Source organism: Aedes albopictus, chromosome 3, assembly GCF_035046485.1.
Source record: "Aedes albopictus strain Foshan chromosome 3, AalbF5, whole genome shotgun sequence".
Classification (NCBI taxonomy): Eukaryota; Metazoa; Arthropoda; class Insecta; order Diptera; family Culicidae; genus Aedes; species Aedes albopictus.
In genome coordinates, this window is record NC_085138.1 from 138,339,706 (window position 1) to 138,483,884 (window position 144,179).

Consider the following 144,179-nt stretch of genomic DNA (forward strand, 5'->3'; position numbering starts at 1 on the left):
CTCAAAATTTGTCATTTTTGAAATTTTGAACGCAAATGATGGAAAACTATGTAAACTTCGATCGCACACAGGCTGGCTTGAAAAATCGTTGGGAAACACATGAGCTACGCATTTTTATCAATTTTGTGTAATGAAGGCACAACTCAAAATCAATCAAAAATTCAAAATTCACGAAACAGATTGTTCTTCGGGCCTTTTTCATGTTACAACAATCAATATTCGTTTACTTTTGTCAAATGATGAGTTAAATTTGTGAACTTGCAAGATGTACAGTAGGCCGTGTCGATTTTTGCAAAATTTCGAATACACGAAACCCAACCGGCTGCGATTCCGCCATGTTTTTGAAGTCATCATCTGTTTCAGGTCAAACATTTGATTTTGGCGTAGTTTACGAGTGATATATTTTCTTTAATAAAAAATTTGTTTGCATCCCCAATTGCGGCCTGATTTGAACACGTTTTTATTTATTGTAACATATTTCAGCTATGAGAATTACATTGTTTCATAATTCTCCTAGTATTTTCGAAAATTTTCTTTTTTGTTGTGGAAAATATAACGCGCTTTTCAAGTGTTGGTCCAGAAAAGTTTACTGTTTACAAACTTTTGCTGTCAAAATGGGGTTCAACGCACAATGGGGGTCAGAGATGTTGGCTGTCTTTTTTACTGTGGGGTAGTATTCGGATGACAAGTGGCTGACGAAACCGCATATACAGTCGACTCTCCACATGTCGATGTTCTACATCTCGATATCTCTCCCTATCTCGATGGTTTGGTCGGTCCTTTCCGTCCTTTCAATTTGCGTACATTTTACCTTTCTACATGTCGATATCTCCTTATCTCGATATCTCTCTATCTCGATGCGATCTCATTCGTTTTTATTCTAGATCTTCTCTCCATATGTCGATATGCTCGTTTTTACAGGTTGCTAGATCTCGTTTCTTAGGTGCAATACATTTTGGGAAAGCGAAGTGACATCTGTTTGTTGACGTTTTTCCTTGTTACGGACGATTTTTTAATCTAGTGTGCATTACAAATTGGTTCTTGAGTTCGATCTCTCCCTATCTCGATGGTCCCTTCAATATCGAGATGTAGAGAGTCAACAGTAGTCACAAATGCTTTCAAATGGGCCCAAATAAAACCCTGTAAAATAAAAAAAAATCTAAAAATCGGGAAGTTAGTCCGCTCTTGACTTGAAGTTTTATATGGGAATTTTAATTTTCCCTTATGGGGAAATCAAACTTTTTAAGCTCTTGAAGAAAAAATACTTTTAAGTAGCATTAAAAATTCTTTCCCAATCTGAACATTTAGGGCATATTTCAGTGAACATTTCGTTGAAATACAACTTTCTAGTTGCACTTCAAATGAAGGCGTTATTAAATTTCGAAACAATGAACATTTTATACGCATGATTTCTAACTTTTTTTGACTGGCATCACTGCACGTTTTGAATGTGGAAGAGAGTGGCGTCTACGGCGTCACCACCACCGCTGCGTTGCATGGAGGCGCAAGTACCTTATAAAAATGAGTTGATTTGTATCGTAAATATTCTTTCAGTATCATTTTGTACAAGCTTGGTGTCTTCGGAAAAGTTGTTGGCTTGGTCACGGGTTGTCCAACGACGGTTCAATTAATTAGGAATCCATCCGCTTGGTGGCGGTAGTTGTCATGTAAAGCTTAAATCTTCAACATCTCGGGATCGATAGCAGATAGAAAAGTACCGTCTTCGGCGAAGTTATTCAGAAGGACAATAAGAATCTGGTGTTCGTCTGTTTGATCTGCCATATAGTCAGTCATAGAAACAGCCATTGAATCGACAAAATACTAGGAAAGAACATTAGTGTTTAGGGAAACTTGTTGAAGTATACCCTTGCAAAAGTGAGCATGAGCATGAGCATGAGCATTGGTGACCGTACACTTCGTAGTTGCTACTCCGTGATTGACCTGAGCTAGCGAAATTGCACAGAGAACCAATTGGTCTGGGCTTGGGATTTGCCACCATCCTCAATGTACACGTTTCGAGAGCTCAAACTTTATTGGGTCAATAACGGCGCTGGCCACGTCCTTACGGTCTACCGGGGAAGGGAAGGAATGTTAGTTCGACAACTGTTGCTACTAGAGGTTGTATGTACTACTGGACCCTCCACAGTTGTCACGGGAAGGAGTTTTGTTAGTAGGGAGAGATTGATAGTTAGGCTCAGTGTACCAGTTATGGCTATAGTACCTCAAATTCGCCATAGTTGATTTTCAACCTTTAAAGATACAAATCAACAAGAAAAAAATCGTGAACAACAGATCACGATCACAAAAGATGATTGCAATCATCCAAACTTCACAATTTGCCCAAATTATGGTAGAAATAAATCATTTTCCTTAACTTTTCGGCCTCCTTGCACCCTATTTCGCCATAGTGTACCAGTTATGGCAACTCCCATAAGGAATGTATGTAAATAGTGCGAAGTGGAACCCAAATTAACAAATGTGTCCATAACTGGTACAGGGTTCCTATCATTGGCACACGCCGTAATAAATACTTAAAGTAGTTTTGGCTCCGTTTTTATATTTTTCCTGTAAAGTATTGAAACAAATCAATCATTTGACTTATTGTTTACATTCGTCGGTCGTCTTCTTATTTTTGTAGAAATAGTTTTTCTTAGGTAGTGCGATAACTGGTACAGGCACCCTACATAGATCAGGGATGCACTTTGGTAAGCGATGCGATCCATGCAACCGTACAGTATACACACAAATGTGTCACCTCACAATTTGGAAGAATGGTGAGACCATGAAAATTTAAAATGAAAATTTATGGAATGAAAAATATTTTGCGTCACCTCGCAATTGAGAGGACTGGTGAACCAATATGCTACTTGCCATGAAATCGATATATTGAAACAAAATATTGTGCCGACACTAACAGTGACGGACCGCACAAACTTAGGCAAACTACTGACGCCTAATTACGGATCAAATCAGTGTGGCCAGCACCGTAAGGTACCGAACTGTACAAAAATGCAGGAGATTTTTTTTAAACACAAATTTAATTGAAAAATTTGGCCGACACTTGAAGTGACGAACTTTGCAGTTGTTGTTGAGTAAATATCTGAAGGATGATTTTAAACTAACAGATAACTATACTTTCAAAGAAAAACAAGAACTTGTTCACCGATCATCAACCATTCATTCGAGCACCCGTCGACCTATCGCTAAAACGATACAATCGTGCGACACTATTTCTAGACAAACATTTGAAAAGGGCCTATCTGCTTTTTGTAAACAAACATGATTCTGTCTCTGTAGGGCCCATCTGCATCCACCCACGCACATCGACACCCTTAACAGATGGCTTGAAGAACACTCTTTCTGATAAGGGTGTTGATGTGCGTGGGTGGATGCAGATAGGCCTTGCAGAGACAAAAACATGTTTGTTTACGCAATGCAGATAGGCCCTTTTCAAATGTTCGTCTAGATTTCTCGACACTCGCATGTACAACAAAGAACATCACAACACTGAACACTAAACACCCGCGCATCTATTGTTTTGATTTTCACTCGAGACAATAGCGAACGCGATCGATTATGCTGCCATACTCACCCCTTACAGGAGCGATGCATGCACAGCAAAGAACAACACAATACTCTGTTGAAGTATACCCTTGCAAAAGTGCCGAAAAAGGTACAGGGGATACTCAAAATAACTGGAACAGATAAAATTTTCACTTTTCAAAAAATGTTCAACTAGCTGTAACTTTTCGAAAAAGGCATCATATATTTTGAAATTTTTGCTGTAAGTTCATCAACTAGTTGTGTATCAGTGGTACAAATTTGGGCTATTGTACACGAAGTTAGAAAGATTCTAGAAAAGGGTATAATAATCCGATAGCCAACTTTGAGCTGTTATATCTCCGGATTCAATGAATCGAATGCAATGAAATTTTGATAATTTATGTCTCATATAATGAACTTTGAAGAACATGTGACTTAATTTGAAATTAATAATAAGAAAAAAAAGTTATGGCGATTAAATTTATCCTATGTTTTCTTAGCAAATTTATCTATTTTTCATATGCATCCCATTACTTTTTCATTTTAATGCCGGCCATTTGGCAGCTTTCATTCGAAACATAAATATATTCAAGTCAATTAGAGGGCATTTAAATGAACTATAATTACTATCTCGAATTTTGAAACGATGATGAAGTTTTGCATAAATTGGTGTTATATTAGAAAAATAATCGAATCGTTATTGTTTTCTTTCGTGTAAAGAATTTCAAGTTTAGTCGAGAGTTTTTCATAGCTCATTATATTAGTCATAAATGATCAATATTTCATTGCATTCGGTTTGTTGAATCCGCGGAGATATAACAGCTCAAAGTTGGCTATCGAATAATTATAACGTTTTCTAGAACCTTTCCCGATCTTTTCCAAATTTGGACCACTGATACACAACTAGTTGATGAACTTACAATAAAAATTTGAGAATATGTGATGCCCTTTTCGAAAAGTTACAGTAGGTTGAGCATTTTTTGAAAAGTGAAAATTTTACCTGTCCCAGTTATTTTGAGTATCCCCTGTACTTTTCGGAACTATAAAGCTAGTGTAGAAAAGTAGGCCGATACAGTTTCGGTGATTGAAAAATGTTATCTTATGGCATGTAATTGGTAAAAAGGTTTATATAACAACTAAGCAACCGCGGATTTCGAATAGAGCTCTTTTGATTAATAATATTTTATGTTAGCGGGATCTCCAGGAATTTGTTCAATTAGTTCAACCACAGTAACAATGCTTTCCACTATGATTTTTATAAGAAAACTCTTCACTGCCATCTTACACGACATTTACGGAGAAAATGCTTCTAGAGTCTGTAGCCTTTGCTCCATGCTGCTTAACAGAATTATAGTAATTAACCAGAAATACCACTCAAACTGATCTAATCTTACCATCAATAGTGCGCCGGAGGTTAGATAATAAGCTTGACGTTTAAAAGCTTCAAGTGACGTCAATCGGCCGCGAAGGAGATTACCGAAGGTCAAGTACATTTGGAATTTCCGGAGAAAGTCGGGGAAGAATGAGTCGCGATCGAACCCAAAACTGAGCGAGCCTTCAACGTAGGCCGTTACACTACCGAACTATTTCGAAGAAGTTCGTAGGAAATACCGAACTTTCGTGAGTTCGTTCGATGGCACCTTCCCTAATCTGAGGATCACGGTTCCATTTTACTTTCGTTCGATCCGCAGATTAGTGTTGAAGTGTCGTTTGGTAGTTCGTTGAAAAGGTCGTTAATTGTAGGTAACAGTAACGTGGTTATATTTCTGTAATTTAATAGTTCTTTTGTTAGTTCCTAGTTTCACGTTCGAATTAGGAGAGAAGTGCTTAGGGTTTGTGCGTTTACCTCAATAGGATCATCAGGTAATGTGTTCATTGTCATTGTGCTCGTTGAAGAAACCTCGTGCATGTGCTAATGGTGCTTGAATAGCCCGTGGCTATTTTCTTTCCCAGCGACACTTCCTGCTGTTCGGTACGGAACTTGCCGGCGAATAAACCCCGCCGAAAGAAGCGGCTCGTCAACACGCCGTTTAGAGCGAATTTCCGTGGTCGTCAACTGCCACTTGCCAGGCCCGTTTAGAAGGTCAGCCGAGGATTCGCACCCCCCCCCTTCCACGTGGCAGTCGGGGGTACACGTGTCTCCAAGCGTCGAACGATCGCCTTCATCGACGCGACACAACGGGAGCGCAGAAACGCCCAGCAGGTCAGCAAAATCCCCGTAGCTGCTCGGTGAGTCATCTCCTTTTTGCATCGTCTTTTTTATGGAGTGGGGCGTCCGGTGAGGACGCCTCGGAGGACAGTTTTTGCCGACCATAAGGTCGAGATTAATTTGGACGTCTAGTCACTACAGCGTCCGTTGATGTAAGGTTGGGTGGCAACAATCATACAAAATCGTGCGCACGTAATTTAAGATCGACCCACCCAACCCTATTGTGTGAGACACCCGGGTGTAGCAAGATTGCCGCTGCTGCTTGTCGCATCATCGAGGAGGAGAGAAAGTGAATGGAGTAATAGCACGAATAGAGCACATGACAGAGATAGGTAGATAGGAATGGAATACAAACGCACAGGCACAGGAGAGCAGGATTGAAGAAGGAATACCTGAGAATAGGGAAAATGAATAGGATTATAGAATAAATAGTTCGTTGTGGGTTATTACCGAATAAATGTGTTTAGTTTCTACCATAATAGTGTGTTTGTAGATTACCATTCCGTTGTGTGAAAGTTCTTTAGATTATTGAAATGTTGTCCCGTTGCTTCGCGTATTTGTAGTAGATGTTGTTTGCGTGGCGCAATTTGACTGTTGGGTCTTGCGTATTCCCTTCCACACTGGTAGCGCCTCTAGCGAGAAGTAGTGGAACCGCCAGTGATGATAAATAGCTCGCGATAACTGATGTCGCGTGGCTTTTAGGTATGGGTGTCGTCTTACTGCGTTCTTTGGAGGAATGGTTTTGTAGTGTAGCGGGTTATGTTGCTGGTAGGGTAAACACCCCAGTTCAGGTGTAGGTAGTAGATGCGCTGGTTCGATCCGACTTTCTTTGGGAATTTTAAATGGACTCGCCCTGAAGAGTCTCAACCGGGCAAACTAAACTCGTCTTGCGGTCTCCTCACGGAGTGGCGCTTAAGCCGCATAGATTATTCCCGGATCGGCCAGTGCCGGCTACAAGTCTGTGTACGTTAGCATCAGTAACAGTAACCTCCTGAAGATCTTTACTGAAGAGAGACGACACTTTTCTATGAATTTCAAAACTTTACCTGAGTACTAGAACCACCTGGCGGTAAGAATCCAACAAGTTGGTTCATCACCGCTTTTGGCTTATTAAAGAACGAAGCTGACACCTTTCTATCTGCTTTGAATCCCGAAATAGAGCAATTCAAATATTCGCTTGATCAGTATCACCACCTTGCGCAAAATTATAAACTTATTGGTGAATTTCCAGATTACTTTCGACCTCTTGAAGAGCTTTGCCGAAGTCAACACGTTTCTATCTTCTTTGAATTCTTAGATAAAGAAGTTCAAATCTTTACATGACAACTAGCGCCATCTAGAACCAAATTCGCCCACTAATTGGTCAATCACCAGATTTTTGTTTCCGTTCTAAAATACTTTGCCCAAGATGACACTTTTCTATCTGATCTGGATCCTGATATATTGAAATTTAAATCTGTACTTGACAACCAGCGCCACCTAGCAGCGAAATCACCAACTAATTGGTGAATCACTAGGTTCTTTTCCTTCTGAACAACTTTCCCGAAGACGACACTTTTCTGTTTGCTTTGGATCCCGAGATATTGAAATTTAAAACTTTAAATGACAACTAGCGCCACCTAGCGGCGAAATTATCAACTAATTAGTAAATAACCAGATTGTTCTTATCCTACTTAACAACTTTTCCCAAGACGACACTTTTATATCTGTTTTGGATCCCGAGACATTGGAGTTGAAAAATTTACAAACTCACCAAATATTTGGTCAACCATCAGATTACTATTGTCCTTCTGAATAACTTTGCCGAAGACGATATTTTTCTATCTGCTTTGAATCCCGAGATAATAAAGATTCAAACTACACATGACAACTACCGCCACCAAACGGCAAAATCACCAACTAATTGGTCAATCACCACACTGAAATAAATTTTGTTGTAGTTTCTACCGAAACCATGGTAAAATTAAGAACTGCACCAACCATTTTCAACCGAATGCAAAATTCTTTTAATTGTACTGAAACATTGTCAATATTGCCATGCGTGCGGTAACATTGACTGAAAACATTCTTGATGCTACTATGAGTATTTGTAGCTTCTATAGAGGCACTTATCGGCCAAATTGCCAACTAGCCTTGCGAAAGCCTTCTCAGGCGTGCGTTGGTTTTCGTACTCATGGTGGCTGTGTTTAAAGTAGAAAAAGTTACAGAAATCAGCTGAAAAAGGAGGAAAATTGTAAAAATACTGGAATTTGCTCAGGCGCTTAGGCTAGGAAGAAACTCATCACGATTGCAATAAAACCAATCTAGAGTGCTGTGCTGCAATAAACTCAAAAGTTGTCAAATCAACACAACAATGCAATGGCAATGGATTACTGCACGAATTTGTACTGGCCTGCTTAATCTCGCACGAAATTTGACGTTTGAGAGGTGTCGGCACCGCTCAACCGTCAAATTTTCCATGAGAGTATTGAGCTTCCCAGGAATTTTTAGCATTTCGACAAGTTTCTCTTCGATCTCTAGGTTGCGCGCCAGGGTATAATGTGTGTTGGGCACTTTGCGACGATTAACTCAAATCCGCACACCAGCGCACAATTTGCGCGCCGATTGCCTATGCGACAAGTTTTTCACTAGCCAAATCACTATTAATCAGTGGTTTAATGAAGTAAAAGCGTTGTTATCGTTAATAATATCTTTGTTGTACATTATTTCTAGACATAAAGAAGTGCAATGTTTTAGACAAAAAATGGATCCGAACCCTAAGAGAGATAGAGCTCTTGGCGCGATTCGTTTTGACACTTGTTTATTTACATTTTGTATGGCGCACAACCCGGCGCACGGGCTGTCGGTGCACAAGTTGTTGGCCGGTATGCGGATTTCAGAAAAGATTCGCAATAAGCAGGCCAGCATAAATTCGTGCAGTGGACCATACAAAGTTTTCCGGGACAGTTAGTACATTATAAATATTAGAAAAATAACCACAGAATGTCAATGTCGCGGTTGTTCGTGTGACTAAAATCTAGTATGCCACGTCCAGTATGCGTTAGTACCGGTACTAGCAGTGTCAAATCAATTTTTACAATCAAAATAAAACATTCACTGCAACATATGTATTTCAAAACAATGGATAAATATATCTAAGGTATGAAATACATTTGACTAATTTATTTTCTACAGCGCCATTAGCGATCTAATTTCTTATACATCTATTTTATAAATATTGTACAAGATATTGCACCAAAAAATGTGAAAATTCACATATTAGAGTTGTGCCCCTATTACAGGAAACTGACGATATTCTATCGCTAAAAGAAGTGTGCGATGACGTCCGCTGATGGGACACTTATAGACAAAAATCGCAGAGATCGCTCCTTGTCTGCTTAATCTTAATTGATCAACGCACCTCGTAGGAAATTCATACATGAATAATGCCTTCAAAGACCGCAGAACGATTGAAGGCATGAGAGTAAATTTATTTGATTAAATATTACTGACTAGTGATCCGACTAGTCACCAGTGCACTAAGCGCAGTGGTCAACAAAGTGTGGCCCATCGGGCCGCACATGATGCAGAGTTCTCTACGTTGTCATAGAATTTCTTGTAATGTTTCTTATGGAGTTTGCTTTACTCCCAAACGTGTTGAATGATTTACAAATGAATCGAGGAGATGCAATACACATAGTTAAAAAATAAACCTGAGGATCACTGGTGACTAAGGGGATTCAGGTACCAAAAAAAATCGAAAATCGACTTTATTCAATTTGAGATTTAGTAAACTTTAGATCAGGGCACATACAAACAGACGTAACACTTGCGAAATTTCCATCGACCACGCTTTTAACGATCATTTTAAATTTTCATAGTTGTGGCTTTCACAACCAGAGGCGCGCGCATCATTTTTCTATGCGTTTGACGTTTCACACTAGCGCCTTCTGTTGACGATATTGCACAACACAGTGATTCGTGCAACTTTTCCACCAGGTGATGGTAGTGTGAACTGGGCGATGGATTTCCATGAAAATCGTTCAAGGTGTTACGTCTGTTTGTCTGTGGTTTTGGTGTCCGTTAAGCAATTTGTCAAAGAATCCCTCCATCTTGGTCCTTATTGCCACCCCTTTCGGGCTACCAACACGATCTTTATTTCCCTCTGATGATGAGTTGTGGAAACTGTAAGTATGGTGGCGCAGTATGGTAGACTATCCTATTCTTGCCTGACAACTAACATACGAACACTACCTACACTTTTTCACAAAACACAATAAAAATTCGCTCTAAATTTCTGTAAAGAAATTCTCTACTTAAAAGAAATACCAAAGCAAAACAAAGATAACCATACACATCGTAGTTGCTACTCCGTGATTGACCAGAACAATCGAAGTTGCACAGAGAATCAATGAATGGTGCTTGGGTCTCTACTTAAAAGAAATACCAGGAGAAAACGAAATTTTGAAAGAATTGCTGATGCAATTTTGGGGATAATTTTTAACGCAGTCCTAAAATACCGGGAGTAACTCCTGAAGTAATCTCGGAAGGAATCTTGAGAACAATACTTGTAGGGATCCCAAGAACAATTATCAGTAGGGTACGAGCACCGGTTTTGGCCAGTCTAAGGAAAATAATTGCCAAATGAAAAATTTCAATCTATATTTTGTTGGAAAAAATGCAGAAATCATGCTAATGCTTGATTTCACAGCGCAACATTTTTTTTTGTCTCAAGAGCAAACTTATGTGTCTCCGAAGGATTTTGGGCCGCTGAATCCGAATCCGGGCTCAGATTTGCTCTAACACGTCACAATTTTGAGCTATACCTTAATTTATAGGGCAAAATATGCGATTTTGGGCTTTTTTGACTGCAAGCCATTAAGCAAGGAAATATGTTTTTTAAGCAATCAAAAGGTTAATTGGTCAATTAACATCTAAATTAATGACTCATGCAAAATATTTCGTTTCACCTAATCAAATTTGATAGATTTAAGCATTTTTTGCTCTCTCAAACCCGGACCCGACCCGAACCCGAAAAATTTTCGTCGATAAAACCCGAACCCGACCCGAACCCGAGAAAATATTTCTCAATAAACCCGACCAAAACCCGAGTCAAAAAATAACTGTTGAATGTATCGAATATGACAAAAAAAAAAAACATTTTTTCAAATACTGATTTTTTTTACACCGGTACTAAGCCCGACTTGAACCCGACGTTTTTCAAACCCGACCCGACCCGTACCCGAAAATTTTGAAATTGTTTAAACCCGGACCCGACCCGAACCCGAGTATTTTATTAATTTCCAAACCCGAACCCGACCCGTACCCGTCGGGTTCGGGTTCGGGTCGGGTTTCGGGTTTGAAAACCCTCTACCCATTATCGCCGCCTACAAATGCTTCCCCGCCACCATCAGCAGAACCCGATGTAGAAAACGAAGTGCAGATATCTGATCTGATATCTGATAGCGAAGCAAATCTGATTGCTGAAACCACAATCACTGATCGGATAGTAGCAAAAGCATCGAAGCACTCTACCAGGCCCTCTTCTCTTCCCCGTCTTCCGTTGGAACAAATTATTCAGCCCGCTGGACCTAGTAGAAGTGGTTCATCACTCAGCATCAAATACATTATTGGTGAAAAATCAGATAACGATTCCGAGTTCGTCATTTCTGATGATAGCGAAGGCACTATGACCGCTCCGAAAAGACACTGTTCTCAACAATCTTCGGATATTCCCGACACCCCGTTTCAGGAAGTGGAACGTAAGAGCCGAAGCAAAACCAACAATTCTTCATCCCGATAAACTTTGCAATGGATTCACACACCAAAATTACTGCAAAACACGTCACCGATATTCCATACAGCTCATTCACTGCGGACAATACAATCAACGTGGGCTTTCCCTTCTGTCAGGTAAGCCCAAGTATATGTCCTTCCGAAGCATTCTCAGTTACTACCACCATTCTCAAAAAAATCCCAAATGCATCTCTTCCACTTTCTCACCAAAAAAAAACGACATCGGAGCACACATTCTTCAAGAAATTATCAATGAGAAAACAACAAACTAGTAGGAGTCGTGAGTTCGAGTCTCACCGAGAGGACGAGTAACTTTTTCGCAAATTTCACCTCAATTTGTCCATTTCTCACTCACGCCAGTATATGTAAAGTCTAGCTTTTGGAATAAAGTAAAACTTCCATTCGGCTGGATAAGCCGCAAAAATCGATAATTAATTAATTTAATTATGTCATCGAGCAACGGACTCATGTTCCGTAACCGGTCGTTTGAGAACGTCGCGACCCATTGGAAGCTTTCCGCTCACCGCACGATCTCTTCGACACAGTCGTCGATGAGAGGTGTGTGGACTTCCAACACACAAAAACAATGCGCTCTCGCCTAGGCTTTACATATACAATGGTCCAGTGCACGAATTCGTGCTGGCCTGCTTTCTCCCACAGGAAATTTGACGTTTGAGCGGTGCCGACACCGCTCAAACGTCAAATTTCGTGTGGGAGTAAGCAGGCCAGCACAAATTCGTGCAGTGGACCATATATGCGTAGTGTGGATGTACATCTCATTCCATCCGAAAGGGGTGCAATCTGTGGAAAAGATAACCTCGGAATTTTGTGTTGAACTTGAATTCAGGTTAGCAGCTATGTCTTCGAGTCTTCTCGTGGCGTAGCGGCAACGCGCCTGTCTAGTTAGTAGGAGTCGTGAGTTCGAGTCTCACCGAGAGGACGAGTAACTTTTTCGCAAATTTCACCTCAATTTGTCCATTTCTCACTCACGCCAGTATATGTAAAGTCTAGCTTTTGGAATAAAGTAAAACTTCCATTCGGCTGGTTAAGCCGCAAAAATCGAAAATTAATTAATTTAATTAACAAACTACTGCACGGATCGGCGAAAAAATTTCTTCTGGTGCCTTCCTTCTCTCAGGTAAGCCCAAGTATATGTCCTACCGAAGCTTCCACAGATACTGCCGCATTTCTCAAGAAAACTCTAATTCCATATCCTACATCAACACCACAACGGAACGATTCGATGGCACCTGCCACCACGGTATTATTTTCCCGAACAGCTCGCCTAATCACATCAATGAGAACAATCCTCAATGAACACGCAACGATCACGAAACATCGATACGTTTTCGCTACGAACGACTACTATCCCGATACCGCCGACGAGGGCTTTTCTCCCGGTGAGGTAAGCCTAAGTATATGTCCTGCCGAAGCCTACCTTACTGCCGCACTAGGAAAAAAATCACTTCTTGTAGAACAAATCGACCTCGCACTACACTACCGACGATTAACTCAGCGAAATGAATTCAACCTGATACTGCTGCTACCGACGATTCAGATGCACACACCGATACGCCAATCCTCGCCGCCAAACTACGTTGTCAACACTGATAGTCCCGAACGACCCATTCATCATAAGGTTCAGGTCAGAGAAGTTGTTATAGAGATGCGCGAAGACTGAAACCAAAGGTTCCAATTGAACCGTCAAACGCGGTCCCAATCGAGCAAATTCAAGGAAATAGATAAACATGGGAAACAAAGCGCAACATGAAACCACATGAAAGTGTGTTAGTGCAAAGCATGACGTCACTTGTATGCTTGACATCTTATGGGCAGATCAAACTAACACGCACGCGAAAATATAATTTTGTTCACCGCAAAAATTGATTGTTATTGGGCGTGATGTAAATAAACATAACCTAAATCATCTTCGCGCTTCTCTATAACAACTTCTCTGGTTCAGGTGAGCGAAAACCACGATCAAAACAACAACACGGTGCGTTCGATGGGCTCGTTGACGACATCCATCGTGCTATCATCTTGCTTCGCTGACATTCGCATCCCAATACTGTCACCACAAATATCAGAGACAGGGAACGAATTCAAGATTGATAAAAGGTGGGACTCCATTCGATATTAAGGTGATGCATAGTTTTAGCTATAAAATTGGAACGATTAACATCTGCAATATCTCTAACCAAACGAAAATTGATGCGCTTTTGCCATTCATCCGTGCGTCGGAGTTAGATGTAATTTTCCTACAAGAAGTGCAGAATGAGCATTTAAGGTTACCAGGTTTCTCGATAATTTTCAATGTAGATGCCGATCAACGCGGTACGGCCATAGCGGTTAGGGATCAGTACAATGTTCATAATGTTGAAAAAAGTCTAGACAACCGAATAATATCGTTGAGGATTGGGACAGTCTCGTTTATAAACATTTATGCTCCCTCTGGTGCTCTTCATAGAACAGCAAGAGAAGATTTTTTCAATTCCTCTGTTGCACACTACCTCCATCATACTACGGAGCATGTGGTGCTTGGCGGCGACTTCAATGCAGTTGTCAACGCAAAAGATGCTACTGGCAGTAGCAGTATAAGTCCGATGTGCAAACGGCTAATGAATGCAGCAAAATTGGTAGATACATGGGAAGCGCTCCATGGAAACGATGTTGAGTTCTCGTACATAAGATCTAATACAGCGTCACGTATAGATCGTATACTAGTCGTAAACACGATGAAGCCCCAACTTCGTGTGGCACATTTTGCTGTCACTTCATTTTCGGACCACAAAGCATACGTTGTGAGAATGGTACAACCGCATCTTGGAACTCCTTGCGGACGAGGAATTTGGCGTCTACAAGCACATACCAGATAACTCGGAAGTCATTGACGAGCTTTCTCGAAAGTGGGCATACTGGGTGTGTGCGTGAAATAACTATAGGTCATGGATAGAATGGTGGATTTTGTATGCAAAGCCCAAGGTGATTTCGTTTTTGAAATGGAAAACCTCCATATTGCACAGAGAATTCAGAGATGCTATAGAACTCTACCGACGCTTGCTGAAGGATGCATACGATAAGCTGCACGGTAATCCAAGTGAACTAGTAGCAATCAACCGTATTAAAGCACAAATGCTGCGATTACAAAGAAATTTTTCGTCGAATTTTCGAAAAAATAATGAAACCTATGTGTCTGGAGAATCTACTACTTTGTTCCACGTTGCTCAAAATCATTGGAAGCGGTTCAAAACATCAATTTCGACGTTGCAGACAGAAGGGGGCAATGAGATACGTGACCAAATTCAAATAAATGGGGCAGTCAGGTCCTATTTTGAGAACCTCTATTCTTCCGGAAATGCTGTGCATTCTACGGATTTCATGCCAAGCAGGACAATCCCTATAAACAACCATGCGAATGACAATTTGATGCGAGCAGTAACACACACACTAAGTTTTTTTTGCTGAATCTCGGCAAACCGATTGCCGAGATTGGCACCGCTGAGTGCTCGGCAACCAGCTCGGCAAAAATTGGAAATGCCGGGACCTCGGCAATCACAGAAATGACAGCTATTGATATTTTGCCGAGATTCTCAGCAAAAATATTTGCCGTAGCTCGGCAAAATCATTTCCCAGCATAATTGGATTTGCTGAATCTCGGCATTTGATTTTGTTTTTTTTTTTGAGAATTGCACAAATAAATAAAATTAGTTCTTAACCCACATGAAAACACAATAAACAAGTTGTACTTTCGAACATTTATTTTTCATTGGTCCATAAAATTGAAATGAAAAATATACAATTTGTTGCCGAAAGCATTTACTCCTCTCGGGGTTCCTCCATTCATCAAGATTGGCTTAGGCAGAGCTGTACCGCTCCTCGAAAAACAGCTACTAATGGATGTGACTGACTGCTATACTAGAATAAATTGAATGACGCTAATTAGCAATAATTTACTTACAGAAGGTCTTTAATTCTTACATATTTGAACTTCTTAATCGCTTGGAAATGCACTTCATGTGGATTCAGCACCACTACCACTGATCTGTTGTTTTTTTTCGCCGAAACATGGCGGCGGCAAAAGTGACAGTTGCATTGCCGAAATTCAGTAAAGGATTACATGATTGCTGATATCTCGGTTATCTCGTTTACTGATTTCGGTAAAATTCGTGTTCACCGACACGTTCAGCTAAAAATGCTGTCAGTTTTCCAATTTTTATAACAGTGTGCTGATATTTCGGTAAAATGTTTTGAACCATCTCGGCAAAAACATTATGTTTGCTGAAATATCAGCAAAATTAGGAATTGCCGTTCGGAATCAGCAAATATTTCTGCCGAGCTCGAGAATCAGTTTTAAGTGTGCAGGACGAAATTTTCGCTGCTATTAGAGGAAGTAATTCTCGTAAATGTCCGGGTGCGGATGGATTACCGAAGGAATTTTTCCTGAAAGCTTGGCGAGTCATTTGCTTTGAATTTACACACGTAATCAACGACGCTCTTCAAGGCAAAGCAATTCGCCTTGACGGAGGCTCTCTGAGAGAATTGCGCTTGCGTGAAAACAATTTTTTTTAACATGGGAAAGGATGGGAGCTGCATTTTCAAATGCTTCTAATTCTTTATAGAATTTTTTTCAAGCAAAACGTTCTTAATGTTATCAAATGAGATTTTGATACGCTATATTATAGACATAACATTGTGATTTAAAAACTTTTGTCTAAAACCAGTTATAATGTAGCTAATTGAAAGTATATTGCAAAACATTAACACTTTTTTCAATCTGAAGTCCCTAAAATATTTTAGAAGCATTTGAAAATGCAGCTCCTATCCTTTCCCATGTTAAAAAAAATTGATTTCACGCACAGCACAATTCTCTCAGAGAGCCTCCGTTAAGGCGAATTAAGCAGTTCTTCGATGGAATCGTAGTTCTAGTGAAAAAGAAAAGAAGCGATAAAAGCGTGAAAGGATATCGCCCAATTTCTCTACTGAACTATGATTACAAAGTTTTAGCAAGGGTTCTCAAACAAAGACTACAATTGCTACTTCCTCTAGTGTTGTCTAAACATCAAAAGTGTTCAAATGGCAAAAGGTCCATTTTTGAAGCTACAAACCGCATCTATGATAGGATCTGTCAACTGAAGCATCTTCGAAAAAGTGCCCTACTGGTGTCCTTTGACTTCGATCATGCGTTTGATCGCGTAAGTCATTCCTTCCTGAGCCAAACCATGGAGAGGATGAATTTCAACCCGAATTTTGTGAGGTTGCTCGCCACGATGTGGGGGCAATCGTATTCCAAGATCTTGATTAACGGTCACCTCACTCAGGAGTTCAATATCAATCGGTCAGTACGGCAGGGGGATCCATTATCTATGTACTTGTTCGTCTTATACCTCCAGCCATTGCTAGATAAAATTTCGACTAGACTTCCCGATGCTGTAATGAATGCCTATGCAGACGACATCGCCATGTTTCTGGACAACGAGCGATCGTTGGAAGAAATAGTTTCTGTTTTCAATCAATTTGGGCTGGTGTCGGGTTCAGTATTGAACAAACGGAAAACCGTAGCAATTGCGATTGGAAACGTAAATCTCACGGCTGCAACCGAATGGCTAAACATCGAGAACTTCGTCAATATTCTTGGAGTACGATACGGAGACAACATTAAGCAGGCTCAAAAACAGAATTGGCAGTCGATTCTTAATGGATTGCGAACGCTGCTTTGTCTTCATCACCCAAGGAAATTGAACCTTTGCCAAAAAGTCATTCTAATTAATACGTACATTAATTCAAAAATTTGGTACATGGCATCCAATATACCGCTCACAAAGGGATTTGCCACAAAAATTAAGGCAGAACTGGGGAAGTTTATTTGGAATGGTCAATCGCTGCAAAGGATTGCTTTTGCTAATTTAATAATTCTTCCAAAAGAACGAGGTGGCCTCAATTTACATTGTCCGGAGACAAAGTCAAGAGCGTTACTTGTGAACCGATTGATCAACCTGGCTCCTGAACTTCCTTTTCTGAGCAGTCTAATCGAAAATGTCGAATTCCAACCATGTTCAATCATGCTACTTTACTGAAATCAGAACTGTCTCTCCTGCCGGATAACCTGTTGAGCGCACCTTCTTCACGAGAAATTTATAGACATTTTCTGAAACTCAAACCGGACCCTGGATTTGTATCGGCTGGTCAACGTGATTGGAAAAGCGTCTTCAAGAATCTTCACAGCAAAAACCTTAATTCTGCCCAACGTTCTAACTGGTACGTGGTGATGCACAAAAAAATCAAGCATCGTGAGCTGCTATTTCTTCGTGGAGTGGTAGAAGATCCCTACTGCGAAGTATGTCCAGGGGAATTCGATACAACCATACATAAATTGTTTCGCTGTCAACGAGTCAGGGATATCTGGAGATTTTAACGAAGGCAGCTGATGATCTACGGGTTTGGTCTTTCCAGACTTGAGCCGGAGGACTTTGTCTATCCTACATTTAAAAATATTAATAAGGACACTAAAAGTTGTATTATAAAATCATTAAGCATCTATTTCAGCTATCTAATTGAAACTAACGAGAACTCAATAGAATTAGAAGATTTTGTATTTTATGTAGACAATAACAAATAAGTTACAAATATAAGGTTTTACAAAAAAAACCTATATCAATCGTACTGAATCGGCCGTTTCGGTGCTTACGGCCAGTGGTCTTGCACCGAGTTGATGCCTTCTCCAACGGTAGGCAACGAACACCAGAGTACCTAAACCAACCACCGAGAGTCGGTGGTTCGTTCTCCGGTGGCCTTTGCCGTTGCCGGTCGTTCCGTTGTCGTGGTAGCGGCTTTAGTGGTCGTTGTAGGGGCTGGTGTAGTCGTTGTCGTCGTTGTGGTGGTGAAAGTGGATGTCGTGGTCAATTCTTTGGGGTAGGATGCTCTGATTTCGTCTTCAACATCGATCGGTTGCTCCACGTAGTCTTTGTAGTTGTAGTCGTCGATCAGCTTCTCGGAGCACATCCTGATGTAGTCATCTCGGAACAGGAAGTGGGACGAAAAGCCGTGCACATCTGGGCTAAGCTGGAAGCGACGCATTCTCAGGATGTTCGTCTCGAAGTACGTGTTGTTCCAGCCGTTCTTGCATATCTCAAGAACGCGGAGTCGAGGCAGATATTCTCGTGCTTCGATGTACTTGAAGCTGGCGATCTGATTGCCTACGTAACTCAGAACTTGCAGTGAACTTACGGATCCGAGAATTCTGAAGTTTGCCTCGGTTAAGTTGTTGTAAGAGAGATCCAGAATTTTCAGTTGCTTCATATCGGCAAACGTGTTCTCGGTGAGGTTCAGAAAAGTGGACTGCAGCATCAGCTCTTCAAGTGAGGTAAGCGAACTGAATGACGTATTTGGATCCAGAGGATTGCTGCCCAAAGATAAACTGGTCAAATTTTTCGCTTTGGTAATATTGTTAATGTTGCGAATTTTGTTATTGATCACTGAAAGTTTACTAAGGTTGTTCCCCAACACTGTGATTGTTTGAATTTCGTTATTGCTTGCGTACATTGTATTGCAATGCTCGTTGATAGTCAAATCGGTCAAACTGTTGTTATTCATCACAATAACCGATGCCTTCAGCGATTTGAAATCGAACACTTTCAGATTGTTTTCCGGCAACTCGAGCTTCGTGAGGTCATCCAGACCAACAAACACCTCAGAGTCAATAGATTCCAGTTTGTTGCCATTCAGGGAAATAATCTTCAGCATTCGATTGTGTTGGAACACTTTCTTCGGTAGCGACGTGAGTTCACCGTGAGCCAAAATCAGCATTTCCAGCTGCCGTAAGTTGGCAAAAGCATTCTCCTCAATACTGCTCAAAGGGTTGGATGAGATCATCAAATCTCTCAACTTGTCGGCACCCTTAAATGTATGATCATTCAATTTCGTCAGACTGTTTCCTCTGATCAGCAGTTTTTGCAAATTTCCTGCTGCACTGAACGTCTCGGAGTCAATTTTCTCGAGCTGACCTTGAAAAATCTCAAGCGTCGTCATGTTCGGAAATTTATTGAACGCCTCCGGAGACAGTTTAGTATCCATCAGCTTAATGATGGAAATATCGTGGGCTGCCGTACGGAAACTGGAGCAGAAATTCTCAGCATTGTTGAAAAAGTCCGTATTAGGGTGGATCAGTACGCAGCTCATCGGGTAGCACATGCATAGGTAAGCTTCCGTTGAATGCGCACCGAGCAGCGCCACCAGCATAATTCCCAGTAGCCTGTAGAAAGAATGTAGAGTAATCAAGTTATGCCTACTGAGCAAAATCTCAACGTCGTTATCATCACTCAAGCTTACCATGTAGAGCGAATTCGAAACATCTTCCAAGTTGCAACCTTCCTCGCCTGCCTCACGACTCAAACTGATTAGGATCAGCGTTTCTTGAGCTGGACGATAGAACAACTCGTAATCTCCTGGCCTGGTGATTCACTATTAAAGCTGGGAAGATATAAACATAGATCGTCGTTCATCATTCGTTATCAGTTGCTAACTGTATGGATTTCGTATTGGAACAGTGCAATTGATTCATGCTGCTTTGCATACACATGAGAGATGATTGAGCAAAACTAAAGGGATGAAAATATAAGACTATTTTTTGCGACATTGCTAAATACTCTGTGAAACTCTATGGTACTATATTTGTACATAACCAAAGATGTTCGATTAACCCAAGTTTTTGATTTTGATCTAAATACCATTTTTCGTCATCTAAAATCGATTTAAACATGTTTTGGAAGAAGATTCTTTTTAATTCTCGATTTCGTGATTTTTCTAATTTTTATTTTTGAACATCCTCACTGTTTTATATTTTTCCTGGAAGCCTGTTTAGGATACAGATTTTTTGAGACAAAAACATTTTTAGATTTTATGATTATTGTTGAAATATTTTTATTTTATTTTTTTTTCATAAAAAAATTATTTTCCGTGTACTTTTAAGGAAAATAATTTAAGAGTGTATTCGATTCCCTTAAACTATAAAACTAGGATAAAATGATTTGAAAAGCATTTGAAATACAAAATACACAATGACTTCTAGAAGGTGAATAAACATAATTTTTTCAATGATTTAAAAAAAAATGTCAATACGCTTTAAAATACACCAAAACCCATTTTGAGATATACAAAACAGTCCTAAATATCGGCCAAAAATATAAAAAAAATATTTCCCACGAAACAAAAAATTACAAAAATTCTCAAGTTATACCCCGTCTATAGGCGGGGTTGGGTATTAGAGGGTTAACACTGTATTGCTAATCCCGAGCAAAAAATGTTTGCTGATTCCACGGTCCAACAAAAACAACTGTAAATTTAAGTTTTTCTGCTTGTTTCCGACTTATAAATCAGAAATAAATCAGATGTTTCGACCCTCCTTTTCTATATGAGGAGGAGAGGGGATAGATTTGAAATTTTGAATAATTGTAAAATTCGTAGTTTTTCACTACGACAACGCGTTATTCAAGCTTTTGGGAAAGATGATCAAACCCCCTAAAAGTGAGACAGAACATTTAGTTTTTGAGTCCAGCAGCTTTATTTTCAAGATTTCCCTTGGATTTGAGATGAGGCCAACGGGAGTTTCAGGGGAGATTTAAAGGAGGAGGTTCCTGGGGGATTCAGGGGTGCTTTTGAGGGAGGTGCTCCATGGGAAATTCAAGAGGGGTTAAGGCGGTTTTGAGCTGTTTTATGTGCGAGGAACTCCAGGTGGATATCAGGAGGCTATACTTGAGGCTACATGTTTTTTATTTAATTTTTTTTTGTTTGAAAGGGGTTAAAATCTTTTCAGAGGCGTTTCAAGTTGTTTAAGAGGCGTTCATGGGGTATTCACGGAGCGTCAAGACCGAACCTTAAACCTACTGAAATGCATCTGAAATACGCGCCATAAAGGACCCCTTCGATCCCTCAATAACTCCCTTAACTTCCCCTTACCCTCTGAAAGCCTGAAGTCCACTGAAACTTCTAGATCGCTTCTGAAAATCTCTGAGACCCCCTGAAGCCTGCTCAGATCTCCTGGTAATCACTTAAACCTCCTGAGATCCCTTCAATCGCCTTTGAGACATCCTGAAATTCCCTGAGACCGACCCTCTGAAACGCTCCTGAGACACTTTGAAATGTCCCTCCCAAGTAACAATTTCATTGCTGATTGGTTTTCTTTGATTTTATCAGGGTTTTATTACAGCAATAATTAAAACTCACAGTTTTATGACTGCTTTTATAAAAACCATTGATAAAATGTTTTATAGTATACTTGAAGATATCCATGAAGACAGATTTTAAGAGTAAACAAAACTTTCCGATATGTAAACCTTCTGGCAATCATTATTACCACAATAAAACTGTTGAAACTCTCAACAGATGGCGATCCGGTCGATTAGTAACGACATCTGTTGACGGAAAACCAGAACTGCGACACTGCTAGGTTTATTGTGGTCATCATAAAAGTAAACTTCCTTTCGTTTCATTTTCACTGATTATAGTTGTCGCCATATTGAAGAATTAGCTAACGTGAATGGAAAATAGTTCATTTTGCTCAAATTAGCAATGAATTGATACTTTGCCACCATTTCCATAACATGCTCACATAAATAAACTCTCTCTGCTGAGTTTTTCTGTGATTCGACATAGTTTTACTAAATTCACAAATTGATTTATTTCATTCCAAGATGATAATATTCACTATTTTCGAAGCGCATTAAAATTATGATTCTGCAACCCCAATATTCACGGTAAATTCGAATGCGCATAAGGCTACCAGCACAATAACTACTGAAATATTGCTTTGAAATAATCGCTTTCTACTTACGAATGATGTATCCTCCTGAACTTTACGTGCCATCGAAGAAGCTTCTCTGCATCTTGAGCTGTCATAGTTTTTGTTGAAAAAAAAAACAACAACAATCGAGAATTTTTCAACTAGGTTTTAAAACGGGTTTATTGCTACTTTTAATGCGGTTTGCAAAACCTCTCCGAGAGTGGTCCACTTAGCCGGAAGATGCTCTTAAAGAGGTTATCAAGAGGTTTTGATGTATGATTCAGTTTTATTGTAAGTTTTATAAAATTGGTCATGAAGATCTCTTGTAGAGCCGAACAAAACTTAAAATGTTACTTGGGCTGAGACCTTTTGGAACATCCTTTAATATCCCTTTAGACACACTAAACTGCCGTTGAGACGTCCTGAAATCCCCTGGACTGGAACTCCTTAAATGCCCCTGAGATCTCGTAGCCCTCTTGAACCGCTCTTGAAACATCCTGGTGTCCCCTGGAACCCCCTGAATCGCCCATGAGGCCTCCTGGGAATCACTTTAAACCCTGGGGACCCCTGAAACCCACTGAGACCCCCTGCAACGCCCCTTAGACCCCCTGGATCCCTCTGAAATCCTCTGAGGTATCTTGTAATGCCCCTGAGACCTCCAAAAACCCCTCTGAGACCCACTGCAACACCCCTGAGACCATGAACAGCTCCTGAGTCCCTTAAAACGCCTCTGAGACCAACTGAAACGCTCCTGAAACCCTGTAGAGCCCCTGTCTACGGAAAGCATTGTTGACTGTTCTATTTTAGTATCATGTGATTTAACAATAGGGTGACCGACCATTCCGAAACAGGTTTCCGGGAGAGCGAATATGGCCATATACAGAACTCAGAAGAACCCCATCAATATCGGTGGTAAATTTCGAGAAATGACCACCGGAAAGCATTTTTGAATATTTTGGGACCACCCGACGATTTCACCCTAGAGTGGTCATTTTAGGACTAGTTTCCGGGGGGAGCGGATGCGGCCAAGTAGTGATCTGAAAAAATCCTAGCAATATGGGTATGAAAGGCTGCAGCAATGAAGATCATATCGCGATGGTCGTTGTTACCCATAATGGAATACGATCGGTGGAGTACTAGGATTGTAATAATGAGCTGGATGTTTGTATGGCGAGCTGTTAAATTCTCAGATTCTGCAATTAGATGGGGCAAAGGGGCTGTTTATAATCCACGTAGACCAAAATTTGGCCATTTCAGATCCCCCTTCCCCTCGTAGACTTTTGTTCTTACAAAAAATTTAAAATTTGTATGGAGTGTAGACTTTGGCTAGACACCATCCCCCCTCAAAAAGTCTGCTTGGTTTATGAACAGCCCTAAAGAGCATGGGTGTTATGATTTCTTGTTTAATATGATGCTGTTTGAGCAAAACTGTAGGTCACTGTGTTGTTGTATTTTCCATTGTTTGCCTCTTCAATGCGCAACTTCTCAAGAACCGAACGTTGAGAGGGTGAGATTGAGGATTATATGTATATAGTATATGTAAGCTATGGATGTTCACTAACATTCATAATAAAAAAACCATTTATTAAATTTAAATCGTGACTCTACACTGTTACAATACAATACGAACTAAACTAATTTTTCCCTAACTGTCCCTTTTATCGATTCAATTTAATAAATCAGCATAAATCCATCGCATCGGCATCGGCGTCCACGTTGTTGGACGTCTGGGGTCGACTCGCTGGTTCGCCTGGCTGTTGCTGTGCTGTGTCATCTCCTCCGTGGTTCAACGATCGCGGCGGTTGATCGCTGTGGCGTGTTGGCCTGCCGCCGGCGTCTTTCTCGGTGAGCGTCGTCGTCCACGTTGTTGGGCGTCGATGTTGAAGTACGTGTTACCAGGAAGTCTCGCGTGTAACGTGTATATGTACCCAAGTAACACAGAAAACATCTTTGAAAGGTCAATTTGAAAAAGATGTTGTAGTATAGTACTATAATCGAATCTGAACACATCATATGTTAAAATCATGTTTTAACTATGTTTGGCAATAACAAGCCACTGAAAAATCTTATCAACCCAACCACAAGTTAGAGTAACGTAAGTTGAACGTTTATTGCACTAGGGTTTTGTATCATTGTCTTCCTTCAGTTCAAGATGATATGAAAAACATCAGCAGTACATAGTTATAACCTTTGGGCTGAAGTATGTTAAGAATACGTTAAGATTACGTATCAGCTTAATCTCACTTAAAAACGCTGATTTTGACTCCGCGATACATTAAAAATCAACATATTTAGATTGGAGTAAGAAACTGCACCAAAACTTTGTTATTGTTATACCTATGTTTAACCCTCGAGCGATCGCGCTGTTGTATTTTGTACAACACGTTGAAAAAATCTCGCTTTTTGTACTCAGCATTAGCGTGGTGCTGACGCAGGTAGTCAACCGCGCGAGTTACGGAAGGTTAAAACAGGTATTCAAAAACAACAATTACATCGTTGTATGCTATTTGGAAAAAGATGTTACAAAAACGTTATTATGATGTTATTTCAATGTATTTCATTCGATTCAAGTAGTATTCGACAAACATGTTGTTGTGATGTACACCCGATGTTGTTGAAACGTAATTCTAATATTCGGGATTCTTTCCTATAAGGACTGATTGATTACAGTGCCTGCTAAAATGTTTCACACTAATATTTGTATATACAGGGGATAGACAAAATGATCGGGACATCCAAAATTTTCACTTCTCAAAAAATGTTCAATTAGCTGTAACTTTTCGAAAAGTGCATCAAATATTCTCAAATTTTTACTGTAAGTTCTTCAACTAGTTGTGTATCAGTGGACAAAATTTGGAAAAGATCGGACAATTCTTCACGAAGCAATAAAGATTTTTGAAAAAGATAAAATTATCTCACAGCCAACTTTGGGCTGTTATATCTCCGGATTCAATGAACTGAATGCAATGAAATTTTGACCATTTAAGACTTATATAATGAGCTATGAAAAACCATTGACTTAACTTAATATTCTTAACACGGAAGAAAATTATAACGATTGGATTATTTTTCTAATAAAACAACAAATTATCCAAAACATCAACATCGTTACAAAATTCAAGATGCAAATTATAGTTCATTTAGTTTCCCTCCAATTGACCTATATATAAATGCGTTTTGAAGGAAAGTAACAACATAGCCACCAATAAATTGAAAAAGTAATGGGATGCATATTAAAAATAGACCAATTTACTAAAAAATCGTGAAAAAAAAAACAAAATCGCTATAACTTTTTCGCTTGTTAAAAATTTCAAGTTAAGTCAAATGTTTTCCAGGGTTCATTATATAAGTCATGAATGGTCAAAATTTCATTGCAATCGGCTCATTGAATCCGGAGATATAACAGCTCAAAGTTGGCTATCGGATAATTTTATCTTTTCCAAAAATCTTCATAACTTCGTGAAGAATTGTCCGATCATTTCCAAACTTTGTCCACTGATACACTACTAGTTGAAGAATTTACAGTAAAAAAATGAGAATATTTGATGCACTTTTCGAAAAGTTACAGCTAGTTGAACATTTTTTGGAAAGTGAAAATTTTGCCTGTCCCGATCATTTTGTCTATCCCTTGTATAGCCGTTTGATCATGTACAGATTCCTTTCCAAAAAAATATTTATCTAGGGCAGTTCAAACATTCAATGAAGTGATTTAATTTCCTTATTTATATACTAGCTGACCCGGCAAACTTTGTATTGCCCCATTTCAATTTTGGATCTTTAACTACGACACTTAAGATTGGTTTAGTTATGATTTTGAATATCTTCTGTTCTCATAGAACTTATGATAATTTCTCAGTTTTATAATGTTCTTGTTATTTTTCTTAATGTTAATGTTCTCACCCTGAGAACAAATTGAACAATTCAAAAATTTCGTTTTCAAGTCAATTGGTTTTGTATTGACTGAGTTATAGCGAAGAGTGCCCCAACTACCGGCCGCTGCCCAAGTGGTTCGCTACCCTATGTTGTAAATTTTAGCAGTTGATCCATAAGGAAAATTTAATAGTATTCTTCATTCAGCTCTATAAACTTCGGCCTATTAACAGTCGGCCGTACTCTTTTTTCTAGTTATGCAAAAATTTATATTTTATTTGCATGAAAACCCTCTCCACTCTCTGGAAGGGCTTACACTATCATAGACATCCTACGCTTTAAAAAATGTCCACTTTCTAAATTGAGACGAGTTGAATTAGCTTGAAATGTGTCATTTTTCATATGAAAATCTGTTTTTACTCAATATAATTTTATGTGTTGATTTTTTCGCAATACTTTGTTCTGGGCACTTTTATAGCAGCCAAAAACTCACAATTTTGTCGAAGACGCCAAGTTTGTATCTCATCGATTTTCAAAGTTACAACTGCTTTTCCATGAATAAAATCGTATTTTCAAAATTCAATTAAAAGCTTTAAACAATAAAGGTACCTACAGTTTTTTCACCATAAATAGAACAGAGTACGAGCTTTCCAATGCAACCGGTAGATTGAAAATCCATTCGCTCCTTTTTGAGATATGACATTTAAAAAAAAGTGATTTTTATTTGGAAAAAATATGCGTCGTTGATAGTTCTAAAAGTGCTTGGAACAAAGTATTTACGAGAAACGAACGAATTAACAGTTATTTCAGGAAAACTGAAATTCATGGATCACCCTAACATGAATCTGTTAAAAAAATATAAGTTAGGAACCATAAGAGATAGACTAATGGTTTCTTCGGCAAACTTGCTCCAAATAAGTTTTCTCACAACTTTGTAGAACATGTTGTGAACGTACATAAAACTATTAAAAAGCAGATGTTTGGATCCGCGAAACTAGAGGGACCACCCTAATTTCACAATGATGAGAAAAAAGGTCGAAAAATAAGAAGAAAGTTTTCCAAGGACACCATGTATCTAAAACTTATGGTTTAGGCACAAACATTTTTGTCTTCGTAAACACGGCTCTGGACCCATTGTGCACTGTTGTTCTTTAGAGCGTCCAATTGGACTTCTTTTACAGTATGACCATAAAAAATGCGACATTCCATTTTTTTGCAGTATTTGATGATTTTTAATAAAATAATCCTAATGAATTAAACTTTTTTGGATTAGGATACAATAAGGAGGTCATTGTCATACAGGATCTCTAAAATTTTTGTCAAAATATTCATTGGTTACGTATATGGGATACCTTATAATTGTTAACAATTTCTAAATAAAATCAAGTTTTCCTATAATTTTCATAGCAAAATGAACTAAGATATATGTACTCTTTAATACGCCCATGTTTGAAAAATATTTTAAAAATAATTTCAAATGTTTAGGAAACAAAAACTAAAAAAGGTGCTACATATTAAAAACCGTATTTAAGATAAATTAATAAAAAAAACTTAACACTGTTAGAACATTTTTCAAAACATATTTTTGTCGATGAAGGCATATATACCTACCTTTATGATAGGTACAAATACTATGTACTTAAAAACAATTTCATGCTTAAAACATAATATTGCTGTGTGCGTTCAAGATGCAAACGGTGCCCAAATGCGCTTCAAACGCGGTAACACATGTTACCAAAGGCAACGTAGCAACCATAGCCAATATCACCGCCAACCTAGGATTCGAAAGCTCCCACTGACATCGGGTTACTTGTTAGAAAATCTTGCCGCATTTGGTGCTCCCGCATTTGATATTTGCATTTTGAATGCACACAGCAATATTTTCTAAAAATTATCATTTGTCAAATAATTCAATTTTCACAAAATGTCTCTTAATTTATAAGTTAATATTTTTTTCGTGCTTGTCCGACGAACCAATCAACTCCTGAAGACCTTATCCAGCCATAAAAGTACTATTTTGAAAATAAAATTTGATTGAATGTGATTGAAAGCAATTGAAAGAAAATTATATCCTTAAGCTGCGGAGGTGTTGCATTCGATTTGCACTCGCGCGCCTGACTTCCAAGTTTGGGTTTATCGCGAATCAGTGTTTCGGTCGGTTTTTCTAGCGTTCTTCCGTATCAAAAATACAGTCGAGACTTTTATAAGATCACTGGTCGGGGGGCGCAATAGGAATCCTCTTAACCTTCACGTACCCGACCCCCAACATTTCATTTTCAAAATGCTGGCATTTCGTCAATTTTCATCCAACTTTTTTGAAGTCACCCTCAATCGATCATAAATTGGTGCTAGTTTATTACACCCAAGTGGCCATGCAATATCCGGAATCATTCCGGAGATATTCCGGATTGTACTGGGGTCAGGGAGGGTGCCGAAATGGCAAAAAATGATTTTTTCGTGTGTTATTGTGTTTGAACCATCGATTTTCAGTGGAACTTTCATTGCGAACAATAAAATACATCTGCGATAATCAGATTTGAATAAGTTGACCCATCCGGATCACCGTGACGGGTTCCGCGGGGGCCTCATTGGGGACACTTCTGGTTTTCATCAAAAACATGTCGTGCGACATATCAAACTTCATGATTTCGAATGACTGAGTTAGGAATGTTTCCCTGAAGTCTGTATCAACTAATATTGCTACCCCGGAACATCTAGCATAGGTTCCACGGAGGTGACATCGGGGACATTTCTGGTTTGCAACCAAAACATGCCGTGCGACATATCAAACTTCATGATTTCAAGAGAACGGAGCTGAAAAAATTGAACTATGAAGCAACTGATATGGCCGCTCCGGAATACCTGAAACAGGTTCCGCGGAGGCCTCTCAAACACAATAACACACGAAATAATCACTTTTAGTCATTTGGCAAAACAGAACCCCTCCCCCACCCCCTGACCCCAGTACAATCCGGAATATCTCCGGAATGGTTCCGGATGTTACATGACCGCTTGAGTGTAATAAACTAGCACCAATTTATGATCGATTGAGGGCGACTTCAAAAAAATCGGATGAAAATAACGAAATACCAGCATTTTGAAAATGAGTTGTCGGGGTTCGGGTATGTGAAGGTTAATAGGAGACTAAGAGCTTATGGGATTTCGGCATTTTGGGGGTATGGCCTATTATCTAGAGTGTGTTAAGAGTTAACGCAATACTTTCTTCGGCAAAGTTTTAGGGCTTGATAAGATCTACCATTTAGAACTTTGGTTCATATGATTAGTTGGCAATTTGGCCGCTAGAGGAACCATCAACAATTTGATGCTAAATTTCACTACAGGAACCATATTAGGTTGTCAAGCAAACGTTACGATATGCGACAGCTCAAGACCCTGATCATTTGGAAGGATAGTGTCTTCGGGAAAGTTGTTGGGTACGCCAATAACTTACTGACGATGAGTTGCGAAGTTCGAAATTCCTTCACTGGGCGGCGCTAGTGAGCAAGTAAATTTTCAAAACCTCATATCTCAGAATCCCGATAACTTAGGAAGATGGTGTCTTCGGCAAAGTTGATCAGTATGGCATAAACTTACATAAAAATAAACACTTGTTTCGCAATTCTGCCACTAGGCGGCGCTAGTGATCATGCAAATTTTAGAAATCTCATAGCTCAGAATCCTGATAACTTAGAAAGTTGGTGTCTTTGGCAAAGTTGATCAGTATGACATAAAGTTACATAAAAATAAACACTTGTTTCAAAATTCTGCCACTAGGAGGCGCTAGTGAACTCGCAACTATTAGAAATCTCATAGCTCAGAATTCTAATAACTTTGGAAGTTGGTGTTTTCGGCAAAGTTGATCAGTATGACATAAACATAAAATAAACATTTGTTTCGCAATTCTGCCACTAGGCGGCGTTTACCGGTTTTTTTTTCGTCTTTTTCGACTTTTTTGGCGGTTTTTCGGCTTGGCAAAACTAGTGTCGCTCCCCCCGATAACTTAGAAAGTTGGTGTCTTCGGCAAAGTTGATCAGTATGACATGAAATTACATAAAAATAAACACTTCTTTCGCAATTCTACCACTAGGTGGCGCTACTGAGCATGTAAATTTTCAAAACCTCATATCTCAGAATCCCGATAACATAGAAAGTTGGTGTCTTTGGAAAAATTAATCAAAGTGACATAAACTTACATAAAAATAAACACTTGTTTCGCAATTCTGCCACTAGGCGGCGCTAGTGAACATGCAAATTTTAGAAATCTCATAGCTCAGAATCCTGCTAACTTAGAAAGTTGGTGTCTTCGGCAAAGTTAATCAGTATGACATAGACTTGCACAAAATGGGACACTTGTGTCAGAATTCTGCCTCTAGGTGGCACCAGTAATCACGCAAATTTTGAGAATCTCATAGCTCAGAATTCTGCAATCTTGGAGAGACTGTAATCTTTCTTCAATCAGATACTTGGTTTGAAATTCTGCCCCTGGGCAGCATGCATATTTTATTAGTTGTTTACCTTGATGTCAGTCGAACTCGAAAGGAATCCTCAGTGGAATTTTTAAGAGTATGCCAGCTGAAACTACTAGATGAATTAAAAGAATTAAAAACTTAAAGAATTGCGAAACAATTGAAGACACCAACTTCCTAAGTTATCAGGATTCTGAGGTTTGAGAGTTTTAAAATTTGCAAGTTTACTAGCACCTCCTAGTGGCAGAATTTTGAAACAAGTGTTTATTTTTATGTAAGTTCATGTCATTCTGATCAACTTTTCCGAAGACACCAACTTTCTTAGTTATCGGAGGGAGCGACACTAGTTTTGCCAAGCTAAAAACCGCCAAAAAAATCGAAAAAAGACGAAAAAAACGGTAAACGCCGCCTAGTGGCAGAATTGCGTAAGAAGTGTTTATTTTAATGTAAGTATATCGTCGGTTTCCTGCAATAGGGGCACAACTCAAAAAATGTGAATTTTCAGAATGAGCGTCTGAAAATTAGCAATGTTGAAGCACCTTCTGCATGTTCACTTATTTCTCTCATCATTTGACAGAAGTAAACGAATTTTGATTGTTGTATCATGGAAAGGGACTGACGGACTATCTGTTTCATGAATTTCCGATTACTATTTTTCAACGACTATTGAAAAAGTTGACTGATTTTGAGTTGTGCCTTTAATGCGGAAAATTTGTGAAAATGAGAAAATCTCGCGTTTCTCAACGAATTTCGGAACGGGTCTTTGTGAGATGAAAGTTTACATAGTTTTTCATCATTTGCCTTCAAAATCTCAAAAATGACAAATTTTGAGTTGTGCCCCTATTGCAGGAAACCGACGATATATCGTACTGATCAACTTTGCCGAAAACACCAACTTCCAAAGTTATCAGAATTCTGAGCTATGAGATTTTCAAAATTTGCAAGTTCACTAGCGCCTCCTAGTGGCAGAATTTTGAAACAAGTGTTTATTTTTATGTAAGTTTATGTCATACTGATCAACTTTGCCGAAAACACCAACTTTCTAAGTTATCAGGATTCTGAGCTATGAGTTTTCTAAAATTGGCAAGTTTACTAGCGCCGCCTATTGGTAGAATTGCGAAAGAAGTATTTATTTCTATGTATGTTTATGTCATACTGATCAACTTTGCCGAAGACACCAACTTTCTATGTTATCGGGGGGAGCGACACTAGTTTTGCCAAGCCGAAAAACCGCCAAAAAAATCGAAAAAGACGAAAAAACCCAGACAACGCCGCCTAGTGGCAGAATGGCGAAACAAGTGTTTATTTTTATGTAAGTATATATCATACTGATAAACTTTGCCGAAAACACCAACTTCCTAAGTTATTAGAATTCTGAGATATGAGATTTTCAAAATTTGCAAGTACACTAGCGCCTCCTTGTGGCAGAATTTTGAAACAAGTGTTTATTTTTATGTAAGTTTATGTCATACTGATCAACTTTGCCAAAGACACCAACTTTCTAAGTTATCAGGATTCTGAGCTATGAGATTTCTAAAATTTGCATGTTCACTAGCGCCGCCTAGTGGCAGAATTGCGAAACAAGTGATTATTTTTATGTAAGTTTATCATACTGATCAACTTTGCCGAAGACACCATCTTCCTAAGTTATCGGGATTCTGAGATATGAGGTTTTGAAAATTTACTTGCTCACTAGCGCCGCCCAGTGGAGGAATTTCGAACTTCGCAACTTACGTCAGTAAGTTATTGGCGTACTCAACAACTTTCCCGAAGACACTATCCTTCCAAATGATCAGGGTCGCATATCATAACGTTTGCTTGACAACCTAATATGGTTCCTGTAGTGCAATTTAGCATCAAATTGTTGATGGTCCCTCTAGCGGCCAAATTGCTAACTAATCATATGAACCAAGGTTCTAAATGGTAGATCTTATCAAGCCCTAAAACTTTGCCGAAGAAAGTATTGCGTTAACTTTTAATACACCCGAGATAATAGGCCACACCCCCAAAATGCCGAAATCCCATAAGCTCTTAGTCTCCTATAACGCTCACCCCTGTCTAGTAGGAGTTCGTTTAATAGGAGTCCGTTTAATGAACTTATCCACGATGACGTCACACGCCAACTGACAGCATGCTGTGAAACGGTAACTGCGGCCCGTGTTTACTAAAATCACTGCTCACATCTTGCATCCGGCGAGATCCGGTGAACATCCAGTGAACTTTCGGTCGCTGGATGTTCATGAATGTGTCATTTTTTGTAAACAATGCCCGCAGTTACAGATGAAAAGAAGAAGCAATCCAGAGGAAAAAGGAGACCGTGGATAAGTCCATAGGAATTCGTTTAGTAAGAGACTCGACTGTATAGTGTTTGCGCTAATGTATGTGTATGGACTTATCCACGGTCTTCTTTTTCCTCTGGATTGCTTCTTCTTTTCATCTGTAACTGCGGGCATTGTTTACAAAAAATGACACATTCATGAACATCCAGCGACCGAAAGTTCACTGGATGTTCACCGGATCTCGCCGGATGCAAGATGTGAGCAGTGATTTTAGTAAACACGGGCCGCAGTTACCGTTTCACAGCATGCTGTCAGTTGGCGTGTGACGTCATCGTGGATAAGTTCATAAGCGTGATCTCTACATAAAGATGCTGTGTGCTGGGGTTGTTGCGTCCTCACCCTTAAACGAAAGTACACAGCGAATGAGTAACTTGCGAAAAGACAAAGGATTTTTCACTCATATTTGCGTACGACTGGATCAGCACAAAAAATGTGCTGATCCGGTGTTACACAAATTTGCGTGAAATTTCACACAAGTTTGCATGAAATCTTTTGTCTTTTCGATCGCTGCGTGGAAGTTACTCCTTGCTCTGTGTACATCGATCTTTCCGTGCTGCTCTTGCCTGTGGATTGGAGAGCAATTCGGCATCTTGGAGCGGATTCAGGCTCAATTGAGAATTTTGGATTTTTTGGAACTATGGAAAGGCGCTTTTTCTCGGATTGATCAGTGGATCTGGGTACGTAGGAATGCTTTTGAAAATTAAATGTCCGATAGCTTGTTTTGTCAATTATGACAATCGGATATCTCATTTCCTTTATTTATTATTCTAGAGAGAGTGCTTTACCAATTTTAGCCAGTTCTTACAGTTTTCCCCAGCCTTCAGTCCGCTTCATAGAAAAGGATTAGTATCTGAACTGTATGCGTTACACGGGTCCGTTCGGAGAGCTGCTAAACTGGCGTATTCTCATTGACTACAGAGTACATGGTGGGGTGAATGATTACTCAACTCGTGCATGGTAACATTCTTGCATTTACATGTGTGAATAGGGGTTGAAATTTCTTTGGAATGCAGACATAGCCTAGGACCTGATTTTTTTGGTATAACGGTAACAATAACAACAGCCGCTAATTTAAGTAGTTGAGGAGAAAAGTGTTGATTTGAATCGTTGTTTTTCTCTTTCACGGATTTGGTTTAATTTAGGATACGTAAAAGAGGTTAAACTTGATGTGCTGTTTCTTAATGCTGAACTTCCGTTTGATTTTGTTTAATTTTTTTTTGCTCTAAAACAACTGATGCGTGCACTGCGAGTTGCTAATTGACCACCTATCGAATATGTGAATAAACTGTTAAAGGGTAATCGATGAAGAGTAAGTAGATTGGGACGTCTGTTTCTCTGTGATATAACTGTTGCGAGCGGGGAGAAGTTAATGCCATTTTCTATTTCAGATTTGTAATCGAACACACCAACAAGGATCAAGATGGGAAAGGATCCAGGCAGCTGATTCAACACATCCATCCAACAATATGATGTGCACCTAAACGTTTACCAAACGTATCTTTTGAGTTACCATTACCCTTCCCCATCCAAATTCCCGTGACACCTAGGCCAGAAAGAATGTAGAGGTCTCTATGTACTTTCTTAGGTGTCCAACTAATCTTCCTTCCCTATCCCACAGCTGTCGCAAGGACGTGGCCAGGACAGCACTCGATCGTTGGAGGATTGCGTCAATCTTGTCTAAGAGCCAGAGATTAATCCCAAATCTTTGTGTTTTGGTAACGGACGGGAAGGAGGCAACCCTGATAACAGCGGTCCAGGACTGTACCACCTACGAATTTGTGCGACTTGTTTTATGCTAATGCTAATGCTAATTTGAAATTGACCGATCTAGAGGTATTTTTTTTGAATAAGCTTAGGGTGGTTCAAGAAAAACCGGTTTTCTGGCGTTAACTTTTTCAGTTTCGATTTTTCATCAAAGTCGCCCAAGAAACACTTATAGAACATTTGAAGACGCGTTCGTGCGCTGAGATGGTCGTTATCTCTTTTGATTCAAAAGTTGCAGGGATTTTTCTTAATACATTTTACAAAAAAAGTGTTAGTACGGGTTGGGGCAAATATAAAAAATATCTTTTTCCCGCATTCAAAAGAAGAAATGTTGTTATAAAACATATCAAACAAATAGAGGGGTGTTATTTTTGTAACTCAAGTGAAAATTACTTGAAAAGTGCCAATTTTTTCTAGAAAATCACACAGCGCAACATTTTTTTGTCTCAAGAGCAAACTTATGAGTCTCCAAAGGATTTTGGGCCGCTGAATCCGAATCCGGGCTCAGATTTGTTCCAACACGTCACAATTTTGAGCTATACCTCAATTTATATGGCAAAATATGCGATTTTGGGCTTCTTTGACTGCAAGCCATTAAGCTTGGAGCTTTTTTTTATGCAATCAAAAGGTTAATTGGTCCATTAACATCTAAATTAACGACTCATGCAAAATATTTCGTTTTACCTAATCAAATTTGATAGATTTACGCATTTTATATTAGTATGAAAACTTGCATGCAACTTTTGGAGGGTGACTTGTATGGGAAATATCGTACCTAACATAAATCGCTTAAAACTATCAAATTCGATTTGGTAAAACGAAATATTTTGCGTGAGTCTTTAATTGAGATGTTAATTGACCAATTTACCTTTTGATTGCTTAAAAAAAATATTTCCTTGCTTAATGGCTGGCAGTCAAAGAAGCCCAAAATCGCATATTTTGCCCAATAAATTGAGGTATAGCTGGAAATTGTGACGTGTTAGAGAAAATTTGAGCCCGGATTCGGATTCAGCGGCCCAAAATCCTTCAGAGACACATAAGTTTGCTCTTGATACAGACAAAAAGTTAGTTTTTGTTACGCTGTGTCATCAATATCTTTTTAACCGAATGACGTAGCAACATTCTCAGCGCACGAAAATGTGCGTTTTTTAAACTTCTCAAAATGGTTCTTAGACAACTTTGATGAGAAATTTGAAACAAAAAATATAAAGTGTTCAAACTGTTTTGACCAAATTTGGAGCATTTTCCCATAGTTTTCATAGGGTAAAGCTAGAACAAATTCTTTTTATTGCATTATCTTTTTTGTTTCAAATTTCTCGTCAAAGTTGCCTAAGAACCACTTCTAGAGCTTCCAAAAATACGCATTTGCGTGCGCTGAGAATGTTGCTGCTCCATTTCATTCAAAAGATATTGATGATTTTGTAGAAAAAATAGGCATCTTTCAAGTATTTTTCCCTTGAGTTACAAAAATAACACTCCTCTAATTTTTTGATATGTTTTATAAGAACATTTCTTCTTTTGAATGCGGGCAAAAGATATTTTTTATGTTTGCCTCAACCCATCATAAACCCTTTTTAAAAACTATGGTTTTTTAAGAAAAACGCCTGTAACTTTTGAACCAATCGAGATAACGACCATTCAGCGCACGAAACGACGCGTCTTCAAATGCTCTACAAGTGTTTCTTGGGCGACTTTGGTGAAAAATCGAAACTGAAAAAGTTAACGCCAGAAAAGCGGTTTTTCGTGAACCACCCTAAGCTTATTTAGAAAAATACCTCTAGATCGGTCAATTTTAAATCTACATAAAAAGTGTTTTCAGCACTTGCTCAAAATTGATAGATCTACAATTTCCCCGAAGAATGTATAGTTATTCTTGCAAATAAAAAAGTTTGGCTAGCAATTTCTTTGAAAATATGGACCACCCTAATTTTCATGCACATTTTAAAGAGGACCTTATTATTACTTTGTAGAAGACCATATTTACCTAAAAACTCATTCGAAGGCGTTGAATGCATCTTTCCTCGTAAATCTGGTTCGTGGACCACTGTGCATTGATATTTGCAGCACAACTACATTGTGATAAGTGATCCCTAGGGTGCAGAATCCGAAAAACCTTTTCACTTCATCCACACACCTTCGGTTTGTTAGAAATTGGCCCATGACCACAGTTTGGGCACCACTGAACTTTACAAATTTGCAAATTATTTATTGTAACTAAACCACTCAAACCAAAGTAGGGTATTGTACCATTTGGGCAGGTGTACTTATTTTGGGCACTTGCCGCTATAACTAAGTCAATTTCAAACCGATTGATTTGAATTTTTGTACAGAGTTAGATACTGTACGTGCCTAACTCTATACAAAATTTCAAATGAATCGGTTTGAAATTGACTTAGTTATAGCGGCAAGTGCCCAAAATAGGTACACCTGCCCAAATGGTACAAAACCCCATATTAATTTTTTAAAACTTTGTAATTTTGATCTTCACAAACTGCATCCGAAACCTAAAGAAAAAAACCCAGATTTATCCACCTAGTGGTGATAGTGCCTTTCTCGTCGAATATGTACTCATGAACTTTCTGTCGACGTTAGCCAAAATGTTCCTGAATCCTAATAATACTTTATATAGAAAAACAACAATTTTAACAAATCCATGATCGATTTTGGAAACTTATTCATGGTACATATTCCGATGTAATGTTCAAGATCAAAGCAGAGCTGAAAAATATCAGACATCTCAGTTGACTGCTTGACCACCTTAACCCTGGTCGTATATTGGAGTCAGAGATGCCAGATATACAGATTTTTCTGTATCATACAGATTTTTGACCTTCTATACAGACAAGATATAGAGTACAGAAAAATACAGAATTTTGAAATGTTCTACAGATTTCTCCAGAAAGCATGAAATTTGAAGGTTTTTGCAATAAATTTATTGAAAACTTTATAAATTGTTGCTTAAATTTTAAAGGTTTTATGAAAATTTGTACGTTTTCACAAATGTTTTAGAAAAATAAATACCTGCAAAAGTTTTAAACTGTCAGAAAGTAGTACATTTTTGTTAGTTCCTATTGAAATCTAGGACTCTCGGTGTCTGCTATACCCTCAAATACGGCGATACAGAAAAATATGTAATGATACAGATTTTTGATAAAAATAATCTGGCATCTCTGTGCATGAAGAAGGTCAACTCTATTCACAATCGTAGATCACTTTGTGATCTTCGCCATTGTTTATTTCAGTACACTTTAGGCTATATTTTATTACCAAATGTAACACGATTCATGTAAAATGTGATCTTCTTACGAGAAAAATGCAGAAAATGTAAAAATTTCCATTCAAATTTCAATCGCAATGAGAAGAGCGAGGGCTCAACCAGCCGCACCCAAATTGTGAGCAGTTATTTTAGAAGCAAAAGTAGATTGAAGATTGAAAATTGATAAGGTGTTGATGCGATTAGATTTTAATTTTTCCATAAAACGTTGATCCATCCTACTATGCATTTACACCGCTGGAATCTGAAATGGTGTGATTTGAAGATATCACTTTGGTCACGATTTTGTTCTCTTGCATATTGAAGACTTTGACCATTTCTTCACTTATAATCTTACCCAACTTTACTATTACTTTAGAGCTTTTAGTAGAACTTGTTACTTCAGACTCTAGTTTAATTTAAAAACACTTCACTAATACTTTACTTTTGCAAAAGAAAATAAAAAATGAATAACTCTTTTAAAGAAAAACTAGAAAGGACGAGCAAATTCCTTTTAATTCTACTACTGTGCTTATCTTCGGACAGATAGGCCTATTTCGTCTGTGACTTACAGACTTCTTCAGTGTCAAGTGCTCGACTGTCGAGCACTTGACACTGAAGAAGTCTGTAAGTCACAGACGAAATAGGCCTATCTGTCCGAAGATAAGCACAGTAGTAGAATTAAAAGGAATTTGCTCGTCCTTTCTAGTTTTTCTTTAAAAGAGTTATTCATTTTTTATTTTCTTTTGCAAAAGTAAAGTATTAGTGAAGTGTTTTTAAATTAAACTAGAGTCTGAAAAAAAAAATCTTACCCAACGTTTACAGGCTATCAAAAAAGCCACGATTTGATTTATCGCTTTGACATTTCGAAAATGATTTTTCAAAAGGGCCTAACTGACTTGATCGATTTCTCTTCGTCGACTCTCTCTTTCGCTAATAACTTGATCAAAACAAACAAAATCATTATTTTTTTGTTTCTATAGCAACATGTAGTCGTCTTCTTCGCATTTCAACCAAAAAATCTTTGGAAAACTCAATACACATTCTGTGATAACACAAAGAGAGGATCGATGAAGAGAACTCGAAAATGTCAGTTAGGCCCAAATGAAAAATCAGTGTCGATTTATTTTGTTCACTTTTATAATTCCGCTATTTGATGTGCAGCTTGCATGGGTTTTGTTAAATTTTACGTTTGACCACTTCCGATGGGACACCTGGAACCAATTCTGGTTGTCTCAAATGTGGTCTGAGATTATGTTCTTGTTAACTGTTCATCGAGTTAACTAAAAAGCTGAAAATTAATGTGATCTGATGCTATTTTCTTGCAACAGTTCAACAATTTTTTTAAAAACCACGATTTTATGTATCGCATGCATGATTTTGGTTTCTTCTTCTTCTTTATGGCTCGACGTCCCCACTGGGACTTGGCTTGCCTCGCTTCAACTTAGTGTTCTTTGAGCGCTTTTCCACAGTTATTAATTGTAGGGCTTTCTTTGCCTGCCATTGCATGAACTTGTATATTGTGAGGCAAGTACAATGATACACTATGCTCAGGAAGTCAAAGCCTTAACCACTAGGCTAACTGGAGACTTCTATTAAATCACTTCCGAAGGAACACTCGCAACCGATTCCGAAATATTATTACAAGTTCTAGATGTGGCCTGAGACTATTTTCTTGTTGGCCTCACATCAGGTTATAAAAAAACGCCGCTATGGTTCAGTTCCCTTCTATATTTTACGACTTCCGGTGGGCTACTCGTCTCGTCCCTAGTTCTGGAACACTACCGGTTCTCCCAAATATGGTCTGAGATTATTTGTTGGCTATCGTTTATCATGTTACTGAATAAGTCATTGATATGTTACATATATTGGTTCTCTTTTACATTTGACCATTTCTGGCGGGACAACCGGAATCGGTTCCGTAACACACTGATATGGCTTGCGTCTATTTTTTTGCAACTGTTCATCATGTTACCTAAATAGCCGTGATACCTCAATCGCATGCACGGGTTTGCTTTCATTTTCGGCTCGGAACCGGTTGCGGAACACTACTGATAATCTCGTAAATTATCTGAGCCTATTTGCTTGCAAACGTTTGTTAGGTTATCAAAAAAGCCGCGCTTTGCTATGTCGCATGCATGGGTTTGGTACAATTTTATATTTAGTCGCTTTCGGAGGGAAACCCGGAACTAGTTCCGGAACTACTGACAGTCCATAATGTGGTCTTAACATAAAAGGTCATCAAATTGTCGGAAAATCTGTGATTTGATGAGCCGCATGTAAAAACTATGTCAAATTTTATATACGGCCACTTCCGGCGGAACTCCCGGAACCATTTCCGCAACACTACTGGCTCAGATATGGTCTGAGTCTATTTTATGCCAACCTTTCATTATCACAAAAGCCGCGCTTTGATATGTCACATGCGTGGATTTGGTTCACTTTAATATTTGGCCACTTTCGGCAAGACACCCGGAGCCGGTTCCGGAACAAAACCAGTTCAGATATGGTCTGGAACTGTTTTCTTGCTAACTGTTCATCAGGTTATCGAAATTGCCGCAGTTTGATGTGTCGCATGCATGGGTTTGGATCACTTTTTTATTTGACCACTCCCAGCGGGTCATCCGGAACCGGTTCCGAAACTCTACCGGTTCAGATATGGTCTGAGTCTTTTTTAATGCCAACCTGTCATTGGGTTATAAAAAAGTCGCGCTTTGATATGTCGCATGCATGGATTTGGTTCACTTTTATATTTGGCCACTTCCGGCAGGACATCCGGAACCGGTTCCGGAACACAACCGGTTCAGATTTGGTCTGAGACTGTTTTCTTGCTAACTGTTCATCAGGTTATCGAAATTGCCGCAATTTGATGTGTCGCATGCATGGCTTTAGTTCACTTTTATATTTGGCCACTTCCGGCGGGACATCCGGAACCGGTTCCGGAACACTACCGGTTCAGATATGGTCTGAGACTGTTTTCCTGCTAAACGTTCATCAGGTTATCTAAAATGCCACAGTTTTATGTGTCGCATGTATGTGTTTGTTACATTTTAATGTATGGCCCCTTCCAAGGGTACTGGTCCGGAACACCTAAATGGCCATAACTCCGGAACGGCTGGACCGATCCGAACCATTTTCAATAGGAAACAATGGGACCAGATTCCGCGTCGAATGACCCGTTGGTCATTAAAATCGGTTGAAGTTTACTGCCAAAAAGTGATGTGAGTTTTTTTGTACACATACACACACACATACACACACACACATACATACACACAGACATCACCTCAATTCATCGAGCTGAGTTGATTGGTATATGTGAGTCGACACTCCGGGCCTTCTATCAAAAAGTCATTTTTGGAGTGAACATATAGCCTTTCCAGTACACTTAGTGTACGAGAAAGGCAAAAAGGTCCCCGATTTACTTACTAATTCCCAAATAGCGCTCCCCCAATTTACGCTCAAACTCAGTTTACGCTCCTCCCGTTTTGGGCTTAAATTAGGTTTTAAGTGTATAGGTATTACCGAAGATAGTCAATCCTATGATGAACCAGAAACAAAGTTACTGTACAAATCAACACGTATTTCGAATATTTAACTGTTGAAAATGTAAATATTTAAGTAATTTTGTACTGAGTTTAGTCTCGGATTTAGTAAAACAAGTCTCTTATTGCATAGTTACGATGTGGAAATTTACACCATTGGCTTCTTTAACGGTGAGGAGATAACTCGATATTCTGAATCTGCATGTCAAACTGAGCCGAAATCCAAATTTTCATTTCAGTTTCCCGGGCACCAAACCTTTTTAAAAATCAATTTGAAGTTTGTATGGGAGCGATTTGTCGAATCACCCCTCGTCGCTGTTTGTACTGGGCGGAGCTGTCAAACAGTTGCCCAGCTGTCAAAAGGTGATTTAAAATTTATTCTTTAAACTTAAATCTTTTGTATAAAATCAAAAAATCAATACATTTTTCAAAATTTAAAAACTCAATTCATTGTGAACCATCAAATACGAATCACTGTATTATTTCGTTCTCTTTTTCTATCGTTTTCAACTAGTAGTAGGATGACCATATGGAAAACAAGCGAGGGAGGACATTTAGACCAAATTCGGTTGAAAAAGGAGGACATTTGTACAAAAAGGAGGACACTTATTGAAGCAGCAGTAAATACAAAACATATTTTCCTCTAAAAAAGTCACTTTTTTGTATTTGACTTATAATGTATTCAACTGAATAGCATTTGATCAAGAGTATCCAGATTATTCAATAAGCTGAATCGGTCGGGTCAGAAAAATAATTCAAATCTCAAATGACATCATTTCTAGTAAACCTACTGCAACTATTTTTAAAATGCATTTAAATTCTGTATGTCCTTCTTCGAACTGTCATTCTATTCTATTAATACTGTGTATTTATTTATTTGATAAGCAAAACAAAAATATAGGAAGCAATAAAATTATTTTATTTTCATAAAAATAATCTCTTCAAATTGAGAAAATAGGAAAAATAGCTTTATTTCAATCGTTCAACTACCCAATTATTTATTTTCCGCTGTATAACAGTCGAATTGAAGCAGTAAACGTTGAATAACAAGTAAGCAAACTAGAACAAATCATATACAAATTCACAGCTGCTATAAAACCATCTTATAGTCTATTTGTCTTATAGTCCTGAAATGAAGAACTTCTCATTTTTGATACTTTTACTGCACTCTATTCCAACTTCTGGAGATTTGTCAGATAATTGATTAGGCTCAGTGTACCAGTTATGGCTATAGTACCTCAAATTCGCCATAGTTGATTTTCAACCTTTAAAGATATAAATCAACAAGAAAAATTTCGTGAACAATAGATCACGATCACAAAAGATGATTGCAATCATTCAAACTTCACAATTTGGTCAAATTATGGTAGAAATAAATCATTTTCCTTAACTTTTCGGCCTCTTTGCACCCTATTTCGCCATAGTGTACCAGTTATGGCAAATCCCATAAGGAATGCATGTAAATAGTGCGAAGTGGAACCCAAATTTACAAATGTGTCCATAACTGGTACAGGGTTCCTATCATTGGCACACGCCGTAATAAATACCAAAAGTAGTTTTGGCTCCGGTTTTATATTTTTCCTGTAAAGTATGGAAACTAATCTATCATTTGACTTATTGTTTACATTCGTCGGTCTTCTTCTTATTTTTGTAGAAATAGTTTTTCTTAGGTGGTGCAATAACTGGTACAGGCACCCTACTATAATTTTATTAAATGTTAAAAAGGAGGACATTTTCGAGGGAAAGGAGGACATTTGATTTTTAATCCAAAAGGAGGACATGTCCTCCTTTAGGATACCATATGGTCACCCTAACTAGTAGGGTTATTTACCAATTGTTGCACGGTTAAAAACTCGCCTATTGTTGCACACTCCATGTTATTCTTATGAGGTGTGCAACAATTGGGTTGTTTAGTGAATAAAATATTGCTATTTTCTATAGCTTAATTGAAGGAGCTCATTTTTCTAAGTATAACGTGATTTTATTGCGTTCCAATACCTTTGTTTTGGTGGTTAAATAAACAAAACAGATTTAGATTTTGTGGATAGAATGACAGTTCAATCGATAGAATGACAGTTCGCCCCGAACAAAAAAATAGCTATGCAAACTTTAAATGCATTTTAAAAATACTTTTCGGGAACAAAAAATTATGAAATTTTGGATTTCGACTAATTTTCAGGCGGAGATTCCGATTATGACATAATCTGGATACCCCTAAAGAACCCAATTGGCGAATTTTTAGCCGTGCAACAATTGGCAAATTACCCTATTTCTATGATGAAAGTGTGGTGCCGTAAAGTATTTTATTTTTATCCGGGTTGTGCTTCCATGCAAATATCTATAACAACCATAACAATCAGCTGGTGGACGAGATTTGATGATTCGGGTGCGGATAATGAGAATAACGTGTTGACGCGCGACTGACGACATTTGCTTGTCTTGCATGTCGGCTATGCAAACTGGCTCTTCACTGGAAGAGTTTTCAAAAATTGAAAACGATGTGGATTGATCGACAGTAGCATATCTATAGATCTCTCTATCTATATAAAATCAATCCATAGGAAATCGAAATAGTGGGTGTCCGGATGGCGTGATACTCGTTGAGTTTTTAGTTCATCGAAAATATTTAATTAGATCCGTATTTTTGTATTTCGTCATTAGGGTAACCAACTCTAAGATAGGGCAGCCCAACATTCATAGTTTTTTTAAATACAAATTTTCAAAATATCATAACTTTTGTTCCAGTGGCCCGGTATAAACTTTTTTTTTTAAATATATTAAATTGCAGTTTTCAAGAATAATAATACATTGAATGAGCTAAATTTAGTTTTCATGGTCTCGGGACCAAAGGGATACCCTGTTTTTATTCTTTTATGTGAAAATTCAGAAAATTTGGCGTAACAAAAATGAAGCTTTTTTTTTAGTTTTGAGATATAATAGTAAATAAAGTAAGCTCTCAGTCAATAACTGTGGAAATACTCACAGAACACTAAGCCTAAAAGCAGGCTCTTTCCCTGTGGAAACATTATGCCAAGAAAAAGAAGCAACTAATGAATACCGTCAAGGCACCATTCACCGTGGATCTAAGAGGATTTGGGGCAAATAAGGGCTGTCATTTGACACCAGTCTTATAAACATTGTTGGTGCCGCTTTTTATTGCCTTCATTATAGGTTAAAATTAAAGCAATATCCACAGAAGTAGAAAAAAATTTGGCGATATACTACAATTAGTAAAGGGTAGTAGGTTCGCCTAATTCCGTGGTAGGTCACCATTCACCGTGGTGATAAAAAATGATCAAAACAACCCGGCCAAGGGAATTTTCTTCGTTTAAATTCATTTCAAGTAATAACTTGCAAGATTTTACTAGAAAAACGAATGTTCAAATTTTCAATTTTTTCTAGATATATGGGACAATATGGGGCACGGTGAATGGAGACCATTTATTTTTAGGGTACCCATTTACCGTGCCTTTTTGTTTCAATTAAAAAGTACGAGTAATCGTACTTTCTTGTCAAACTTACTTCGGTAATGCAAAATACATACCTGATATGTGAATTTAATTGCTTCTTGGTGGAATAAAAACGTTACTACATTTTGTTTATCGCTTAAATCACCTTAGCACAGTTTTCGTTTTTTCACTATGAATGCAGTGAACGAGCAGAAACCCGCTTCATGTAAACACACTTTAGTGTCAAAATGATACTTTTAAATGTTTCTAATGAGCGTTTTGACATGGTAACAATACATTAGTGTTGTATTGGTGAAATTGAAGGGAAATTGTCATATCATTCAATCATAATATGGAAATAATGAAAAAATATTCGAAGGCACACGGTGAATGGAGCCCCCACGGTGAATGGCGCCTTGACGGTACATGATGAAATATTGCCAACGCTTGCAATGTTACTTGCAGTTGTCTAACATACTTATCAAAGCATAATGAATGCACTCTGATCTAGGTATATGTACTACACTGACGTCACAGCTCTGGCCAATATGATGAGTGCAAAAAAAACAAGTTAAATCTCGAATTAACTTTTATTGAATCCAAACTCACTCTCTTCAGGGAATCCCTAATCTTTGAATTGCCGCATGTTTACACTTATTATCATCTTCGTTTTCTTAATAGTGTTCGAGTCTCGGTAACACTGCTGACCGAAAGACAGTTCCTTTTTCCCGATTATCACTTCACTTACTCTTATTTCCATGCGTTATCACCGCATTGACACAACAACACTCTACCTATATCAATCGTACTGAATCGGCCGTTTCGGTGCTTACGGCCAGTGGTCTGGCACCGAGTTGACGCCTTCTCCAGCGGTAGGCAACGAACACCAGAGTACCTAAGCCAACCACCGAGAGAACGTAGACCAGCACTTGGAAGGTGATGAACCACGGAGATGCCGCCTTGGTCGGCTCAATTGCCGTTACTTTACGCTGTCCGATGTCCGTGTTGTGCTCCAGTACATGATGCATTGTCTTCTCGGTGGTTCGTTCTCCGGTGGCCTTAGCCGTTGCCGGTCGTTCCGTTGTCGTGGTAGCGACTTTAGTGGTCGTTGTAGGGGCTGGTGTAGTCGTTGTCGTCGTTGTGGTGGTGGAAGTGGATGTCGTGGTCAATTCTTTGGGGTAGGATGCTCTGATTTCGTCCTCAACATCGATCGGTTGCTCCACGTAGTCCTCGTAGTTGTAGTCGTCGATCAGCTTCTCGGAGCACATCCTGATGTAGTCGTCTCGGAACAGGAAGTGCGACGAAAAGCCGTGCACATCTGGGCTAAGCTGGAAGCGGCGCATTCTCAGGATGTTCGTCTCGAAGTACGTGTTGTTCCAGCCGTTTTTGCATATCTCAAGAACGCGGAGTCGAGGAAGATATTCTCGTGCTTCGATGTAGTTGAAGCTGGCGATCTGATTGCCTACGTAACTCAGAACTTGCAGTGAACTTACGGATCCGAGAATTCTGAAGTTTGCCTCGGTTAAGTTGTTGTAAGAGAGATCCAGAATTTTCAGTTGCTTCATATCGGCAAACGTGTTTTCGGTGAGGTTCAGAAAAGTGGACTGCAGCATCAGCTCTTCAAGTGAGGTAAGCGAACTGAATGATGTATTTGGATCCAGAGGATTGCTGCCCAAAGATAAACTGGTCAAATTTTTCGCTTTGGTAATATTGTTAATGTTGCGAATTTTGTTATTGATCACTGAAAGTTTACTAAGGTTGTTCCCCAACACTGTGATTGTTTGAATTTCGTTATTGCTTGCGTACATTGTATTGCAATGCTCGTTGATAGTCAAATCGGTCAAACTGTTGTTATTCATCACAATAACCGATGCCTTCAGCGATTTGAAATCGAACACTTTCAGATTGTTTTCCGGCAACTCGAGCTTCGTGAGGTCATCCAGACCAACAAACACCTCAGAGTCAATAGATTCCAGTTTGTTGCCATTCAGAGAAATGATCTTCAACATTCGATTGTGTTGGAACACTTTCTTCGGTAGCGACGTGAGTTCACCGTGAGCCAAAATCAGCATTTCCAGCTGCCGTAAGTTGGCAAAAGCATTCTCCTCAATACTACTCAAAGGGTTGGATGAGATCATCAAATCTCTCAACTTGTCGGCACCCTTAAATGTGTGATCATTCAATTTCGTCAGACTGTTTCCTCTGATCAGCAGTTTTTGCAAATTTCCCGCTGCACTGAACGTCTCGGAGTCAATTTTCTCGAGCTGACCTTGAAAAATCTCAAGCGTCGTCATGTTCGGAAATTTATTGAACGCCTCCGGAGACAGTTTAGTATCCATCAGCTTAATGATGGAAATATCGTGGGCTGCCGTACGGAAACTGGAGCAGAAATTCTCAGCATTGTTGAAAAAGTCCGTATTAGGGTGGATCAGTACGCAGCTCATCGGGGAGCACATGCATAGGTAAGCATCCGTTGAATGCGCACCGAGCAGCGCCACCAGCATAATTCCCAGTAGCCTGTAGAAAGAATGTAGAGTATCAAGTTATGCCTACTGAGCAAAATCTCAACGTCATTATCATCACTCAAGCTTACCATGTAGAGCGAATTCGAAACATCTTCCAAGTTGCAACCTTCCTCGCTTGCCTCACGACTCAAACTGATTAGGCTCAGCGTTTCTTGAGCTGGACGATAGAACAACTCGTAATCTCCTGGCCTGGTGAATCACTATTAAAGCTGGGAAGACATAAACATAGATCGTCGTTCATCATTCGTTATCAGTTGCGCACTGTATGGATTTCGTATTGGAACAGTGCAATTGATTCATGCTGCTTTGCATATACATGAGAGATGATAGAGCAAAAATAAAGGGATGAAAATATAAGACTATTTTTTGCGGCATTGTTAAATACTTTGTGAAACTCTATGGTACTATATTTGCCCATAACCAACCAAAGATGTTCGATTAACACTGTATTGCTAATCCCGAGCAAAAAAAGTTACTGATTCCACGGTTCAACAAAAACAACTATAAATTTATAAAGTTTTTCTGCATGCTCCCGACTAGAAACTCATAAAGCAGAAGTATTGACCTTCCTTTTCAATAAGAGGGGAGGGGCATTGATTTAAAATTTTGAATAATCGTAAAATTCGTAGTTTTTCACAACGACAACGTGTTATTTAAGGTTTTGGGAAAGATGATCAAACCCCCTAAAAGTGAGATAGAACATTTAGTTTTTGAGTCCATCAGCTTTATTTTCAAGATTTCCATTGGATTTGAGATGAGGCCAACGGGGGTTTTCTGGGGTTTCAGGGGAGCTTTAAAGGAGGAGGTTCCTGGGGGTTTCAGGAGTGCTCTTATGGGAAATTTTAAGGTTGCTCCATGGGAAATTTAAGAGGGTTTAAGGCGGTTTTGAGCTGTTTTAGGTGCGAGGAACTCCAGGTGGATTTCAGGAGGCTATACTTGAGGCTACATGTTTTTTATTTTATTTTTTTTGTTTAAAAGGGATTAAAATCTTTTCAGAGGCGTTTCAAGAGGTTTAAGGGGCGTTTATGGAGTATTCACGGAGCGTCAAGACCGAACCTTAAACCTACTGAAACGCATCTGAAATACACGCCATAAACGACCCCTTCGATCCCTCAATAACTCCCTTAACTTCCCCTTACCCTCTGAAAGTCCTAGAAGTCCGCTGAAACTTCTAGATCGCTTCTGAAAATCTCTGAGTCCCCCTGAAGCCCGCTCAGATCTCCTGGTAATCACTTAAACCTCCTGAGATCCCTTCAATCGCCTCTGAGACATCCTGAAATTCCCTGAGACCGACCCTCTGAAACGCTCCTGAGACACTTTGAAATGTCCCTGAGACCTTTTGGAACATCCTTTAATATCCCTTTAGACACACTAAACTGCCGATGAGACGTCCTGAAATCCCCTGGACTATAACTCCTTAAATGCCCCTGAGATCTCCTGAACCGCTCTTGAAACATCCTGGTGTCCCCTGGATCCCCCTGAATCGCCCATTTATTTTTTATTTTTATTTATTTTTATTATTAACATCAACAGACATTGATGGACATTGGGGCATAAGCAATGATGGCCTCTTATAACTAATACATAACTATAAAAACTTAAAACAAAACTGCATTTGAAATACAAGACAAAACAGGAACAAAAATGCGAAAAAGTCAAATACCGTAACAAAAAACATATAAAATCACAGTTCGTTACTGTTCGTAAAATATCTGCGGAATATTTGGCGCATCGTTTGGCGGGACAAGTGGAAGTCGAAAAGGTGGCCAACACTATTGAACGCACGTTCCAATCCAATCAGCGACGTGTGTTGACCGTAATTGGTTCGTCGGAAAGGCAATCTAAGCATCGCGTTGCTCCGAAGGGCCCTAGGACGAACGTTCAAGTCAACCGCTTCCAGAATGGCAGGGCAATCAACTCTTCCCTGCAAAGTGTCGGCAATAAGCATAGCCTTTGCCATATCCCTGCGTGATTGGAGAGTTTCGAGTCGACATCGATTGCTGTAGCTTGGTAACTGGAGCGGATTACGCCATGGAAGCAGACGGAGCGCATAGCGGATGAAACGATGCTGCACTGATTCGATTCTGTTAGAACCATTCTGATAATGCGGATACCAAACAGCAGAGCAGTATTCGAGGGTTGAACGGACCAAGGAGCAATACAGGGATTTTAAACAGTAAACGTCGGTGAAGTCCTTGGCGATGCGAAAAATGAATCCTAAGGTCCTAGACGCTTTGTCAACGATATATGTGAAATGTTGCTTAAATGTAAGCTTAGTATCCAGGATTACCCCAAGATCTTTCACTTGATCGATGCGCTGGATTGTTGCGTCACGGAGCTTGTAGTTGAACTGAATTGGTTGACTTATTCGGGAGAACGAGGTCACCGAACATTTACTTGGGTTCACAACCATCCGATTTAATGCACAACGAAAGAATCGATATCTTCTTGAAGTTTCAAGGCGTCAGAGATGGAACGGATTAAAAGGTAAAGTTTCATATCGTCCGCGTATGACAGCCGAGGACATCGCAGCATGCGGTTTACGTCATTGAAATAGAGTAGGAAGATCAGAGGCCCTAGGTGACTTCCTTGGGGAATTCCGGATGTTGCCAAGAACTCGGTGGATTGGCAATCACCTACGGAGACGCTTAGTTTACGCATAGTAAGATACGATTCAAACCAACGCAGAAGGTTGCCGGTTAAGCCGAGTCTCTCTAATTTAGCAGTTGCGATGGCGTGGTTAATTTTGTCGAAAGTGAGGCCTCCTGGGAATCACTTTAAACCCTTGGGACCCCTGAAACCCACTGAGACCCCCTGCAACGCCCCTTAGACCCCCTGGATCCCTCTGAAATCCTCTGAGGTATCTTGTAATGCCCCTGAGACCTCCAAAAACCTCTCTGAGGTCCACTGCAACACCCCTGAGACCATGAACAGCTCCTGAGCCTCTGAGACCAACTGAAACGCTCCTGAACCCTGTAGAGCTCCTGTCTACGGCAAGTATTTATGACTATTCCATTTTAGTCATGTAATTTAACCTTAGAGTGAACTTTCCGGAATAGGTTCCCGGGGGAGCAAATACTTTAGCAAAACTTTATAAAATGACCTCCGGAGAGCATTTTTGAATATTTTGGGACCACCCGGCGATTTCACCCTAGAGTGATCATTTTAGGGCTAGTTTTCGGGGGGAGCGGTTACGGCCAAGTATTGATATTGGCAAAATCCTAGCAATATATGAAAGGCTGTATGGCTCATGAAGATCATATCGCTCATAGCTACAGGCACATGAAGATCATATCGCGACGGTCGTTGTTAACCATAATGGAATACGATCGGTGGAGTACTAGGATTGTAATGATGAGCTAGATGTTTGTATGGCTAACTGTTGAAGTCTTACATTCTGTAGTTAAATGGGGCATATTTATATTATATTTATATTATATATTTATATTATATTATATTTATATTCTATATTTATAAACCACGTAGACCAAAATTTGGCCATCTCAGACCCCTCTCCCTGTCGTAGACTTTTGTCTTTACACAAATTTTAAAATTAGTACGTGGTTGTTATGATTTCTTGCTTAATATGATGCTGTTTGAGCAAAACTCCTGGTCATTGTGTTGTTGTATTCTCCATTGTTTGCCTCTTCAATGCGCAACTTCTGAAGAATCGAACGTTGAGAGGGTGAGATTGAGGATTACATGTATTAAACTATAGTGCTGATGCACAGATCAGTGGTTCCCAAGCAGAGGCAACGAGCCATTCTAACCTCTCAAAAATCGAAAGTGTGAGAAGAAAGCCAAAAAGCTTTTTAGGGTCACGGGCCATGCTGATTTTGTAAGAACTGAAAGTCCGAGGAGAAGATGTGAATGCTTTAGGAATTTGCATCTTAAGCAGTACTTTTCACAATATAGTGGTGTTGTAAACATCGGGGGTTTTCAATCTGGGTTCACAGTCCATGTACATTTCTCAAGAATCAAGAGTGCGATAAGAAAATGAAAATGGTTTTTATATTCTGGGTCTCAAGATGCATCTATTACAATACAGTTACATTGCGAAGTTCAGTGGTTCCCAAGCTGGGGTCATGAGCCATGCTGATTTCGCAAGAACTGAATGTCCTAGAACAGGGGTCGCCACCTCAAAAAGAATGCCGTGCCAAGAATTGTCAAGGCATCTGGGGCCCAATGAACATTTTTGGAAAAAAATATGAATTAGATGAACGAATCCGAGTTTTTTGGGTACAGTTACGAAGCCAGAAATTAACTGTGGGAAGGATTTTCGATGATCAATCATACGTTTTTTTTATTCGACACTCACATTTCGTAAATAATGATGCCATGTACAATCAATTTGAGTCGTAGGTGAGAAATTACAGCCGAAAATTTTTTTCTTCTGAAGGCGTTTTATACTGAAAATTTGTTCCTCAAATTGTGGTTCTTGGGGGTAGCGGTATTCATAATTAAAAAAAAATATAATTTGCCCAGAATAGAATAAAAGTTTAACATTTTTTTTTGGTAACATCGTGGTCCCCCTGGACTGGGTTGGGAACCCGTGTCATAGAAGAAAGTGTGAGTGTGAATGTTTCTCAGATTCTGCGCCTGAATGATCATTTATTACAATAAATTGGTGTTGCGAAGCTCCAAAAAGTGAGAACAAAATGAACACGTTTGTAAAACTCCGCGTCGTAAGGAGCACACATTCAAGTATAGCGCTGTTGCAAAGCTCAGTGGTTCCCAATACAGGAACACGGGTCGCACTAATTCATCACCAATCGGAAGTATGAGGACAATGTGAAAATGTTTGTCGTATTGCATAGGTATCACAAGAGACACCACCATACATAAGTTGTGATGCATAATTCAGTGTTTGTCGGTTGTGGAAAAATGCTACGGTAAATCTTCCACGAATCGATAGTGTTGGAATCGATAGAAAGTGGAAGCTAAGGGGTTTTTAATCCAGCATGAGAAGTTATTGTTATATTGTAACTTATGACGTAAAATCAAGAAAACATTTATACTTCTTCCCAGCACTTTGGTTCTCCACAGAAATTGCTGCACAAATTGCTGCACAAATTGCTGCAGTAATTGCTATCTAACAAGGATTATTTGCGTTTGTCATTTTCATTCAAGCGTTGTGAATGCAATCGTTTCTCCATCTCTAATCTGATAGCCAGTTATGTTTCCTTATTGAAATGACGGTTGAAAGGGTTTACACACATTTTATATATTAACATAAAAGCCGTTCACACCAAAATCTGGACATACCTACAAAAATATTTTAGAAAAAACAACAGCATGTTTTTATCGAAACTTTGTAATTCATATTCTAGACAAATGTGATACTCAGCACAACAGCATATAGATTTTTATGGATTTGATTCCATAAGCTGTTGCTCGCACTTTCTTATTTGCACCTTTCGTAAAGCTTTTCACGATGAATTCTACTACTACTAACTAACAAGCATGCATGCTGAATTGTTGCTTTATAATAGTAATTATAGCTGAACTAAAACTATGCTGTACACATTACTGTACAAATGCTATTTCAATTGAAAAGATAGCCAATGTTCAACTTTTTGTATTGGTATTAACAATGATAGTTTAAAACACTTTTCAAGCGTTTAATAATAATTTTATTCGACTCGCAGTAATTTCTTTGCAACATAGCTTAACAAGACTTTTTTTTACTTCTTGTTAAGTTCATGTAGAAATTAGCACATGTTTCTGTATAATGAGTTTTTCACAAGTCAAAAAAGTGCTTTTTTGTATCATTCTTCGACTCAGAGTACATGATGAAAAACACGTGTTTTTTTACTGAACAACAGCTGAATTAATCTATTGTTTAGTCGTTAACCATAATGTTTGTGCTAATTCACCACTGCTGAATAGGAGTCGAAGTCTGATCATTATTAAACCACGGGAAGTTTATGTTTTGATTTGAGCGCTGCAATTCATCATTTCTAGGATGGCGCACAGAGGAAGGCATGCGGCTGGCAATCGACAATTGGTCGCATCTGTGGAGGGTTTGGTAGTAGTTTGGGTACGTAAGTAACGTTATTATGATCCTCCAAAGAATTGCATTTTTAACGTAAAGGCAGCTGATCAAATCTGACCAGAACGAGGACTGTGTCGCATGTTAGGTCACATGTTTCTTCACAGAAGAGGTAAGAGACGCTTTCTGAGGCATTTTTCTCGATAAATCGCAGTGTACCTGTTGTGAACGGCCTTTAAACGTCTGTTATATGCGATTCGAAATTCAGGTGGTCCGTGACTCCATATTTAGAATCACTGACAATTTACACACAAGATTATAAGTAATATAAGTGCTCCCTGAGGCTTTAAATCCGAAACACAAATTCATTTCGTTCGTATATCTTTGGCTCTTCAAAAATTCTCGTGGTCTGTGATCACAAATTGAAAACCACTGATAGTTGCATCATATCTGCATTGAATCCTTCTTGAGATGAATAATCCAAAATAATGCGCTATTTCCTTCCACTTTCGCTTCCTGAGAAATTCTTGTGGCCCGTGACCTCAGATTGCGAACCTTGAGAAACTTAGTAGTAATCAATGCTCCGTGAGGTACAGAACCGGAAAAAAATCATTTCATCCTGGAATTGTGTCGGCCATTTTGGGATTCTAACAAGTCTGTCCTTAACGATACTGCTCCTTGGGATCATCAATCCCATCAATCAATAGGAACACCTGCCCAAATGGTACAAGACTCTACTCCCAAAGGCGTGGAATCAGAAAAAAAAACATCTTTGTTTCGTCGTCACACCTGCAATTTTTTAGATATTCGCGTGGCCCGTGACCATGGATTGGAAACCACTGATTTTTCCAACATATCTTTATTGGAGATACTGAATTCTGATTCTTGAGGCGATCAATCCGAAAAAAAAAACATTTGCACTTCTTTCAAACACTTTAGGTTCTTGAGAAATTCCTGTGATCCGTAAACCCAGATTGGAAACCATTGATATTTGCAGCACAACTACATTGTGGTAAGTGCTCCCTAGGGTGCAGAATCCGAAAAACCTTTTCACTTCATCCACACACCTTCGGTTCGTTAGACCCATGACCGTAGTTTGGGCACCATTGAACTTTGCAAATTTGCAAATTATAACTAAACAACTCAAACCAAAGTAACTTATTAATTTTTTGAAACTTTGTAATTTTGATCTTCACAAATTGCCGAAATTTAAAGAAAAAAAACGGTCCCCGATTTACGTACTAATTCCCAAATAGCGCTCCCCCATTTTACGCTCAAACTCAGTGGGCTTAAATTAGGGTTTTAGTGTATAGGTATTACCGAAGGAAGTCAATCCCATGTTGAACCAGAAACAAAGTTACTGTACAAATCAACACATATTTCGAATATGGACAAACGTCTTGAAATCCCGGTTCAACAGTGCATCAAAACTTCAGACGCACAAATTTCAAGAAGCAAGCTTCAAACAACAATAAATTTTATTATTCTGTTCTTGCTCACTTGTAATAAGCTTAAAATAAGAAGCTCAGGTGCGCTGGTTTTGTTTACGAAGAGATTTGTGCCCTCAAAATCGTGAGTAGGTGCCGAAGTTGGCCATTGTGGCGGCCATATTGGGATTCTAACAAGTCTGTCCTTATTATTCAAGTAATTTTGTACTGAGTTTAGTCTCAGATTTAGTAAAACAAGTCTCTTATTGCCTAGTTAACGGTGTTGAGATAACTCGATATTCTGAATCTGCATGTCAAACTGAGCCGAAATCCAAATTTTCATGAATTTTGGTGCCCGGGAACCTATTTAAAAATCAGTTTGAAGTTTGTATGGGAGCGATTTTTCGAATCACCCCTCGTCGCATTTTGTACTGGGCGGAGCTGTCAAGCAGTTGACCAGCTGTCAAAAGGTGATTTCGAAAAATCTCTTCGAAAGCGATTTTAGGTACTAAAATGAAGTTCTAAAAATCTGAAAAAAAATCATGGTATTTCATAAAAAGGTGCTCTTTTTTATAAAATCAAAAAATCAATACATTTTTCTTAATTTTAAAAACCCAATTCATTGTGAACTTTCAAATACCAATCAATGTATTATTTCGTTGATCATTTCTATCGTTCCAATTAGTATTTCTTTGATGAATGTGTGGTGCCGTAAAGTATTTTATTTTTATCCGGGTTGTGCTTCCATGCAAATATCTATAAAATAGAGTTAATAAACTATAGAGAACGAATGTCGCTGGCGTCGCTGCCGAAACATCTCTTGCTGGCGGAGATAGGCCGGGCTATAAGTGTCAAAGCGAAAAAGTATGCAGTTTGACAGATAGATACCCGACATGTTTCCGAACGAGAACAAAGGGAACAGCAGCGACATTCGTCCTCTATAGTTTCTTAACTCTATTATCTATAACAACCATAACAATCAGCTGGTGGACGAGATTTGATGATTCGGGTGCGGATAATGAGAATAACGTGCTGACGCGCGACTGACGACATTTGCTTGTCTTGCATGTCGGCTATGCAAACTGGCTCTTCACTGGAAGAGTTTTCAAAAATTGACAACGATGTGGATTGATCGACAGTAGCATATCTATCTATAGATCTCTCTATCTATATACAACCAATCCATAGGAAATCGAAATAGTTGGTCTCCGAATGTCGTGATACTCGGTAGGGCAGTGCTTCCCAAACTGTGCGCCGCGGCGCCCTGGTGCGCCGCGAACCTTTCCCAGGTGCGCCGCAGGATTTTGGCTTTTGTGACGAAACAAAAAAAAATCTTTGTTTGTATTGCGGAACACCTTTATTTTTTTATTAGTAAAACTAGTGTTTTAATCTTTCCTGACTCTTCGATTGTTCCATAGGATTTCTGGTAACCTTTTGAAACATATCAATAGAAACTACATTTTAAAATTAAGTTTTTGAAATTTTCAAGCTTCAGCTTAGCTTTTGATTTTACTATAACTTGTCCAAAGTTTTTAATATCAAGAACATTATTTACGTTCTTTTCAGAATAATTATATGTTCTTCGGAAAAGCTTAGCGGCATGCAGGTTTGCCGATCTGGTAGTGTGAAGACCTAGATTTGACCTTTTTGAACCGGGCTGTTTCATCAGTACTGTCGCAATTTCGCTGAACTCGAATAAGTTTGTTATGCTCGGTTTCATAAATGGGGTTATATATGGCCAATCCAGTTCCAAAGGGTTAAGTTGAAATTTATGAAAATAAGTTCAATCAAAGCCCACCTGGCAGGTCATTACAATCTATTCATGTGACCCAGTTTGCCGAAATTTTCTAAAATAAATATACCGCATTTAGTTCACTACTGGACTGCGAACTGCGACATTATAAGTGCGAAAACATAAATAAAAGTGCGCGATTGCATCAAATCAGGTTGATGTCTTCGGCGCACTATTTCTTCAATCTATGGAGAACAAGTGCTCTGAAGACACCGAGTTGATTTGATGCAATCGCGCACTTTTATTAGCGTTTTCGCACTCGTGAAAACTAGTGCGATAGTCCAGTGGTGAACTAAATGCGCTATAAAAGTGTTGCTTTGCAATTTCCGCAAAAAGTTGGAGCTTTGGTCAAGTTCTGTGTAGTTATTTCATTCAATAAGAATTCTTCAATTATTGCAAACGCTTTAGAATTTTTGGTTGAATTGTTGAAATTCAGCAGCTTGTTTTACCTTTACATCTGAATTTTCTTCTTATTTTTAAAACTTCTATAATGAAATCAACATGATTTTTGAAATCTTACAAATATTTAAACTATCTTTGAGAAATTAATTTAAAAAATTAGTTAGTTTTCCAAAAATTGAACTCTGAAAACATGATATTAGAGAAGCGTTTCACGATTTTGTCTTGCAAAGTGAAAGATGCCAGAAATTAAAAAAAAAACTTTGTTAAAAACTTTGGTGCGCCGCGTCATTTTTGGAAATGTCAAAGGGCGCCGCGATAGCAAAAAGTTTGGGAACCTCTGCGGTAGGGTATAGGGTAGCCTAAAAATCATAACTTTTGATCCAGTTGCCCGATTTTAGTTTTTTTTAGAACAAGCCTAATTAATTTTTCCTGAGACCAGACCAGAGGGGTGAAAGTACAAATTATCTGAAAATTCAGAAAATTTGGCGTAACATATCAAAAAATCAAAAATGTTTTTAGTTTTTGAGATATAATAGTAAATGAAAGCTCTCAGTTAACAACTGTGGAAATACTCATAGAACACTAAGCTTAAAAGTAGGCTCTTTCCCTATGGAGACGTTACGCCAAGAAAAAAAAAGCAACTAATGAATACAAAAGATTACGGTTGTGCTCGGCGCAGTCCATAATGTTTATGAAATGTCGGGAATCCTGGTTGATTATTATTACGTCTGGAAATCAAGACCATTTTGTTTCCAGGAAACCAGTAAAATGTGTTGTTGTATTACCGACGATTGTATTGACTTCCTTTGTAATTAATAATTATTTGTTTATTAAACTGTGAGTAACAGCTACGCACTTTACACTTGATTGGTAGATAGTACATAGCCAAACACAACCGAAACTACATCTGCTTCTAATTCTAAACCACAATCAATTTCGCGTTGTAGTGTGACATACTTGTGTGAAATAATGAATTGATTTGATCTGCTCGGTTCACTGCTCGTTATTCAGACAACGCCCTTATCAACGATTAGCCACAGTCACACAATCAAAGCCGCTTTGTGATGAAAATGAAACACTTACAGCATATAGTTATCAGAATTTATTTGTGGGAAGCCTTTCGCTTCACACTAGCCATTCAGATCGCAACTGACTAAACTTTCATGGGAGATCGACGAACCTCGGAGACGATCCTTGAACAGCTCTCGATAATATCGGCTATCGACGAACACCTTGAACAGAAGCCCACAGATGACGGCCACCAGCAGAACGATCACAATATACTCGATCGTCTTATCGCCGCTCGACCCGTGAATGAGATCAGCGGACTCTTCGTGATCGTCGCCATTGCCGCTGAAATTGCGCGTTATCTTCAGTGGACATTGCGACTCTTCGAACAAGTAGTCATTTTTGATGTACGGTTTTATGTCGTGTTTTTTGAGGTCCTCGATCGCAACCGAGAGCGATGATTCATTCCACGGCAGGTCGTATATACCAAGTGCTTTGAGATTTGGGAAATTCCGCTTAATTGACCCGATCGACATATTGCCGATCGGATTGCCGCTTATCATGAGCCGCTCGAGTAGCCTTTGTGAGGTGAGGTTTTCGAAGTCGATCTTTTTCAAGTTGTTGTAGGAAATATCCAGGAACCTAAGCTTCCGCAGGTCATGCAAGGTCGTGTATTGCAGGGTGAGATTAGTGCATTCCACGTTGAGCGCCGTCAGCTGTTTCATTCCGAGGAAGTCGAACTGCCGCTGGAGGATGTTGAACGAGACGTCCAGCGTGCGTAGCGTATCCGAGCACTTCCGAAGATCGCCGAAGCTGCCGATGTGGTTGTGAGCGAGATACAGCTTTTCAATTGAACAATTGCTGCCGACGGTAACCGACTCGATCATATTGTAGGAAGCGTGGAGCTCCGAACAATTACCGTTGATGTGGATGTTTGTCAAGTTGTTGTACTTCAAGTTTACCTTCTTCACGGTGATTTCACTCCACGAGAGCTCGATGAGCTCGTTGTACGACGCATCTAGGTATGCCAAGGAATGAATTCCGTCAACCGGGAACCAACTGTCGAAGCTCAACAGTAGAAGATGGTTATGATTCAAATCTAATGTTTTGAGGTTCTTTTGCTTGTGGAACGCTCCGCTGGGTATCCTGGATATGTTGTTGTACGAGAGATTTAGTTCCTCCAGGTCTACGAGAAACTCAAATGCGTCGTATTTTATTTCCCGAATCTTGTTGTGATGAAACAGGAGATGTTTCAATTTCGGTGTCTTTGGAAAAAGGTGCGAATCCAGAAAGGTTACATTCGTTCCGGTAATTTCGACGTGCTCCAACTTGTGACAATCGACAAAACTGTTCGGGTCGATTTCACGGTAGAATAAACTATTCACCACGACGAAACTTTCCAAATTTGGGAGCGATTCAAACATCCTGGTTGGTATTCCGATAATCCGTTTGTTGCTGATAGTCAGCTTCGTTATGAAACTCCAATTGAACTTGATATCGGAACTCTCGAATACGTCGTCGAAATCAATGTACTCGCAATGCGGTGGTTTATCTCCTTCCACTCCAAAGCAGGCATCTACGAAGTCGTCATTCCCGACTCCCGCCACCAGGCTGATACCGGCACAAATTACAATAAGTCGAATAGCCCTGGAAGTGAACCATTAGTCAATGATCGGAAGATCCGAAACAAACTTAATATCCTACCATGTTGAAATCATTTTTCCCCTTCAGCTGTTCTTATCACCAAAGTCGCAATACTACTGAGACGGCCGTAACGAACCGACCTAGGGGACACCGGAGATAAACGGCGTTTATGCTCTGCCGCGAGCGAAACCCCCGGACAAGTGATCTACATATGAAAGAAAAGACGGATAATCTCATTAGGGGTCGGGTCGGATCGGCCATAGAGGCCGTTTAGCTGGGGTGTATCTGTCCTAACGAGACGTAAGTCACGGCTGATCACAGCGTGGTCTGCATCAGTGTGCGGGAGTGTTTTGATACACTCGTTGATCGGCTTGATTAAAGATGATTGATCCGCCGACGGAGATAGCATAGTGTTCTGTTGTGGATAAAGGAAAATACAGTCAATTCCCGCTGGGACGCTGTTAGATGAATCAGGCTGCGCCTTTGACAGACCATACTTTGTGTCTGTTGCTTAGAAGAAGAGTTCACTGTATTACATTTGATCTGTATAGCTGTGCTTACATGCGATGGTGGCGGCTAGCTTATTTTTGCCTTAAACGTTCTGCACAGACAGTGTGGTGGTATGTGAAGGGATCTTCATAGCCCTGTTGTGGTTGACCTTTCTTTGGTGGTCGCAAACATAGCTAAAACAATTAATTAAAACTAGAAACCCTTGTCATAAATGTTTGAAATAGTGAGCATAGTCAATGGAATAATCAATAACCCATTAATATTTTTTTGAAGCAATGACAAAACTTCACTGAAGTAATTCAGTCTATGATGCCGTGAAGCCTTTTTACATGAGTAACTGTACACGCAGAAAAAATATATTGAATTTAAAGATAAAGTGCTTTGAATCAAATAAAATAAATCATTGATGCACTGCTTAAAACCATTTTGCTTTGAATCTAATACATTTGGTGTTAGTTTCGAAGTTTTTCTTTCATTGTTTTTAAAATCAAGCCTCCACGGCATTGATTGTAGTTTCGAATACTTTTTTACTTTGAATCTTTGAACACCCGTAGCAAATTTATACCTTCTAACGTTTATAACTTGATGCAACACGATGAAATTGAATAAAATAGCATTACAGTCTAGACTCCTACTACACAGTCACCTATTACACGGATGCCTATTACACGGCAGTCCGTGTTGTAGGAATCCCAGAGCTTATGGGATTTCCCCTAATTGGGGGTGTGAGCGAATATCTCAGGCGTAATCCAAAATAGCGCCATACTTTCTTTGGCAAAGTTGTAGTACTAGAATAGATCTACCACACAATACCAACTACCATCCAATTAGTTGGCAATTAGGCCGATGGAGGCGCTTTGTAGAAGTGGTTGCTTATGTTCACTCGCCAGTATAAAAGCACTCATGAGTTATCACATGCGATATCTCAAGATCTACTTTATTTGGAACAATGCTGTCTTCGGAAAAGTTTTTCAGGAACTCAAGCGCTATCTGGTGATTCAACAATTTGTTAAAGATTTCGCCGCTACGTGGCGCTAGACGTCAAGTAAAATTTCAAACTTCTCTATACCGGGATCCAGGGCAGATAGAAGAGTGTCGTCTTCGGCAAAGTTCTTCAAGGAGTCAAGAGCTATCTGGTGATTCAACAATTAGTCGCTAGGTGGCGTTAGTCGTTAACTAAAGTTTTAAACATCGCTATCTCTGCATCCAGAGCAGATAGAAAAGTGTCGTATTCGGCAAAGTTCTTCAGAAAATTAAGATCAATCTGGTGATTCAACATTTAGATGGTGATTTCGCCGCTAAGTGACGCTAGTTGTCAAGCAAAATTTCAAACTTCTCTAGCTCACGATCTAGCAGATAGGAGAGAGTCGTCTGCGGCAAAGTTCTTCAGGACGTCAAGAGCAATCTGGTGATTTAACAATCAGTTTGTGATTTCACCGCTAGGTGGCGCTAGTCGTTAACCCGTTTCGGTCCTAGTTGGGAATTTAATTTCAAAAAATCACTGTGACTTCATTTTCCAACCGATTTTTATCAAATTTTGTACGAAGATCGCGCTACATCTCTAGTTGTATGGAAAAATATTAAAATGGTATTTTGGTCCTTGGGGTCTGAGTTATTGAAGGGGTTATATGGGTCAAATCAGGGCAAAAATGGACCAACTTCCTTTTAACCACTGATTACTTGTAAAAAACACATGCAATATGATTTCAAACATGTTCAATTATCTTTTTATTATTACAGACGCATAGTTTGAGTAAATTGGGATTGTCTGGTTTTGGTTCCGGATGTTCCGGGTCGCGTTTGGGGTGCGTTCGGAGGACACTTTTCAAACGTTCCCTACACATGACATTTTTTCTCGCATACCCAACTAACAATTGCAAGTCACAAACAAGCAAGCTTGCTGAATTGTAGCTTAATAATGGTAATGATAGCTGAACTAAAATTATGCTCTACACATTACTGTTTAAATGATTTTTCAATTGAGAAAATAGTCAATGTTCGACTTTCCTCATCGGTATCAACAATGATAAATTAAAACACTTTTCAAAAGTTTAACAAGAAATTTATTCGACTAGCATTGATTCCTTATTAAAAGAGTTTAACAAAACATTTGTCTGCATCTTATTAAGCTGGCGTATCGATAAGCATATGCTCCTGAACAATGTGCTTTTCACTTGTCAAATAAACGCCTTCAGCCCGTCATAGTTTGACTCGGAACTTTGTTCGGATTATGGGATAAATCATGGCTAAAACTGTTTAGACAACCAAGTTATTAAAGAACCAAAATTTTAAACAAATCACATAAAATAAAACAGAATAGAATTATGTAGTTTAACACTGAGTGCCAAGAGACGTAATCACCGTAAAAATGAGGCATTTATTTATTATTATTAGTCTGTAACAAGATATCTTGTACCTTGATTATTACATATTTTATCTTCCGCAGCAGTTCGATTGTACGAGACGCTTAGATCGTTGCATTTGACATTTCAGTGCTGTCGTGTTTACTGAATATTGTTCCCACAGTCACCTAGATAACCAAAAAGCATTCAAAAATCGACTCATTTCAAGTATCGCTAAACATCCTTATGCACTATTTATTGAACATAATATCAAGATTCCATAACACAAGCATAAATAAAAAAATGTTTAACGGATCTTCGACTGAGCATGAGTAGATAACAGAGGCTGTGAATGCACCATGTTAAAAACCATACCACACCACATATTGTCATACATTTTTAAAGATCGATATTTAATAATAAAAATAAAAACATATTCAAATCGCAATAAGTTCGTCTGGAAACAATATCTTCAATAAGGACCAACACTTTTTGGCCGCATTCGATACAAGTTTTCTCACCGTGCGATAAAAATACTGACTGCGAAATCAGAATGGAAAACACGTGCTTTGTGCTGAACAGTTGTTGAAGTACAAGGCGTTGTTCAGTTGATTACCACGTGCTGTGCTAATTCACCACTGCTGAACACAAGTTCAGGAATGATCATTATTGAGTCATGGGAAGATTATGTTTTGCTTTGGGTGCTGCATCTCACCATCTCTAGGATGGCGCAGATAGGAAGGCATGCGGCTGGCAATCGACAGGTCTCGAGTTCTAATCCGGATTTAGGTAATTTTATATGTAATTCTTATTTCATAATAGGTGTTCTCAACATGAGAGCAAATAAATTACTCTCGTGAGAGTTCAACATTTTTGCATTTTATTTATTTTCAGTCATTTTTGCCAAAGCTTAATAACAACTTTCTTGTACATTTGTTAAACACTTTGAACAACAAAAAATTAAGTTGGTGCACAACATGATGCTTTATAACTTCTCCAAATTTGTGTGAACAAAACCCGAACATAGGTTGTACGTGAAAATAATTCAAATGATATTCAACATTATGCTGAATTAATTCGTCATAATGGTGCCTGTTAAATGAGTGATTGTTAGTTGGTTAGTTGTTAGCAGAATTTAGACGTTTTTGGGCATATTGGCCACAACTCCGGATGTTCCGGGAACCTGGAACTACCCGGAAAGTGGCCATTTTCCAAATTGTTATGAAACATGGATTGCGACATATCAATCTTCATAATTTTGCAAAACAGGTGTGATAGAGTAGAATTAAGAGGCTTTTGGACATATTGGCCACCATCCCGGATGTTCCGGGAACCTGGGACCACCCAGGGAAGTGGCCATTTTCCAAACAGTTATGAAACATGGCTTGCGACATATCAATCTTCATGATTTTGCATAACAAGTATGTTAGAGGAGATTTCATAGGTTTTTGGACATATTGGCCACATTTACGAATGTTCCGGGAACTTGGAACCACCTGGGGAAGTGGCCATTTTCCAAACAATTATGAAACATGGCTAGGGACATATCAATCTTCATAATTTTGCAAAACAAGTATGTAAGTGGAGAATTTAGAGATTTTTGGATGTATTGGCTACGATCCCGCATGTTCCGGGAACCTGGAGCCACCCGGGGAAGTAGCTATTTCCCAAACATTTATGAAACAAGGCTTGCGACATATCAATCTTCATGATTTTGCAAATGAAATATGTTAGAGTAGAATTTAGCGGGTTTTATACATATTGGCTACCATCTTGAATATTCTGGTAACCGGGGACCACCCGGGGAAGTGAACATGCCCCAATTAATTATGCAACATGGCTTGCGACATATCAATCTTCATGATTTTGTAAATTAGGTGGGTTAGAGGAGAATCCAGATGGTTGTGGACATATTGGATAATACTCCGGATGATCTGGGAACTTGCAGCCATCCAAGGAAGTGGCCATTTTTCCGGAACATCCAGATATGGTTGCCAATATGTCCAAAAATTACTGAACTCCACTCTTACATACTTGTTTGGCAAAATCATGAAGATTGATATGTCGCAAGCCATGTATCATATTTGTTTGGAAAATGGCCACTTCCCCAGGTGGTTCCAGGTCCCCGGAACATCCGAAATTGTGGCCAACATGTCCAAAAATATTCGAATTCTACTCTAATATACTTGTTTTGCAAAATCATGAAGACTGATATCCCTAGTAACGTTTTAAGTTTTGTTCGGCTCTACAAGAGATCTTCATGACCAATTTTATAAAACTCGCAATAAAACTGATTTAAGTATACATCAAAACCTCTTGATAACCTCTTTCAGAGCATCTTCCGGCTAAGTGGACCACTCTCGGAGAGGTTTTGCAAACCGCATTAAGAGTAGCAATAAAACCGTTTTAAAACCTAGTAGAAAAAAAATGTTGTTTTTTTTTAGCATGAGCATGAGCATGATTGACCGCCCGCGGTTGCTCCTCTTTTATTGCAAGTGTGATAATCCAGATCCAGATTATTGGGAAGATTCGTGATTGGAATAATTACCGATTCGGATGATAATCGAGACACTGATTCAATAACACGTCGTACACTTCCAAACGCAAAATTTATTCTGAATTCAAATTACAGAGGAAAATCACAGCCTACTGCTTGTGATTGATTCTAAGTATAGCACATCTCCCTTTTTATACAATTCAATGAATTACCATCTACATTACAAAATCTTTATATTTCTCAGGAGTTTTCCGTCCTCTACGCAGTTGTCCTTCACCATCAGCAAACCCAGGATTCGGAACTTCGTCATCTTCAAGAGGAAACCCAGCAAAGTTTTCTTCTTCATTCATAGACGTGTTATCAATCGTAATTTCATCCATACGTTGTTCTTCCACAACTCTTGGTTTATCGTTGATCTTCTTTAAGTGAGCAACATTCCTTTCGTACGCCACTCCGGTGTCTGTGTCTTCAACAGTCGCTCTGGGGCCCGAACGATCCACTACAGTATACTTGGTTCTGTTAAAAGCTGTCGACAGTTTGTTCTTTGGTGTAAGGTTCCTCATGAGTACCGTATCTCCCTCGTTGATGTCGGAATCCTTCGCATGACGTCGAATATCCTCCCGTTCTTTCCCTTTTTGTTTGTTCAAAAAATCTTGATCTCGAAATTCGGAAGATGGTGGAATCGATTCGATATCTTGAATTGTTGGTAATTTTGATCTGATTGTCCTTCCATAACACAATTCTGTTGGAGTCCTACCAGTGGTAGAGTGCGGTGTTGTGTAGTACATAATAAGATAATCTTTCAAGTCTCTTTTCCAGTCTCTGCCTAGTCCATGACTGATTTGCAGTCTCTTCAACAACGAACGGTTTTGTCTTTCAACTAGACCGTTTTCCTGTGGCCAATATGGAGCTGTGTGATTGAGAGTAATGCCGTGAATTTTACAGTACTCTTCAAATTCCCTTCCCACGAACTGCTTGGCGTTGTCGAGTGTAATAGTTCTAGGATACCCTAGACGGGTGAAAATCTTACTGAGGCGTTCGACAGTTTCAGATGCAGTAATGCGAATCATAATTTCAACTTCCTTGTACCTACTATAGTAATCTATGACTACTAGTAGATACTCACCAGTGGGAAGAGGACCCATGAAGTCGATGGCAATATCAACCCACGGTTTTGTAGGTAGTTCTCTTCTACTCATCGGTACTGGTCGACACGGAAGACCAACTAATTGACAACCTTCACACGCTGTGCAGTATTCCTTAGTTTCTTTGTCCATGGAAGGCCACCATGCTCTATCCCGCAGTCGACGCTTCATAACAGATTCTCCAGGATGACCTTCATGTGCCAGCTGGACCATTCGTTCGCGTAGCTTTTTGGGAATTACCAACTTATTGCCTCGAACCAAGGTGTCTCCGATGAATCCAAGTTCATTTTGAAAAGGCTCGTAATGTTTTGCCAACGAATTTCTCCAGTGTCCTTCTCGAATACACTCTTTTACGGCGGAAATCTCTGGATCATCTTTGGAAGCTTCCTCGATTTCGCTAACATCTATGGCCACAGATTGTTGTATTGCCAAAACCAAAAACTTGCTATCCTTTTCAAAATCAGTTGACTTTTCCGAACAAACCAGTCGAGATAAAGAGTCTGCAATATTTCCGCTTCCTTTACGGTATTTGACGGTAAATCTAAATGACTGTAGTCTTAAGACCCACCGTTCGATTCTTGCACAGGGTGTTGATGAGGGGCTGAATATTACTTCAAGTGGTTTGTGATCTGTTTCCAATTCAAACTCTCTACCGATCAAATATTCGGAAAATTTTTCAACTGCCCATACCAATGCCAATGCCTCTTTTTCGGTTTGGCAATACCGTTTTTCAGTGACTGTTAGGCTCTTACTGGCGTAACTGATTATACGGGGACAATCGTCAGAATCATCTGCGAATTGTACAAGAACTGCACCTAATGCGACTGGCGAGGCATCAGCTATAACCCGGGTACGGAAACAATTATCGAAGAAAGCCAGAGTGTGTGCCTGCGATATCAAGTGCTTCAATTTTTCAAAACTTTGTTGATGCTCGTTTGTCCACCTAAATGGATTAGCACTGCAAATCAGTTCACGCAACGGTGCGGTAGTGGTAGCCAAGTCAGGAATAAATTTTCCAACGTATGTAACCAAGCCCAGAAAACTTCTTACTTCGTCTGAAGAACGAGGTTCGTGGAACTTTTGCAAGGCTTGAACTTTTTGTTCAGTCGGTCTTATTCCATCAGATGAAATGACATGCCCCAGGAAATCAAGCTGTTGCGTCTTAAAGATGCATTTGTCTTGGTTCAACATAATATTGTTCTCCTTCAAGACACAAAGAACTTTGGCCAAAGCAACATTGTGCTCTTCTTCAGTTGCTCCAAAAACAAATATGTCGTCAATGTAGTTAATGACATTCTCGCATCCCGCTAAAATTTGTTCCATGGTTTTTTGGAACATTTCTGGGGCACAAGAAATGCCGAACATCAGCCTTTTATACCTGAACAGTCCTTTATGGCAAATAAATGTTGTGATGTACCGACTTTGCTCAGCCAATTCAATCTATATTTTGATAATAAAATATCAACAGTATTAATGTAATTCGATTTCAGTATAAAACACTTATTATGTTTTTTTTTTAGGTTGTCTAGCTTACCTGGTGAAATGCATCTTTGATGTCCAAACGACTGAAGTATTTGGCAGATTTCAACCGAGGAAGGAAACTTTCGAACGTAGGCATCATGTGATGTTCTCGCATGATAGCCTGGTTAGCACGTCGCATGTCCACGCAAAGACGAAGATCACCATTGTCCTTGACTATTGTTACCAACGGTGAAACCCAGGGTGCTGCTCCAGATACTGGTTCGATGATATCCGCCACAAGTAGTTGATTCAGCTTCTCTTCAATTCGACTGAGAAGTGCTATCGGTGGGCGCCTGACTCGTTGAGCTATTGGAGTAACGTTTCTGTTGATTGGAATACTCAGCTGGACATTTTTCATCTTTGGGAAAGGTCTATTCCCAGCCGGAACGATGTTGTTGACGGACAGTCCAACCTTCAAAACACCCAGACGCTTCGCAGTATCCTTTCCCAACAACGGCTGAGAGCCTCCGTCGATGACATAGAAGATCGTTGTTTCCTGACGTTGGTCGGCTTCGTTTCCAATGCTGAATGTTGTCTCAAGAACGTGTGACACAACTAAAGGCTTCGCTTCACGGCCGTATCCTCGCAAGATCGTGTTCGGGACATGTTTCGGTTTCCAGAAGTTGACCCCTTGGCTGAGCATGCTTCGCCAAGTGTCGTCGTCGATAAGGTTCTGGTTACTACCAGAGTCAATCAACATTCTGATCAATACACCCCCGACATCGACCCAAAGAAATTCATCGCCATCTCCAATGTTGCAAATAAAATTTGAACTGGACTCGCACTCCATAGACGTTATTGCTCTCACATTGTCAGTCTTCATCTTCTTACCAGTTTGATATGGTGTTGGGCCGGTTGGGCTATCATACTTGCGTTTCGTCATCGAACGGCAAACACGAGCGAAATGACCAAACTTTCGACATTTCTCGCACTGTTTGTTCCGAGCGGGGCACTGTTGGTCATTTCCGTAATGGTTCTTCTGTCCACATCGATAACAAGAACCACTTGTTGATTTGCCATTTCCCGATACACGAAAAACGTCCTGATCTGAACGCGGAGGTACCCGTACCGATGTTTCACCATTATCGTTTCCAGCAATTGCCTGAACCTGCTGCTTAATTGATTCGAACGAATTCACAATTCTGGAAACTTGCGACAGTGTGAGAGTTTCTTCGTGAAGCAATTTTTCCCTCAACTCCGCCGGCGCATGGTAAATAATTTTGTCGATGACACGCAAATCCCGACTTTCCGCTTCTGTCTTACCGAAATCGCATTTCTTCGCTTGTTCGTTGCATCGCATCAAAAATTTGGTCAATGGTTCGCGGGTTCCATCAGACGTTGTTGCCGGTACCATTTTGCAAAATTCGTTCCGTTCATACGAATCATGCTGCTTCGGTGAAAAATGTTCGTCCAGCTTGCTAATCGCCGTTTTAAACGGGTCAATTTCGGCATCCTCTCCAACGTCCGCCCCATCGATCGAGTAAAACAAATCCTGCAGCTCCAATCCACCCTTGGCTAACAATATGTTTTTTAACTTGGTAGCGTTTTTCTCTTCACTGGCCGCCACAATCACTTCAAAATTCCTTTTCCAACGCAACCATTCCTTACGGACTTGCGTATCTGGAAGGTGTTGGAATTTGAATGGACTGATGTTCCAGTTTTCCATCACGGTAGGCGGTGAAACTCGAACTGAAAAATTCAAAATTTTAACGTCATTGTCGTAACCATAGCAACGGCAATGACCACAAGGGTGTTATTTTGATTTATTTATTTTATTTTTTTTTTTACCTTTTCGATGTAGTTTTCTGAAGTTTTTTCTCCGGCTCGAGCCTATTTCTACTCTGCGTAGCGGCTTCTCGCCTGTCCTTGCCTGGCGCAACGGAAGTACTTTCTGCTTCCTAGCAGCGGCTGCACGCCTATTCCTGCCCTTACGCAGCGGCTTCACGCCTAGGTTTCTCGAAGCGGCTCGGTGCCTGTCCCTGCTCTACGGCAGCGGAAATAATCTGTTTCTGCACAACGCAGCGGCTTTTGCCTGTTTCCACGTGCTCTCGCCTTTCGAAGTGCTAACACGTGGAAAATTAAATTGAATTCTTTCACTTCAAATTTAAGCATTTTTTCTTACCTTTACGGTGTGTGGGAACGTTTCACTTACTCGTCGCCAGATGTGATAATCCAGATCCAGATTATTGGGAAGATTCGTGATTGGAATAATTACCGATTCGGATGATAATCGAGACACTGATTCAATAACACGTCGTACACTTCCAAACGCAAAATTTATTCTGAATTCAAATTACAGAGGAAAATCACAGCCTACTGCTTGTGATTGATTCTAAGTATAGCACAGCAAGGACAACTGCATTTACACAAAGAACCAACAGATGATGCTTGGGATTAGCTTTCTCTTCATTGTGTAAATACTGGAATTCCAACACTTTCTTGTTGTTGTGTTTTTTTTTTCAACAAAAACTATGACAGCTCAAGATGCAGAGAAGCTTCTTCGATGGCACGTAAAGTTCAGAACGATACATCATTCGTAAGTAGAAGCGGTCATTTCAAAGTAATATTGTAGTTGATATTGTGTTGGTAGGCTTATGCGCATTCAATTTTACCGTGAATATTGGGGTGGCAGAATCATAAAATTAATGCGCTTCAAAAATAGTGAATATTATCATCAATTTGTTTATTTGGTAAAACTATCTCAAATCACAAGAAAACTCAGCAGAGAGAGTTTATTTATGTGAGCATATTGTGGAAATGGTGGCAAACTATCAATTCATTGCTAATTTGAGCAAAATTAACTATTTTACATTCACGTTAGCTAATTTTTCAATATGGCGACAACAATAATCAGCGAAAATAAAACGAAAGCAAGTTTACTTTTATGATGACCGCAATAAACCTAGAAATGTCGTAGTTCTGCTTTTCCACCATCAGATGTCGTTACTAATCGAACGGATCGCCATCTGTTGAGAGTTTTTTAACAGTTTTATTGTGGTAATAATGGTTACCAGAAGGTTTGCAAAGCGGAAAGTTTTGTTTACTCTTATAATCTGTCTTTATGGATATCTTCAAGTATACTATAACACATTTTATCAATGGTTTTCATAAAAGCAGTCATAAAACTGCGAGTTTTAATTATTGCTGTAATTAAACCCTAATAAAAATCAAACAAAACTAATCAGCAATGAAATTGTTACTTGGGATGTCGCAAGCCGTGTTGCATAACTGTTTGGGGAAATGGCCACTTCCCTGGGTGGTTCCAGATTCCCGGAACATCCGGAATGGTGGCCAATATGTCCAAAAACCTCTGAATTCTCCTCTGCCATACTTGTTTTGCAAAATCATGAAGATTGATATGTCGCAAGCCTTGTTTCATAACTGTTTGAGAAATGGCCACTTCCTTGGGTGGTTCCAGGTTCCCGGAACATACGGAATTGTGACCAATATGTCCAAAAACCTCTAAATTCTCCTCTGCCATACTTGTTTTGCAAAATCATGAAGATTGATATGTCTCAAGCCATGTTTCATAACAATTTGGAAAATGGCCCCTTCCCCGGGTGGTTCCAGGTTCCCGGAACATACGGAATTGTGGCCAATATGCCCAAAAACGTCTAAATTCTCCTCTAACATACTTGTTTTGCAAAATAATGAAGATTGATATGTCGCATGCCCTGTTTCATAATTGTTTGGAAAATGGCCACTTCCCCCGGTGGTTTCAGGTTCCCGGAACATCCGGAATGGTGGCCAATATGTCCAAAAACCTCTAAATTTTCCTCTGCCATACTTGTTTTGCAAAATCATGAAGATTGATATGTCTCAAGCCTTGTTTCATAACTATTTGAGAAATGGCCACTTCCTCGGGTGGTTCCAGGTTCCCGGAACATACGGAATTGTGGCTAATTTGTCCAAAAACCTCTAAATTCTCCTCTAACATACTTGTTATGCAAAATCATGAAGATTGATATGTCGCAAGCCATGTTTCATAACTGTTTGGAAAATGGCCACTTCCCTGGGTGGTCCCAGGTTCCCGGAACATCCGGGATGGTGGCCAATATGTCCAAAAGCCTCTTAATTCTACTCTATCACACCTGTTTTGCAAAATTATGAAGATTGATATGTCGCAATCCATGTTTCATAACAATTTGGAAAATGGCCACTTTCCGGGTAGTTCCAGGTTCCCGGAACATCCGGAGTTGTGGCCAATATGCCCAAAAACGTCTAAATTCTGCTCTAACATACTTGTTTCGCAAAATTATGAAGATTGATATGTCGCAAGCCATGTTTCATAACTGTTTGGAAAATAGCCACTTCCCCGAGTGGTCCCAGGTTCCCGGAACATCCGGAACGGCGGCCAATATGTCAAAAAAAACTTTGAATATTCCTTCAATATACTTAGTATACAAAATTATGAAGAATGAATCATGACAAGCCTGTTTTTAGAATTATGCGAGAAAAAATGTCATGTGTAGGGAACGTTTGAGAAGTGTCCTCCGAACGCACCCCAAACGCGACCCGGAACATCCGGAACCAAAACCAGACAATCCCAATTTACTCAAACTATGCGTCTGTAATAATAAAAAGATAATTGAACATGTTTGCAATCATATTGCATGTGTTTTTTACAAGTAATCAGTGGTTAAAAGGAAGTTGGTCCATTTTTGCCCTGATTTGACCCATATAACCCCTTCAATAACTCAGACCCCAAGGACCAAAATACCATTTTAATATTTTTCCATACAACTAGAGATGTAGCGCGATCTTCGTACAAAATTTGATAAAAATCGGTTGGAAAATGAAGTCACAGTGATTTTTTGAAATTAAATTCCCAACTAGGACCGAAACGGGTTAAGTAAAGTTTAAAATTCCGCTATCTCGGGATCCAGAGCAGATAAAAAAGTGTCGTCTTCGGCAAAGTTCTTCAAGAAGTCAAGATCTATTTGGTGATTCAACAATTAGTTGGAGATTTCGCCGATAGGTGGCGCTATTTGTCAAATAAAGTTTCAAACTTTTGTATCTCGGGATACAGAGCAGGTAGAAAAGTGTCATCTTTTCTCACCTGCTCAGCGATTGATCTCTATTCCTCTAAAAATAAACCTTCAGTTGTATTGTTCTGAATATATCTTTGCCGGGATTTCGTAAAAGACAGTTTTATATACTTTTATACTGCGTACACCCAACTCAGAGCATAATCATGATTATTACACCAATTGACTTAAAACCGGAAGGATCCTTGGAAGAATTCTGGAAGGTATTCTCATAAAAGCCTTGGAACTATCAATGAAGGAAACCCATGTGGTATCCCTGTAAGAATTCCTGAAGGGAATCTCTGGATTAATTATTGAAAACTTTTCTAGAGGTATTTCCGGAGAACTCACAAATAATGAAATTCTTGGAAAAATCCAGAGGGAAACCTGGGGAATCCCGAAAGGGTCTTTCCTATGTGAATGCCTGTAGGATTCCTTGGAGTAATGTGTAAAAGCGCTTTTAGTATGCAAGTAAGTCATAGTGACTTCTGCGCAACCAAAACCTGCACTGCCGTGACTCTTCTGTGACAGGCGTGTTGTTTGGAGGAATTCCTGCAAGACTTATTGTAAGAATTCCAGATAAAATGTCGGACTAAACTTCTGAAGAAACTGCTGCAGGGATTCTTGAAGGAATCTTTCTGAAGTAGTCCCTTGATTAGTTTTTGGAAGAATCCCTGAAGGACGTACTAAAAGAACACCTTCAAAATATCTCTGGAAAAAACCCCAAAAGAACCTCTGGAGAAGTTCCTGAAAAAACAATGGATAACTTTCTGCAGGGATTCTTGGAGAAAAAAAAAGAATCACATAATATATTCCTAAAAAGAATCGCAGGGCGGATTTCTGAAGGAAAGGGGGTTTCTTGAAGGCATTCACGGTTAGATTCCTGAACAAATCCGTGGATGTACTCCTAAAAGATTTCTTTGAGATAAATGTGAAATAATTCCTGGATGACTTCTTGGAGAATTGTCTGGCCCCTTTACGGATCCTTCTAAAATTATCATAAGGAATTTTAATACAAATCACTGGAAGAATTTCTCCAGAAATCCTTGAAGAATCTACGTATTACTCCGTTACAACGCAACGCAACGCAACGCAACGCAAATCCTTGAAGAAATTCATAACAATCTTTAGGCAATCCTGGAGAATTTCATGGGTGCATCCCTGGAAAAGATCCCGAGAGAAATTTCTGAAGGAATCACTAAAGGATTCCTCGAATAATCCCTGAAAAAAATCCCGGTTCAATCCCTGAAGGAATTCCGGGAAGAATTCCTAGAGGAATTTCTTAAAGTAAACCTGGTTGAATCCCCTTAGAAACCCCCATCAAATTTACTCCTGAATTCCCTTGACATATCCTTTCAGATTCTCGTTGGAATAGCCTTGGAATTTTCATTCATGTTGAAATAGCTTTTGAAATTCCTCAGAAGCAATCCCTGAAAATAAATCTGGAGCAATCACTGAAAGAATCCCTGGATGAATTCCTGGAGGAATCTCTAGAGCATTTCTGGGAGGAAACTCCGGAGAAATTTCTGAAGAATTCTCTTGAGGAACTCTTGGAGGAAGTCCAGGAGGAATCTTTGAAGCAGTTTCTGGAGGAGCCTCAGGGGGAAATACTGGATGAATGCCTAAAAGAACTTTTGGACATATTCCTGCCGAAAACCCTGGAGGGGTTTCTGAAGCAGACCCCGGAGGAATCCTTGGAGGAGGAATTCATGGAGGAAGCCCTAGAAGAATTCTTGGAGGAATCCTTGGAAGAATTTCTGAAGGAATCCCTGAAGAAATTTCTAGACGATTGCCTGGAGCAATCCCCGGAGAAATTCCTGGAGAAATCCCTGGATGAATTCCTGGAGGAATCTCTAGAGGAATTCTGGAAGGAATCCTTGGTAGAATTCACAGAGCAATCCCTGGATGAATCCATAGAAAAATCCCAGGAGGAATTCTTGAATGAATTTTTTGGAGGAATTCCTGAAAAATGCCTGGAGGATTTCCAGGAGGAATTTTTGAAAGTATACCTGGAGAAATTCCTGGAGGAACTTCTGGAGAAATCCCTGGAAGAAAACTTGAAGGAATCCCTGGATGAACTCTGGGAGAAATATCTAAAGAGTTGCTGGAGGAATCCTTGAAAGAATTTCCGCAGGAATTATCTCTGTAAGCATTCCTGGAAGAATCCCTGAAGCAATTGCTGGAAGAAATCCTGAAAGAACCTGGAGGAATTCCTAGAAGAATCCTTAGGAGAAATTTCCTAAGACATTCCTTGAGAAATTCCTAAAGGGAATTCTAGAGGAATGTCTGGAGGAATTCCTGAAATAATTTATGAAGGAATGCCTGGAGGAATTCCTAGAGGAATACCTGGTGAAATTCCAGGTGAAATCCATTGCGGAACCTCTAGAGAAATTCCCGGACGAATCCCTTGATGAGAGATTCCTGAAGGAAATCATGGTGGAATTCTTGAAGAAATCCCTGGAAAAGTTCCTGGAGAAATTCCTGGACGAATTTCTGAAGGAATTTCCTTGAGTAAATCCAGGAGAAATTCCTGGAGGAATGCCTAGAAGAATTCTAGGAGGATTCCCCGGAGGAATGCCTCCAGAGAAATCCATAGAGAAATCCCTTGAGGAATTTCTAGAAAAACTCATGGGAACTCCTGGAGGAATGCCTGGAGGAATTCCTGTAGGTATTTATGTAGGAATTCCTGTAGTAACTTCTGGACGAGTTCCTAAAGAAACCCTCAAAGGAATTCCTAGAGGAATCTCTGGAGGAATTATTGCAGGAATCGCAGGAGGAATTTTTGGAAGAGTTTCTGGATAACTTTCGGGCGGAATACCTTGGGAAATTTCTGAAGGCATCGCTGGAGGATTTCCTAGAGAAATTTCCGTAGAAATTTCTGGAGAAATTCCTTGATCTATTTCTGAAGGAATTCCTTCATCAATTCCTGGAGAAATGCCTTGATCAATTCCATGGAGGAATGCCCAGAGGAATCCCTGGAGGAATCCGTATAGAAATCCTTGGATAAATTTCTGGAGGAACTCCTGGAAGAATGCCTGAAGAAATTCTTGAAGGAATGCCTAGAGCAATACCTGGATGAATTCCTGGAGCAATATCTGGAGGAATTCCTGGAGACATGCTTGAAGGAATTCCTGGAGGAATCTACAGCGGAATTACCGGAGGAATGTCTGAAGGAATTCCTGGTGCAATCTCTGCGTAAATTCTCGGGAGAATCCTTGGATGCATTTTTGGAGGAATCCTTGCAGCAATTCCTGAAAGAATCTCTGGAGGAATTTCAAAAAAAAAAAATTGGAGGAATTCTTTGAAGAAGCACTGGAGCACTTCGAGTTGGAATCGCTGAAAAAAATCCTGGACGAATACCTGGAGGAATGCCTGTAGGAATTCTTAGATGAAATCCTAGAGGAATCTCTAGAGGAGTCCCTGCCGAAATTCTCGGAAGAATCCAATCCCTTGGAAGATTTTTTATAGGAATCCCTGTAGGAATTCACAGATAAATCCTTGAAGGAACTCCTGTACCAATTCTAGGAGAAATTGCTTTAGGAATTCCTGAATAAATCTCTAGAGGAATTCATGGAGGAATCTCCGGATGAACTCCTGGATGAATTTCTAGAGAAATTTCTGGAGGAATTCCTGCAGGAATTTCCGGAGGAACTTCTGGAAGATTTTTTTAGGAATCTCCGCAGGAATTCGCAGAGGAATCCTTGAAGAAATTCCTCTATTTTTGGAGGAATCCCTTGAGAAATTCTTTGAAGAATCCCGGTAAGAATTCCTTAAGAAATCCCCTGAGGGCATTCCAGGAGCAGTTTCTGAAGAATTCCCAGGAGTAAGTACTGAAGAAATCCCAAAAGGAATTCTTGGAGAATTCCTGAAGGAAGCAATCCTAGGAAAAGTCTTGGAGGAATCTCTGTAGCAGTTCCTGAAGAAATCGCTGGAGGAATTCCTTAAGAAACCCCAGAAGGAATCCCGGAAGCAATCCCGAGAGGAATTCCTACACGGTAATAGAATTCACTCATTTTCGAGCTAAAGTGAAGCAACACAAAAATTGAGTAAATTGTTTGAATCTAGCTCATTTTAGAGCAACCTTTTTCCCTGAGCAGTTCCTGGAGGCAGTCTTGGATTAATTCCTGGAGAAATTTCTGAAAGAATTCCAGGAGAAATTCTTGAAAGTATCCCAAAAAGAGTTCCTTAAGAAGTTTTTAAAATACTAATTCCTGAAGTTGATGCTGAAAGAATCACAGAAGGAACTCCCGAGTGAACCCCTGGAGGATTTCCTGAAGAGATCCCGCATAAGGTATCCCGGCAGCAATCCCATGAGGATTTTTTTAGGAAATACCAGCGAATTCCTGGAAAAATTTCTTAAGAAATCCCTGGAAAAAAAAATCTGAAGAAATCCTTGTCTGCAGTAACTTCTGGACGAATCATTGAAGGAATCCTTGGATGACCTCCTAAGCTTTGCGCAAAATTTTTAAGGAGTTCCTGGTTTAAGTAATTTTGGAATAATCTCTGCTTGAATTTTCTGAAAAAAGTCCTGGAAGATATTCCTGCAGAAATACTTCTAATAATTCCAAATAAAATTATGAAACAATTTCTAGCAGAATGGTTGAAGGAATATATGGACAAATCGCTAAAGAAATACCTTCAAAAATACCTTAAAGGATATATGGGGAAATTCTTGAAGGCATCCTCGAAGAAAGCCCTAGAACGATCACTAAAGAAACCTCTTAAGATATCCCAGGATAAATTCGGAGGAATGTCTGGTGAACTCCCTAGAGGAATTCTTGAAGGAAGCTCTGGGAAAATTCCTGGAGCAATTCGTCGAAGCAACCTTGCAGATGTACCTGTAAAAAAATCTGAAGGAATCGTGGGAGGCATTCCTGTAGAATTTTTTGTAACAAGCCCTGAAACAATTAATATCTGGAACCCCGTAAGATGTGAGGAGTTCATGGAGGAAAAATTCCTGGAGAAGTCCCTAGAGGAATTCCGGAAGGAATTTTCGGAGATATTATTGAAGAAATACTCGAAGGAATTTCTGAGAGTTGTAACCGTTCAAAGACTCACACGAGGTTTTAACAAACAACATGGATTTAGTGCCACTCTAGCTAGGCGAGAGACCACCTGTCTTTTCTGAAATTTGCCCGATTGTTTCTGAGACTATTCCCTCAGGGGACTCGTGAACGGCTATTCTGTTAACGGAAAATGCCAACGTAACGAACCTGTAGGTACACCAAAACTCCTTCTCTGCTACCCGTCCTCTATTCAAACCCCAACTTAAGCTCAATCAAATCTGAAAACGCACGAAATTGAAGGATAGAAGTCTGAAAGGTCAATCTACCAACGAAAACGAAATAGCATAATAAATGAACGCAAAAGGGTGAATTCTCCAAGGAAATGCCCAAAACGGAATCAACTAACTACTCTCAGAACTTCCAATTCAACAATTACATTTATTTACGCAATACTTATTCGGGTTGAACGATTACGGAATTTATGGTAACGGGGAGCTAGCCACTAGGGGAAACAACTCATGGCCATGAACAAAGTTTCCACGTACCTGCGCAGGTTTTTTGAAGCGGTGCGGTGCCTTGAAGTTCTCCGACGATGTCCTTGCCGCGGAGTTCCCGGCCGATGCCGGCGAAGACGGCTCGCTCTGACGATCTTGTTTCGACGTCCTCGGTAGCGATGGCGACTGTTGGCTTAGCCGCTGTAGCTACTGCAATGGCGCGCAGCGATGCACGGTGAGCTCGGGTAGGATGGCCGAATTAAGGTGCGGAGGAAGTGGTGGCTGGACGGAAGGCTTCCGATTGGTTTCTTTCGAGAGCTTTGCACGGACGAGGGTTCGTGCTTCCCGGGTTGATCCTCCTAAGGTCAATAGAGACGCGACAGAGCCCAGCGACCCGGCTTCATGTACTAAGATTCCTGCTAGGCCGAGCGGGGAATGCCACGTCTTCTACTTTCCAAATTCGGACCTGATCCGTCGAACGCTGATTGGCGACGTACGAGGGACCGAGCTCTCGTACTCTCTTCACCGGGGGTTTTGACGTGTGGTGGAGTCGACGACGGTTTTTGGCGACCGTCGGAGTTGTTTCGTTCGACTTTGACGACGAACCTCACTTCTCTCCGTTTAACTGCCTCGAAAGGCGGGCCTTAGCGGACACCCGAGCTCTATCTCCGTCTTTCGTGGACGAGTTTGGCGCCTGAAGACGCCACGGAACCCCGAGTTCGACTCCGCTTGTCGAGTTCTGACACTTGCACCAGCCCGTACAATAAAAAGCGCCTAAGCGCTGGAGAAAGTCCAACACTGTAGACTCTTCATGAGGATGGTTAGAACAATAATGATTTATTATTACGGTGCATATGTCAATTACATATAACAAGACTACTATGATCAAATCTAAGATCCTACAAACACGAATAAGATTTTTAAGTTAAACAACACGAAAACACTAAAATACACTTAATAATTACCTTTTTATGTACTAAAAATAAGTACGTTGTAGAAAGTCGCAAACAACGGTCCCGCAGACCGGAAAGACGTACTAATAAAACTGTAGAACAACAGAGAAAACGTTTAGAACACTTAAACCAGAGAATACACCATTTCACTGCATTACCTTCGGTACGTCCGCGAAAGGTCAGAAATTCACTATAACTTAGCTTCAAAACATAATCTTCAAAAAAACGCGATCACTTCTACACTCCATCCTTGTAGCGAACGAAATGACCGAGCTTAAGTCATTTTATTTCAAAGAAACTTACTCTAACAATCAATCCCCCTATTCTTTTAGTAAAATTGCGCCAACGAACTATTCGCATGGTGATTGGAATCAGTTGGCGCCTATCTAGGTTCGTCAAGATGGTGTAATTGAGATACATATTTTCAGGAGCCATTACTGTACTCACTACGTCGTTTATGGCATATGAGTTAGCTGAGACACAAACCAAAAGTCGACATACATAATTTATTGCTAAACACAAATCAGTCACGAGCAAATTCAGATTATATTCAGGGTTTATATTTAATTCAAAACATTTAGTCAATTTCTTAAAATATTCTAATAAACTAAAACTAAATTAAACGAATTCAAAAGCATTTTGCTTAAAAAAGAGAAAAAAGTCAAAACCGCTTATCTATCTACTCTATTTATTATAAGCAAATGCAATTCAACTTTTTTATTTCTCATTTTTATTTGTCAAGTTAGTGAATTAAGACCAAAACTATTTTACTTAAAGAAGAGAAAAACGTCAAAACGTTACAGGGTTTCGCTGGAGAAATTCATAAAGAAATCCAATGCAATTTTTGCTCCCAGCATGCTTTTGTTTGAGTTGAATACTAGTGAAAATTTGTGAATTTTGAGCTACTACACTCTATAGTAGCATATGATTCTAGAAAGTCCATTTATTTCCCTACCGGAAACGGATGGAATGTAGTGTTTGTATTCTATGAATAAAAATCACAAAATTTAGTTATTCAATCAAGCGTGTTATTTGGTATCAGAAGGCCGGCTCCAGAGGCACGTTATCCTCCATTTGGGACATTTGTGCCATCGCCAAAATAACAGCCTATTTCATCATCTACCTGAGGGAAAAAGAAGGAAAAAGGATTTGGATGGGGATAGGGCCAGGTAGGGAAATAGGAAAAATACCCTGGAAGAGGGTACTAACGCATAAGCGTACCACAATGGGTTCAAACAGGGCCCTGAAAAGGGCACTGTAATATCGCATAAAGCGAAAGAGAGCCTATAGCTCTTTACCACAGCGGGTTAAGAACAACAGAATATCCTGAAGATTCAGGTTTCTGAAGTCAGTTTCACTTAATAAGTGTTTACCGAATACTCGGAAACGCAGTTGCGCGAAAACTGGACAGTTACATATCAAATGATACGAAGTTCCATAACCGGATTCACAGCTATCACAGGCAAATGAATCAGATTGCTGAATATTCGCCATGTGATAACTGAGTCGGCAGTGGCCAGTCAATGCTTTGACCAGCATGCTGCAATTCTGCTTAGACAGATTAGTTAGATACTTCGCCACCCGTAGAGATGGCTCAGTACTATACATTTTGGTTTGACGACATGACTCCAAACTATTCCAATATTGTCTGTGTTGAGTGACAGCCCAGGTGTGAATCTGAAGCTTAATCCAACACTTCGATATCGGAATAGCTGGCTCAGGGCCAATGAAGTCATGTGATGCTCCAGAGCGAGCTAGCTCATCAGCCAATTCATTTCCAGCGATGGAAGAATGACCAGGTACCCATAGAAGGTGAACAGCGTTTGCTGAATTCAGCTCCTCGATTTGAGTTCGACAAGCGATAACTATCTTCGACCTGGAGTTGGCCGAAGCAAGTGCTTTAATAGCAGCCTGGCTATCTGAACAGAAGTATATTACTTTGCCCATTACGTGCTGCTGAAGTGCTGATTGCACTCCGTACATAAGAGCAAAGATTTCGGCCTGAAAAACGGTACAGTGTTTACCAAGTGAATAAGACTGATACAGCCTTAGCTCACGAGAATAAACACCAGCACCTGCTCGACCTTCGAGAAGGGAGCCATCAGTGTAACATACGATGCCGTCTGAAATACTTCTTTCCAGATAACCGGATGTCCACTCTTCCCGGGAAGGGAATTTCGTGGAAAATGTCCTATATGGGTAATCACAAGCAATTGTAAGATCACTTGGAGCAAGGACCATTTTGTCCCAATTCACCAAAAGTGGAAACAACGAGGTGCGTGTTGATATGCGGTTCACAGGAGTTTCCTCTAGTAGACCGAGTACCCGTAACCGGTAAGTGCAAGAAAGGGCTTCTTGTTTGAGATGAATGTGTAGTGGGGCAACGTCAAAGAGAACTTCTAGCGCTGCCGTAAGAGTTGAAGAGAACGCTCCAGACATCGCCATTAAGCAAAACCTTTGGAGATGGCCTAATTTTGATTGGACCGTTCTCACTTCACTCTTTTGCCACCACACAAGACATCCATAAGCCAATATTGGCCGAACCACAGTTGAATAAATCCATTTGATATACTTGGGTTTAAGACCCCAAGTTGTACCAAAAGTACGCCGGCATTGCCCGAAGGCCATACAAGCTTTCTTGATTCTGAACTCAATGTGAGGTGTCCAGGAAAGCTTGGAATCAAGAATGACTCCAACGTACTTTACCTGTTCAGTCACATCGATTTCAGAATTAAAGAGACGCAAAGGTCGAACGCCATTACGGTTTCGCCTTTCCGTGAAAAGAACAATATATGTTTTACTCGGATTAACCGAAAGGCCATATTGGCGACACCAACCCTCAACTACCTGAAGGGCGTTTTGCATCAGGTCGAAAAGGGTGCTGATGCACATACCAACTAACAATGTTAGGTAGTCGTCGGCAAAACCATAAGTAGGAAAACCGCTATTATTGAGTTGCCTCAATAGCGTATCTGCTACGAGATTTCAGAAAAGCGGTGATAAGACTCCCCCTTGGGGGCATCCACAAACACTCAATTTCCTAATCCCTGCTAGACGCAATGTCGAGAAGAGTTATCGGTTTTTGAGCATTAATAAATTTGGTGAATCCAATTGGAAATCATTGGAGATATACCATGACTCCGTGCGGCTTCCAATATGGCATCGAAAGGCACGTTGTCAAAGGCTCCCTCGATATCTAAGAAAACACCCAAACAAGATTGCTTTTGAGCGAATGCTTTCTCGATATCATAAACAACCTTGTGTAAAAGAGTCACAGTGGACTTACCAGATTGGTAGGCATGTTGGTTCACATGAAGAGGCTCGTTGGCCAGATGAACATCACGGATATGATGATCCACAATGCGTTCTAAGCATTTCAGCAGAAAAGAGGTCAAACTGATAGGTCTGAAACTCTTTGCTTCTTCATACAACGCACGACCCACTTTCGGAATAAACTTTACAGTAATATCCCTCCAGGATTTGGGAATATACCCTGTAGCAAAACTGCAAACAAGTAGTTTTTTTCAAAACATGTTTGAAATAATCGAATCCCTTCTGAAGAGCCCACTCAATCGATTCTATAGTTACAATACTCCGAGCCGAAGCTAAAGAATCATAACTACAAGAAAAGACATCAGGATCATCCGAAGATGTAATATCCACACATCCAGGGAAGTGTGTGCTGAATAAGCATTCCAGAACTTCCTCATCAGAGGAAGTCAGATCGCCATTTGGCAAACGAAGTTCGTTCACCCGGAAATCCTTAGATTTCGCAAAGATTTTGTTTAACCGACTGACTTCACTCAAGCTGGAAACATTTGTACAAAGGTTTTTCCAGCCGGATCGTTCAGCAGACCGGAGAGCTTTCCTGTAGGCCGTGCGAGCCGACCTGAAAGCCTCCGAACCAGCCGAACGTCGTCTGTTCCAACTTTTTCTACATTGTTTCCTGAATTTCGCCAGATCAGAGTTAATTCATAAAGAAATCCAATGCAATTTTTACTCCCAGAATGCCTTTGTTTGAGTTGAATACTAGTGAAAATTTGTGAATTTTGAGCTACTACACTCTACAGTAGCATATGATTCTAGAAAGTCCATTTATTTCCCTACCGGAAACGGATGGAATGTAGTGTTTGTATTCTATGAATGAAAATCACATAATTTAGTTATTCAATCAAGCGTGTTATTTGGTAACATGTAATGATAAGATTGAAGTGGAACTCTTCTTGTGGTTTTTGAGAAAACAAAGTTCGATAGTTATGGATAAATCCTAAATTATTAGCATAGTTTATTTTGTTATTATTATTATTATTATTATTATTACTATATATTTAAGACACTTTTCCATTTAAGTCCTTAACTTGACCCGGGATGAACCTGCCTACGGCAGAAAATCCCAAGAAAAGAAATAAAAAATTCCACTTAAGTGGCATTCGTGTCTGAATTTTGTTCTGATCAGTGCTGAAAAATTCATTTCGTCATATCTAAATTCAATCCCCTACAGTTCATTTTAGAAGCTGAACCTGAGAATATGGTATATGAAAAACTTGTTCGGCTAGACCAGTTCTGCAAGAAAGTCACAGAAAAACCGCAATTTTTCGAATATATAAGGTAAATGTCACGGACTACCTTCGAAAAATGCCAATGATATTCACGGTGAATATCATTTGGCATTTTTCAAATGTAGTCCGTGACATTTACCTTAAATATTCGAAAAATGGCGGTTTTTCCGTGACTTTCTTGCAGAACTGGTCTAGCCGCACAAGTTTTTCATATACCATATTCTCATGTTCAGCTTTCAAAATGAACTGTAGGTGGTTGAATTTAGATATGACGAAATGAATTTTTCAACACTGGTTCTGATATTTGTTTTTGAACTATTATAGGTAATATTGAGTTCGTTCGACTTAAAAGAAAATTTGTGATGGGCAGGGGGGGGTGTGTAGGTCACGCCATGTTTATGGGCCCAGACTGCACTTCCAGTTAAGCACCCAACTCTTAGCTGGCGGAAATTGTGGAACAAAGCTATGTATGTTGGACGCTCCTTGTAGGATCACCATCTTACATCTCGCTCAAAAGCGGCTGTCCAGTAGGTCGTCCCCATTTTTTATGCAAAAAATGGAACAGTTAGTAGTTCAACATTACAAAATGATTGTTTTGGCTAAAAGATAATGCTAAATTGTTCTTCACACTGCCTTATCAACTGCACCACTATTCACGGTACTATCCAGCCAATACGCCTGGTAGGTATGCAAAATCGCATAACCACATCATTCTCGCTTTGACTTACTCCATTCGGAATAATATTGCGTACCGTACCTAAGCATACGGGCGCTTAGCTTACCAGTAGCGTCAGTATGTAGCAAACCTCGATGACATTGTTCAATCTAATAAATTCCATCCTGCTGATAATTTTGCCATAAAGATAGCTGATTTAAAATCCTTCGTCAAAATCCAAGTTTTATGGCCCATCATCTAATCTTTCTAACATACTGATATGGGTGCAGACTGCAGACCCGAAGGTATTGCTGCCGCGATCTGCGGCGGCAGTTGTCACTCATTTTAGTTGCCCGTTTTATTGAGCTTGCGCCGCGCCGCGGAGGTTGACGAATATGCCGTTTATTGCCATCCGGCATGCGATCGATCGCAAAGTCGATAAAAATGATTAAATTTAATAAATCGCCACTTTTAATTGTCGGTAAATGGCTGAAAGCCAACTTTTACACTGCCTGGGCGATAGTGGAGATCTCGAGTTGCATTTTATTTTCGGAACCGGGTATCGTAAAATGCGCTTTGATACTTGCGATAAACTTGCGCCAAAGTGGTACAGATCTTGGTAATTACAGGCGTGGAAACATGGAAAGTGAATTATAATAAATGGTCCACATCATAAATCAGGTGATAATTGTTGGCATTTGATATGGGTTTGAAAAGCATAAAAAGTAATAACTTATTTGTACTCAAATAGTACTCGTTTGCATTCCACTTTATCAAAGTACCTTGACGTTTTATGAATACTTCTGGTCAATATTTGTTAGTATATAGTGAACTAAGCTGCAGCAGATTAGACTATATTTACTGAGCACTAAGCTTTGAGCTGGTGAGCAATGTAATGAACCTGCGAAAGCAAGAGGAAGGACCCTGTGAGCACCACAGCTCTGTCGCAGGTTCCTTCCAGGTTGTCGAATTTCCATTTTGCAGTATAATTGGTAACTTGAATAGTTTTTCAGTAAATACCGCGTAAAAGTAATCCAGAGAATCCTCACGTTGTTTTGCATAATATTAATGCTGTACCAATGTATCACTGATACCGATCCAATCAACTATAATTAAAATCCAATTCAATTTGATCGAACCGCTCCGAACCATACCCACCGAAGTCGATTCGACAGAACCCCCTGTTTTGAATGGAATTCCTGCCGCGAAAAAAGGCGTTCCGGCCAGGCACCTAGCCATCCGAGTTGTCGTTTATACATAGGTATTTTAGCATGAAATCTGATGGGAAAAGTTATGATTTCTGTCTTCTAGGAAATGCTAGGTTGTTGCGCACGTATCGAAACAAAGCATCGATTCATAATCGTTCCTAGTCGAATGTACGACGGCGGGCACAGTGGGTTGTGGCCAAGGTGCATAATTAATTGCTTGGCATGGCGTTGAATAAGCACATAGCCAACGCCGCCGCCCCGCGAATGAATGTGTCCCGAGGGAGTTTGAATTGTAGGCAAATTTATTGCACTTTATGCAGGGCTGATTATACGTGGGGGACCGCTTATCTGTTGAGGAAAGAAATGGCATGAAAAGTGTATGCTTTCAGCAATTATCAGATTTAAATTCAATATAGAAGCAAACTTTTGAGACCATGTTTACAGGTGATCTTCAAACACGCACATTCGATACAACATTACGCAGTGCTGAAAATGTTTTGACATATATAGATTTAAGACTAGATCAGTCCTACAAGAAAATCGCGGAAATACCATGCCTTAGTGTAGACGAGGCAATCTTACCTTTGCTGGCAGATTCTTTTGCAGGCGTAATCCACGTGGCTATCAAAGGTAAGGGGCTGTCCATAAACCACGTGGTCATTTTTTTGGGACTTCTCACCCCGCGTGGTCATTAGTCCATACAAAAAAATTTTTTCGTCCATACAAAATGGTCATTGGCCGTACCCTCCCCCCCCCCTCATGACCACGTGGTTTATGGACAGCCCCTAAGCTTATCGTCGACCATCACCCCCAAGTGTTTGATGGAGCGCTTCGAAATGATGTTGCAATCGCCTACACTGATCTCCGCTTGCTGCTCCGACTTTCGGTTATTCACAACTATCATCTCAGCTTTGAGGTGAGCCAATTCCAATTTCCTGGATCTCATCCACTGCTCAATCCAGCTTAATCTCGTCCGCGAAGCCGACGATCGCCACTCCCACTGGGAACTTTAACTTCAACACCTCGTCATGCATTACATTCCATATCACTGGATTCAGCATGGATCCTTGCGGGACTCCTGATGCTATGTGAAAGCACTTCCGACCCATCTTCATGTCGTAAACTAGTACTCGATTCTGAAAGTAACTTCCTAGAATCTTGTACAGGTACTCGGATATTCCCAGACGCAGGAGTGCATCGATAATAGTCGTCCAACTGGCGCTATTGAACGCGTTCCTTACATCCAGAGTCACTAATACACAGTAGCGAAACCCCCTCATCTTATGCTGAAGCGCTACCTCGGCTGTCCTTGTAACCGAAAGGATAGCGTGTACGGTTGACTTCCCCTTCCGGAAGCCTAACTTGTTGCTCTGGAGACCATTTACACCCTCGGTGTGCCTGAACATTCTGTTGAGGATGATCTTTTTGAGCATCTTCCCTGCCGTGTCGATCAATCATATTGGTCATAATGCCGGCGGGTATCCGGGTGGTTTGCCCGCTATTGGTAATAGAACCAGGCTCTGCCGATTTCAAACCTCTGGGAAAACTCCCTCGCCTTTGGCAATAGTACCAGGCTCTGCCTCTTCCAAGCTTCTGGGAAAACTCCCTCGTTCAGGCATTTCTGCATATCAGACCTGAACATCCCGGAAACCTCAGCAATAGCTACTTTTAAGGCCAGGTTTGGTACTCCGTCCGAAGCTGTGGCCTTACCTACGTTAAGGGACCTTGCTATTCTCGCAAGTTCCACATTGGTGACCCTCTCCTCATCGCCAGCCCTAGTCCCTGGCTGTCCTACGAAAGGAAGCCAAGGGCTAGGGTCATGGCGCGGAAAAAGCCCCTCGATGATCCCCTCCAACATCTCTGGAGATTGATCTGTAGGAGACATTACCTCTCGTCTTGGCCATCATGATCCTGTAGGCATCAACCCAAGGATTCGCATTGGCACTCTGATAGAGTCCCTTGAAGTAGGCATTTTTGCTTGCGTGGCGAACACCACCCGTTGTTCGTTTCGCTCTTCCTCAGTTCGTGCTCGTCGCATCCGCGAATAGCCCGTAAGTAAACGCGGCACAGGTCCGAAACCGCTTGAGTCCATCAGTAAGCCGGTGGTCTCCCATATTTAGGGTGGATTCACCTAGGCATGGTCGCATCACACGCATGTGAGAGCACCGCTACCAGCTCGTCGCCGTCTAAACCAAGAAAGTTTCGCTCACGGCGGAGCGCTTCCCTAAATACCTCTTCGTCGAAGTATGATGTCTTCCACCTACGAGGGCTTGGCCTTGGCCTAGCCGCCTCTTCTTCTACTCGCTGCCTGCTGTTGTTGTAGTCGATACTGTAGCGAACCGCCAGGTGATCGCTGTGAGTGTAGCTATCGTCTACTCTCCAGTTCGAACTACTTGTTAGGCCAAGACCACAAAAAGTTACGGCCAGTGTCTCTAGCTGGATCTGACCCCACTGGTTCGTGAAACGGCTTTCCCATTCCACGGCCCAGGCATTGAAGTCACCCGGTCTTACCGCCGGCCTTCGCCCTGGTATCACGGTCGTCACACAATCCAGCATCTGCGTGAGCTGCTCGATCAACCACCGTGGAGGCGCATAACAGCTACAAAAGAAGACCCCGTTTATTTTGGCGACTACGAAGCCCTCATAGTTAGAAGACACCAACTCCTGGACGGGTTATTACCCCGTCGTCCATATCGACGCCATTATTCTGGACCCATCCGTTACCCAATTGTAGTTGCCGGCGGGTTCTTGATATGGGTCCTCTATTATGGCGATATCCGTCCCCCACTCAGTAACCGGCTGACAAAGCAGTTACTGAGCCGCGGCACAGTGGTTCAGGTTCAGTTACGTTACCTGCACTGTGATTTGTTCACTGTGGATTGCTTGAAGGCCGTTGGATTCCTGTTAACAGATGCCCGGTACAGATCATCCAAATGGGGCACTACCCAAGTAACAATTTTAATTTTATCAAAGTTTTTTAGCGATTCAAAAATCCTAAACATAAAACCATTGATGCCGACTTGAAAATGCTCTCGAGTTCTTGTATGCCTCAATAAGCCCACGTTCTGGCTAGTTGGCCCAGTCTTATTAGGGTCTACAGGACTTCGTATGGAAACCGGCTCAGGATTTCGGGTTGTATCATAGTTTTATCAATCTTCTAAATAAAACCATCTTCTGACTTGTCAAATAATTGTTTTGATTATTTTTCACTCTCAATGTTCGTTCGTCAGCATAATTATGCTTGGTTGTTTATCCAGCCATCAATTGGAAAGATGCAGATATGGAATTCAGATTCGTTTTCCTATTTAATACGTGTCAGGAGACATGCCACGGAAAATTTGTGGTGAATGTGACTGTGATAGTGACAAAAACTAAGTGCGCCACACAAACTATGCATAATTTGGAAGTTAAATGCATTTAATTTACTCGGTGGGATTGGGTGCAAGGAAGGTTTTTTCAACACAGCGGAGTTTAAAAGACATTATGTAATTTTTCTGACAAAATAAAATGACGGAAACGTGTTGTATGGTTAAAATTGATCTCAAGCTGTACGTGAAATCATAAAATTGAGTAATAATTTTTCTGTATTTACATGAATTATCCCGGCTAGACGACATATTTTTCTGATAAAACTCTGTGTTCCTGATGATTCCTCCAATAGGGCTAACCCAGAGGTTCCCAAACTTTTTGCTACCGCGGCGCATTTTGAAATTTTCAAAATTTTCGCGGCGCACCAACAACTTTTTACAAAGAATTTTAATAATTTGAACACTTTCAGTTCAAAATTACAAATATAAATCGCAAAAAAGCCTTCATTGTCATGCTTTTTTATAATAAAAAAAGAAAAATTGCTTAAAGATTCGCAGAACTTAACACAAATTTTAGATTTCTGAAGGGTTACACTGAAAAACTTTTAATTTTTAAATAAAGAACCTAGATTACCAAATTGAAGGGAAAATAGATATAAAAATGAATTGTTCAGAACCTGTCAGAAAGGCTGACAGTAACGATGAAGGGTCATGTTTTTGTATTCGGTACTTAAAAAACTCAACTCAACAACTCAAAAAAAGCGATTTCAGAATCATGCATGAAATCGACACATAAATTATCGCAGATTTTTCACGATAAGGGGCTAAACCAGTCTATAGGAGGAAATCTTTATCATAGAGAAAAACTAACAAGTTATGATAGTGATGTAAGTAAAAATATCGTCCCGAAATGTTTGACACAGCACGAAGACCTGGAGATTGACAGTACATATAGATGATAGTATTATGGAAAGAACTTCAAAACAGTTTCTGGAAATAGCTACTTTGAATTACAAGCTCTTGATAAAATCGAAAACTAAGCCGAATCATAAAAAGTCCAACAATTTATGAGACCTACGAAAATTTTCAAAATTTCGGATATATAAAAAAATTGTAAAAATCTAAATGTTTCATGAGGACATAATAAATTCCGGAAAACATTCGTAGACTGGAATATTTACTATTTAATTGAAAATTTTGAAGAGGAGAAACCCCTTTAAATGACTTTCTTTTGAAGTCTTCCACAAAAAAGCCAAAACATTGGTATCGAATACAAAAAAGGGTTTGATTTGACACTAGTTTTACAAAACAATACAAAAACGCTAAAAATTCTGCCTTCAATAATAAGAGTTTGTCCTTTGTGTTTTGGCCCAAGAGCCTGCGGCGCACCTGAGAGATGTTCACGGCGCACCAGGGCGCCGCGGCGCACAGTTTGGGAAGCACTGGGGCTAACCCTCATGAGGTAGTCATAACTGAGCTCATAATAGAACTAGCGGTTTTATCACAGCATTTTTTTGGTTTATGTTACGGCCACGAAATCTTTTGTTGGTTTTATGCATTGCCTCACAGTTTTGTGTATTTGTTTACAAAAAAAAATCTCTCCGACAATAACCGCAAATGCAAGTTTTATTGAAATGGTATATAATAAGTGATAAAACCAATTCATGTCTACTTGCAAGTTTTTAATTGAAGATGTTTATAGCAGAAGTTATATGATAGTTTTATGGAACGCCAAAGGTTCAAAGTAATAAACTACCACATAAAACTAATTTAGGACTACTAGCTTTTTCACATGCTCGTATAAAACCAGGATAAAACATGAATAAACCTTTAAGGCATGCTGATTGTTACTTGGGTAGTGCAGCCTTGTGCCTTATGACCTTCAGCGCCGCATCTCCTACGCAGTTTGCGCCTGTCAGGGCCTTTGCAGTCCCATGACTTGTGTTTTTCAGACACCTAAAGCAAACCTACGGTGGCTCGTGGAACGTCAGATGACATGACATACGCACCAGCCTACTTTTATTCTCCCTACTTTACCGGACTTTTTAATGTCCGCCACAGGTAGCTGAACTAAAACTATCTAGGTCCCTACTGGCCCCTTCCGTAGCCTAACGGCTGCGGCGGCCACCTGCACCTCAAACTGTAGCCGCAGTGCCGTGACTAGCTCTTCCCCTTCGGTGACCTCGTCTAGGTCCTTCATCTTCAGAGTCGCCTCTTTTGTGAGAGCCTTCACCTCGACCCCTTCGCCAAGGACCTCTTCCGCCAAACTTTTTTAGGCTTCGCTCTTAAGGAACGTAAGCTCCAGCATAATCTTGAGCTTGGTGTCGCTTCGTTTCGCCTTCAAGACGTCTGAGTACTTGGACTGTTCGATTTTGATGACGAGCGCGTCGCCTTTCCCGCGCTTGGCACCTCCTTTTGTACACCTTCTTGGTTCGGCGTCCCTGATCTCCTCAACTTGCGTTTTTTCTTCTCCCTCTTAAGCTCGACTTTCGTCCAACGGAGGTCCTCCTTTTCAGGCCCACCTTTCCCAGCTTTCCGCCTGGCTGGGGACCGACTTGCCAGCATTACTGCCGCCCTTGGGGGTTAGTTTTCTCCTAGCCTTGCGGACATCGCCAGACAGTTCCTCACCTGACGGCTGGCTCACCCGCTTCTGCGTGTGCTGATCAAAAGCAGTCGCATCCGACACACCTTTTGGGCTTCCTGCGAAGGCAAAGGCCGCCGGCCGTCTAGGTGCACTTCGTAACCTTTGCTTTCGTCGGTTCTGCTGCTGCTGCATTTCTCACGAGTCTCACCTTATCTTGCTTGGCATCGTCCATCGACTTACGAAGTCGCAGCAGGTTCCGGGACTGTAATCTCTGTTGCCATGGCCCCAGGTACTCGATTGCAGGCTACGCAGCTAACCTTGGTGGTTCCGGAGAGCCGTAGGGCTTGGCGATCATGGGAATGGGAAAGATTCTGCAGGGATGGGTATGTATGGGAGCCTCTTAACGGACGGTCGAGAGGGGATTGAAGGATGGAAGTAACACTTAGATGAGCACTTGAATAGCGCGATGAACTTACACACTTAATTTTAAATGCCGAATCTCAGTTTAGTAATGCCGAGATTTGCACAGCCGAGTAGACAGCAAGCTATTTTCATAAATGTCGAAAAACAGCATATCACGTTGCGGTACCAAACAACCAACCAATTTGTTAGCTGAGACTCGGTTAAAATTGAGAAACCCAGATTTGCACAGCCGAACTCGGGAAACAAAACTGAGTGTGTAGGTACGAGAGATCAATACACTCGGCTATTCTCACACAGTCGACTACTCAGCAAACGCATAAACTGATATCTCAGTAAAAATGACGTTTATTAGCCATTTATCAGCAAAACAGTTGCCGAATCTCAGCAATGGCAAAGCTGCTGAGATCTCAGTACCTAATAATATTGTTTGCCGATCACTCGGATGTACGGATCTCGGCGAAAGTTTGAGAAAATGCTGAAATCCCGGCAGTCGAAATTGAGTGTAAAGGCAACGGAGAAAATGACTACGTCAGGGCGTAAGCAGAGGACGAAAATGACCAAACTTCCACGCTTCCAAGTTAAGGATACCGTTCATCAGCTCAAAACCAACATAGCAGTTAGTATGGTTCGCAGCTGAACTTATCAAGATGGGGCCAGAAAAGTTGGCTATTTGCTTGCATCGGTTGATAGTTTGTATCTGGGAAGCAGAACAACTACCAGAGGAAATGGAATCTGTCCTAATGACTTCAACAGGTCAGCTGGGTCGGTCAGTAACTGTCCAGACGTGTACTTCACGGGCATCGTTGCATTCATTTTGGTCCCACTACGGCGACGTGAGACATCGTAGAGGAGACGGATGTCGCCGGCTTTCTCGTCTTCGTCGGCTAGGGAGTCCGCCCACGCTCTTTTGTCCTGTCTACATGAGCGTTTCACTTCCTTCTCGAGAGCTGAATAGCGCTGACGGGCTACGGCTTTGGCTCCTCGTGTTTTCGCTCGCTCTATCGCGGCTTTGGCGTTTCTTCGCTCTATCTTCCTCCAGGTATCATCTGTGATCCACTGCTTTCTTCGGATGCGTAGGTCACCCGAATTATTCTCGCCGGTGGCAATGAAGGCGTTCTTGATGGCGGTCCATTGATCTTCTACGCTTCCACCTTCTGCAATATTCGCAGCATGGTTCTCAAGCTCCTCGACGAAGGACCTTTTCACCGCAGCGTCTTCCAGTCGGCGTGTGTTGAGTCGACCCCCGATTTTCTCCTCCTGCAATGCGCAGACGGATCTCACCGATTAGGAGATGATGGTCGGGCGCAATGTCGGCGCTACGTTTGATCCGCACATCAAGAAGGCTCCGTCTGCATTTTCGACCATGACGGGAAACCCATGTCACTTTGTGCACTGGTTGATGGGGAAAGAGCGATCCCCCTGTCACCATGTCAGTGTTGCCACAAAACTATGCAAACAGCTCTCCATTTTCGCTCATTTCTCCGAGACCATGGCGTCCCATGACGTGCTCATAGTCCGAGTTGTCGGAACCAACCTTCGCGTTGAAGTCGCCCATGAGGAGCTTGATATCACCTTTCGGAATCTTGTTCACGACAGCATTCAGTTGACTGTAGAAGTTCTCTTTATCTTGAAATTCGGCAGCAGCGATGTCAATCTGTGTTCTCCAAAGTTTGGCTCCTTTTCGACTCACCGTTTTGCAGCCCGCACTACACAGCGATCCTGGAATATCTTCTGTCACCTTTAACGAATGAGTTCATCGGAAGTTACCAAGCCGGCTTCATCGATAGTCGGTCTACGACGGGCAAGATCTTCACCGGAAATTCATCCAAAAGTGCCGTGAATACCAATCCCCAACGCATCACCTGTTAATGGACTTGAAGGCGTCACGCGACAGCATCAAGCGCACAGAGCTTTGGAAAATCTCTCCTTTGAATCTACCCAGACTGATCGAAACAACGATGGACGGTGTGTTAAACTGCGCAAGGGTTTCGGATAAACTATCCAGTTTATTTCACCGGAGCCTGTGACAGCAAGGTGACGTACCTACTCGTATGCCTACTCTTCAACATCGCTCTGGAAGATGTAATGCAACGAGGCGGACTCAATAGCCAAAACGATTTTCATGAAATCAGGTCAATTAGTGTGTTTTGCGTACGACATGATCATTTAGAACGGTGGCAGAGTTGTACACTCGCCTGAACGTTTGTTGGCGGAACCAAACACACCAGGATTCGTCTAGGAAATAATGTCACGATAGACGGGGATAGTTTCGAGGTGATGGAGAAAGTTCGTCAATCTCGGTTCTTTGCTAACGAAATTGCCGTGAAATACGAGGACGCAACATCAGTAGAAGTCATGCTTACTAGAGCCTCCAGAAAAAGCTGCGGTCTAAAAAGATTCACCCTCGCACCAAATTCACCATGTATAAAACGCTTATATGGCCGATGGTCCTTTACGGACACGAGACATAGACTATGCTCGAGGAGGATCTGCAAGCACTCGGAGTTTTTGAGCGAAGCGTGCTAATGACGATCTTCGGCGGTGTGTAGGGGAACGATGTGTGGCCGAGAAGTATGAACCACGAGCTCACGGGCGGGGCCCATATAGCCGAGGCGGTAAACGCACGGGTATTCAGCATGATCATGCTGAGGGTGACGGGTTCGATTCCCGGTCGGTCCAGGATCTTTTCGTAAATGGAAATTTCCTTGACTTCCTTGGGCATAGAGTATCTTCGTGCCTGCCACACGATATACGCATGCTAAATGGTCATTGGCAGAGGAAGCTCTCAGTTAATAACTGTGGAAGTGCTCATAGAACACTAAGCTGAGAAGCAGGCTTTGTCCCATTGAGGACGTTACGCCAAGAAGAGAGAGAGAGAGAGACGAGCTCACTGCAGTTAACGGCGAACCCAGCATCCAGAAGGTGGCCAATGCCGGAAGCATACGGTGGGCAGGGCATGTTGCAAGAATGCCTTACAACAACCCTTCAAATTTTGCTAATCATCAGGTTGGGACAAGAAGGCGTGAAGCGTAAATTGCACGATGGGTAGGCCGTGATCAGACGGGCATTGGGCTTGACCGAGGATGGAGTGTGGCAGCCCCAAACCGAGTATTGTTGATCATGTCGTATCTTAAAATTGTGATGTTGAACATATAAATGTATGTAGGTATGTATGTATGAATGACAAACAAATTAATATAGTAACCAAAATGCAAACATTACATCGTGCCCAACATCCTCAGTATGACAAGCCATCTTCACAGGTCACGAATGTCAAATTGTCGTTACTCTTCGCTTCCAAGCCGACGATCGCTTAATTCAACAACCTTAACACTAATTAGCCATAAATTGCCGCCGGAGATTTCTCCTTTTCCATACTCCAGCAGGCAGGTACCTACTTCCATCACCCGCGCGCGCGACCATATCATCCTAAATCTCTTTCTGCACATCTATCACCATATATGAACGGACGTGATCTTCCCCAAAGCAAACGCGTTAGCCACGGATTGACTGCGGGCGATCCAAATTCCTCCCGCGGCCTTTTACAAGCGATGGCGACGATGCGATGCCGCGCAAGTTTCCAATTTTTGAGCTCTGCTTGCGCACAAAGTGCGCTGCCGCCACAAGAATTACTCGTGATGATGTCGACCGCCCGCGCCCTACCTCCGCTTCTTTTACCTTCACCCACATCATGGCGCACGAATTGGCGCCATAAGTCTGGTAGTACCAAGCTAATGCGCGGACGTTTCGTAATCGGTACCGTACTATTAATTAGAATAGATAAGAGTCATCGAGAGACCGCGCCGGCCGCCACCGCGATCATCTTCAGTCACTTTCGCCTTCGTTCGCGCAAATAATGACCGATCTGGTGCGTGTTGCCGTGACCATGTGGATTTCCTTCCCGAACGAAGGGAAGTACCTGTCGGGTACCACATTTGGAATAACGGCATTCGGTCGAATGTCCACGACGTCTTGCTAAGGATTTATGCAAGATCGCCATAGCAAAGAATGCCATTCTGTAGATGTAGGTCAGTTATTCCATCCCGTTCGGGTTGTCACGTTCCTTCATTCCACTGCGAGCGCATACCGTCGTCGTATTTGCCCACCTTGCGGGTGAACCTTCCTTATTAGGTCACCCGAAGATGCAGAAGAGTCATGCTTGAGAAATCACTCGTGTCCATATTGGTACTAACCGCGTAAAATAAGGTTTGCACGTTATGCTGGCTAATCACCAGAGACCAGGCCAACCGGCGGCGCGCCGGTGAAGATTCTCTTCAGGCCATTCGAGCGGCTGACTGATTGGACGCTAGGCAAAGAAATCACTTGACGCCAATGATGTCAATGCTGTGGCCTGTGGGTTGAAGAAGGGGACATGAAGTGATGGACCGACGACCATACATAGGGAACCTGTGTCGTGACCAGTGTTTGTAAAATCACACTCAAAGCACACTCATGAACCGCTCCTACGTGAGCAAACTCGTGCGCGATTCTGAATCATTTTCTCACGCGCGAGATTTTCATGCAAAATCTCGCACTCACGAGTCAAGCGCCGAAATCTCGTTCGCTTGTAAAACGAATCCAAATCAATTTGAACAACATCTAATGTTGTTGTATGATAGGTTTGTTTTTGTTCTATCATATAATCCTAAAAAGTTCGATGTAAATAATAAGAACACCAAGAAATAACGCAATGAGTGAAATCGCGAGTCAATTCACGGAAAAAAATCCATTCCCAAGACCATGAATATGACTCATAGTTTCCCGATATTTTTATGATTTTATGTTATAAATATACACCATGATTAAATTTTATGATCTTATGATTGATTTCACCATAACGCTATGCACCCGTTATTGTTTTGGCTTTCGACGACCAAAAATGGAAAATATAATCATGAAGCTATGATTTAATAAGCTGGGATCATGAGTAGCATTCATGAAGCCAAGAATAATTTTCTTAAACCTGGATGCACATCCTGATGCTTTACCACCAGATTCATAAAATTATGGTTTGGTGAGGTAGAACCATGCATAGAATTCATGGAATCAAAAAATACTTTTATGATTCCGTCGTCGTCGGACCTATATGCTTCTCAGTCAAATTCATAAAATCATGGTTGAGGGAGATGGAACCATGCATAGAATTCATGGAATTAAGAATTACTTTTATGATTCCGTCGTCGTCGGACCTCAATGTTTCTCAGTCAAATTCATAAAATCATGGTTGAGGAAGATGGAACCATGCATAGAATTCATGGAATTAAGAATTACTTTTATGATTCCGTCGTCGTCGGACCTCAATGTTTCTCAGTCAAATTCATAAAATCATGGTTGAGGAAGATGAAACCATGCATAGAATTCATGGAATTAAGAATTACTTTTATGATTCCGTCGTCGTCGGTCCCAAATACTTTTAATTAGATTAATAAAACGATGCAAGCTAAAATCATAAGAAAATAAAATACGTGATATCAGAGCCCATTTCTATGATTTTGGGACCTATCCATCATCCTTTTTTTCTATGAGCAAGCAGCACTTTTTAGTTGGCCTCTTGTTAGTGAAGATACGTAATGTTCAAATATAAAAGAGAACAACAATGATCGAAGTCACCGGATAATCATATTCAGCTGGTTTACTATTTTTGTCTTTGGCTACTACATCCAACAGGCTAAGGATGCCCTCCAAACCACATCAATTGTTCACTAGTTCACATCACTTGCTGAGTCTCCGAAGTCGTCGAACGATGGATAAACCGGAAAAATAGCGAGAATTACCGAAAATTAGCGCGCGCGATTCCCACTTTGCTTCACCTTCCGTACATATACTCGAAAATACGATGGATGGCACAACGAAAACGCGAACTGGGCACTGTTTACTTTTTGTGCGTTTACTTTTTAGTCAATCAACTCCCAACAAACTGCCGAATCTTACGGGCGCACTGTTTCGATGTTCCATTTCCTCATATATGCACATTTATTACTCTAACCAACTAAAAACTTTGCAAAAATAGCAGGTTCAACTTTTTCCACATGTCTGTGCTGGACGACCGCGCGATTTATATAATTGCATATGGCAGATAAGTGTAACGCTAGGAAGCGACCATGAATATAATTTATGAAAATGCTTGTTTCTATTCATATTTCTGGTCAACTCATTCATGATATTATGAATTTTAATTATGATATTATGAGTTGGCAGACATCATAAGAACATGATTTTTTATTCATGATTAGGGGAATGGATTTTTTTCCGTGTTCAAGCATGATTTTTTCGGCGGTGAGTTTGGCGAGTCAAGAATCGCGCGTGAAACAACTCAAGCATGAGATTTGAGAATTTGAGTTTTTACCAACACTGGTCGTGACCTCTTCGCTTGTACGGATCACGTTTCGCAAACGTTATGTGCATATCATTTGATGTGGAGTGGGTAGGGAACGAGGAGATGAAGCGACAGATTGGCAAATTTGTTTATTGTGATGTTTCAATTTGTGTCCGAAAATTTCTCCCTTGTTGACGTGCCTTATCGCTGAACCGCGATCATCTGTCGTGGTCTTATTACGTGTTTTTTGTTCGGCTGCGCTCCAAGCGTGCATTATAAAATGCTATGCAGTATGTTTTTGTATAACAGAGAGTATAATCCATGGTATGAATAAAATAAATACGTGAAATAACAATAAGATTAAATACACATTCATACATTTATTTGAACTACATCACATTTCAGATTACACATAATCAATAACAATAGTACGCCATAATACTCGGTATGCGGTTGCTGCTCTTCATCCTCAATCACGTTCGATGTTGGCTTTGCCCATTGCTCTACTTGGCTTCTTGTATCAACTGGATCTGTGGTGAATATCGATTTTGTTAGGTTTTTATTCGGTATACTTGAAACATGCCCTGCCCTACGAATGCTTCCGGTTTTGGCCACCTTATGTATGCTGAGCTCGTCGTAGCTCAGTTGTGGTCTATCATTCGTCGCCCATCATTCTTCTGCGCATTGCCGAAAATCGTCGTTAGCACGTATTGCTCGAAAACACCGAGTTCTTGCAGGTCTTTCTCGAGCAAGATTTATGTGTTGTGTCCCTAAAGAACCATTCAAGGTACATTTTACGCAGTTTCTTCAGGAGCCCGTAGTATGCACTGCCTCCACTGATGATACGCCTTTGTATTTTACGACTCACATTGTCCTTGGCCGTCAGTAGGGATCCAAGGTAGACGCACTCTTTCACTACCTCAACCCTTTGGAGACGGATGGGTCACATTAGCCCAGCCGAAAAAAAATCGACCATTAGGAACGTGTTCTAGACCAGCGAGATTGTATCCGGAAAGGCAAAAATGCTGTCTCCAAAGGGTTAAAGCTATCACCACCTATCGTGTTCCTACACGAATCTTGCCATGTTCGGTTTCATCTACCAGCATGTTATTCGTTTTGATGTTTCAGGTATGGGTTTACCTAGGGACCTAGGGAATCGAGCTACTTGGGCAGTGGCTTCTATTTTGGGCCCTTTCCGCTATAACTCAGTCAATTTTGAATCAATTGACACACTTTTTGAAACACGTTGAGATAGGTATAGTATCTAGCAGTGTAGACAATTGTCAATTGGTTCAAAAGTTCTAGCAATAATGGCGATGTAGTCCGAATAGCGCACCGGTTTTTTTTTTCAGTCTAAACCAGAGGGGGATAATCTGCAAACAGACACTCTAATATCAAGGATGGGGTAGTGTGGGGCTGAGGCCGTCTTCTACAACAATAGTAAAAGCCAGGACTACTCTCTCATCGTACCCACTAAACACATTCCTATGGTCGCCAAACCCTACGTCTCTCCGGAACCACCAAGAAGGCATTGCTTCAGTGAGGGGCTAGTGCACATCGCACCCACAAGGTTAGCTGCGTAGCCTGCAGCAACGAACATCGATGACTCGCTTTGGAGAGTCCATCACGGTAGCATGCTGGCGCTTAGCCAGTTCCCCGAGTGGTCCTCGCCACTCCCCTTGTCCTCGGAAGGCGGGCAGGGTCAACCCCGCCTGCGTCCAACTGCTTTGCAGACATCAAGAACTGATGCCCACGTGCAACCCGATCTGACTTGCTGAAGGCAAGGGTATCAGCTGCCCTTCACGCCCTGCACTAGAAGGTTGCTGACAGCAGGGTCTCCCTTAACCGTCCCCGACCCTTTGCGGGGACCCCTTTCCAACCGCGGTCTCGGATCCAGCCCAGTAGACCGACGCCACGACAGCACCGCTACCGGGACTTCCTCTCCACGGCCACTTAATCGCTGTAAGGGTCGATCTCGACCGCAGGGCACCGGTATGACCTACGAAGCCGACTCCGAACCCCTGGACCACCTCTTGTACTGCATCTGAACTAGCCATTCTCCGAGTCCACGCGCCACCTCCTCTGTAGCTCCCAGACGATATGGGTGATAGTCGTTGAAACGGCGTTCCAGCTAAACTCATCCCTACACATCCTCTGGACCAAATTGTCCGGAGTTGTGTCCTCCCCGCATGTGGCAAGCATGCGGTCACGCATTGTGCGAAAACGCGGGCACACGAACAAAACGTGTTCCGCCGTTTCCTCTAAACCATTGCACACTGGGCATTCGGGAGAATCCGCATGCCCGAAACGGTGTAGATACTGTCGGAAGCAGTCATGACCTGTAAGGACCTGTGTCAGATGGAATGTAACTTCTTGGCGCCTATTAATCCAACTATTTACCCTCGGTATCAACCTATGGATCCACCTTCCTTTGGTGGAACTGTCCCAACGCGTCAGTAGCATTCAGTACTTAGCGCGGTGCCCCACGCCGGGCCGCCATACCTAAGTATGGACGTAGCAACACTAGCCAGAAGCTTGCGCTTACTGGCGTACACCGCAGAGCTATTTGACATCATCCGGGACAGTGCCGCAATAGCTGTGGAGGTACCTACACTGATCTCCGTCTGCTGCTCCGATTTCCGGTAGTTAACAACCGTAACCTCAGTCTTGTGGTGAACCAGCTCCAGTTTCTTGGACCGCATCCACGCCTCCACAACCTTGATCGAGTGGTTGGTAGTCAACTTTACCTCCTCGATCGTTTCACCGTAGACTTCGAGCGTAATGTCGTCGGCAAATCCGACAATCTCCATTCCCACTGGGTACTCTAACCTCAACACCTCATCGTACATGACATTCCATAACACCGGACCCAGGATGGAACCTTGCGGGACTCCTGAGGTTATGTGGAAGCACTTCCGACCCACCTCCGTGTCGTAAACTAGTACACGATTCTGAAAGTAGCTTTCGTGAATCTTGTACAGGTACCCCGGTATCATCGGCAATACCAGACTAGCTGGCGCTATTAAACGCATTCCTTACATCCAGAGTCACTACCGCACAGAAGCGAATTCCTCTCCTCTTAGGCTCGAGTGCTTTCTCGGCGTTTTTTGTAACCGACCAGATACGGTGCACCTCCCATTCCAGAAGCCGTTTTGGTTGCTCGAAAGACCATTTTCGCCCTCGGTGAACCTCAACATTCTATTGAGGATAATCTTTTCGAGCACCTTCCCCGCCGTGTCAATCAAGCATATTGGTCTATATGCCGACAGGTCTCCGGGTGGTTTCCCCGCCTTTGGCAATAGTACCAGGCTCTGCCTCTTCCAAGCTTCTGCGAGAACTCCCTCGTCCAGGCATTTCTGCATAGCAGACCTAAACATCTCGGGAGCCTCTGCAATAGCTACTTTTAAGGCCAAGTTCGGAACTCCGTCCGGACCTGTAAGTGTAGAATTAAGGACGATCAATGTAGACTGGTGCCTATGTCATCTGACGTTCCTCGAGCCATCGGAGGTTTGTTTCAGGTGTCTGGGAACAGGACACAAGTCATGGGACTGCAAAGGCCCTGACAGGAGCAAACTGTGTAGGAGATGCGGCTCTGAATAAGACACAAGGCTGCACGAGACCACCCATTTATCTGATCTGTACATACTGGGAAATCTACGAACAACAGGCATTCAACGGGTGGTCCAAGGTGCACGGCCTTCATGAAAGCCGCAGTGAACAAATCACAGTGTAGGTAACGCAGCTGAACCTGAATCACTGTAACTGCTTTGTCAGGCGGTTTCTGAGTGGGGGACGAATATCGCCATCATAGCTGACCAATACCGAGTACCCGCTGGCAATGGCAATTGGTTTGCGGATGGGTCCAGAAAAATGGAGGCGATATGGACGATGGGTAATTACCCGTCCAGGAGTTGGTGTCTGCTATCTATGGGGGATTCGTGGACGCCAAAGTAAACGGGGTCTTCTTCTGTAGCTGTTATGCATGCGCCTCCGCGGTGGCCGATCGAGCAGTTCACGCAAATGCTGGACCGCTTAACGACCGTGCTAACAGGGCGAAGGCCGGTGGTAATAGCGGGTGACTTTAATGCCAGGGCCGTGGAATGGGGAAGCCGTTTCACGAACCAGCGGGATCAGATCCTGCTAGAGACACATTCAGTCGGAACGGTGCGGAGTCGATTAATGACGTTACGTTGTAGTGTGAAGTAGTTCAAACTGGTGAGTAGACGATAGCTACACTTAGAGCGACCACCTGGCGGTTCGCTACAGTATCGCTACAACAACAGACAGCTGGTAGAGGAAGAGGCGGCTAGGCCAAGGCCAAGCCCTCGCAGGTGGATGACATCATATTTCGACGAAGGGGTATTTAGGGAGGCGCTCCGCCGTGAGCGAAACCTATTTGGTTTAGACGGCAACGAGCTGGTAGTGGTGCTCTAGCGTGCGTGCGATGCGACCATGCCTAGGCGAGTCCACCCTAGAAATGGGAGGCCATTTGTGCTTACTGGTGGACCAACTTTATTGCGGACCTGCGCCGCGCTTGCCTACGGGCTAGGCGGTGGATGTAGCGAGCACGATCTGACGAAAAGCGGAACAAACGGCGGGTGGTGTTTGTCACTGCAAAAGTCGCGCTGAAGATCGAGATAAGGGCAAGCAAAAAGGCCTGCTTTGCGGGTCTCTGTCATAGTGCCAATGCGAATCCGTGAAGTGATGCCTACAGGATCGTGATGAGCAAGCCGAGAGGTGTAATGGCTCCTACAGAGCAATCTCCAGAGATGTTGGAGGGAATCATCTAGGGGCTTTTTATGCGTCATGTTCCTAGTCCTTGGGCTCCTTCCGTAAGACGATCGGGGGCTGGGGCTGGCGATGAGGAGAGGGTCACCGATGTAGAACTTGCGGGTATAGCAAAGTCTCTTAGCATAGGTAAGGCCCCAGGTCCGGACGGAGTTCCGAACCTGGCCTGAAAAGTAGCTATTGCAGAGGCTTCCGAGATGTTCAGGTCTGCCATGCAGAAATGCCTGGATGAGGGAGTTTTCTCAGAAACCTGGAAGAGGCAGAACACGGTTCTATTGCCAAAGGCGGGGAAACCACCCGGGGACTCGTCGGCATAATGTCGGTGCTCGAAAAGATCACCCTCAATAGAAGTTGAGGCTTACCGAGGGTGTAAATGGTCCTTCGTGTAGAGACAGTATGGCTTCCGGAAGGGGTGATCGACCGTAGACGCTTTCCTGTCGGTTTAAAATCCGTCGGGAAAGCACTCGTGCGTAAGAGGAGAGGGATTCGCTACTGTGCAGTAGTGACCCTGGATATAAGGAATGCGTTTAATAGCTCTAGTTGGCCAGCTATTGCCGACGCACTCTTGCGTCTTGCGTCTGGGATATCCGGGTACCTGTACAAGATTGTCGGAAGTTACTTCCAGAATCGAGTACTAGTTGAGGTAAGAGTTCCCGGTGGGAGTGAAGATTGTCGGCTTTGCTGACGGCATTACGCTCGAGGTCTATGAGCTACTGCAAACATTTTACAAGTAGTAGCACTTCACCCATAAACAACTCCATTACGCAGTCTTTCTCCTACTAGCCATACAGAATGCCCCATTGAGCCAACTCTGTTACCAGATTGTTGCGTCTGCTACGTATGCGAAACGCAATAACTCAGCAGCAAAATTGTTTCATTAGGGATCGTTTAGTCCGGCAAAAAGTAACAATTTGTAATCAAGACCACGGGCAGACCCAGCTCGATCGGCCTGAACCTACCTCATCTTCTATCGTGATTTTACGGGATAATGTTGGTTGGCGCTAAAAAGGCAACAATCCATTGGCGGGCGTCCAATCTACAACCACTTGCAAGCAGCATCAGCAGCCACTAGCCAGCATTATTAGCTCTCATCATCACCGCGCCGCCGGAATGATGATGGATGTGGCAAATTATAGGCGGTGCTGTGGCACGCGTACTTCATTCAACCATCATCTGGACAGGACGGAGCAGCATCAAGTCGTCGTCGTCCATCGAAGAGATTCGCTTAAGCGAACGCGCGAGTTAATGTAACTATTTCAAATTCCTAAAACGCATTGCTGAAATGACCTGTCGACACCATGCTGTGGCGGCGTTTATCCATCCACACGCGTGGCCCCCCAAGCGGAGGCCGAACTGCGAGCTGCCCTTCAGCATCCCAAAGGAGGACGACGACAACTGCGGCAGAGTGACCAAGTCGGGCCGGTCCGTCCGTCCGTAATGGCATTTAATTGTTTAAGCACTCAATCAGCAGTGTGTGTGTCGAAAGTTTGAGACCATGGTAATAGCATTTTAAGCGCACTTTTGCCTGTTACTAACTGTGAAAATCTTTGTTACTTGGGAGATACGATTATTTGCGAGACCATCGGTGAAGACGTCAGTACTTTGGCTTGGATTCGTCTTTCCAACTTTTGCCAATGCACAGTGGAAAAAGTTTCACCATTCCAATCCATAAGAGAATCTTCATGTAATGAATTCAACCCTCCTTGTGCATTAGGGTCATTTTTGACCCAAACCTAAATTTTTGAAATAGTGCACTATATCTTGAAGTAGATACAGTGCAAGTCAATTTCCTAATTCTGTACTGTTATGACTATGTAAACTAAAAGTCGTGTTGCATCGATTTTTCCTACTGTGCATTGCACGCTGATTGACGCGGTTGTCGAAGATTAGTCACATTCCGATCTCCACTGACTGAGATGATGACCACCGTCTCAATCCTCTTTCCACGGTATAGTAGTGCTGGCCGACCGACCGACCGACCGTCATTTAGCCAATGTGCCATCTACAATTTACGAACTTTGAGATTTATTTACGACTTCATTGAAGTTCTCGACTCTGGCTAATATCGCGTGGGGCGCACCTCATCAGCACACTGCCACCTAGGTACCTACCTACTTGGTAGAGAAATTATTTGATGACCTGTCCTGACGGATGATGACCGGCATGACAGGGTGACGGACAGAGCAGGAACGGCCAACAAGTCGATCATTTTGCCTGACAACTGTACGGCATGATATAAATCATTTCCAAGGCTGGTCGGTCAGTGCATGGGGAAGGTGCCGTTACCTGAAGCTAATTACCAATCGAACAGCTTCACTGCATCCGATTATCGAAGGGGTTGGAATTACTTTGTTGCGCACATTTATAAAACTGCTTTTGTTGGGAATCTACCGATTTAAAACTTTTTAGGTTCTTCAAAATTTGTAGAATGATCGGTTTTGATGCCGAGTATTTTTATTTACTCGTGCATTATTTTGCTCTGATTTTTATTTGGTTAATGTCTACAAATCATTCATAAGAAATTATAGCTGAAATCTTTTGGAAACTACGAACTTTTTTGAAGACTAACCTTGAATTTCCTGGTTCCTGTATGCATCCCTTTTAAATTATCTTCCAATACTATTCGCTGGAGGAATTCATCCACAAATTCTTGAAATAATAATAAAAAAACATCAGGTAATCCTTGAGAAGTTCTTGGGTACATCCCTGAAAAGATGTTTAAAGGATTGCTGAAATTTCCGTAGGAACTCCTGAATGTATTTTTTGAAGAGAACATGAGTGGAATTTCTGAAGAAATCACTTGAGGAATACTCGGAGCAATTCCATGAAGACTTCCTAGATAAATTCCTGGAGAAAACCTGGATGAACCCCTGGTCCAATTCCTACAGGAATGCCTGGAGGAAGCCCTGTAGAATCTCAGGACGAATTCCCGGCGAATTTCTCGGAGGAAGCTCTTGTAGAATTTTTGAAAGTATTAATTATTGGAGGAATACCTGAAGAAATTTCTGAAGGGATTTCTGGAAGAGATCTCATGAGGAAATCCTGGATAAATTTCTGGAGTATTCCTTGGAGGAATCCTTGGAGAAATCCCTGGAGGAATTCCTGAAGCAATTCCTAGGAAAATCTCTAGCGAGAATCCTAGAGGAATGCCTGGAGAAAATTCTGAACAAATTCCGGGCCAATATTCTTGAATAAGAACCAGCCGTAATTCCTGGAACATTTCTTGGGTGAATTGTTGGAGTAATCCCCGGAAAAACTCCTGAAGAAATCTCGAGAGGAATTCTGGGAGGAATTGCTGGAGAAATTCCAGGAGGGTTTCTTGGAAGAACCCTTGGAGGAATTTCTGGAGGATTCCCTGGAGAAATTTCTGGGAATATCCCTGGAGATATTCGTGGAGGAATCCCTGGAGGAATGCCTGAAGCAATTCCTGGAGGAATCTCTGGAGGAATGTCTGGAGGAATCCCTGAAAAATTCCTGAAAATATTCCTGAAGAATTTGATGGAAGAATTTTTGAAGAAATACCTAGAGGATTTTCTGGAGAAATTCCTGAAAGAATTGCTGTTATAATTTCTGAAGGATGTCCAGGAGCAATTCCTGGAGAAGTTCCTGGAGAAATTCCTGGATAAAATCCTGGAGGACTTCCTAGAGATATTCCTGTGGGAATTACTTGAGGAATCTCTAGAGGAAATCTTGAAAAAAAAAATATTGGATAAATTTCTAGAGGAATCTCCAGAGGAATTCTGGGAGATTTCTATTTCTATTATTTTTCTATTTCTGAAAAAAAAATCCCTTGATAAATTCTCGAAGGAGTTCCTGAAAGAATCCCTGGGAGAATCCTTGATGAAATTTTTGGAGAAAGTCCTGGAGGAATATCTGGAGGAATACCTGGAGAAATCCCTGAAAAAATCCTGAAGTTATTCCTGGAGAATTTCCAGGAAGAGTTTCTGAAGGTATTCCTAGAGGATTTCCTGGGTGAATCCTTGGAGGAACTTCTGGAGGATTTCGTGGAGGAATCTTCGGAGGATTTCCTGGAGTAATCCTTTTAAAAATCTCTGGAGAAATTTCTGGAGGAATCCCTGAAGCTATTCTTGATGGAATCTCAGAAAAAAATCCTGGAAAAATACCTGGAGGAATCACTAGAGAAATTGCTGACATAATTTCTGAAGGATTTCCAGGAGCAATTCCTGGAGAAATATTTAAATGAATTCCTATGGAAATCCCTGGAGTTATTCCTGGAGAAGTTTCTGGAGAAATTCCTTGATAAAATCCTGGAGGAATGCCTGGTGGAATTCCTAGAGGTATTCCTGTGGGAATTGCTGAAGAAATTCTTGATGGGATTTCTGGTGAAATCTCTAGAAGAATTCTTCAAAGAATAACTGGATGAATTTCTAGAGGAATCTCCAAGGGAATTTGATAAATTCCTGAAGGTATTCCTGTAGAATTTCCTAAAAGAATTTCCTGGGGGAATACTTACGGGAACTTCTGGATGATTCCCTGGAGGAATCTTCGAAGGATTTTCTGGAGGAATCCCTGGAAAAAAAAATCGTGAATCCCTGAAGCAATTCTTGAAGGAATTTCAGGAGAAATTTCTGGAAAAATGCCCGGAGGAATCCCTGAAAAATTCCTGAGGACATTCGTGGAGAATTTCCTGAAAAAAAAATATGAAAAATCCTCAGAAAAAAAAAACCCTGGAGAAATTGCTGACATAATTTCTGAAGCATGTCCAGTAGCAATTCCTGGATCAATAATCCTTAAAGGAATTTCTGGATGTAATCTTGGAGGAATGCCTGGAGGAATACCTGGAGGTTTTCCTTTGGGAATTGCTGGAGGAATCCTTGAAGGAATTCCTAGAGGAATTATTGAAGGAATTCCTGGAGGAATCGCTGGAGGAATTCTTACAACAATTACTGGATAAATTTCTGGAGAAATCTCGAAACCCTGGGAGACATTTTTGAAAAAAATCCCCTGAGTAATTTCTGGAAAAAATCCTCGAAGGAAGAATCGAAGGAGAAATCCCTGGAAGAATGCTAGGAAAATTTCTTCGAAGGATGCCTTGGAGAATTCCAGACGGAACTCTGGGTTTTCCTGAAGTAATTCCTGGAGAAATCTTTAGAGGAGTTCCTGTACAAGCCTCTGGAAAAAATCTTTGGAGAAATCCCTAGAAGAATTCCTGGATAAATTTCTGTAGGAATTTCTGGTGGTATTCTTGGAACAATCCTATAAGCAATTACTGGAGGAATCTCTGGAGAGTGCCTGAAGGAATAGGCCATGAAGGAATGCATTGAGGAAACTCTGGAGGATTTCTTGGATGAATATCTGAAAAAAAAAATGTTGGAATTATTAGAGGGGTCCATGGAGGATATCCTAGAGGAATGCCTGTAGGAATTCCTGAAGGAATCTGCCAGAGGAATCCCTGGAAAAAATCCTAAAGGAATTCCTGAAAAAAAAAATCGAGGATAAATTTCTTAAGGAATTCGTAGAGGAATATCAGGAAGAATTCCAAAAGAAATCGCAGATGGAATTTTAGTAGAAATTCTGGAGGAATCCTTAGAAGAGTTACTGAAGAAACTCCAGAAGGAACCCTGGAAGCAATTTCAAGAGGAATTCCTGAGGGAATCCCTCTGCAATACTGAAGTAATTCCTGGAAGAAATCCTTAAAGTATACAAGGAAGAATTCCTGAGAAGAGTTCCTGGGAGAATCCTTTAAGGAATTTTTAAATCAACTTGTTCCAGAAAGAATCACAGAAGCAATTCCAGAGTTAAGCCCCGCAAAAATTCTTAGAGGAATCCCTGGACGATATCCTAGAGGATCATTAGCGGAGCCAGCTTTTTCTTTTTTCTTACTCACTCTCCCAAACATGCAAGCGAAAGAGCGAGATGAAAGAGGGGGCAAGCTGCCTCCTCTTCCATCTTTCTCTTTCTCGTGTACGTTTAGGAGAGTGAGTAAGAAGAAAGAAAATGCTGGTTCCGCCAATGTAGAGGATACTCTCCTGGAGAAGTCTCTAGAAGAATTCCTGGAGAAACTCTTGAGGTATTTCTGAAGGAATCCCTGGATGAATTTTTAGGGGATTCCCTGCAGCAATTCCCAAAGGAATAATTCCTGAAGGAATCTCCGAAGAAATTCTTGGAAGAATCCCTTGAGAAATACCTGAAGGAACTCAGAAAGAATTCCTGAGGAAATTGCCGATGGAATCCTTAGAGAAATCCTGAAGGAATTCTAGACAGAGTTCGTGAAGGAACTCCTTGAGGAATCGCTGTAGCAGTTCCTGAAGGAATCCCTGCAGCAGTACTTGAATTCCGGAATCAGTCCAATGAGGAATTCCTTAGGAAAACCCAGGAAAGCTTAAGCTTTCTTAACAAATTCCAGGAAGAATTTCTGAAGGAAAAAAATATGAATGTCTACAATAATTTTTGGACGAATTATTGTTGGAATCTTTGAATGGACTCCCTAAACAATGTTTTGAACAATATTTTAGGGAACTCCTGCATTAATTTTTAGCTAATCTCTGGTAAAATTTTCTGTAAGGATTTCTGAACGATATTGCTGCTAAAATACCTCGAATTATTCCAGAGCAATCTTTAGTGGAATTCTTGAAGGAATACATGTAGGTGATATCTTTACTGGTTTCCGAGATACATATTTGAAAAAAAAAAAATCATATTTCGGTATCCAACCCAAAAAAAAAACCTGTTAACATTTGAGCGGAGCTAAACTCGTTTGAATATAAGATGTTGAAGAGAAAATAGAGCCTCTTAAGGGAAAAATGCAAAAAAAAAGATGTTTTGAGTTTGAAAATTTGACCAGAACATCATGGCGTCATATAGAACTAAATGTGAAGGGGGGCCATCGAACTTTTTGACATGTGTTTTCCATACAAGCTTGAGCCACCCTATCTCACAGGTATTCCGATAGGAGTTTCTTCAGCGATTGCTCCAGGAGTTCCTTGAGATATTCTTTCAGATGGATTCAAGGATGCCTCCAGAAAATTAATCAGGAATTTCTCCAGAAGATCCTTCACGAAATCTTACAGGAGGTCCTTAAGATGCTAGTCAAGGAGTTCCTCCAGGGCGTGCTTCAGAAGTTCCTTCAGGAATTTCTACAGAAGTTTCAGAGTGATTCATCCAGGCGACGTTCATCAGGTGACTAGCACCGGAAAATCAACAAGAGAAGAATGCGAACCGATACCAATGGCGACGACCACAGCGACGAAAAGGGACTTGCGATTGGAAGCTCGGTACGTGGAACTGCAGATCTCTCAACTTCATCGGGAGCACCCGCATACTCGCCGATATACTGAAGGACCGCGGGTTCGGAATCGTAGCGCTGCAGGAGGTGTGTTGGACAGGATCTATGGTGCGAACGTTTAGAGGTAATCATACCATCTACCAGAGTTGCGGCAACACACGTGAGCTGGGAACAGCTTTTATAGTGATGGGCGACATGCAGAGGCGCGTGATCGGTTGGTGGCCGATCGACGAAAGAATGTGCAGGTTGAGGATCAAGGGCCGATTCTTCAACATTAGCATAATAAACGTGCACAGCCCTCACTCCGGAAGCACTGATGATGACAAAGACGCATTTTACGCGCAGCTCGAACGCGAGTACGACCGCTGCCCAAACCACGACGTCAAGATCATCATAGGGGATCTAAACGCTCAGGTAGGCCAGGAGGAGGAATTCAGACCGACGATTGGAAAGTTCAGCGCCCACCAGCTGACGAACGAAAATGGCCTACGCCTCATCGATTTCGCCGCCTCCAAGAACATGGCCATTCGTAGCACCTTTTTCCAACACAGCCTCCCTTATCGTTACACCTGGAGATCACCCCAGCAGACGGAATCTCAAATCGACCACGTTCTGATTGACGGACGGCACTTCTCCGACATTATCGACGTCAGGACCTATCGTGGCGCTAATATTGACTCCGATCACTACCTGGTGATGGTTAAACTGCGCCCAAAACTCTCCGTTATAAACAACGTACATTACCGGTGGCCGCCCCGGTACGATCTAGAGCGACTGAAGCAACCGGATGTCGCCACCGCATACGCGCAGAATCTCGAGGCAGCGTTGCCGGACGAGGGTGTGCTCGATGTGGCCCCTCTAGAGGACTGCTGGAGTACAGTGAAAGCAGCCATCAACAACGCAGCCGAGAGCACTATCGGGTACGTAGCACGGAGTCGACGAAACGATTGGTTCGACGAGGAGTGCAGAGCGGTTCTGGAGGAGAAGGATGCAGCGCGGGCGGTAATGCTGCAGCATGGAACCCGACAGAATGTGGAGCGATACAGACAGAAGCGGAAGCAGCAGACCCGTCTCTTCCGGGAGAAAAAGCGCCGCCTGGAAGAAGCGGAGTGCGAGGAAATGGAACTGCTGTGCCGTTCACAGGAAACACGCAAGTTCTACCAGAAGCTCAACGCATCCCGCAAAGGCTACGTGCCGCAAGCCGAAATCTGCAGGGATAAAAACGGGAGCCTCCTGACGGACAAACGTGAGGTGATCGAAAGGTGGAAGCAGCACTTCGACGAGCACCTGAATGGCGAAGAGAATGTAGGCACGGAGGACCAAGGCAGCGGAGGAAATGACTATGTTGGTGCAGCAGAGGACGGGAACGAACCAACTCCCACGCTGAGGGAAGTTAAGGATGCCATCCACCAGCTCAAAAACAACAAAGCGGCTGGTAAGGACGGTATCGCAGCGGAACTCATCAAGATGGGCCCGGAAAAGTTGGCCACCTGTCTGCACCAGTTAGTAGTCAAGATCTGGGAAACCGAACAGCTACCGGAGGAGTGGAAGGAAGGGATAATCTGTCCCATCCACAAGAAAGGCGACAAGTTAATGTGTGAGAACTTTCGAGCGATCACCATTTTGAATGCCGCCTACAAAGTGCTATCCCAGATCATCTTCCGTCGTCTTTCACCTAAAGTAAATGAGTTCGTGGGAAGTTACCAAGCCGGTTTCATCGACGGCCGGTCGACAACGGACCAGATCTTCACCGTACGGCAAATCCTCCAGAAATGCCGTGAATACCAGGTCCCAACGCATCACCTGTTCATCGACTTCAAAGCGGCATACGACAGTATCGACCGCACAGAGCTATGGAAAATTATGGACGAGAACAGCTTTCCCGGGAAGCTGACTAGACTGATAAGAGCAACGATGGACGGTGTGCAGAACAGCGTAAGGATTTCGGGTGAACTATCCAGTTCATTCGAATCTCGACGGGGACTACGACAAGGTGATGGACTTTCCTGCCTACTATTCAACATCGCCCTGGAAGGTGTTATGCGACGAGCCGGGCTCAACAGCCGGGGTACGATCTTCACGAAATCCAGCCAATTTATATGTTTTGCGGATGACATGGATATTATTGCTAGGACATTTGGAACGGTGGCAGAACAGTACACCCGCCTGAAACGTGAAGCAGCAAAGGTCGGACTGGTGGTGAATGCGGCTAAGACAAAGTACATGCTGGTAGGTGGGACTGAGCGAGACAGGACAAGCCTTGGCAGCAATGTTACGATAGACGGGGACACTTTCGAGGTGGTAGAAGAATTCGTCTACCTCGGTTCCTTGCTAACGGCTGACAATAACGTAAGCCGTGAAATACGAAGGCGCATCATCAGTGGAAGTCGTGCCTATTATGGGCTCCAGAAGAAACTGCGGTCAAAAAAGATTCACCCCCGCACCAAATGTACCATGTACAAGACGTTAATAAGACCGGTGGTTCTCTACGGGCACGAGACGTGGACGATGCTCGAGGAGGACATACAAGCACTTGGAGTTTTCGAGCGACGCGTGCTAAGGACGATCTTCGGCGGCGTGCAGGAGAACGGTGTGTGGCGGAGAAGGATGAACCACGAGCTCGCTGCACTTTATGGCGAACCCAGCATCCAGAAGGTAGCCAAAGCCGGAAGGATACGGTGGGCAGGGCATGTTGCAAGAATGCCGGACAACAACCCTGCAAAGTTGGTGTTTGCTAACCATCCGGTTGGTACAAGAAGGCGTGGAGCGCAGAGAGCACGATGGGCGGACCAGGTGGAGCGTGATCTGGCGAGTGTTGGGCGTGACCGACGTTGGAGAGCTGCAGCTGCAAATCGAGTATTATGGCGGCAAATTGTTGATTCAGTATTATCATGAATTTGATGTTAACTAAATAAATGAAAATGAACGTTCATCAGGTATTCTCATAAAAGTTCCCTCAGAAATTAGTCTCGGAGTTTCTTCCAGGAGTTCCGTCAGGAATTCCTTAAGAATTCCAATCAGAGATTTCTCCTGCCATTCCTTCAGGGATCTCTCTAGGAGTTCTTTCAGGGATCGCTGCAAGAGTTACTTCTGGGATCTCACCAGAAGTTCCATCTAGGGTTCGTACAAGAGTTGCTCCTCGGAATTTCTCCAAGGAACCCCCTAGGGTTTTCTCCAGAGATATCTTCTGGAATTCCAAGAGTTCCTTCAGTAATTTCTGCAGGAGTTCCTTTAATGATTTTTGCCCGGAATTCTTCCATCCTCGGTCATGCTCCACCTGATCCGCCCATCGTGCTCTCTGCGCTCCACACCTTCTTGTGCCAACCGGATCTGTCGCGAACACCAACTTTGCAGAGTTGTGGTCCGGCATTCTTGCAACATGCCCTGCCCACCGTATCCTTGGGTTCCTTGGGTGTTGGGTTCACCGTAGAGTGCAGCGAGCTCGAGGTTCATTCTTCTCCACCACACACCATTCTCCTGCACGCCACCGAAGTTCGTCCTTAGCGTGCGTCACTCGAAAACTCCGAGTGCTTGCAGGTCCTCCTCGAGCATCGTTCATGTCTCGTGTCCTTAGAGAACCACCGGTCTTATTAGCGTCTTGGACATGGTACATTTGGTGCGTGGGTGAATTTTTTTTGACCGCAGTTTCTTCTGGAGTCCGTAGTAGGAACGACTTCCACTGATGATGCGCCTTTGTATTTTACGGCTCACGTTATTGTCAGCCGTTAGCAAGGAACCGAGGTAGATGAATTCTTCTACCACCTCGAAAATATCCCCGTCTATCGTAACATTGCTGCCAAGGTTTGTCCTGTTTCGCTCAGTCCCACCTACCAGCATGTACTTTGTCTTAGCCGCATTCACCACCAGTCCGACCTTTGCTGCTTCACGTTTCAGGCGGGTGTACAATTCTGCCACCGTTTCAAATGTTCTAGCAATAATATCCATGTCATCCGCAAAACAGACAAATTGGCCGGATTTCGCAAAGATACCCCGGCTGTTGAGCCCGGCTCATCACATAACACCTTCCAGGCTCCAGGGCGATGTTGAATACATAGTAGGCAGGAAATTCCTTCACCTGGTCGTAGTCCCCGTCGAGATTCGAATGAACTGGATAGTTCACCCGAAATCCTTACGCTGTTCTGCACACCGTCCATCGTTGCTCTTATCAGTCTGATAAGCTTCCCGGGAAAGCTGTTCTCGTCCATGATTTTCCATAGCTCTGTGCGGTCGATACTGTCGTATGCCGCCTTGAAGTCGATGAACAGGTGGTGCATTGGGACCTGGTATTCACAGCATTTCTGGAGGATTTGCCGTACGGTGAAGATCTGGTCCGTAGTTGACCGGCCGTCGATGAAACCGTCTTGGTAACTTCCCACGAACTCATTTACTTTTGATGAATGATGACGGAAGATGATCAGGGATAGCACTTTGTAGGCGGCATTCAAAATGGTGGTCGCTCGAAATTTTTCACTCATTAACTTGTCGCCTTTCTTGTGGATGGAACCGATTATCCCTTCCTTCCACTCCACCGGTAGCTGTTCGGTTTTCCAGATCTTGACTACTAACTGGTGCAGACTGGTGATCAACTTATCCGGGCCCATCTTGATAAGTTCTGCTGCGATACCGTCTTTACCAGCCGCTTTGTTGTTTTTGAGCTGGCGGATGGCATCCTTAACTTCCCTCAGCGTGGGAGTTGGTTCGTTCACATCCTCTGCTGCACCAACATAGTCATTTCCTCCGCTGCGATCTCCCGTGCCTACATTTTCTTCACCAATCAGGTGCTCGCCGAAGTGCTGCTTCCACCTTTCGATCACCTCACGTTTGTCCGTCAGGATGCTCCCATCTTTATCATTGCAGATTTCGGCTTGCGGCACGAGCCTTTGCGGGATGCGTTGAGCTTCTGGTAGAACTTCCGTGTTTCTTGTGAACGGCACAGCAGTTCCATTTCCTCGCACTCCGCTTCTTCCAGGCGGCGCTTTTCTCCCGGAAGAGACGGGTCTACTGCTTCCACTCCTTTCTGTCCACATTCTGGCGGGTTCCATGCTGCAGCATTAACGCCCGCACTGCGTCATTCTCCTCCAGAACCGCTCTGCACTCCTCGTCGAACCAATCGTTCCGTCGACTCCGTTCCACGTACCCGATTGATGGCTGCTTTGACTGTACTCCAGCAGTCCTCTAGAGGGGCCACATCGAGCACACCCTCGTCCGGCAACACTGCCTCGAGATTCTGCGCTGCGGTGGCGGCATCCGGTTGCTTCAGTCGCTATAGATCGTTCCGGGGCGGCCGCCGGTACTGTACATTGTTAATAACGGAGAGTTTTGAGCGCTGTTTAACCATCACCAGGTAGTGATCAGAGTCGATGTTGGCGCTACGATTGGTCCTTATGTCGTGGTCGATTTGCGATTCCGTTTGTTGTGGTAATCTCCAGGTGTAACGATACGGGAGCCTGTGCTGGAAGAAGGTGCTACGAATGGCCATGTTCTTGGAGGCGGTGAAGTCGATGAGTCGTAGGTCGTTTTCGTTCGTCTACTAGTGGGCGCTGAACCTGAGCGTTAAGATCTCCAATGATGATCTTGACGACGTGGCTTGGGCAGCGGTCGTATTCGCGTTCGATTTGCGAGTAAAATGTGTTCTAGTCATGCTGAAGTTGAAGAATCGGCCCTTGATCCTCAACCTGCTCATTCTTTTGTCGATCGACCTCTGCGATCGACATGAAAGCTGTTCCAAGCGTGTGTTGCCGGAGCTTTGGTATGTCGCACTATGGTTCCTGCCCAACACACCTCCTGCAGCGCTTCGATGCCTACCCACGGCCCTTCAGTAGACCGGCGAGTATGTGGGTGCTTCCAATGAAGTTAGGAGATCAGCAATTCCACGTACTTGAGTTTCCTCTTCGCTGTTAGTTTACGACTAAAGTTCCCACCGGGGTTGGTTACTCGATCATTCCATAGGCTTCTCGCAGCCCTGCCGGTGACATGCGGAGGTAGGGATAGTAATTGCTGTACAGAGACTTATGGATCTCAATGGGATCTGAATTACGCAAAATACCCAGAGTTTACCGTGTCATCCGTTAAAGTATCTTTCCAATTCAAAAACTTATGCTTACCATACTAATAGCCTGAAGATATAACGATGCGGAATGCAATACCCACAGAAAACAGCACAAGCATACCGACTGGTAAAACCTACCGCTTGATCGAGTTCCTACGAATTTTATCGATCTTTTTATGGATTAGTTATTAGGTGTTAAGAGCGAACCGACAACAAGTCGACGAGTAATAAATCATCAACCGGTTACCATCGGTATCGGCAATGTTCATGCATGCCAACCAAACCGAACGAGGTGTGACATAAACATTCAAGTAGCTCAATGAGTTGGTTAACAAATGCATGATTAGCAAGTAATAATTGCCTGTCTTCGACCTATTACATTGAATGTAGAGTCTCACAAAGTGGAAAACAAGTGATACTAGATCAACAACTATGCTCGATTGACCTTATCGACTCGCGTAACAAATAGTCCCGCACGCGCAACCCGCAAGTTAATTGATAGGGAAAGATGTGAGATAAGTGAAACCGAAGACCAATTTGTCCGACAGGAGGCGTCCGCCGTCCGACGCGCCTTCTCATATTTACACACACTCTTTGGAATTGTTATTCCGGTTTGGCATTCGATCACCTCGAAGGTCCACGGAGTGAGTGACAAATTGGCCTAGGGATTTGGACGCATTCCGGATGACCGTGGACCTCCACCCCATTACCTGTTTCCATCGCCGCCCTATTTCACCTCGTTTCGTTGTTGTTTCAAGAGCGGCTTATGCCGAGGAGATTGATATGTGCGATCAAATCGGTCGGATAACAGCCAAAAATCAGCAACAAATTATATTTCGATCAAGTTAATTTGAATGCTGATTTAAATAGAGAGATTTGCTTTCTCATGGTTGATGTGTGAGAAGGAATTTGGGCGGCCACTTTGAGTGTTTTTGATGACTGACTGGACTGCGGAAAGTAAACCTGATCGTGATTAAACTTGTGTGATTAGAAGGTATACATAATTTTGGGTCTTTTATATTGCACTTGAATGGTAATTATGTTACTTCTCAACTACACAGATCGAAAAAAGAGTGAAAAGTTCTGTGACATATGATACACATGATTGGAGCGTGGGATATCACAAAAATTTACATGACATGACATTTCTTGTGAAAGTCATTGAAATATCATGTAAACTTCCATTATATGTCATGTAATTCAGCATGACTCTGTGTGTTTACATGACATATAACACAAATTTACATGATATATCATGTAAACTATCATAACACTAAGTTTACATAATGAAACTGAAGTTTACATGACGTGCAAATCTCATTATTTTTATCTGTGTAGGACATTGCACAGATAAAAATAAAGAAGATTACACGTCATGTAAACTTCATTTAAGTCATGTAAATTTCCTGCTATGAAGCTTTACATGATATGTCATGTAAATTTACATTATATGTCGTGTAATAACTCTGAGTCATGCTGAATTGCATGACATATAAAGGAAGTTTACAAGATATTTCATGAAAATTCTGTGAAATCACACGTTCTAATTATGTGCATTATATGTCACAGAAATTAACACTATTTTTTCGATCTGTGTGGTTAATTGGGACCTGAATGCAGTCCCTGAATTGATCATGTAGCAGTTGTTTTTCATCCTGTGTGAAGTCCCGACTCGAGTTCATCATGCTAACTGCACCTCAACAAGTTTCCAATCATCGCAAACGGTTGGAAAAACGAACTGGTCCGGCCAGTGAAATGGATACCAATCGATCTTATTACAGCGGAAAGAAATATTGCTCCCACGGGCCGGTAGTCGTTTGTGCGCGGAAGCCTTTAACGACACGGGGTGATTCCCGCTGTGTTTAGAGGGAAGTACTTATACGTATCGTTACTTGATGTTTTTTAAATACACATAAGTAGCTGTACAACATACTGCCATCGCCGTCGCCGCCGCCGCCGCCAGGAGGTGATCATAAATCAGAGGGTGAAATACCTGCTGCAGCGCAGCGGTATAAAACTAATATTTATATTTACACTTTAATTACTTCGTAAGCTTTGAAATGCTAATTAAACAGCCACTCGGATTACGTACGGAACGGACTCGACGAAACAAGTGATGCCAAGTCAAACGGTTTACGAGAGGTTTGCCCATCCGTGCCATGCCGATCGCAATCAGCGCGGCATGTCGAACCGATCGTTGTCCAATTGAACATGAGTGTTTTCGCTCGTCATAAGTGATGATGTTGGTTGGATATCTTATTTTAAATGTTAGGTTTCTGAAGATCATATGTGGCTCCTCTTGTTATTCTTGGCAATTTTCACATAACTTAAAAGGGAAGTCTTCGGTATACCAATCTAGTTCATTTATTTATTTGGGGCTCAATCGCGTATAACGCTTTACGGAGCCGAGGATCTTTCTTTGTACTTAATAGTAGCCAGAGTACTCGTGGCAGCTCGAGGTTAAAAGGTCACATTTTGAGGGATGGACAGGGTAAGGATTGGGCCAAAGGTTTCACTGCTGCTCATCCGGGGGTGAATCGCATCTTGCTAGCGTATTCGGTGCCTTGTGGTGTTGGTACCAACTTGTTGTGGGACTTGGTCTTCCGGATGGCCAGGAGCAGCTTGGTAACGCAAAGAGGACAAAACAGAGAAAAAAAAACTAGAGAAGAAAACACAAGCGAATTAAACTTTTATACCAGCAGAGCGAAGAAAGTCGAAAATACATCCCATGTATGTGACATCGCGGGTCACCAACATATCTCTCACAAGAACACAGGGCTGTCTACCGGGCCTCAAGGGTATCCAATAGTAGCGCTCTGGAGGCGTCATTATCCGGGCATTGCCAAACTACGTGGTCGATGTCATCATAACCGGAACCGCACTTAGTACAAACATTGCTCAACGCGAGGTTAATCCTGGGTAAATGCGCGTCTAGCGAGTAATGGTTGGACATAAGTTTTGACATCACGCGAATGAAATTGTGACTTACATCCAAACCATATCACCACACTCGCAAAGAAATATTAGGAATAATGGAATGTAACCACCGTCCCAGCTGGCCATCTCGCCAATAATTTTACCAACTTTGAAGATAACTCTGACGAACAAAATGGAAAGATTCATTTCTATCATAGATCTCACCTTCCTGTGCGCCCACCTTTGCGAGAGAGTCCGCCTTCTCATTGCCATACATTGAGCAATGTGAGGGGACCCATACAAAGGTAATCTTGTAGGATCTTTCGACCAGTGCACCCATCTGCTCCCTTATTTTTGTAAGAAAGTAAGATGGATGTTTAACAGGTTTCATCGACCGGAGTGCCTCAATCGAACTAAGGCTATCTGAGAAGATGAAGAAATGGTCTAGGGGCATGTTGGAAATCATCCCCAAAGCGAAGTTGATTGCTGTCAGCTCAGCAACATAAACCGAACAAGGTTTTTGGAGTTTGCGGAAGGCGGTGAAATTTTCATTGAAGACACCGAAACCAGTGGATCCATTTATGCAAGACCCATCAGTGAAGAATCTCTTACAGGAATTGACATTTTGGAACTTTTCGTTAAAAATGCGAGGAATAGATATACATCGAAGTTGATCTGGTATTCCATGAATAGCTTGTTTCATGGTCAGATCGTATTTAACAGAGGAACTGTCATTAGTGAAGTGTACACGAGGAGGGTTATAACTTGGTAGGCTTATGTCAGACGACATGTAGAACAGAAAAATTCTCATTAATTTTGACTGAGTGTGCAGGCTGAGCATTTCTTCGAAGTGTTCAATAACAAGTGAAGTGTGTTGCTCACTCCACACTTGATAAGTAACCTTAGCGAGAGCTCCCAGAAGCGGTTCTGGAGAGGTTTCACCCCTGTCAGGACCTCTAGGCTCGTGTTATGCGTTGAGTGCATACAGCCGAGGGCAATACGCAAACAACGATATTGAATTTTTGCACCAAATACTTGATTTGGTACCCCAAGTGCCTTTTGAATCAAACCAGACCCCAAGGTATTTCGAAGTCAAAGACTGGTCGATTTCTATTCCCAAATGATTGAGTTTCAGTTGGGCTGGGTTCCGCTTTTTAGAAAACACAACCAATTGAGTTTTTTGCGGAGCAAACTCGATCTCCAAATCTCTTGCCCAGATTAACAGAATATTTAAAGAACTTGGCAGTGGTCTTTGCAGCATTTCTGCATGTGGGCCTTTTAGAGAAACCACCGCATCATCTGCAAGTTGTCTTAGCGTGCATTGTCCTTCCAAGCAACTATCAATGTCTTTCACGTAAAAATTATAAAGCAAGGGACTTAAACATGAGCCTTGGGGTAGGCCCATGTAGCTAATTCTGAGAGTTGTCAGCTGTCCGAGGTTGAAGCTCATATGTTTTTCTGACAACAAATTATACAAGAAATTATTTAAAATTCCTGGAAGTCCACTATTGTGCAGTTTTTCTGACAATATGCCTATGGAAACTGAATCAAAGGCGCCCTTAATATCCAAGAAAACTGAAGCTATTTGCTCCTTTTCCGCAAAGGCCAGTTGAATATCTGTTGAAAGCAACGCTAGACAATCGTTTGTTCCTTTACCCTTGCAAAACCCGAATAGTGTATTTGAAAGCAAGTTATTCGATTCGACCCAATGATCGAGTCGTGATAGGATCATTTTTTCCAACAATTTCCTTAAACATAACATAGCAATTGGGCGGTATGAATTATGATCAGACGCTGGTTTACCAGGCTTTTGAATAGCTATTACTTTGAAGAAAGAAGAGCTATAGAGAACTCCAGCATGGAGAATGGTCTGTCCAGAGAGCCGTCTCCTGAGGAAGTTTCCCAAGAGAGCGGTTTAGTTGGGACCGAGTCTGGGCAGACCTTTTTCGCGAAGTTGAAAATCCAGCGATTGGAGTATTCGTCACTCTCAAAGCGCATGTTGCTAGCCACTCTCCAAAGCGTTGTCATCGAAGTTTCTCTTGACAGACCCTCAATGAAATGTCACCAATAACTACGCTTTTTCGCTTTCAGCAGGTTCTTCAGCTGTCTTTCAAGCTTAGCGTACTCTTGATAAAGATCTGAAGTACCATGCTTACGAAAAATTTTGAAAGCATCCGATTTTTTAAGATACAACTGGGTGCAATCATCATCCCAGCCTAGTGTGGCTGGTCTTCTTTTGAAGGTTGCACTTGGAATACGTCGTTTTTGTGATTCTAATGCACTCTTGTATAACAGTTCAGAAATCGATATTCATCCAAAGGTGGGAGGGGATTGAATGATTCGATGCCAAAAGATACCGCTTCTGCATCTGTTACGTACGAATGGTTATACGAACCCCTGAACGTCTGTTCCTTTACTCTGTGTGTTTATGTCAGTCTTCGATAGTTTTCTCGTTTTCTGCTTTGTAACCGGTGCTTGCTGATTCTAGTATTCAATAGGACTAGGTAGAAGCTAGCAGCAGTACGGATGCAATGGATCTACAATCATTGTTCCGCCGCGAAAACCACCGAAGCTGTAAGTGCTGTGTACGTTAATGTTTAAGAAATGACTAATTGATAATAAAATTAGCTTTATAGCATGCGGCTCTGCAATCCAATATGATTATTACTGCCCTGCTGAAAGATTCGGTGTACCTACTTCGTTGCTGCTTCTAACACTATAAAGAGCTTCGACTGTTCACCATTGTGATGTAGCCGGAGGTAACCTCATTCAGCAGCCTAGATTGAACGGAGATATGGGAACGGTTGTTGCAGAACCACAGGACATCATACGTAGACACCGGACAGATGCTTCCATGCTAAACTGGACAACGCGAAGCTGATTTCAACAGGCCGTTCTACAAGCCAAGTTATTTGCACCGTAAGGCCATCGAATTAGCGCCAAAGCACGTCCCACAGGTTTAAAGTGGCAAAGGCAAAATCTAGTGTTTTTTGTGATTGTTCGTTCAGTGCAAAAATACCAACATTCTTCCGTGAGTTCATCTAGCTCTGAAGATGAAAAGGAGTAAAACTTCGGTGTACGTTTGGTTCGAAGTGTTACGGGGGGGAGTGTTACGTACGAATGGTTATACGAACCCCTGAACGTCTGTTCCTTTACTCTGTGTGTTTATGTCAGTCTTCGATAGTTTTCTCGTTTTCTGCTTTGTAACCGGTGCTTGCTGATTCTAGTATTCAATAGGACTAGGTAGAAGCTAGCAGCAGTACGGATGCAATGGATCTACAATCATTGTTCCGCCGCGAAAACCACCGAAGCTGTAAGTGCTGTGTACGTTAATGTTTAAGAAATGACTAATTGATAATAAAATTAGCTTTATAGCATGCGGCTCTGCAATCCAATATGATTATTACTGCCCTGCTGAAAGATTCGGTGTACCTACTTCGTTGCTGCTTCTAACACTTGGTGCCGTGACCAGGATGATCGGATTTTTGGAGTCTTCGATGGCTTGGGCACAGGCAGAAATTCTTCCTCGCATCCGCATCAACCCATGGTCGTCCAGCCATGGGGTTAGTTTGTAGAGAGAGCTAGTCTTGGGGATGGATTTCGACGGGTGCTGAAGAGTAGCTGTTTCCTCCGGGTAGGCTTCGCGTTGTGCTTGTCTGATTACGTAGCGCTCAGCAAGCTGGAGTTCCTCTGTGGATGGAGGACCACGAAGGATAGGTTTTCGTTGCTTCTCTAATCGGCAGTTTGCAGGGAAACGATGAACTAGTGTGGCTACCTTTAGCATCCGCTTCCAGCTGGAGACGTTGATTGCGGGGTCCGGCAAGGTAAAGTGAGTCAGCAGACGTGGACGAAGTTCGGTATCTGTCTTGCTACCCTTCACTGATTGGCATGGCCACGCTTCTTCTGGCAGCCGCAGAAAGTCCGGGCCGATGAACCACCTCGACTCTGGAGTCATGTCTGGAAATTTCTCCCATTTCGTTGCGTCGTCTGCCACATTGAGCTTTGTCGGGACCCAGCGCCATTGATACTGCTCTGTAGTCTCCAGGATCTCGCTGACTCGGCAGGCAACGAAAGGTGTATAGCGACGGTGGTCCGAATACAGCCAGCAGATGACGTCCCTGGAATCCGAGTGATAGAACCGCTTGCTGACGTTGAAGGTCAAGGAATCAATAACTGTTTGGGATAGTCTTGTACCAATAACCGCTGCCATGAGCTCGAGTCTCGGAATCGAGTGATATCGTAAGGGAGCTACTCTTGTTTTGGCGGCTACTAGACAGCACCAGACGACTTCATTCCGGACGAATCTCAGGAAGCATGCAGCAGCCATGCCGTTTTCGCTCGCATCAACGAAGGTGTGTAGTTGCACGTCGTCGTATGCAGGATTCAAGTGGGAGCGGAAGCATCGTTGTATTTGGACATGCTCGACTTGGGGCAGGACCTGCAGCCAACTACGCCACTTGGTGAAGGCGTTGTCGTCGATTCGGTCGTCCCACTGGATGCCACTTCGCCAGATTTCTTGCAGCAGGATCTTGAGAAACATTAGGAAGGGCGCGATGAGCCCAAGGGGGTCGAATATCGTCATAAGGACTCGGAGGACTTCCCGTTTCGTAGGTTGACGGAGACCTTCCCACAAATCTTGGTCATAGCGGTCCCAACCGACTTTGTAGGTGAAAACGTCGGTAGCTGTACACCACCACATCCCAAGCACCTTTTCGGCCGTCATTTCTGGCGAGAGGTCCAAACTCTTCTCCTCGGCGTTACTGCTGCGAAGAGCTTCTAATACACGTTGCGAATTACTGGTCCAGTTTCGGATTTCGAACCCGCCCTGCGAGTGCACAAACCTGACATCCTCCGCGAGTTTAATAGCCTCCTCTTCGGTGTCGACGCTCACGAGCATATCGTCGACGTAGTGCTGCTTCTCGATGACTTCCACAGCTTCTGGATACTCTTTATCGAAGCGCTTGGCGTTCAGATTCATTGCGTACTGTGCACTGCTAGGGGAACAGCAGGCGCCAAATGTCATGACGCACATGACGTATACAGCTGTTTTTCCATCTTCGTCTCTCCAGTAGAATCGCTGGCAATGTTGATCGTCTTTTCGAATGAGAACCTGGTGAAACATCTCACGTATATCACCTGTCAGCGCTACGGGATGCTCACGGAAGCGGATCAGCACGGTGAACAACGAAGAAAGATTGTCAGGACCCTTCAATAAAGCGGAGTTCAATGATACTCCGAAAGCCTTGGCTGCCGCATCCCAAACTATTCTCACCTTCCCTGGTTTGTTTGGGTTAGTTACCGGGAACACTGGGAGATACCAAACGCGTTGAAAAGCTTGTTGCAGCTCGTCATCGGATAGTTTTCGTACGTAGCCTTTGGCCAGGTGATCCGCCATCTTTTCCCTCAACGTTTTGGCAAGCGTGTCATCCTTGCTCATGCGTTTTTCGAGGCACTGGAACCGACGATGAGCCATTCCTTGACTGTCCGGTAAACGAGTGGTTTCGTGACGCCAAAGCAGACCGGTTTCGTAGCGTTCCCCCGTGAATTTCGTCAACGACTGGAGAAGAGACTGCGCGCGCTGATCATCGACGGAAAGAAGCGCTCTGTTCGGTTTCATGATCCCCAAGCTATCTAGCGCGAAGTAGTCTTTGATAACCTGGTGTAGATCCTCATCTGCCTTGTTGTGGTCCTCGCAGGATCCAATGTGGTAGACAGAGTGCACTGGGCTGGTTGCAGACTCTGATGTTTCTCCGCCACACACTGTCCAGCCTAAACGGGTTTTAATGGCGACAGGGTCCTTCGGCTTCCCTTCGCGGCACTTCAGAGCGAGACTGAGATGTTGGTTCTTGAGTCCAATCAGAATCCGCGGTCGGACATTTCGGTACGAATCGATTGGAAGTCTTTGCAGGTGTGGATATAGCGTTGACAGTTCATCGATGTTCAGGGTCTGGTACGGCAGAAGAAGCTCGTTCACTGTGCGTGCACCGCAGATAGCGAAACTTCTAGCTCCACTGTGAACACCGGCTATCTCCAGTTCAACGATCTTGGACTTCACTTCTTGCCGTTGAGTGCCACCGGTCCAGTGCAGACAAAGCGATCGTACTTCCCCATCCAGTTCTAGTTCATCGGCTAGCTCTTCATCGAGTAACGTAAGATCGGAGCCATCGTCAAGGAAGGCGTATGTACGGATCGATCGGTGTTTACCGTGCAACACTACCGGAAGGTAGCGAAACAGTACGTCGCTTGATTTAGCCTGGTGCGTGTGGCAACCGTGCGCTGTTGAGCTGGAGCCGGCCTTTGGGGATTCGTGAGTTTCCGCCGCTGAATACACTGCTGTTGAAGAGGATGGTGCTACCGGAGTAGCTGATGATTGCTGCTTCTGATCATTGTGAAGCAACGCATGGTGCTTGAACTGGCATCCATTCTTACCACAGGACTTGGCTTGGCACAATCCATTGTGGCGGTAAAGACAACGACGGCAAAGTGCAAACTCTCGTACTACACCCCAACGTGAATCTCGAGAAAATTCGAGGAAGCGCTTGCACTTGTCAACCGTCTTGCAAGTTCCCTTGCAAACGATGCATTCACTCCCTACACTGTGTTGTTTTCCATCTGAGGGGTACGATGAACGAGGTGTTGCCGAAGAACTTTCAGAATGCGCGTTCACGAAAGCATTTCCTTTTTTCGCACTACGACTTTCGTTCCGAAGTTGTCTTGTATTCGTGATGTTCGGAATGGTGACAGCGCTTGCCGCTTCAGCGAGAGCATACATCCAGGTACTGAACGCAGCTAAATTGACTCCCGGCAAGGATATCCTGTACTGTGCCCAGTTCAGCTTGATTGTTGGAGGTAACTTGCTCACAAGCTGATGTAGGAGGGTTGTATTGTACAAGTATTCGTCCAGGCCGCAGGCGTCGACCGTCGCGCAAAAGTTCTCCACATTGACGGCAAAGTCCACTAAAGTTTCTAACTTGTCTTCTCTTATTGGCGGCAGGGAGTTAATTTTCTCAATGAGCGTATGCACGATGGCTTCCGGCTGACCGAACATCATTTTCAGGGTCTTCAGCACACCGGGAACGTTTGAAGGGTGTACTAGACGGCTCTTCACTGCTTCGAAGGCTCGTCCTTTAAGGCTTTTCTGCAGTCGAAAGATGTTCTCTTCGTTCGTGAAGCCGCACATTGTCGTGGTGTTGTTGAACGTCGCTATGAATAAAGGCCAATCCTCGGGGTTGCCGGAAAACTGGGGCAGATCCTTGGAAACAGCCTGCCGGGCCGCCAACTGCTTCTTGGTTAACGAACAGCAATCTTCTTCACGTTCTGTAACACGGTTGACGAAGTGTGGGACTTCTCGGTGCACGCTGCGTTGTTCTTCAACGAATGACCTACATCTGAGGTTGCCCGGGGAGCCGGCGCCAAGATCAAAAGGTTCGTGTTGGGCTGACCGCTGATCTCCCAGCTGAGAGCGGTGACTCGATTGCGCTCGGGGACGCCATTCGCTTACAGCATCCGACACGCTGTTAACATCAGATCCTCTCTCACTAACCATCTCCTCCAGCAGCCTATACTTCTCCTCCAGGTACGCTTGTTCTTGCTCCAGCTTCTTCGCGTTCAGAATCCTCTCCTCTTCGAGCTTCTGCAGCTTCAGCTTGGCAAGAGATTGCGAGGATCTGCTAGATGCTCGACTGGATGCGTGAGATATCACAGACTTTGCCTTTTCGAAGCTGGTCGATGGTTTTTCGCCAGTTTCCTTTGGCAGCGCCTGGTTGCTAACTCGTGCCAACGACTTGTTGTTCTTCTTCGTCGGATGCTTGTCGATCTCCTTTGATTGCAGTAAGTTGGTTCCTCTCAGCTGCTTCTGGTCCGCAGGTGGTTGCTCGGATGTATGGGGTCTTCCTTTCGGCGCCGCCTTCTTCTCGTTCCTCTTACTTTCCGCCTGTCCTCCAACCTTGCTAGCTTTCGACGTTTTGGGAGTTAACGGGTCATCTTGCTCTTGAGGAGGTGGAAGGTTCAGCTTGTCGCTATCGAATTCTGCAGCATGCTTCTTTTTGGCGCCACCATCACACGGGTTCACCAGCCACTCCGGAACCTGCTCCGCATTCGCGCAATCCTTGCAACTCCAGGGATCGTTCTCGATGGCTTGGGTAACTCCCACGCAGGAGAAGTGGAACCACTTCAGACATCTGTCACACCTCACCATTTCATCCGAATCATCCGTACGGCAAACTCTGCACGACCGACCAGGAAAGGACGCCTCTGGTTCCACTGTTTCGTCGGTGACCACCACTTTCACACCACCAATTGCACCACTATCACTACCGCCGGCATTACTGCCTTTATTTGATCGACCGCGACTCGACATGACCGTATTTGACCGTGTTCACTCGTCAGTAAACGAATAAAATAAGTTGTTGGAAGTTGCCAACATATAACGGCACGGGTTGATTTCCGAATTAATAATACCAGAACGACCGGAGACGTGGGATTTACGTTCTTAAATAGGGTATTATTTTATTCCTGAAATATGGATTTTGCATGACATTTCTGTTAGTATTTGTACAATATCGCTTTTCTTGTTCGTGTTTGGTGTTACGTATATAATAATAGTTTTGGGCATTTCAACTCACGTTTAGTCCCGTTGTGCTATGCTTGTCACCAAAGGTCACGCGAGATCTACAGCTCTACTGAAGTTACCTGTTACAATGCGCTCACTGCAATTTTTCGTACTAATGTCCGTACTAGAATAATTTAGATTTAAGTAGGTATTTAATTATTATTAAGCTAACAAATTTACCTTTGCATGTAGGTATAGAACTTTATATTTTAGGTTATACAAATTCACTTCTGTATAGGCGAATACTGTAGAGAAAATTCAATATATATAATTCACTTTAGCGCAACTTAGGAGATGCAACTTTACCTAATTGGGAATCTCGTATTTAGCAAATTAGATTAATAGTAATTCCACTTGAAATAAAACACTAAAAACAACCTAATGCAACTGCACGCGATACTGGCTAGATAGATGCTTTTGGATTGATCGATCATTATCTTTTATCACAATACATCGGATCGTCGCTGGATCACTGTCTACAGAGGGTAAAGGTGGCGTACGTTACCTGGGTGCGCTGGTGTGTGAGAGTTGATATGGTAATTGGATCGGACGGTGCGCATCTACGCCAGGGGCGTACTAAACACTCCCCCCTGGTGCCGTGTGATGGTGGCGCCAAAAAGAAGCAACCAGGCTTCCACGTGACCACCAGGCATGGCTGCTGCATGCTTCCTGAGATTCGTCCGGAATGAAGTCGTCTGGTGCTGTCTAGTAGCCGCCAAAACAAGAGTAGCTCCCTTACGATATCACTCGATTCCGAGACTCGAGCTCATGGCAGCGGTTATTGGTACAAGACTATCCCAAACAGTTATTGATTCCTTGACCTTCAACGTCAGCAAGCGGTTCTATCACTCGGATTCCAGGGACGTCATCTGCTGGCTGTATTCGGACCACCGTCGCTATACACCTTTCGTTGCCTGCCGAGTCAGCGAGATCCTGGAGACTACAGAGCAGTATCAATGGCGCTGGGTCCCGACAAAGCTCAATGTGGCAGACGACGCAACGAAATGGGAGAAATTTCCAGACATGACTCCAGAGTCGAGGTGGTTCATCGGCCCGGACTTTCTGCGGCTGCCAGAAGAAGCGTGGCCATGCCAATCAGTGAAGGGTAGCAAGACAGATACCGAACTTCGTCCACGTCTGCTGACTCACTTTACCTTGCCGGACCCCGCAATCAACGTCTCCAGCTGGAAGCGGATGCTAAAGGTAGCCACACTAGTTCATCGTTTCCCTGCAAACTGCCGATTAAAGAAGCAACGAAAACCTATCCTTCGTGGTCCTCCATCCACAGAGGAACTCCAGCTTGCTGAGCGCTACGTAATCAGACAAGCACAACGCGAAGCCTACCCGGAGGAAACAGCTACTCTTCAGCACCCGTCGAAATCCATCCCCAAGACTAGCTCTCTCTACAAACTAACCCCATGGCTGGACGACCATGGGTTGATGCGGATGCGAGGAAGAATTTCTGCCTGTGCCCAAGCCATCGAAGACTCCAAAAATCCGATCATCCTTCCACGTGACCACCACACCACCAAACTCATAATCGCACATTATCACAACAAATATAATCACCAGAACCATGAAACCGCAATAAATGAACTCCGCCAGAGGTATTGCATTCCTCGGCTTCGAGCGACCTACGCGAAGGTACGCTACAATTGCCAACACTGCAAAAACAATCGTGCCGTTCCGCAACCTCCAATGATGGCTGAACTGCCTCCAGAGCGACTTGATGCCTTCGCTCGACCCTTCACCAATATTGGCGTCGACTACTTTGGGCCAATAGAAGTCGTCGTGGGCCGCCGAGTAGAAAAACGATGGGGAATGTTGATCACGTGCCTTACCACACGCGCGATCCACATCGAAGTGGTGCATACGTTAAGTACCGACTCATGTATCATGGGACTCCGCAACTTTATAGCACGCCGTGGTACACCGAAGACGATCTACAGCGATCGCGGGACCTGCTTCATCGGAGCGAGCCGTGAATTGGGAGAAATTGAAGCAGCGATAAACCAAGAGGAGCTGATGAAGGAGTTTGGTGGAACTGAAACGACCTGGAAGTTCAACCCCCCGGCGTCGCCACATATGGGTGGCAGCTGGGAACGCTTGATAGGCATCGTTAAGCGTAACCTGATGACAATTCGGCCCCCACATAAGCCCAACGACGAAGTGCTACGAAACCTTCTAGCCGAGATCGAACACACCGTCAACTCTCGGCCTCTGACGCACGTACCGGTTGATGACGAATCTTCACCCGCTCTCACTCCTAATCACTTTCTCCTGGGTTCATCCGACGGAACGAAGCCACTAAGTACTCTAGATGATACCGGAGTGACACTCCGGCGTACCTGGAAGATGTCTCAACAGCTGGCCAACCAATTCTGGAAGCGTTGGCTAACTGACTACTTGCCGGAGATTACGCGCAGAACGAAGTGGTATGCCGACACGAAGCCAATAACAATTGGAGACGTGGTGGTGATCGTCGACCCCAAATTGCCCCGCAACTGCTGGCCTAAGGGTAAAATCATCGCTACCAGTGCCAGCCCCAAGGACAACCAGATCAGGTCGGCAACCGTACAGACCGCGACTGGGGTGTTCGAACGACCAACAGCTAAGCTCGCCGTATTAGATGTACGGCGCGACGAATCGTAAGCCGATTTCACAATCGGCGTACCCGGGGGGAGTGTTTAGTACGCCCCTGGCGTAGATGCGCACCGTCCGATCCAATTACCATATCAACTCTCACACACCAGCGCACCCAGGTAACGTACGCCACCTTTACCCTCTGTAGACAGTGATCCAGCGACGATCCGATGTATTGTGATAAAAGATAATGATCGATCAATCCAAAAGCATCTATCTAGCCAGTATCGCGTGCAGTTGCATTAGGTTGTTTTTAGTGTTTTATTTCAAGTGGAATTACTATTAATCTAATTTGCTAAATACGAGATTCCCAATTAGGTAAAGTTGCATCTCCTAAGTTGCGCTAAAGTGAATTATATATATTGAATTTTCTCTACAGTATTCGCCTATACAGAAGTGAATTTGTATAACCTAAAATATAAAGTTCTATACCTACATGCAAAGGTAAATTTGTTAGCTTAATAATAATTAAATACCTACTTAAATCTAAATTATTCTAGTACGGACATTAGTACGAAAAATTGCAGTGAGCGCATTGTAACAGGTAACTTCAGTAGAGCTGTAGATCTCGCGTGACCTTTGGTGACAAGCATAGCACAACGGGACTAAACGTGAGTTGAAATGCCCAAAACTATTATTATATACGTAACACCAAACACGAACAAGAAAAGCGATATTGTACAAATACTAACAGAAATGTCATGCAAAATCCATATTTCAGGAATAAAATAATACCCTATTTAAGAACGTAAATCCCACGTCTCCGGTCGTTCTGGTATTATTAATTCGGAAATCAACCCGTGCCGTTATATGTTGGCAACTTCCAACAGCATCTTTTTGCCAATCGATATTCCTAGTGAGGCCAAAAGGAACCTGAATTGGTTGGTGTGACCTTTCACTATTATGTTTGACGGTGATTATAATGGGCAAGTGATCACTACCATGAGGATCTTCGATCACCTTCCACGAGCAATCGAATGATAGTGAACTTGATCCCAGTGATAGGTCAAGACGACTTTCTTTGCCGTCAGAAATGTAAGCGGAAGCTACGCAAAGTTCTTTACCCTTTACGTTTATTTGGCAAGCGACGATTTCTACGCCAGGGTGATGGTATACCAATCCGTGTGGTCAATTCTTCTTCTTCTTATTTGTGGCTCTACGTCCCCACTGGGACTTGGCCTGCCTCGCTTCAACTTAGTATTCTTTGAGCACTTCCACAGTTATTAATTGAAGGGCTTTCTTTGCCTGCCATTGCATGAATTTGTATATTGTGAGGCAAGTACAATGATACACTATGCCCAGGGAGTCGAGAAAATGTTCCCGACCGGAACGGGAATCGAACCCGCCGTGTCCAGATTGACGATCCAAAGCCTTAACCACTAGGCTAACTGGAGACCTTGACTGTGGTCAATTAATGATGTTTTAATGAACTCAACATAACATATACATGAAAAGATGGATAAATTATTAGTGAAATTCCGAAAAAATCCAGTGCTCAGGTGATATTTGAACTCTATTCGCCTTTGATTTTCGACCCTTGATTTTCCAACTAAGCTACCGAGCCAATTAATGATACGGCATTTTAGTTGTCATAAGGTCACAAGAGATGGATATATTTGCGGGAAGGGAAGGGTGAAGCATGATCGATGAGATTTGAATTACCTCCCGTCTTCCACCTGCACTCCGTCGGTTATGGTACGCAACACCTTCCGTTCGAAGACTCCAAGGGCGCGTTGGTCCTCTGCACATAGTGTTCATGCTTCGTGCCCATAGAGGACAACCAGTCTAATCAGCGTTCTGTAGATAGTTAACTTCGTGTGACGGCGAACTTTGTTCGATCGTAGAGTTCTGCGGAGTCCAAAGTAAGCTCGATAACCTGCCACGATGCGTCTCTGAATTTATCTGCTGGTGTCGTTGTCGGCGGTCACCAGTGAGCCCAAGTACACGAATTCTTCAATCACCTCAATTTCATCACCGTCGATAGAAATTCGGGGTGGCGGGCGCGAGGATACCTATGATACATTAATGGCTAATTCAATTCGCCTGGCTTCACTCTTTAGACGGATGTACGTTTCCGCCATCCATCGTCTCAAATTGGCGAGCTATAATATCAATATCATCAGCGAAACCAAGCAGCTGAACGGACTTCGTGAAAATCGTTCCACTCGTGTTTATCCGCGCTCTCCTTATTACACCTTCTAAGGCGATGTCAAACATCAAGTACGAAAGACCATCACCTTGCCGTAACCCTCTGTGAGATTTGAAGGGACTCCATAGTATCCCTGATACTCGAACTACGAACATCACTCGATCCATCGTCACCTTGATCAATCGTATCAGATCATCTAGGATTCCGTATTCGTACATAATCTGTCATAGCTGTTTTCGATCGATTGTATCATACTCCGCCTTGAAATCGATGAACAAGTAATGTGTGGGTACGTTGTATTCGCGGCCTTTCTGCAACACCTGGCGGATGGCGAACATCTGCTCCATTGCAAGGCGTTCACCTATATATCCAGCCTGATATAGCCCCACGAACTCTCTTGCAATCGCCGGGTAAAGGCCAGAGATGGAAACACTCTCATCGTGAATCAACTCGCGAGTGTAAAACCAACAAACGGTTTACTCACGGTGCCGAGAGTAAGCCGTGTGTGAGTTTATTAGCACCCGCTTGCTTCACGAGTATGAAGCAAAACAAAAACAAAAACACTCATGAATTTTTATTCGCGAAGAACAAGTGGAGATGCGGGAATTGCATTTTAGTGCGATTTTAATAGCAAAACGAGTAATTATCCATCAGATAGTAGTGTTTTGTGCTTTATTGTGCCTGAAAAGTAAATCTGTCGGCCGTGTAAATTCGTTTTTTCACAAAATTGAAAAATGTTCAGAGCTGCTTCGCGAATCAATCACGAGTGCGACCAGCTTCGTTAGCTCGCGAGTGAAGGAAGTGCGAATATATTCTGGCTTCTGTTGTTCACGAGTGGGATAGCTTTGCGTTTGTGTCTGCTCAGCTGCATTCCTCACTGTTTTCCATCACTGGCCTTAGTGTGAGCAACTCCTACTTCCACCTCCACGCGGTACCTGGTGGGATACCTTTGCAGCAAGGTATGCAAGCGGAAGAGGGGGGGTTCCCAGCCCGGGAACCTCGAACGCAAACAGTCAGCGCCACCTGACTAAGTAGCGAGCGTGCCAGAACATCAGAGGACTGGTCGAAACTTGAACGCGCACCATCAGTCTGCAAAGCTGATGAAAGCACAAACCATCCCAAACAGCCACAATAGTGACTGGGTGGGATGGATCCATCTACTCTAAGTAGATGAAACACTCAAGGAAAATGAACAAAGATCCTAACAAAGACTCATCTCTCCCTCAACAGAATCAGCAAGCATGACTAGCGTCTACGTAATAGTCCGAAGCGAGGGGGAAATCGACTCCTTCGCCATCGGCAACACCCTGCTGAACCTGGGCATCAACGAGAGAGCGAAACTACTAAAAAGTGGTGACTACCTCGTCGAGGTGAAAGATAGCGAGACAGCGAACAGCCTGATACAAGTACAAGAGCTTGAGGATGGCACCAAAGTGAAGGCTGAGTTACACCCGTCAATGAACGGGAGTAAGGGAGTCATCCGATGTCCGGCGCTGGCGAGCCGATCAGACGATGAGATAAAGGAGAAACTCAACATCCCAACGTTGACGAGGGTGCAGGGAAAAGGTAATGGAGTCTACGTACTTACCTTCCAGCTCCCGCAGCCACCCAAAGAAATACGAGTAGGAGCGCTAATGGTAAAGGTGAGCCGCTTCTACCCGCGCCCCCTGCTTTGCAGGGGGTGCTTCGTGTATGGACACGCACAGGAGCATTGCCGCAATAAAAGACACTGTAATAAGTGTGGCCAGTACCATGGAGACGCAGAGTGCGGGCCCACCAAGTGCCGCAATTGTGGTGGGCCCCACGTGCCCACACAACCGTGGTGTCCGGCGTGGAAACAGGAGATGGCAATAAACAAGATAATGACCGATAAAGGAATCCCGCCAATCAAGGCGAGAGCCCTTTACAAGCGAGAACACAAAAAATCATACATCAACACGCCTCGGGTCGACGCGGAAGTTCGTCGCGCAGAAGATGAACCTGGACCATCCCAGAAACGGCCCGCGAAACCCGTTCTGAAGTCACCAAGCGAAGGCGAGAGCGAGGACAACCGTCCAACCGCTACGCCACCGGCCAAGAAAGCTAAGGCGAAGATCCGACGCAAGTCTACTAAGTACTGAGATAGAACAGTGTAAAGAACAAATGAATAAATCAATTAGAAATCAACTTACTAAAGACTTGAACAAATTATTTATAACATATCCGAACTGGTTGCTCCAGCCAGACACGTGGTTCGGAGGGGAGGTTGATGGGCGTACCCCTGATGCGTTGAAGTCAGTTTGACGAGCAATGTGATCAGGTGGGGGCACATCTTCTTCTCCTCCGCTTGGGGAGAAAAAGGGCCAATGCACTTTACCTCTGCTGCTTAGCCGGCTATGCGAGAGGAGCTCCTTAAGAGCTCCTGAACATAGTGAACGGTGCGCAGGGTGTACTGTTGTGTTGGCCCTTTTTCTATGACCTCTGGAGAAGGGGCCGTTGCGGTGGTCACATGCACAAGGGGTGCATGGGCATGACCATACTGCAGCGGCCCCTTTTTCTATGTCACCTGGAGGAAGGGGTCGTTGCGGTGGTCACATGCACTGGTGGTGCATGGGCATGACCACGCTGCAGCGGCCCCTTTTTCTACGACCTCTGGAGAAGGGGCCGCGGCGGTGGTCACATGCACAGGAGGTGCATGGGCATGACCACACTGCAGTGGCCCCATTTTTCATGTCACCCGGAAGAAGGGGCCGTTGCGGTGGTCACATGCACAAGTGGTGCATGGGCATGACCACGCTGCAACGGTCCCTTTTTCTATGACCTCTGGAGAAGGAGTCGCTGAGGTGGTCACATGCACAGGAGGTGCATGGGCATGACCACACTGCAGTGGCCCCATCTTCCATGTCACCCAGAAGAAGGGGTCGTTGCGGTGGTCACATGCACAGGAGGTGCATGGGCATGACCACATCGCGACGGCCCCTTTTTCTATAACTCCTGGAGAGAGGGCCACTGCTCTTATGGTCGCATGCACCGGTGGTGTGTGGGCACGGCCATATGGCGGTGGCCCTCTTGCTATAACTCCGGGAAAGAAGGGCCACCGAGCACGGTAGCATGCAATAGGGTGGCATGAGTATGAATATACTACAACCGACAATGTGTGGAAAACTAGAGGCATAGAAACATAGACAAGAGCGGTAGAAATACGGGGAAACCCACCCCAAAGGACAGAGGAAAACAGGACCCCACAGAATGGGTCTTTGAAGACAGATGAGGACAAATAGCACAGAAAGCTAACATAGAGCACCCAAACCAGAAGTGACCAAACATAAGCAAAGACAGAGGGAACAACGAAAAGAACCAGAGAGGTACAACGACAAAGACACGAATGCGAAGCACTAACCCAACCATATAGAGCATAAAGTACACCAAGATAGAAAGCAAGCAAGCAACAAATACATAGGCAATAAGAGAACAACAAGAGAGACACAAACGATGCAGAACGAAGAATTACAGATAGAACCACGAGGAACAAAACCGAACACAAGGTCAAAACGGACAAAGATGTATAAGTGGCTGGAACAGGATAAGAGATGGAAAGAAAAGACCGAAAAGGGAACGAACAAGTAAAGACCATAGGCCAAAACGGATAGCATAGTAGCCTGCACTACCTAGTAAAACGGCGAACGCTATTAAAGCACTACAAGGTTAAGAACAAGACAGATCAAATAAACCCCGTCTAAACAAAACGTACTAACTGGGTGAGCCAAGCCGTGCAATACCCCAGAACAGAGTTGCTATACCAGCCATGTGAAATGGGAGCTGTACAATATCCTATCGCACAGGGCAACGGCTGGGAAGCATGACGAATTAGAACAAGAGAGTCCAACATGAGATCCGAAAGGATAGAGCTCGTCTCGGGTGCCTACAGAAACACCCCAACATGCATAAATGGAAACATAAATGCATAAGTTCTGATGTTTGAAGGGACGAGAGGGTCGAATAGCGGAATAAGGACAAGATAGGGCCCATGGGCCACAGCGGATAGCATAGTAGCCTATAATACTTAGTAACATGGCGAACGCTACCAATGCACTACATGAACAAGAATAAGACAGATCAAATAAACCCCGTTTAAACAAAGCGTACTAACTGGGTGAGCCAAGCCGTGCAACACCCCAGAACAGAGTTGCTATACCAGCCATGTGAAATGGGAGCCGTTCAATTTCCTATCGCACAGGGCAACGGCTGGGAAGCATGACGAAGTAGAACAAGAAAGTCCAATATGAGATCCGAAAGGATAGAGCTCGTCTCGGGTGCCTACAGAAACACCCCAACATGCATAAATGGAAACATAAATGCATAGGTTCTGATGTTTGAAGGGACGAGAGGGTCGAATAGCGGAATAAGGACAAGATAGGGCCCATGGGCCACAGCGGATAGCATAGTAGCCTATAATACTTAGTAACATGGCGAACGCTACCAATGCACTACATGAACAAGAATAAGACAGACCAAATAAACCCTGCTTAAACAAAGCGTACTAACTGGGTGAGCCAAGCCGTGCAACACCCCAGAACAGAGTTGCTATACCAGCCATGTGAAATGGGAGCCGTTCAATTTCCTATAGCACAGGGCAACGGCTGGGAAGCATGACGAATTAGAACAAGAGAGTCCAATATGAGATCCGAAAGGATAGAGCTCGTCTCGGGTGCCTACAGAAACACCCCAACATGCATAAATGGAATCATAAATGCATAAGTTCTGATGTTTGAAGGGACGAGAGGGTCGAATTGCGAAAATAGGACAAGATAGGGCCATGGGCCACAGCGGATAGCATAGTAGCCTATGATACCTAGTAACACGGCGAACGCTTCCAACGCATTACAAAAACAAGAATAAGACAGACCAAACACTAATGCTAATCAAAAAGACAATAATTCCCCCACAAGACCCAATGCTAAGGTGTGAAGCTCCGTGCTGAGAGGATGAATGGCGGAGGGTCTCTAAACATAGAAGTCACTAACGGAAAACTACATGGCACCAGGGCGAACCATGTAGTAAGCAGCCCTTGTCACATGATATAGGAGTAATGTGATCGACAGTTTGTATCCTATCAAACCAGACAAATATATGGATAACGTAAAAAACCTAACTAATCTCAATCCAAGACAAACCAAGGGTTACCCCAAAAGACAAATAGGAACTGCCGCACCAACGGTAGAACCAAAACGTAACACGGTAGAACAAACGTAACCATATGCCAACAATAAACACCAACAGCATAGACAATAAAAACCCACCCATGAAACACCATGTCAAGCATGAAACAATCTACCAATGGAACATATGCGGACTCCGAGGAAAGATACCGGAGCTCCACCTGATAACCAATGAATACAAACCCAAAGTAATAGCACTACAAGAAACAATGTTCAACAACAAAAAATACGTAGATAGACTGGACAAAAGAAAATATAAATGGTACATAATGGCAGGTAAAAACCCATCCAAAAATGGTGTGGCCCTAGCCATAGACAAAGCCATACCTCACAAACAAATCGACATAGAGTCTGAGTTACAGATAGTAGCATGCAGAACACTAGGAAAGAAGGCAACAACATATGCATCGATCTACATCCCTCCAAGGAAGATCAAACCCAAAGAACTCAAAAGAGAGCTATCCAAAGTAGTAAAACAACTACCGAAACCACTCATACTGATGGGCGACTTCAATGCACACAGTACGGAATGGGGAAGCTTCAAAACGGATAGATGGGGAACAGCAGTCCAAGATGTAATCAACGAGATGGACCTCTTCCTCATGAACGATGGAAGTAGCACTAAAACAAGCAAAAACGACACATGCCTTTCTGCAATAGACCTCACGATTACATCCCATAAGCTAGAAAGACTAAAGTGGGAAGTAGAGGATGATTGTAGAGGAAGCGACCATTTCCCAATAATAATCTCGGAAGAAAAACAACCAGACCAAAACGAATTTAAACCAAAATGGAACCACATACGAGCAGATTGGAAGACATTCCAAAGCGTACTAATTGCAAACATCACACCGGATGTAGAATACACACTTGAACAATTAACAGAAAAGATAACAAACGCAGCAAATGCAAGCATACCCAAAACCACACCACCAAAGGACAAAAACGTACTCTGGTGGAACAAACAGGTAGCGGAGTGCATAAAGAAAAGGAAGACAGCATTACGCAAATACAAAAGATACATTCCCAATGATCAAACCAAGATGAAGCTGCTACGGCAACTCTACAAGGCCAAAAGAAAAGCAAAAAAGGCAATAAGGCAAGCAAAAGCAGATAGCTGAGAACAATTTCTCAACTCAATAAATAGCGAACAAACAGAAACCAGAGACCTCTGGAACAAAATAAACGCGCTGAGTGGTAAACAGAAGCGACAGAAAATAACAATATTTGACGGAACTAGCACAACGGAAGAACCAAAGGAGATAGCAGAAAAACTAGCTGACTACTTCTATGATCAATCTGCTACAAAGCAATACAGAAGAGGGTTCAAAAAGACAAAGAGAGATAAAGAAAGAAAGAAAATTAAACTCAAACATAACAGCAACAAACAATACAACAAAAACTTCACACTGCAAGAGCTCGAAATAGCACTGGAAAAAGCTGAAGGCAAAGCCACCGGGATCGATGAAATCAGCTATGAAATGCTAAGACACCTACCAATAGAAGCTAAAACGGCACTACTTCAAACATACAACCACATATGGAACAATGGAAGCATACCAAAACAATGGAAGACGGGACTCGTAGTCCCAATCCCCAAGGAAAACGACAACCCACACGATATCAAAAATTACAGACCCATAACGCTACTGAGCTGCGTAGGCAAAATCCTCGAGAGAATGATCAATACAAGACTCATAACGGAACTAGAAGAAAAACAAAGACTCAACCCCAAGCAATTCGCCTTCAGACCGGGGAAAAGTACAGATGAGTACTTCACCGAATTAGAAGGCATAATCAGACCAGCAATCGAAAAGGGCAAACATGTCGAATGCGCCCTACTAGATCTATCAAAAGCATACGATAGAGCCTGGAGAAGGACAATACTCAACCAGCTCCAAAAATGGGAAATAGAAGGAAACATGATAAGATACATACAGGATTTCTTATCGGACCGAACCTTCCAAGTAGAACTGGGCGCGACAAGATCGGAACCCAGAACCCAAGAAAACGGAATACCCCAAGGAGCAGTGATATCGGTCACACTGTTCCTTGTAGCAATGAACTCAATAATAATCACTCACAATAAAAGTAAAAAGAACATACAAGTACTAGTCTATGCAGATGATATACTCATCATAGTCATAGGTGAAGTAAAAGCAAAATTAAGAACCATGCTACAAAAGGTAGTAAAAAGAGTAAACCAGTGGGCCAAAAACAGAGGATTTACGATAGCACCACATAAATCAAAAATCCTGCATATATGCAATAAAACGAAACACAGCACCAACATCAAAGAAATACAAATAGACGGACAAAGGGTACCACAAGTAAAAAGCGCGAGAATCCTTGGGATCACCATCGATTGTAGATTCAACTTCAAACAACACATGAAGGACGTGAAAAAGAGTATAACAAACAGATGCAATATGATTAAAGCAATAGGGGGAAGATACAAAGGAGCAAACCGTACCACTATGCTCAATATCTTCAACGCCATAGTCCTATCAAAAATGCTGTATGGAGCCCACCTATACTCATCAAGTACAGAAGATATGTGGGACATAATAGCACCACAATTCAACCAAACGATAAGAACAATAACCGGAGCCCTAAGAACAAGCCCGGTAGAATCAATACTGGCGGAAGCCGGGGTGCTACCCCTTAACACACAAATAAAACTGAACACCATAGTCAAAGCAATCAAATGGATGGAACTCCATGATCATAACAATAATCTAGGAAAATTCCTAGTAGAGCGAGCCAACCGGTTCGCAGCCGAATTGACAGGCGAAAACCTACCAGAGATAGCAAAAAGAGAGACCCCACTAGGAAGAAAATGGTACGAACCAAAAGTCAAGATAGACTGGACCATAAAGAAAAGGGTCAAAGCAGGAGGACAACAAACCATAGCAAAACAAGAATTCCTCAACACACTATACAAATATCCAAACCATAACGTAATCTATACCGATGGATCACTCAAAGAAGATGAAGTCGGCTGTGGAATAAGCCACAACAACACCGAAACCACAATCAAACTGAACAAGATGTGCACCATATACTCAGCAGAGAGTAAAGCACTACACATAGCCACAAAACATATAGCACTCGAAGATAAACCCAACCTTATCTTCACCGACTCTGCAAGTTGCCTTGATGCACTACACAAAGGAACATCCCACCACCCATGGATAGAGAAGATCCAAAGGGCAGCGGAAGAAAAAGATATAACCATATGCTGGGTCCCAGGCCACGCAGGTATAAAGGGAAACGAACTAGCAGATAAAGCTGCACAAAAAGGCAGGGAAAATGGAACAAATTACGAAGCAGTACCAGCACAAGATGCAATCAACTGGTACAAGACAAGAACAGTATGGTCCCACGAATACCGTTGGCGAAGAAAATCAGATACCTTTCTCAGAAGATCCAAACCAACTACACTACCGTGGAAAGACAGAAAAAACGTAAAAGACCAAAGAACGCTCACAAGACTAAGAATAGGCCACACATGGCTATCACATGGATACCTCCTACACAAGGAAGATCAACCAAGATGCCAATACTGCAATGATATACTAACAGCAGACCACATAATAAGGAACTGCGCAGGATACGACGAAACAAGAACAAAATACAACATAACTGGACTAGAAATATATAATAACACAGAAACGAACGAAAGAAACCTCCTTGAATTCCTCAAGGAAACGAAACTACTAAACAAAATATAAACCAAACACCCGAACACCAAAGTATACACACAACCAAATACAAGGGTTTTTTAGAGCACATACCAAGGCTATACCCAAGCCAACACGGATAGTGCGAGTTTTTCCCTATAGGACGACAGAGAAGACCGAACAAACAACAGCATATGTGCCATAAAACGACACCCAGGACATAACAAGGATCTTTCGCTCTCTCAAGCCGCCCCTCGAAAGCCTTGCAAGGGTTTTGGAGGCAAAACACACTCCAAGGTGTGGGCGGTACGTGAACAACGGCAGCTAGCTAATAGCAAGGGAAATTCATCCATAATCGGCGTACCGATCAAATGAAAGCATTTAAGAATTGTGAACAACATACGGCAGTGGTCTCCGACCACCGGGGTGATAACCGAACTGAGACTTTGGAAAACCTCGTTAATCTCTTACCAACCAACTCTTGCAATCGGTGATAGACGGCGGCATAAAATTTGATAGATTATCTTGTAGGCAGCAGCGCTCAGTAGTGCGATCGCGCGGTAGTTCCCGCAATCCAAGTTGTTGTCCTTTTTTGTAGATGGTACACACGATACCTTCCATCCATTCCTCCGGTAATACTTCTTCCTCCCAAATCTTGGTATTACCCAGTGTAGTGCTCTCACCAGTGCTTCTCTTTCGTATTTAAGAAGCTCGCATGGTATTTGCACCAGTAGCTTTGCTGTTTTTCAATCGGCCAACCTCCTCCTCAATCTCTTGGAGGTCAGGGGCTGGAAATCTTTCGTCCTGCGCACGTACTCCTAGATCCGATACCACGCCACCTTTGGTGCTTGCAAAGTCACAATTGTGGTACTCATCGTAATGCTGCCGCCACCTCTCCTCTCGACTACTTTACGCTCGCTCGTGAGAATATTCCCGTGATTGTCTCGGCACATGCCGGCTTGTGGCACGAAGCCTCTGTGCGAGCGGTTTAGCTTCTCGTAGAGCACGGGTTCCCAACCGGTGGTCCGCGGCCCCCTGGGGGCCGTGAAGCCAGCACCCACTCCCCCCCCCCAAGCCACAATTTAACCCAGCAAACCAAAGATCATATAAGAAAGTTAATTTCAAGTTGTATTAATGTGCAAATTAAGTTAAAGTTATATAAGAATCAATAAAAGATCGGTTTAAGTCATTTACGGTGCTTACAATTTCATCCAATTTGGTTTTGCATCTTATCCAACTCCAACTTTACCTGTATATTTATATAACTTAAAATTAACATCATTTTACAACTTCTGTTGCACTTGTTGCGACTGTATTGTAATCTACAATTCAAGATTACATATGAGTTCATATTTGTTAATATGAAGTCATACGGGGGAAGATTTGTTTACAGAGAGTGTTTACACAGTTGGAAGTGAAACTTTAGCCTTTTCAAGAGACATATTTTACTAGATTTGTGTACACCAATAATAGTCACTCGTCAGAGAAGTTTCAGGTGAGTCCGGATATTTAAACTTCGTATCATATTGCATATTTCACTGTGGCGTTGCAAAACAACCGTGCCAAATATATCATGGAGTAGCAAAATAAAGTTCCATTTGGGCAAAGTTTCTACAGTGCTTCAGTTCTCCCGAATGTTCAAGGATTCTGGCTCTATCTGCCAGCGCACCTGCAATATTATTCTATATGTCACGAAGCTGCAGGCCTGCAGATTGTTTTTCAATACCGAGTAAGTTTTGACTGCACAATTTTTCATCAACATTGGTGCTTGTGGCAATGCAGACCAGCCTTTTAGTTATTTATATTTGCCTAAATTTCACGTCCTACAACAATCAGCGAATTGACACAGTGGTAAGATATGTGATTAATAAGCTGCACGTCGGAAAATCTAGGCTTGTTATTTATTTTTTTACATTTGAACTTGTAAAAATGAAATCGTATATAATGCCATGCAGAGTTATAAAAAGAAGTTATATTTAATGCACAATGAATTCGTATGAAGTTATATATCTTAAATTGGTTTTCTCAAAATGTACGTATATGGCCTCCAAATTTGTGCGAATAGAGCATTTTTGGTGCGTCTTATACAATCTGTTTTTAACGGATAAGGGTTCACTTAGCACAGTTACAGCAAAGTTATGTGAATCAATTTGTTGGCTGGGAAGGAACATATTTTCAGTATAGAAAGCCTTTAGAAGAAAAAATTTTTCGTTACTTCCAGAATCGAGTACTAGTTTACGACACAGAGGTGGGTTGGAAGTGCTTTCACAAAACCTCAGGAGTCCCGCAACGTTCCATTCTGGGTCCGGTGTTATGAAACATAACCCACGAGGTGTTGAGGAGTGGCAATCGTCATGACGGTAAGTCCTTCTGTGTTCTGGCTGACAGGGTTTTTCTTGCGGGAATCTCTAATCGCTGTGAACGTGGTATCAGTTCTTGCTACTTGTTATGCGATTAGAAGCAGGTTTACCCTGCCTGTCTTCCGATGACAAAGGAAATGATAAAATCTGACTGGTGGGGCCATCCGGGAAGCTGGAAAAACGCCAGCTCGCTCGTTACCTTGATCGATTC

General features: G+C 42.2%; 7 protein-coding genes and 1 long non-coding RNA gene across 10 annotated transcripts; 4 read left to right on the forward strand and 4 right to left on the reverse strand.

The window, feature by feature from the left end:
- The first annotated feature begins 12,813 nt into the window (after positions 1-12,813).
- On the forward strand, positions 12,814-14,774 carry LOC134292247 (uncharacterized). Its single transcript, XM_062861237.1, has 2 exons — positions 12,814-13,172; positions 13,491-14,774. Exons 1-2 carry the CDS (start codon positions 12,825-12,827, stop codon positions 13,665-13,667), a joined length of 525 nt encoding a protein of 174 aa, XP_062717221.1. The 5' UTR covers positions 12,814-12,824; the 3' UTR covers positions 13,668-14,774.
- A 3,263-nt stretch (positions 14,775-18,037) lies between these two features.
- LOC109408414 (leucine-rich repeat-containing G-protein coupled receptor 4) lies at positions 18,038-19,993 on the reverse strand. The gene is given in 3 exon segments (XM_029879756.2): positions 18,038-18,295; positions 18,298-19,775; positions 19,853-19,993. Coding segments are annotated over 3 exon segments (1,623 nt in total). The 5' UTR covers positions 19,876-19,993; the 3' UTR covers positions 18,038-18,173.
- On the reverse strand, positions 19,923-60,299 carry LOC115270104 (protein artichoke-like). 2 transcript variants are annotated; one of them, XM_062859536.1, is made up of 3 exons: positions 59,838-60,299; positions 58,280-59,780; positions 19,923-19,993 (listed from the first exon to the last, which is right to left on the reverse strand). In XM_062859536.1, exons 1-3 carry the CDS (start codon positions 59,849-59,851, stop codon positions 19,988-19,990), a joined length of 1,521 nt encoding a protein of 506 aa, XP_062715520.1. In that variant the 5' UTR covers positions 59,852-60,299; the 3' UTR covers positions 19,923-19,987. The 2 variants fall into 2 exon arrangements, with proteins under 2 accessions (XP_062715520.1, XP_029734968.2); XM_029879108.2 differs by lacking the exon at positions 19,923-19,993 and having other exon boundaries at positions 58,213-59,780.
- On the reverse strand, positions 45,559-47,704 carry LOC109408413 (leucine-rich repeat-containing G-protein coupled receptor 4). Of its 2 annotated transcripts, XM_029879775.2 has the most exons (3): positions 47,581-47,704; positions 45,736-47,504; positions 45,559-45,687 (listed from the first exon to the last, which is right to left on the reverse strand). In XM_029879775.2, exons 1-2 carry the CDS (start codon positions 47,601-47,603, stop codon positions 45,782-45,784), a joined length of 1,746 nt encoding a protein of 581 aa, XP_029735635.1. In that variant the 5' UTR covers positions 47,604-47,704; the 3' UTR covers positions 45,559-45,687; positions 45,736-45,781. The 2 variants fall into 2 exon arrangements, with proteins under 2 accessions (XP_029735635.1, XP_029735629.1); XM_029879769.2 differs by having other exon boundaries at positions 45,559-47,504; positions 47,581-47,703.
- A 61,362-nt stretch (positions 60,300-121,661) lies between the features above and the next one.
- LOC115260234 (uncharacterized) lies at positions 121,662-122,612 on the forward strand. Its single transcript, XR_003894448.2, has 2 exons — positions 121,662-121,898; positions 121,953-122,612. It is a non-coding gene; the product is annotated as an uncharacterized LOC115260234 (long non-coding RNA).
- Positions 122,613-122,727: 115 nt separating this feature from the next.
- LOC109405243 (uncharacterized) lies at positions 122,728-128,512 on the reverse strand. Its single transcript, XM_062857509.1, has 2 exons — positions 128,116-128,512; positions 122,728-128,059 (listed from the first exon to the last, which is right to left on the reverse strand). Exon 2 carries the CDS (start codon positions 127,681-127,683, stop codon positions 122,728-122,730), a length of 4,956 nt encoding a protein of 1,651 aa, XP_062713493.1. The 5' UTR covers positions 127,684-128,059; positions 128,116-128,512.
- Positions 128,513-128,606: 94 nt separating this feature from the next.
- On the forward strand, positions 128,607-131,402 carry LOC109405254 (uncharacterized). The gene is made up of 2 exons (XM_062859381.1): positions 128,607-131,022; positions 131,079-131,402. The coding sequence occupies exon 1, from the start codon at positions 128,704-128,706 to the stop codon at positions 130,585-130,587; it is 1,884 nt and encodes a 627-aa protein (XP_062715365.1). The 5' UTR covers positions 128,607-128,703; the 3' UTR covers positions 130,588-131,022; positions 131,079-131,402.
- A 2,566-nt stretch (positions 131,403-133,968) lies between these two features.
- Positions 133,969-134,847, forward strand: LOC115261814 (uncharacterized). Its single transcript, XM_029863699.1, has one exon. It carries the CDS (start codon positions 133,969-133,971, stop codon positions 134,845-134,847), a length of 879 nt encoding a protein of 292 aa, XP_029719559.1.
- The last annotated feature ends 9,332 nt before the right edge of the window (positions 134,848-144,179 follow it).

Bases quoted from the DNA above. Each gene is read 5' to 3' on its own strand.
- LOC115261814 (XM_029863699.1), top strand. From the start codon at position 133,969: ATGACTAGCGTCTACGTAATAGTCCGAAGCGAGGGGGAAATCGACTCC.
- LOC109408413 (XM_029879775.2), bottom strand. From the start codon at position 47,603: ATGTTTCGAATTCGCTCTACATG. The intron at 47,505-47,580 runs GTAAGCTTGAGT...TTCTTTCTACAG, and splicing joins TTTCGAATTCGCTCTACATG to GCTACTGGGAATTATGCTGG.
- LOC134292247 (XM_062861237.1), top strand. From the start codon at position 12,825: ATGAGAACAATCCTCAATGAACACGCAACGATCACGAAACATCGATAC. The intron at 13,173-13,490 runs GTCAGAGAAGTT...TCTCTGGTTCAG, and splicing joins CCATTCATCATAAGGTTCAG to GTGAGCGAAAACCACGATCA.
- LOC109405254 (XM_062859381.1), top strand. From the start codon at position 128,704: ATGGCAGCGGTTATTGGTACAAGACTATCCCAAACAGTTATTGATTCC.
- LOC109405243 (XM_062857509.1), bottom strand. From the start codon at position 127,683: ATGTCGAGTCGCGGTCGATCAAATAAAGGCAGTAATGCCGGCGGTAGT.